We start from the raw sequence: 144,179 nt of genomic DNA, 5'->3' as shown, positions 1-144,179 counted from the left end.
AATACCCTCATAACGCCACCGCAATATAAAGGTATAGACAGAGTGGTTGGTATTATTGTCATATGTACTTTTTTAGTACTTCAATAGATCAATAGTAAATAAAAAATACAGGTCTGATGGCTTTATCACCAGGCAAAATATAAAGAGATTGGTGTACTCTCCACGCTCACTGTGAATTCCTCTCGTGGTACCGTAACGCTAATACGACTCAGATCAGTTATGCTGAGTGCTTGGATAATGTATACAGAAATCAGTTACAGGTATATATTAGATAATTTGTTGGCATAACCGCCAGACAGAAACACGGAGGTTTGATATTATTGCCGAGCATTCAAAGTTCATTCATGAGCGTACCTTGTAGTTCAGTAACTCTTTTAACACTCAGAACAATTACCCCGAGTATTTAGATAGATACCAAAATATTAGTCAATGAGTTACCAGTGCAGGTTAAATAACCTAGTGGCAACGCCACCAAACAGAAACAATATAAACAGAGGTGTCCTTGCCAGAGTAAAAAAAATATAACATGGACAATGGCATCAACGCCTGAAATACAGTGGGGCAAAAAAGTATTTAGTCAGTCAGCAATAGTGCAAGTTCCACCACTTAAAAAGATGAGAGGCGTCTGTAATTTACATCATAGGTAGACCTCAACTATGGGAGACAAACTGAGAAAAAAAAATCCAGAAAATCACATTGTCTGTTTTTTTATAATTTTATTTGCATATTATGGTGGAAAATAAGTATTTGGTCAGAAACAAAATTTCATCTCAATACTTTGTAATATATCCTTTGTTGGCAATGACAGAGGTCAAACGTTTTCTGTAAGTCTTCACAAGGTTGCCACACACTGTTGTTGGTATGTTGGTCCATTCCTCCATGCAGATCTCCTCTAGAGCAGTGATGTTTTTGGCTTTTCGCTTGGCAACACGGACTTTCAACTCCCTCCAAAAGTTTTCTATAGGGTTAAGATCTGGAGACTGGCTAGGCCACTCCAGGACCTTGAAATGCTTCTTACGAAGCCACTCCTTCATTGCCCTGGCGGTGTGCTTTGGATCATTGTCATGTTGAAAGACCCAGCCACGTTTCATCTTTAATGCCCTTGCTGATGGAAGGAGGTTTGCACTCAAAATCTCACGATACATGACCCCATTCATTCTTTCATGTACCCGGATCAGTCGTCCTGGCCCCTTTGCAGAGAAACAGCCCCAAAGCATGATGTTTCCACCACCATGCTTTACAGTAGGTATGGTGTTTGATGGATGCAACTCAGTATTCTTTTTCCTCCAAACACGACAAGTTGTGTTTCTACCAAACAGTTCCAGTTTGGTTTCATCAGACCATAGGACATTCTCCCAAAACTCCTCTGGATCATCCAAATGCTCTCTAGCAAACTTCAGACGGGCCCGGACATGTACTGGCTTAAGCAGTGGGACACGTCTGGCAATGCAGGATCTGAGTCCATGGTGGCGTAGTGTGTTACTTATGGTAGGCCTTGTTACATTGGTCCCAGCTCTCTACAGTTCATTCACTAGATCCCCCCGCGTGGTTCTGGGATTTTTGCTCACCGTTCTTGTGATCATTCTGACCCCACGGGGTGGGATTTTGCGTGGAGCCCCAGATCGAGGGAGATTATCAGTGGTCTTGTATGTCTTCCATTTTCTAATTATTGATCCCACTGTTGATTTCTTCACTCCAAGCTGGTTGGCTATTGCAGATTCAGTCTTCCCAGTCTGGTGCAGGGCTACAATTTTGTTTCTGGTGTCCTTTGACAGCTCTTTGGTCTTCACCATAGTGGAGTTTGGAGTCAGACTGTTTGAGGGTGTGCACAGGTGTCTTTTTATATTGATAACAAGTTTAAACAGGTGCCATTACTACAGGTAATGAGTGGAGGAAAGAGGAGACTCTTAAAGAAGAAGTTACAGGTCTGTGAGAGCCAGAAATCTTGATTGTTTGGTTCTGACCAAATACTTATTTTCCACCATAATATGCAAAAAAAATTATAAAAAAAACAGACAATGTGATTTTCTGGATTTTTTTTTCTCAGTTTGTCTCCCATAGTTGAGGTCTACCTATGATGTAAATTACAGACGCCTCTTGTCTTTTTAAGTGGTGGAACTTGCACTATTGCTGACTGACTAAATACTTTTTTGCCCCACTGTATATATCAATCACTTGGTCATATGGGCTTTGTTAGGTGCACACTAAAAGGCATCCCCGCCAAAATAAGAAAAGAATGTTTCTAATATATACCTGTAACTGATTTCTGTATACATTATCCAAGCACTCAGCATAACTGATCTGAGTCGTATTAGCGTTACGGTACCACGAGAGGAATTCACGGTGAGCGTGGAAAGTACACCAATCTCTTTATATTTTGCCTGGTGATAAGGCCATTAGACCTGTATTTTTTATTTACTATTGATCTATTGAAGTACTAAAAAAGTACATATGACAATAATACCAACCACTTTGTCTATACCTTTATATTGCGGTGGCGTTATGAGGGTATTATAATTCACGTATACCTATTATCTACCATTTATTTATTTATATATATATATATATATATATATATTATTTTTTTTCTCTTTTTCTTCTTTGACCACCACTATTACAGACTATTAGAGGTTTGTGGTGCCTAATATCTCTAACTACGTACTATAAGAGGTTTGTGTGGTGTCCAATATTCCTGACCACATACTATTATACTTGCCAGAGTTTTTGTCCATATACTCTCTAGCTCACACTAGTTGCCAGAGTTTATAAATATTGTATTTGGTCATTAGTGCATCTTAAGCCAGCATCTAGCAGCATTGATATTTTAAATTCACTTTTTTCTTTTTTGTTTTGTGGTGTTATTGTTGGTGGTGGCTTTTTTGGAGGGATTCCTTTTTAGGGACTGTAGGGACAGTCTACGTTGAGCGGGGGCGCCATATCGTATCCCAGGGTGCCAACCTCCGCTGCCAGGAAGGGAATTTAGTAGGGATAGGAACGTCTATCTTCCCTAGCCCTTTCCTGTATATTTGTATTGTTATAATTTTTTCTGGCATTTTTTGTATACCAGAGTACCCTATTTTCCCGTAGGATCCCTCCTACTGGTCTTTTTGATATTTTTGCTTTTTGGTTCTTTTTAATTATTATATTAAAATATACTGTTTTAGGTCTTGCGTTAGTTTTTTGGTTTTTTCTTCAATTACTAGACCTCGGATATTGTGAATCTGGTTTTTTTTTTACATATGGATACATCCAGGCAATTTTGCATGCACGTGCGGCCACCATGGGGTGTCAGCTAATTCTGACAGCTGACACCCGGTATTCCAATCTTGGAGTGGTCCCGCACTGCTCCCAGCAATTTAACCCCCTAAATGTTGCAATCAAACTCAATAACAGCATTTCGGGAGCAGGCAGAAGAAAGGAAGCCCCTTTTCCCTTGGATCAGAGACCCTGCGACATCACGATCGTTGCCATGGTGACGCGATGTCATCATAATGACATCCGGTTCACCAGAGCTAGCAAAGTTGCTCGATAATGCTCAGAGCATGACCAGCAACTTACTCTGTCAGTGCAGCGCTGACAGTTTGCATAGCACAGGGATGCTGCTGCATCCCTATGCTATACAAGCAATCAGCCTGCAAAAAATGAAAGTCTCGCATGACTCTGTCGGCCGAAAATATATGGAAAAATTCTAGCTCCCAAAATATGGCAATGCAAAAACTAGTTTTTTGCAAAAAAATAATCTTTTAGTGTGTGACAGCCAAACATAAAACCCGATATAAATCTGGTATCGCTATAATCAAACCAACCTAAAGAGTAAAGTTGCCTAATTACTTATATCGCATGAATAACAGAATAAAAAATAAATAAAACAATTCTTCATCTGCTGTTGATTTGTTCATTCTGCCTCCCAAAGATCGCAGTAAGGCTTGGCTCACATTTATCCTGTTCTGTGCGCTGAGCGCTTAAAAAGATAAATCTCTGAAATATGTGATTCAGATCGAACCCCCAGCATCTGCCCCTATAATGAGGCAGATGGAGGTACTGTGGATGCTGTCTGGCCAAATGATCCGGCGGTGTCCCTTATTTTTAGGTGTGCATAAAAGTGCAGTCGACAAGTTTTGAAAAGAAGGACACCACTGAACAGAGGCCCGACTGAGTACAGAGTAACTCTGCTGCCTCATTATAGTGAATGGATCCCTCGAGGGGTTCATCTGAATCACGTTACTGAGAGATTTTGTTGGAAACTCCAATGTAAGTGCTCAGTGTACTGCGCAGGATGAATGTGATCCCAAATGTTATGTAAAATATTCCTAACAAAAGCTTCAACTCAGTCCACATAAAATGCATGTCCCCACTCAGGTCCTTCATCTGTTAACGAAAATATAGAGGACTTCCATGTAACTGGTAGTACAAAGGCTATGGAAAAGCAAAATGGCTCCTCACCCTCCAAAAGAAATTCAGCAAATGATTCTTTCCCAAATCATGTTCTCTGGGGTCTCGGTTACCCCTGGCAACCGAGACCCCAGATAAAATCTGACTCTGGGGGGCGCTATATACTTTTTCCACAGCGCCATTAATTAACTGTACTGTACTGCTTTGCCAGATGGCAAGATTAGAGAGGGACGGAGCGCTATTTGCCTCCTGATGTGCAGATTTTACTAGAATAGTTTGCAGATTCCATATAGAGAGTTCCTAGGTGCTAGAAGAGCAGAAATCCTCCCTCCAATGACCCCATTTTGGAAATCATACCCCTTGGGGAATTTATCTACAGGTGTATTGACGATTTTGACTCCATGGGTGTTCCACATAAACAAGCTGCAGTGCATGTTGCTGAGTGAAAATTGCGACCCTCGAGTTGCGATCGCTGGTAATTAACCGTTTACCGGCGGTCACAAAAAAAAGCGATTTGCCATTTAATTTCTCTGTCCTCCAATGTGATCGCACATCAGAGGAAAGAGAAATGGGGTCCCCGATCGCCCCCGATACTCAGCCATCTCCCCCAGTGCTCCTCGTGGTTCCCCATGGGTGCCGCCATCTTCCAGCAAAAAAATGTCGGGCACATGCGCAGTGTGCCTGCCAGCCGGCACCCGGCAGCCGAGACCCCAAAGAACATGATCGGGGTTGGTTTTTACCTACCCCTGCTTTGTGATCGCCAGTAAATAACCGTTTACCGTTGACCGCAAAAAAAAAAAGCGTCTTTTTATTCTCTGTCCTCTGATGTGATCGCACATCAGAGGACAGAGAAATAGGAGGATAGGGGACCCTGTTATACTTACCGGTGTCCCTGGGTCCTCCTGCTTCCTCTCCTGGCTGCCGACTTCTTGCTTAGGTAAGAAAATGATGGGCGCATGCACAGTGCGCCCGCCGTGATCTGCCGGCCGGCAGAGGAAGATTTCTTCCTTTTTTTTATTTTGGTCACTGTGAGATCACCACCGTAACAAAGCTTACCATCAGTAACACTCTTAGCCACCAGGGACTCAGATCCTACAGTGCCAGATGTGTCCCCCTGCTTAAGCCAGTACATGTCCTGGCCCGTCTGAAGTATGCTAGAGAGCATTTGGATTATCCAGAAGAGTATTGGGAAAATGTCCTATGGTCAGATGAAACCAAAGTAGAACTGCTTGTTAGAAACAGGAGACAGAATGCTGAGTTGCATCCACAAAACACCATACTTACTGTGAAGCATGGGGGTGGCAACATCATGCTTTAGGGCTGTTTCTCTGCAAAGGGATCAGGACGACTGATCCGTGTACATGAAAGATTGAATGGGGCCATGTATAGTGAGACTTTGAGTACAAACCTCCTTCCATCAGCAAGGGCATTGAAGATGAAACGTGGATGGGTCTTTCAGCATTATAATGATATCAAGCACACCGCCAGGTCATCGAAGGTTGTGGCTTCGTAAGGAGGATATGAAGATCCTGGAGTGGCCTAGCCAAACTACTTATTTTCCACCATAATTTGCTAAATAAATCTTGTCAAATTAGAAAGGTGATTTTCTGGATTTGTTTTCTCATTTTGACTCTCATAGTTGTGGTCTACCTATGATGTCAATTACAGGCCTCTATCATCTTTTTAAGTGGGAGAATTTGCACAATTGGTGGCTGACTAAATACTTTTTCCCCACTGTATACATTTGATTTAGAATTACCTTTTCTTCATTCACTTTGTATTTTGCTATTTGATAGAAAACAAATAAACTATTAACATTTCCATCATCTCAAGCATTCTTACTTTGCACCATTTTTGTTCCAGGTTTTGCACAGTACTGTATAAATACCACACTATTTCATAAGTATAGTCAAAAGCAAATACTCTCATCATAAACAAAATAATACAAATCTCTCGTACACTAATTGGAATATTTTTTAAATGACATTTAGATTGTGGTTAAAAAATAAAATTCGGATACAAATACGTTTACAACATCTAGCATTAAAAACGGATTTGGTGTATCAGTTCTTCTAGATAGACTTGTACAGTACATAGTTTTTGCAGGAACTCCTCAGGGAGGTTGTTCCAAACATCTTAGAGAACTAACCACATATCTTTCATGGATGCAGGCTTGTGAAGATCCTTCCATTTCTTCATAACATTTTTTCTTTTAGAACATCTAACTGTAAAAACCTAGAGTAAGTATTATGGATGTAGGGACTTTAGTTACACCCAGGACTGACCAAAAATTCACTTTGGACCATGTGAGAAAATATGCTTAAAACCTTTGTACAGTACTGTATATTTTTCTCTTAAACAGCATACCTTTTAAGAGTAAAATATAGATATTTAGAATGCAGAGAAGCGGATATCGGATTGTTTCGGGTTCCTTTTAAGTCATCTTCCAAGAGTGGAAAGTTTTTTTTTCTAATTTTTCTAAACAGTGCCACTCTTGTCTGTGTGTCGGGTCTGGTACTACACCATTCAAGTGTATATTTTTGAGCTGCGATACTAAACACAACCAATGCCCTTGAGAAAAATAACTGTGTAGAGCTTTATTATTTTATGTTGCATAGTTGATAAGAAGTATCAGGTCATAGCATTGTTCGTCAATCTTTGTCCTTCATTGGTCCTGCTTTACGTTGACCCTACAATGGTTACTTGATGCTCATAGTTTCTATCTGAAATAAAATTACCTTCTTCTAAATTAATTACGTATACGTGTACAGCTCGGAATAGCATTCAATTTTGGATAACCTTCAATCCCATTATCTGCAAACCACCTTTCCTTCATCGAGCCATGATTAATATAACAGACCCATAAGAATGCATCAAAATGGGCCAAGAAGCTTAAGAAAGATAATCTCCGGCCTTCGCTGAACATATTCTTCTGTGTAGTTAATAAAAATGAGATAATTCGCTAATAACCCAACTATTCTTTTTTTTTAAGCATATGACAAAGGTTAGAAGGCAATAAGGAAAATGCAAGAAGTTAATGAAGAGCAAATAGATTATCTTCTCGTGAAGGATTACATTATTTATTAGTATTTCATGTGATTTATTTCTGAATCCTTGTGTTAATAGAGGAATATATTTTTTATATAGAGGCATTTTTTTTTATCATTAAGTCGGTGTAAAGACAACTTTCCTAATAAGTGACTTCTACTTTTTAAATTACGGTAGTCTAAGAATACTGTATTTTGTTCTTTGTTAAAGAGGAACTATCACCAGGTCAACCGTGGCCAGTGTTTGTTCTCATTCTGTTCTCTCTGCTCCCTCAATAATTCCTTTTTTAATGAGCCATACAGTTTCCGACAACGGCGGGTGTGAACCCACTGGGCCACTGGTCGGGCTTACCCTGAAGGGGCATGACTAAGAGACTATCTGGTTTACCCTAGATCCTCTGGTGATGAGTATAGGCTTGGCTGCCAATAGACACCAGGTACCATTCCAGGGCATTCTCCAGCAAAAGGTGACCCATGGGTCAGAGCAGATATGCAAAGTATAGGAGGGCGAGACAGAAGCGTAGTCAGACTGTCTGGAGTGGGGGCAGGCAGCACAGGTTCACAATACAAAGCTGGGGTCAGAGAGAACGTGTAAATGAGCCGGGTCAGAAACATAACAGAATGCTGGAGACAGAGAGAAACAGGAACCTAAGTTCAGGCAAGAAACAGGAGGAAGAACAGCCTAATATATCCCCGAGGATAGGCTGGGGAAGCCAAACCCTGCAGGACACAGCAGGGTTAAATTTCTGCAGGATCTGGCCGCACCTCCCTATATAAAACTGCAGGAGTATGCAGCAGAGTTGGAAGCACTGCATGAGAACTCAGGGCGACGGCCTGACACGGGAAGAAGCAGAGCGGTGAATACAGTGAGTAGCATGGCACTGGGAATGCGTGCGCGTTACCACCGTGACCGTGGGCTTTTTTACTTAGTACACCCGTAGTGCTAATTTCTATGGTTTTTACCAAGTGGGCGTTGCCCACAGATTAATTATGGAAGGGAGTCTAAAGACTCACCCCCAAGGAATGCTGTCTGGATAATGATCCTAAAGACTCACCCCCTTTAAAATGAAAATCATAGAAAAGTACATCTACACATGCACAATAAACCATAGCCATAGACATACATCTGCCATGAACAAGGCCTTTTTATGACTCGTCAAGACGATCACTTGTCACTTTAAAGTTAGAATATAGTGCATTCTATTGGGGGTATTCTGGAAAGCCAGGGTGGGCAATTCATTTTCCACGGAACCAGATGTGAAATTGGACGGTTGTAGAGGGACGAACTAATGTGCTGCACCTAATTCTGATCATTATTAATTTTATCATTTTATAAAAAGCAGAGCATTATATGGTTTTGATTTGTCGCTAGTGGTAAGAAAACGTTACAATAAGCCCTATCGTAATCGGTATTGGGCCTCATTCACATGTCCGTGTTGCATGTACATGTTTTATCTGTTTTTTCACGGCTAGAACATGTACACAATATAATCTATGGTGCTGTTGACATGTCCATGTTTTTTCACTGACCATGTGTCCGTGCAAAATTCACGGAGAAATGTCCATTTTTTATATGGTATCACAGATGAAAAGGGCCAATACAAGTCTATGGGTTTGTGGAGAACACATACAGCACACGGAAAGTATCTGTGTGCCGTCCGCTTGCTGTCTGTGTTTAACATTGCAAAGTATAGAAGAAGCTTTGTGATTGATTGATTGATTTATCCATCTGTGAAAATCACTGATGACACTGTTGGTAAAAACGGACATGCGGACCATAAACTGATGATAAACTGACCAAAAACTGATGGTAAAAACAGACACCCAAACCATATAATGATGACCTACTAATCCAAAATGCTGATGGTAAATATGGACACATGGACCTTACATTGACACACTGATCCAAAAACTGATGGTAGAAATGGACACAAGGATCATATGCTGATGTCACACTGATCCAAAACACTGATGGTAAAAATAGACAGACGGACCATACACAAATGACACACTTGATCCAAAACACTGATGGTAAAAATGGACACACGGATCATAAACTGATGATTCACTAATCCAAAACACTGATGGTAAAAACAGACACTGGAACCATACGCCGAGGACACACTGATCCAAAAACTGATGGTAAAAATGGACACATGGACCATACACTGATGGCACCCTGATCCAAAACACTGATGGTAAAAACAGACACGCGAACCAGACACTGATCACACACTGACCCAAAAACTGATGATAAATGTGGACACACGGATCATATACTGATGACAAACTTACCGAACACTGATGGTAAAAACATACATCCGAACCATACACTGATGACCCACTGATCCAAAACACTGATGGCAAAAATAGACACACGGACGATACACTGATGACACACTGATCCAAAAACTGATGGTAAACATAGATACAAGGACCATACAATGATGACACACTCATCCAAAACACTGATGGTAAAAATGGACACACGGACCATACACTGATGACACACTGATCCAAAACACTGATGGTAAAAATGGACACACGGACCATACACTGATGACCCACTGATCCAAAACACTGATGATAAAAATGGACACACGGACCATACACTGATGACACACTGATCCAAAACACTGATGATAAAAATGGACACACGGACCATACACTGATGACACACTGATCCAAAACACTGATGGTAAAAATGGACACACGGACCATACACTGATGACACACTGATCCAAAACACTGATGATAAAAATGAACACACGGACCATACACTGATGACACACTGATCCAAAACACTGATGATAAAAATGGACACACGGACCATACACTGATGACACACTAATCCAAAAACTGATGATAAAAATGGACACCCGAACCATACACTGATGACACACTGATCCAAAAACTGATGGTAAAAATGAACACACGGACCATACACTGATGACCCACTGATCCAAAAACTGATGGTAAAAATGAACACACGGACCATACACTGATGACCCACTGATCCAAAACACCGATGATAAAAATGGACACACGGACCATACACTGATGACACACTAATCCAAAAACTGATGATAAAAATGGACACCCGAACCATACACTGATGACACACTGATCCAAAACACTGATGATAAAAAAGGACACCCGGACCATACACTGATGACACACTGATCCAAAACACCGATGATAAAAATGGACACACGGACCATACACTGATGACACACTGATCCAAAAACTGATGGTAAAAATGAACACACGGACCATACACTGATGACACACTGATCCAAAACACCGATGATAAAAATGGACACACGGACCATACACTGATGACACACTGATCCAAAACACTGATGGTAAAAATGGACACACGGACCATACACTGATGACACACTGATCCAAAAACTGATGGTAAAAATGAACACACGGACCATACACTGATGACCCACTGATCCAAAACACCGATGATAAAAATGGACACACGGACCATACACTGATGACACACTGATCCAAAACACCGATGATAAAAATGGACACACGGACCATACACTGATGACACACTGATCCAAAACACCGATGATAAAAATGGACACACGGACCATACACTGATGACCCACTGATCCAAAACACCGATGATAAAAATGGACACACGGACCATACACTGATGACACACTGATCCAAAACACTGATAATAAAAAAGGACACCCGGACCATACACTGATGGCACAATGATCCAAAACACTGATGACAAACTGACCAGAAACTGATGATAAAAACAGACACACGGATCATATACAGTACCTATGACACACTGATCCAAATCACATTTTTTTTACGTATGTCCTTACATGAACGTGTGAAGGTGGCCTTAGTACGTTTTAAGCTTTATTCACACATCATTATTTTTGATCAATATTTCATCAGTATTTCTATGCTAAAACCAGGAGTGACACAGAACAGTTGTCAACCTTTCAATTATAAGTTTTCTCTGTTCTGTTCCTAGGTTTGGCATAAAAAAACTGATGCGAAATACTGACCAAATACTGATATGTGAATAAGTCCTTAAAGAATGTGAACAGCTTGTTTTTCAGGCAGATTTAGGCCCATAAAATGAACATAAAGTCAAAACAATGTCAAAAAGCCATTGCTAGGATTGCTTAAGGTAATAATACGCTGCCAACGAGAAAACAACAAGTCGTCCATAGAGTTGAAACAAAACAATTGCCAAACATCTAGATTACGTCTTTATCCACATTTACTCTCTATATAACACTATTGCTACAATAAATCAGCTCAGAAGATGACTATAGTATCAGCACAGCGGTAATATAGATTGATCCAACGGTAGATAACAGTTTCTTTAGGTATTATTATCCATGAATCCAATCTGGCAGCTGATATATATTGCAAAAAGTGATGTTGTGCAATGACCACACACAGGCCGGGATTACCCTTATGTGGATGATGATACTCTACCACCGATGGTTAGGTCACAGGCTATAAAAATACAAATAAGGGCTCATTCACACATCCAATTTTTCCTCGGACGAGAAAAACGGTCTGATCATTGCCATCAGAGTTTGGTCCGAGGGTCAACCGTTTTTCTCGTACATGGAGAAGTTGAAAAAATAAATCTCCACCTTCTACTTTTTGGTAGTCCTTGAAAATGTCATCCAAGTTCATTCCGATTTTTTTCATGGACCTATTTATATGCATTGACGATTTTGACCCAACCCTAGGATCAAAATCAGACATGTCTCCGCGATATTCCGTGGACTGCTAAAAATCACGAACACGTGAATGGCCCCATAGATTATCACAGGTAAAAAAACAGGTGAAAAACATGAATCGCACTCGTACGTGAAAATGGGGCATGTGAATGAGCCCTAACAACCCCAAGATTAGAGGCAACTAATAACCATATGACTATTCATAATCGTGCGATATGTGTATTATAGCCATTATTGCTGAGTAACCGTCCATGAGACGAATAATGGTCCAAACAGCACTTTGTAATAACGGGAATCGAGAGATCTAAAGAAAACATGTCCATAAATTACTGATCCACGTCTTTCCCGACGTCTTTGCCTTCCGAGTACAGATTCATCAGGTGCCCAAAGGAAGAAAAGGTGCAGAATAATAATCTTTATTTACAGTACAGACCACAAAGCTCATCAAGAGAATGCCAAGAGTGTGCAAAGCAGTCATCAAAGCAAAAGGTGGCTACTTTGAAGAACCTAGAATATAAGACATATTTTCAGGTGTTTCACACTTTTTTGTTAAGTATATAATTCCACATGTGTTAATTCATAGTTTTGATGCCTTCAGTTTGAATGTACAATTTTCATAGTCATGAAAATACAGAAAAATCTTTAAATGAAAAGGTGTGTCCCAAACTTTTGGTCTGTACTGTATATAGAGCCAACATATTCCGCAGTGCTTTACAGTTTTAGGCTATGTGCCCACGTTGCAGAAATGCTGCGGAAATGTCTGCAGCATTTCCGCAACTCCCTGCCGCGGGTAAAACGCATGCGGAATTTGCATGTGTTTTCCTGCAAAACAAGAGCATTTTGCAAGCGTTTTTAGCTTGCAGAATGCTTGCACTTTACAAGCAATTTGAAGCATCGCTTGGAAAAGTGATTGACAGGTTGGTCGCACAAGCATAGTGCTTGACAAGTGTGACCAACTTTTTACTATTGATGCTGCCTGTGCAGCATGAATAGTAAAAGATAGAATGTTAAAAATAATAAAAAATAATAAAAAATATGGTTATTCTCACCTTCTGACGGCCCTTGATCTCCTCAGTGGCGCTCCCGGTACGTTCTGTTCCCAGGGATGCTTTGCCCAAAGGACATCATCTCAGGTGATTTGTGCAATGCATCCCTGGGAACGGAAGCCGCTGCATGCACCGCTGAGAGCCAGGTGGACTCCGGGGGCCATCGGAAGGTAAGTATATCCATATTTTTTATTTTTATTTTTTTTTACAGAAATAAAGTTCCCAAGGGCCAGGAGGAGAGTCTCCTCTCCTCCAGACCCGGGTACCATCCGCACATGAAGCGCTCACTTTATGCATGTTGGCCATAGCCACATGCGTAAAGTGAGTGGTTCAATGCAATCCTATGGCGGCGATTCCGCCATAGGGAAATCCGCAGCATGGGCACAGCAACTGCGTAATCCCATAGGATTGCATGAGAATGAGGTTTTTATGCGTTTCTGCTGCTGCAAAAAATACAGCAGAAACGCATAAAAAACGCAACGTGGGCATATGCAACGTGGGCATACAGCCTAACAGTTTCAAACACAACAGTCATAAGTAACAACGTTAACAATACAATAATTAAAGCAAAATAAGACGACCCTGCTCGTGAGAGCTTACAATCTACAATGGGGAGATACAAAGCACAGGTGTGTATTTACAATGATGTATTTACAATGATGGTCCAGCCATCTTCAGGGGGTGGGGGGTAGATGGAGATAGTGAATGGGCTACACACACACAAACATAAAATGACTGATTAGTGAACGTGATAGGCCGCTCTGAACAAATGTGTTTTGAGCAAGCGCCTAAAACTATGCAAATTGTGGATGGTCCTAATATCTTGGGGTAGAGCATTCCAGAGGATTGGCGCAGCACGGGAGAAGTCTTGGAGTCGGGAGTGGGAGGTACGGATTAGTGCAGAGGTTAGTCGAAAGTCGTTTGCAGAGCGCAGTGGTCGGTTAGGCCGATAGACAGAAATGAGGGAGGAGATGTAAGGGGGTGCCGCACTGTGGAGAGCTTTGTGGGTGAGAACAAGTACTTTGAATTGGATTCTATAATGAACGGGCAGCCAGTGTAATGACTGGCGAAAGAATCCAAATAAGAGATGACGCCAAGATGAGAGACAAAAAGTAAATAATGAATGTAATTCACATGCTCAATAATCATTTAATAATAGAAAGTAAGACATGCTGTGCCATAAAGGTATAATGAACGCACGCACAAAAAGTAGAAGATTAATATGATTTCACATAGGCGTGCAATAAAAATGTAATGAACGAACGGCCAAAGGTGAAAGGTGAATTCTTCTACAGCACCAACTACAAGAATAAAAGATAATTTTACCAATACAGCATCCTCCTTAGTAAATAAATTGCTAATATATACACTGTAATCATAGAAAAACATGCAAGACAGTAAAGATATGTGGCAGTGATAAAAGAGGAATACAGACATTAACCTCATAGTGTCATAGTTTTGGGCTTTATGACGGACCTTTTTTCCCCACTTTTGTTGTCATAACATTGTCAATTTTTTTGGTGAGAGATTGTTTTGTATCGAGATGAGTTGTGTTTGTCAGTGACATCATTTTGGGGTACACATAACTTTCATTATATTAACAAACTTTTATTAACCATTTATAGAAAGGGATATAAATAGTGATGAGCGAGTGTACTTGTTGCTCGGGTTTTCCCGAGCACGCTCGGGTGACCTCCGAGTATTTATGACTGCTCGGAGATTTAGTTTTCATCCCAGCAGCTCAATGATTTACAGCTACTAGCCAGGCTGAGTACATGTGGGGATTCCCTAGCAACCAGGCAACCCCCACATGTACTCAGGCTGGCTAGTAGCTGTAAATCATTCAGCTGCCACCATGAAAACAAAATCTCTGAGCACTAAAAAATACTCGGAGACCACATGAGCGTGCTCGGGAAAACCCGAGCAACGAGAACACTTGTTTTTCTTTATTTTTGTACAATTAATACAATCTTTGGGGAAAAAAATTGCTTTTAGGTCGCCATATTGTGAGAGCCGTAAGATTCACAATTTTTCCATCAGCGGAGGGCTTATTTTTGGCATGGAAAACAGTAGTTTTCATCGGTGTGATTTTGTGGTATGCTGGACTTCTTGATCACTTTTTATTAAATCTTTTTAAGGCAAAAAAAGAACAAAAAACAGCAATTATATATATTTTTTCTTTAAACAATCTTTCACACGTAACTTTTTTGTATTGATTGAGCAGTAAAAATCATTGGGGTCTTTTTATACAAGCTGTAATTCTTTTTCTGGTGTCATTTTTGGTTACAGGTATCAAGAGCAGGCCAAAGAGGTGACACGTGAAAGGAGACATTCACGTCTGGCTCTGTCTTTCCAAAGACCGCTTGCTCTTCGGCTTCCAGAAACAGCCGCCCTCACTGAATCTATGCAGGTCAATCATGTTATGCTGGCAGAGCGGAAGCAAAAAAGTGGTTGTCCCAAAGGACTGTGCTTCAGCTGCAGTAGCCCAGAACAATTTATTCGTGTCTGTCCTGAGAGGTCTAAAAAACTAAACCTAGAGCCTGTGTTTCTTGAAGCATCCCTAGGTGAGAGAGGAGATTTTTCACCACTTACTTTGTATCTGTGTCCTGTGGAGGTATCCGATTCAACGAAACAGCCTATCTTGACTCAAATTTCTTACAGCTGGACATCGTGGATTCATATCGAATTCCCATTCAACACCTCCAGAATCCACTGAGAGCATCATCCATTGAAGGGAAGGGTCTACCCGAAGTTGTTGAAATTGTCTGAGAACCTATACAGTTCCAGATAGGAGCGCTCCATTCAGAGAAAATTGCTTTGTATGTGTTCGCTGACATTTTTTACCCTTTTCTCTTATGTTTCCAATGGCTGAGGACTCAGAATCCTGTGCTAAATTGAAAGTCCGATGAGGTGCTTCGATGGGGAGAGTTGTGTCACGAGATGTGCCTGATTCCTACAATTCCAGCTGGGCCGCCAGTGATGCCATCTTCTTCGCCAGGAGATTGTTCCAATGACCTGTTTCCTTAAATCCCCGCATCAAGGACATATCCTTGGTGAGACCAATTTGAAGATTGACCTAGAGAAGGTATCTTCTGCTTCCAGGTGGTCACAGGATGAGAACGTCAAAGCAGAGGCATTTTCTGAGCCTCTACTACATACCGACTTGGAGGAAGAATCCTAGTCCTTCTTTGCTTCTTCCAAGGGGATAGACAGCCTTGCCACCCTGAGAGAGACTAAGCAATTTATGGTTCCTTTTAACAAATTCACTCCGTTCTGCCCCTGGTATTTTCAGTCATTGAGAAACAGTCTGTCCAAGAAAGTGGAAGATGTAACCTTTATTCCAGTGGAAGAAAAAGTCGTCCTGATGAGAGGTCGTAGGAGTTCAGGAGGAAGAATCTGGCTTCATCTTTTCTGCATGGAGTCCTTGAAGGCTTGAAGAGCAAGCGACAAGGGAGTTATGCTTTCCTCATCGGAGCAACTTCTATAGCTGACATAGCCAGATTCTTTCAAGCCTCCCGATTAATTGCATGTGGGGAAACACATCGGACGAGATCTCCTACATGGGATGTCTTCTTTAATTCCTTCCGTTGGTGGTGTATACCTTATCTGTTTGTATCTTCAGTATTAGGTTACACTTCCTTTTCTGGGCTTTGTATTGTTTGTATCATGTAGTGCTTTTCTCCCATGGAAGGAATCTGTTTTACTCCACAAGGACACTATATCTGTGGAGTTGTTGTCATAGGGTCAAAGTGAACTTGCAATCTAATTTTAAATAAGTCCTATATTATCTGTAGCACACCTTAGGGTTTATTAATTTTCTGGTCATAAAGATTATCCCTAACACACTGCTGTATTAAAATTATCATTATATCTCTAATTCATCTCAATCTCAAAACCTATATGTTTTCCCACCTGCTTAGTGCAAGGACTATTAAGGAGAGATAGGGACATCGCTGAGTGGGGGAGCCAAATAATCGTTCTCCTTAGGGTGCCAAACTCCACATCTAGGTAATGACCAGTTAGGGTAAAAACCAGTGACCATTTTGGTTATTCGGTGGATATTATCAGTCTATGTGTTTACTAAAATTGTCTGTTTTTGTTTATCCCAACACTTTTGGTCTTAGACACTGGGTGGTGTTTTTTAAATTAATGAATTAAAATTTATACATTTTAAGGGATTATATGTTTCACATATTTATGATTTCTCCCTAGTCTTTTGACGTTATTTTACAAATTTTATGAAGAATTCTTCGATAGCACCAATTCCCCAAAAATTGGGGCACTGTTTAAAATCTAAGGAAAACAAGAATGCAAGGATTTCGAAATCTGTTATCACCATATTTAATTCACAGAACATAACACATAGATCAGAAGATGAAAGTTGCAGATTTTTCCATTTCATTTGAAAAAAATAACTCATTCCTTCAAAGGGATTCTGAAGACCTATCTCTTCAGAGAACAGAGACCCTCGTACCACTATTCCGCTGCACGACCAACTCTACCCTCACCTACTGTATCCTCACCCAAGGCAGGGTCCTTTCTTCTCCTGTACCAGTTGATGACTTGTATTGTTCATGATTATTGTACTTATTTTTTATTAAGTGTATCCATTTTCACATGGAATAAATGGCGCTATAATAAGAAATAATAATTTAGAAATTAATGGCAGCAACACATCTCAAAAAGTTTAGGCAGGGTTAATTAAGGGTATCATAAAGTGATACAAATTCACACGATTGTATACAATTCAACTAAGGCACCTGACCAAATAAAAGGTACATTTTAGAAAGGCAGAGTCTCTCAGAAGCAAAGATGGTTGGAGGTAACTGATCTTTGAACAACTGCGTCAAAAAATCATGGAACAATTTCAGAAAAAGGTTCCTTTATGTAAAATTGCAACAAATTGAATATTCCACCATCTTCAGTACATTATATCAAAAGATTCAGAGATTCTGGAGAAATCCATGTGCACCAGAGACAAGACCGAAGCTAATATTGGATACTCATTAACTATGGGCACTCAGACGGCACTGAATTAAAGACAGGCATATTACAGTTCTGCAAACCACTGCATGGTCTCAGAAATATTTCCGTAAATCATTGTGAACATAGTTCACCATGCAATCCAGAAATGCAAGTTACAGCTCTGTCATGCAAAGAAGAAACCATTTATTAAAGGGAACCTGTCAGCAGGATTGTGCTCAGTAACCTACAGACAGTGTCAGGTCGGCGCCGTTATACTGATTACAATGATACCTTGGTTACATAGTTACATAGTTACATAGTTATTAAGGTCGAAAGAAGACTATAAGTCCATCTAGTTCAACCCATAGCCTAACCTAACATGCCCTAACATGTTGATCCAGAGGAAGGCAAAAAAAAACCCATGTGGCAAAGAGTAAGCTCCACATTGGGGAAAAAAATTCCTTCCCGACTCCACATACGGCAATCAGACTAGTTCCCTGGATCAACGCCCTATCAAGGAATCTAGTGTATATACCCTGTAACATTATACTTTTCCAGAAAGGTATCCAGTCCCCTCTTAAATTTAAGTAATGAATCACTCATTAAAACATCATACGGCAGAGAGTTCCATAGTCTCACTGCTCTTACAGTAAAGAATCCGCGTCTGTTATTATGCTTAAACCTTTTTTCCTCCAAACGTAGAGGATGCCCCCTTGTCCCTGTTTCAGGTCTATGATTAAAAAGATCATCAGAAAGGTCTTTGTACTGTCCCCTCATATATTTATACATTAAAATAAGATCACCCCTTAGTCTTCGTTTTTCCAAACTAAATAGCCCCAAGTGTAATAACCTATCTTGGTATTGCAGACCCCCCAGTCCTCTAATAACCTTGGTCGCTCTTCTCTGCACCCGCTCCAGTTCAGCTATGTCTTTCTTATACACCGGAGACCAGAACTGTGCACAGTATTCTAAGTGTGGTCGAACTAGTGACTTGTATAGAGGTAAAATGATGTTCTCCTCATGAGCATCTATGCCTCTTTTAATGCATCCCATTATTTTATTTGCCTTTGTAGCAGCTGCCTGACACTGGCCACTGAATATGAGTTTGTTATCCACCCATACACCCAGGTCTTTTTCATTGACGGTTTTGCCCAGAGTTTTAGAATTAAGCACATAGTTATACATCTTATTACTTCTACCCAAGTGCATGACCTTACATTTATCCCCATTAAAGTTCATTTGCCATTTATCAGCCCAAGCTTCTAGTTTACATAAATAAAAAAAAAAATAAATAAATAAAAAGCTTTTGAAAAGTCCATATACACTGCATCCACTGGGTTCCCTTGGTCCAATCCGAAACTTACCTCTTCATAGAAACTGATCAAATTAGTCTGACATGAACGGTCCCTAGTAAACCCGTGCTGATACTGGGTCATGAGGTTATTCCTCTTCAGATACTCCAGTATAGCATCCCTTAGAATGCCCTCCAGGATTTTACCCACAGTAGAGGTTAAGCTTACTGGCCTATAATTACCAAGTTCGGTTTTTGTCCCCTTTTTGAATATTGGCACCACATTTGCTATACGCCAGTCCTGTGGCACAGACCCTGTTATTATGGAGTCTCTAAAGATTAAAAATAATGGTCTATCAATGACTGTACTTAATTCCTGCAGTACTCGAGGGTGTATCCCATCCGGGCCCGGAGATTTGTCAATTTTAGTGATTTTTAGACGCCGCCGCACTTCCTGCTGGGTTAAGCAGGTGACATTTAATGGGGAATTTTTATCACTAGACATTTTGTCTGCCATGGGATTTTCTTGTGTAAATACTGATGAAAAAAAGTCATTTAGCATATTGGCTTTTTCCTCATCCTCATCCACCATTTCACCCAGACTATTTTTAAGGAGGCCAACACTATCATTTTTTAGTTTTTTACTATTTATGTAGTTAAAGAATATTTTAGGATTATTTTTACTCTCTCTGGCAATGAGTCTCTCTGTCTCAAACTTTGCTGCCTTGATTTGCTTTTTATAGAATTTATTTAATTTTCTGTATTTATTTAATGCCTCCTCACTACCTACTTCCTTTAATTCTCTAAATGCTTTCTTTTTGTCACTTATTGCGTCCCTTACAGCTCTATTTAGCCATATTGGTTTCCTCCTATTTCTGGTATGTTTATTCCCATACGGTATATACTGTGCACAGGTCCTATCCAGGATGCTAATAAATGTTTCCCATTTTCTTTGTGTATTTTTGTGTCTCAGGATATCGTCCCAGTTAATTGCACCAAGATCCTCTCTCATCCGTTGGAAATTTGCCCTCCTGAAGTTTAGTGTCCTTGTAACCCCTCTACTACACATCTTTTTAAAGGATACATGAAAACTTATTATTTTGTGATCGCTATTTCCCAAGTGACCCCCAACCCTTATATTTGCTATGCGGTCTGGCCTGTTGGTTAATATTAGGTCTAGCAGTGTTCCCCTTCTTGTTGGGTCCTGAACCAGTTGTGAAAGGTAATTGTCTCTCATAGTTGTCAAAAACCGATTACCTTTGCTGGAAATGCAGGTTTCTGTTCCCCAATCTATTTCAGGGTAGTTGATGTCCCCCATAATAATGACTTCTCCTTGAGTCGCAGCTTCATCTATTTGCTTTACGAGGATATTCTCCGTTGCTTCCATTATTTTTGGAGATTTATAACAAACCCCGATCAGTAATTTATTATTTTTCCCCCTCCCCTTATCTCCACCCACAGGGATTCTACATTTTCATTAAATTGACCTATATTATCACGTAGGATGGGTTTTAAAGAATATTTTACATACAGACACACCCCACCCCCTCGCTTATCTGTACGGTCATTTCTGAACAGGCTATAGCCCTGCAAGTTAACAGCCCAGTCATGGCTCTCATCCAGCCACGTTTCGGATATCCCCACTGTGTCATAATTATGCTCCAACAACATTAGTTCTAATTCGTCCATTTTGTTGGCGAGGCTTCTGGCATTAGTATACAAACATTTTATGTATCTCTCTGCACCTCTATTCTTTCTTAAATTATTCACTGTTCTAACCCCACCCCCCATGCCACCGCCACCCCCAACTTCCTTATTTGTGCCCAGGTCTCTGTCTGCACTATCTTCCCCTCCTATAAAATGAATACCCTTCCCCCAATTCCTAGTTTAAACACTCCTCCAACCTTCTAGCCATTCTCTCCCCCAGCACAGCTGCACCCTCCCCATTGAGGTGCAGCCCGTCCCTAGCATAGAGCCTGTAGCCAACTGAGAAGTCGGCCCAGTTCTGCAGGAACCCAAACCCCTCCTTCCTACACCAATTCTTGAGCCACTTATTAACCTCCCTAATCTCCTGTTGCCTCTCTGGCGTGGCACATGGTACAGGCAGTATTTCGGAAAATACCATGTTGGAGGTCCTTGCTTTCAGCTTGCGGCCTAATTCCCTGAAATCATCTTTAAGGACCTTCCACCTACCTCTAACTTTGTCATTTGTGCCAATGTGCACCATGACCGCTGGGTCCTCACCAGCCCCTCCCAGCAATCTGTCCACCCGATCAGCGATGTGTCGGACTCGAGCGCCAGGTAGGCAGCACACCGTTCGACGATCCCTGTCTTTGTGACAGATTGCCCTATCTGTTCCCCTAATAATTGAGTCGCCCACTACCAGCACCTGTCTGGCCTGCGCTGCTCTCCTATTTCCCTCCTTACTGGAGCAGTCACTCCTCCGGCTTTCAGAGGACATGCCTGGCTGCAGCAGTGCTACCCCTGTACTGGCACCCCCCTCATCTGCCAACTTAGCAAACTTATTAGGGTGTTCCAGATCAGGACTAGCCTCCCTAGCACTCTTCCCTCTACCCCGCTTCCTAACTGTCACCCAGCTTGCTACTTCACCGTCCTGCAGCTCCATCCTACCATCCCCCCCCTCATCTATCCCATTGAGCGTCTGCTCAGTGAGCAGAAGACTCCTCTCCATATTGTCTATGGATCTCAGTGTTGCCAGCTGCACATTTAGAGTCAGAATCTGGGTTTCCAAATGCACAACGTGCTCACATCTCGCACAGCAGTATGCACCCTCGATCGGCTGCTCAAGGACTGCATACATGTGGCAAGATGTGCACTGGATGGCATTAACAAGAGTGGAGCACATTTCCTAATGGGGATTGCACCAGACAGAACAGTTAAATAAAAAAAATAAAAAATAAATACAAAGTATTAATAAGAAACAGACAGCAATTCAGTAATTCCTCCCCTGGAAACTCCCTGACTCCAAAGTCACTGAATCACAAGTCACACTTACCGCCGTCCACACTTACACTCAGGCCACACTCAGCTCGCTCACACTCGCTCTGCTGAAGATTTATAGATTTTTTTTTTTTTAAATCCGTCTTGTGGTTGTTGGTTGATCGCCTCCATACCACACCGCATTGATGCAGTAATTGATGCAAAAGGAGCCCCGACCAAGTATTGAGCGCATTTAATGGACATACATATCAGTAGGCCAGCATTTTGGATTTTAAAATCATTTTTTCAAGCTGGTGTTATAAAGTATTCTAATTTACTGAGATAATGACTTTTGGGTTTTCATTGGCTGTAAGCCATAATCATCAACATTAACAGAAATAAACACATGAAATAGATCAGTCTCTTTGTAATAACTCTATATAATATATGAGTTTCACTTTTTGTATTGAAGAACTTAAATAAATTACATTTTTGATGATATTCTAATTTTGTGAAATGCACCTGTATATGATGGATGGTAACGCAGTAACATGTGGACGGAGGATTTGATCTATGTCAGTGCTGGCATTTTGGATGATTGAATCCACTCTTGAGACTTTATGATGACCCCAAACCTTTGTGAACTTTTGGAAGTGTGTAAAAGCTTGCGACAGTAGAAACTCGTTTTTTTAATATTAGATATTGGTCCAATTGCCATTGGCTTTTATCAGCAGATTATTTTGAGCATTGGTGTGTGTTACCATAGGATCAGTACTCAATAAATAAATAATAAATATTTATATCTCATAGAATGGAAAAACACATTGACCTTTAAGATGGTCAAAGGGGATAACATGTCCTTATCTGATGTTTTGACGATAATATGCTGTTTTTTTTCCAAGGTTTCAAGTGCGCTTATCTCGCCCACAGACGGGTTGGGTGTATGATTGGGATTCTTAGAACTAATCCTACGTAATGAATCCTCTACTATTTTAAAAACGATATATCAACACTAGAAAGATCCGAGATGGAGGCATTTTTGTACTGTTAGCTTCAAGGTTATTAAAAGGACCTGGGTCCAGGTCCTTCTCAACCTCATCCAGAAGATCTGCCAGCTATGAGACTCTTGGTAAATGTTCCCCCAAGATTCCCATTCTCAAACAATGAATTTTGTCATGATTTTTAAACATTTGTGCCATTTGAGTTTCCAGCCAAATAAATTGATGTCTTTCAGGACAGGGTCACACTACTGCGTGTTCTTCATCCGAGAAAAACGTTCTGATTATGTTATTCACACTTGGAGATTCTTGACAGTTTTTAAGGAGGACACTGTTTTATTGAAATTTTATTTTTTCTTGCAGTAAGCACTGCAATTATTCCATAATCACTTTAGCAGAATGTGGTATATTACTCACGTTTCACCTTTGTGCCTGGGTTCAGTACATTTTATGGTATGCATATCTGATATCATACTTATCTTCTACCTTTTGTTCGTACGTTCAATACACTTTTATTGTATGCTTTTTTATTCTCTATTATCAAATGACTAATGAGCATGTGAATTCCATGACTTTTTTACTACTGTTTTCTTTTGTCGCGTGCGCCATATCCATCTTTTTCATTTATGTTTTAGACTAGGTGAATAAAAATCAAACAAGATTGAACAATTAAAAGTCTCATCGTTAGTAGGGAGATAATCACATTAGCGAAAAGACGACAGTCTCTGGATAGGTGGTAACAAAGAAGTGAAGGTAACTGCTCCTACGCAGACTGGCCATCTCCAACCCATATCAGGATCATCAGCAAGGCACAATAAAAATGCAATATTTCAATGACATTTCTACAATAAACCGATGAAGAAATTGCTTCTGTGGTGCCAAGAACAAAGGTTTTAAGACTTGGGAAACCACAAAAATGTAACAGCAACCCGAATTAAGGATATAGCATAGTCGTGTTTGGTGGATCTTGGATGGTAAAAGCATTCTTGGAAATGTGGCGCCCCAGGGTCCTGGTCGTCACAGTGACATTGCTTTACTCAGGGGGAGAGTGATGTTACGCTTGGAGGCAAGGAAGGATAACTTTCACCAGGTAAACACACACATGCAACATGTTCACACTCCAAGCCACAAGGTGGAGCTTTTGATCCTATTTCTAGGTGACTCCCCTATATATATTGTGGTTTGGAGGGAAAGTTAGTCAGATTCAGACAGATAGTGCCGGAAAGCAGACTGGAGCAGTCTGAGGCAGGAAGAACGTGTGAGGAGCTGTGCAGCCACGAGAAAGTGCTGCAGCTCCTGGACAGATAATACCGAAAGCAGAACAGATTGCAGAGAGCGTGAAGGAGAGCGAAGCACAGGAGAATGATATCAGGGAAGACCAGCTGCGAATGGGCTGCCTCCCTCTGAGGCGCAGATATCCGGTAGCCGGAACAACGAGGTTGTAAGGGACTCTATGACTTACAGCAGAGACCGGCAGGACAGCTGAACTGCAAGTTACCTGTCTGCCTTAATACCCAGGAGACACAGTGACACATAGAGCCCGGGTCGTGATAGAGACCCTGTAAAAAGGCTTGAGTCACCTGTCATACGGGTTTGTGTCCTATCCTTACCTGGGGGACAGAGAGAAGAACAGTGAGGACCTTATCAGAAGGCATAGGCAGTAAGGGACCACACCCCACTGCGCTAGAAGAAGGCTTTTAACTCCACCTGGATAAGGGGACTCCCAACTTTCCTCCAAGCCTTGCCAGACTCTGCCTATCCTGTGATCTGGTACCCTGGACTGTGGCTGATTGAAGTCTTCAGTAAACCAGATAAAGAGACTGCAAACCTGTGTCCTCGTTCTTTACTGTGCCTTTCACCATCCTCCATCTAGACACCGGGAGCCCTGGGGATACACTTCACCTGTGGGAAGTTATACCCTCTAGCTGCCATAAAATCACCCCAAATAACCCCTTAAAGCATCGTCGGTCCCCACTGACCGAATACCACAGGTGGAGTCACGAACAAACTCTATTCACCAAATCCCTTTAAAGACTTTCCCCTTTAACATGGGGGCTCAGGGCCACGGACGCCGCCACCGTGACATCCCCTGTGAACACCGGACCCGGTACTGGGTACTGTTATGGCTGGCAATCAGGCAACACAGCGTGCAGTAATCAGCGCACATACAGAGATCTGGCAATAACCAAAAACAATAGGACGAGCTCTGAGACGTGGAATCTTTGTAGACTGCAGTACCTGATCTATCCTCACACAACTATAAGCAGCAGTGGATTGCGCCTAACAACTACCTATGCAACTCGGCACTGCCTGAGGAGCTGACTAGCCTGAAGATAGAAATACAAGCCTGACTTACCTCAGAGAAATACCCCAAAGGAATAGGCAGCCCCCCACATATAATGACTGTTAGCAAGATGAAAAGACAAACGTAGGAATGAAATAGATTCAGCAAAGTGAGGCCCGATATTCTAGACAGAGCGAGGATAGCAAAGAGAACTATGCAGTCTACAAAAAACCCTAAAACGAAAACCACGCAAAGGGGCAAAAAGACCCACCGTGCCGAACTAACAGCACGGCGGTGCACCCCTCTGCTTCTCAGAGCTTCCAGCAAAAGACAATAGCAAGCTGGACAGAAAAAAACAGAAAACAAACTAGAAGCACTTATCTAGCAGAGCAGCAGGCCCAAGGAAAGATGCAGTAGCTCAGATCCAACACTGGAACATTGACAAGGAGCAAGGAAGACAGACTCAGGTGGAGCTAAATAGCAAGGCAGCCAACGAGCTCACCAAAACACCTGAGGGAGGAAGCCCAGAGACTGCAATACCACTTGTGACCACAGAAGTGAACTCAGCCACAGAATTCACAACAGTACCCCCCCCTTGAGGAGGGGTCACCGAACCCTCACCAGAACCCCCAGGCCGACCAGGATGAGCCACATGAAAGGCACGAACAAGATCTGGGGCATGGACATCAGAGGCAAAAACCCAGGAATTATCTTCCTGAGCATAACCCTTCCATTTGACCAGATACTGGAGTTTCCGTCTAGAGACACGAGAATCCAAAATCTTCTCCACAATATACTCCAATTCCCCCTCCACCAAAACAGGGGCAGGAGGCTCCACAGATGGAACCATAGGTGCCACGTATCTCCTCAACAACGACCTATGGAATACATTATGTATGGAAAAGGAGTCTGGGAGGGTCAGACGAAAAGACACCGGATTGAGAATCTCAGAAATCCTATACGGACCAATAAAACGAGGTTTAAATTTAGGAGAGGAAACCTTCATAGGAATATGACGAGAAGATAACCAAACCAAATCCCCAACACGAAGTCGGGGTCCCACACGGCGTCTGCGATTAGCGAAAAGCTGAGCCTTCTCCTGGGACAAGGTCAAATTGTCCACTACCTGAGTCCAGATCTGCTGCAACCTGTCCACCACAGAATCCACACCAGGACAGTCCGAAGACTCAACCTGTCCTGAAGAGAAACGAGGATGGAACCCAGAATTGCAGAAAAATGGAGAGACCAAGGTAGCCGAGCTGGCCCGATTATTAAGGGCGAACTCAGCCAACGGCAAAAATGACACCCAATCATCCTGGTCAGCGGAAACAAAACATCTCAGATATGTTTCCAAGGTCTGATTGGTTCGTTCGGTCTGGCCATTAGTCTGAGGATGGAAGGCCGAGGAGAAAGATAGGTCAATGCCCATCCTACCACAAAAGGCTCGCCAGAACCTCGAGACAAACTGGGAACCTCTGTCAGAAACAATATTCTCAGGAATGCCATGTAAACGAACCACATGCTGGAAGAACAAAGGCACCAAATCAGAGGAGGAAGGCAATTTATCCAAGGGCACCAGATGGACCATTTTAGAAAAGCGATCACAGACCACCCAAATGACCGACATTTTTTGAGAAACGGGAAGGTCAGAAATGAAATCCATCGAAATATGTGTCCAAGGCCTCTTCGGGACCGGCAAGGGCAAAAGCAACCCACTGGCACGTGAACAGCAGGGCTTAGCCCTAGCACAAATTCCACAGGACTGCACAAAAGCACGCACATCCCGTGACAGAGATGGCCACCAGAAGGATCTAGCAACCAACTCCCTGGTACCAAAGATTCCTGGATGACCGGCCAGCACCGAACAATGAAGTTCAGAGATAACTTTACTAGTCCACCTATCAGGGACGAACAGTTTCTCGGCCGGACAACGATCAGGTTTATTAGCCTGAAATTTCTGCAACACTCTCCGCAAATCAGGGGAGATGGCAGACACAATGACTCCTTCCTTGAGGATACTCGCCGGCTCAGATAACCCCGGAGAGTCGGGCACAAAACTCCTAGACAGAGCATCCGCCTTCACATTTTTAGAGCCCGGAAGGTATGAAATCACAAAATCAAAACGAGCAAAAAATAACGACCAACGGGCCTGTCTAGGATTCAAGCGCTTGGCAGACTCGAGATAAGTCAAGTTCTTATGATCAGTCAATACCACCACGCGATGCTTAGCACCCTCAAGCCAATGACGCCACTCCTCGAATGCCCACTTCATGGCCAGCAACTCTCGGTTGCCCACATCATAATTACGCTCAGCAGCAGAAAATTTCCTGGAAAAGAAAGCACATGGTTTGAACACTGAGCAACCAGAACCTCTCTGTGACAAAACCGCCCCTGCACCAATCTCAGAAGCATCAACCTCGACCTGGAACGGAAGAGAAACATCAGGTTGACACAACACAGGGGCACAGCAAAAACGACGCTTCAACTCCTGAAAAGCTTCCACGGCAGCAGAGGACCAATTAACCAAATCAGCACCCTTCTTGGTCAAATCGGTCAATGGTCTGGCAATGCTAGAAAAATTACAGATGAAGCGACGATAAAAATTAGCAAAGCCCAGGAATTTCTGCAGACTTTTTAGAGATGTCGGCTGAGTCCAATCCTGGATGGCCTGAACCTTAACCGGATCCATCTCGATAGTAGAAGGGGAAAAGATGAACCCCAAAAATGAAACTTTCTGCACACCGAAGAGACACTTTGATCCCTTCACGAACAAGGAATTAGCACGCAGTACCTGGAAAACCATTCTGACTTGCTTCACATGAGACTCCCAATCATCTGAGAAGATCAAAATGTCATCCAAGTAAACAATCAAGAATTTATCCAGATACTCACGGAAAATGTCATGCATAAAAGACTGAAAAACAGATGGAGCATTGGCAAGTCCGAACGGCATCACCAGATACTCAAAATGACCCTCGGGCGTATTAAATGCCGTTTTCCATTCATCTCCCTGCCTGATTCTCACCAGATTATACGCACCACGAAGATCAATCTTAGTAAACCAACTAGCCCCCTTAATCCGAGCAAACAAGTCAGAAATCAATGGCAAGGGATACTGAAACTTAACAGTGATCTTATTAAGAAGGCGGTAATCAATACACGGTCTTAGCGAACCATCCTTCTTGGCTACAAAAAAGAACCCTGCTCCCAATGGTGACGACGATGGGCGAATATGTCCCTTCTCCAGGGACTCCTTCACATAACTGCGCATAGCGGTGTGTTCAGGTACGGACAAATTAAATAAACGACCCTTAGGGAATTTACTACCAGGAATCAAATCGATATCACAATCACAATTCCTATGCGGAGGTAGGGCATCAGACTTGGACTCTTCAAATACATCCTGAAAGTCCGACAAGAACTCTGGGATGTCAGAAGGAATGGATGACGAAATAGACAAAAATGGAACATCACCATGTACTCCCTGACAACCCCAGCTGGTTACCGACATAGAGTTCCAATCCAATACTGGATTATGGGTTTGTAGCCACGGCAACCCCAACACGACCACATCATGCAAATTATGCAGTACCAGAAAGCGAATAACTTCCTGATGTGCAGGAGCCATGCACATGGTCAGCTGGGCCCAGTACTGAGGCTTATTCTTGGCCAAAGGTGTAGCATCAATTCCTCTCAACGGAATAGGACACCGCAAAGGCTCCAAGAAAAATCCACAACGTTTAGCATAATCCAAATCCATCAGATTCAGGGCAGCGCCTGAATCCACAAACGCCATGACAGAATACGATGACAAAGAGCACATTAAGGTAATGGACAAAAGGAATTTGGACTGTACAGTACCAATAACGGCAGAGCTATCGAACCGCCTAGTGCGTTTAGGACAATTAGAAATAGCATGAGTAGAATCACCACAATAGAAACACAGTCTGTTCAGACGTCTGTGTTCTTGCCGTTCTACTTTAGTCATAGTCCTGTCGCACTGCATAGGCTCAGGTTTACTCTCAGGCAGTACCGCCAGATGGTGCACAGATTTACGCTCGCGCAAGCGACGACCGATCTGAATGGCCAAGGACATAGACTCATTCAAACCAGCAGGCATAGGAAATCCCACCATTACATCCTTAAGAGCTTCAGAGAGACCCTTTCTGAACAAAGCCGCTAGTGCAGATTCATTCCACAGAGTGAGTACTGACCATTTCCTAAATTTCTGACAATATACTTCTACATCATCCTGACCCTGGCATAAAGCCAGCAGCTTTTTCTCAGCCTGATCCACTGAATTAGGCTCATCGTAAAGCAATCCGAGCGCCAGGAAAAACGCATCAACATTACTCAATGCAGAATCTCCTGGTGCAAGAGAAAACGCCCAGTCCTGTGGGTCGCCGCGCAAAAAAGAAATAATAATCAAAACCTGTTGAATAGGATTACCAGAAGAATGAGGTTTCAAGGCCAAAAATAGCTTACAATTATTTCTGAAGCTCAGAAACTTAGTTCTGTCACCAAAAAACAAATCAGGAATCGGAATTCTTGGTTCTAGCATCGATTTCTGATCAATAGTATCTTGAATCTTTTGTACATTTACAACGAGATTATCCATTGAGGAGCACAGAGCCTGAATATCCATGTCCACAGCTGTGTCCTGAAGCACTCTAATGTCTAGGGGAAAAAAAAGACTGAAGACAGAGCTAAGAAAAAAAAATGATGTCAGGATTTCTTTTTTCCCTCTATTGGGAATCATTGGTGTGGCTCCTTGTACTGTTATGGCTGGCAATCAGGCAACACAGCGTGCAGTAATCAGCGCACATACAGAGATCTGGCAATAACCAAAAACAATAGGACGAGCTCTGAGACGTGGAATCTTTGTAGACTGCAGTACCTGATCTATCCTCACACAACTATAAGCAGCAGTGGATTGCGCCTAACAACTACCTATGCAACTCGGCACTGCCTGAGGAGCTGACTAGCCTGAAGATAGAAATACAAGCCTGACTTACTTCAGAGAAATACCCCAAAGGAATAGGCAGCCCCCCACATATAATGACTGTTAGCAAGATGAAAAGACAAACGTAGGAATGAAATAGATTCAGCAAAGTGAGGCCCGATATTCTAGACAGAGCGAGGATAGCAAAGAGAACTATGCAGTCTACAAAAAACCCTAAAACGAAAACCACGCAAAGGGGCAAAAAGACCCACCGTGCCGAACTAACAGCACGGCGGTGCACCCCTCTGCTTCTCAGAGCTTCCAGCAAAAGACAATAGCAAGCTGGACAGAAAAAAACAGAAAACAAACTAGAAGCACTTATCTAGCAGAGCAGCAGGCCCAAGGAAAGATGCAGTAGCTCAGATCCAACACTGGAACATTGACAAGGAGCAAGGAAGACAGACTCAGGTGGAGCTAAATAGCAAGGCAGCCAACGAGCTCACCAAAACACCTGACGGAGGAAGCCCAGAGACTGCAATACCACTTGTGACCACAGAAGTGAACTCAGCCACAGAATTCACAACAGGGTACCCCACGGCCCTCAGAAACATGACGGCCATTTTATTCCTCTAAAATTATGATCTGCAACCTTCTCTCCTTTCATATAATTAGCCTTTCTCCTCTCACCTGACCAAGAGAACAGATGAGGGGAACCTTTAAAATGTGTCATCCAGAGCCCTCCAGTCTCACTCAGGATACAGTGGGTATGGAAAGTATTCAGACCCCTTTACATTTTTCACTCTTTGTTTCAATGCAGCCATTTGTTAAATTCAAAAAAGTTTCATTTTTTTCTCATTAATGTACACTCTGCACCCCATCTTGACTAAAAAAATGAAATGTAGAAATGTTTGCAAAAATTAAAAAAGAAAAACTGAAATATAACGTGGTTGTGAGTATTCAATTTCAGACCCTTTGCTCTCCTTCATTGTACTCCTTCATTGGAGTCCAGCTGTGTTTAATTAAACTGATAGGACTTGATTTGGAAAGGCACACACCTGTCTATATAAGACCTCACAGTGCATGTCAGACCAAATGAGAATCATGAGGTCAAAGGAACTGGCCAAGAAGCTCAGAGACAGAATTGTGGTAAGGCACAGATCTGGCCAAGGTTACAACAGAATTTCTGTAGTACTCAAGGTTCCTAGGAGCACAGTGGCCTTCATAATCCTTAAATGGAATAAGTTTGGACCCACCAGAAGTCTTCCTAGACCTGGCCATCCAGCCAAACTGAGCAATCGTGGGAGAAGATCCTTGGTGAGGGAGGTAAAGAAGAACCCCAACATCACTGTGGCTGAGATCCAGTAGGGAGATGAGAAAAAGTTCCACAAAGTCAACTATCACTGTAGCCCTCCACCAGCTGGGCCTTTATGGCAGAGTGGCCCGACAGAAGCCTCTCCTCAGTGCTAAAAAACAAATTAAGGACTCCCAGACTATGAGAAATAAGAGTCTCTGGTCCAATGAGATCATGATAGACCTTTTTGGTGATAATTCTAAGTGGTGTGTGTGGAGAAAACAAGGCACTACTCATCACCTGCCCAATACAATCCCAACAGTGAAACATGGTGGTGGCAGCATCATGCTATGAGGGTGTTTTCAGCTGCAAGGACAGAACGACAGTTGCCATTGAAGGAGACATGAATGCGGCCAAGTGCAGAGATATCCTGGATGAAAACCTCTTCCAGACTTGGCTGAAGGTTCACTTTCCAACAAGACCCTAAGCACACAGCTAAAATAACAAAGGAGTGGCTTCAGAACAACTCTGTCACCGTTCTTGACTGGCCCAGCCAGAGCCATGAGATAAACCCAATTGAGCATCTCTGGAGAGACCTGAAAATGGCTGTCCACCAACGTTCACCATCCAACCTGACGGAACTGGAGAGGACCTGCAAGGAAAAACGGCAGATGATCCCCAAATCCAGATGTGAAAAACTTGTTGCATCATTCCCAAGAAGACTCATGGCTGTACTAGCTGAAAAGGTGCTTCTACTCATACTGCTGGAGCCATCAAACAAGTTTATGATCTATTTAAAGATGCTCTGTGGCTGTATGTCTAATTCTGCTGTGGGAGAGCATGACCAGCCAGGAATGCTGGAGGTTGATCCATAGCCTCTTAAGAGACAATTCTATCTTGGAAGGTTCAAAAGATGACGATGATGAAGAAGAGGAATAAAACCCTTCTCCTTCCACTCTTTCCTCCTTATGTAGTTGTCTTACACTAAAGCTTTGGGCCAGTGATTCTCTCTTCATGTCTCCTCTTTCCCATCCCCTTCCCTTTTTCACTGGTTGTTTTGCTTTCTTGGATAATTTGATATACCGTAAGTTTGCAGCAAGTGAGCGACTAAATCAAAACAAAATAGATTACAGCAGTGGAATGATTTATTATATCCGGAGTAAATTCTCATTTATTCCAAAATTCCTTTGGATCGCGGCATGATGTCTAGCTTTTGAGGATCTTTTGGTCTACGTATGTTTGTCAGGCTGGTCCTATTTAAGTGATTTCTTGATTAAGAACTGTTGTGGCAGTAATCAGGCCTATGTGTGGCTAGGAAATTTGAACTCAGCTTCCCGAAGATGTGATAAATCACAATTAATTTATGTTTTAAGGAGGGGGGGGGCGCAATCACTTTTTCATACAGCGCCCTGTAGGTTTGCATTTCTTCATTTATAAATTATATTTTGTGTTTACTTGTGTTATCTTTGTCTAATACTAGTGATGAGCGAACACTAAAATGCTCGGGTGCTCGTTGTTCGGGTCCAGCAGATTGGAATACTCGGGTACTCGGCCAGAACAACGAGCCCAATGTAAGTCTATGGGAGACCCGAGTATTTTTACCGCAATCCCCCGGGGGTCCTTTTAAGGTCTAAAAACGTCTGAAAATGATGTAAACACTGCTGAAATGACACAGGGACCTCATGGGGATCGCCCTTGGAAGCATTCCTGACTCCTAGTTCACAGCCTTAATCATTTTTTTCCGAGATTCATGCGATTTTTCCCAGTGCCACAAAAAACACATGAAAACAAAACCAAAACGGGTTTTGCTTGGAAATATGTCAAGGTACATCCTTTGCAGGTTAATGACTTGCTGGTAAGGCCAAATATTTAACCCCAGACTGAAAATTTCCACCCCCACTTGGGCTTAGTTCAGATGCAGCGTTTTTGAAGTGTTTTTCAACTTTAACATTGCTTTCAACCACTATACGCATGCATGCATGCACTATATGCACCACTACACTAAATGCATTCAATGGGAAATGTCATTGTAACATTTAACACCCCTAGCTGGCCATGTGGTGTGTGACACATAAGCAGACCCATCTTGTTTCATTTACGAAGAAGGGACTCTTAAAGTCACAGAGCCTATTTTTACTGGAGCATCAGGCGGCACTAATCTTCTTAAAGGGCCATTGTGAAACAGTGGGTCTCCTAAGCTGTTGTAGCCTATTCTGTGAGTGGATGGGCTGCCAAGAATTATGACTCACCACAATATCCCTGTCATAAAATGTCCAGGGAGGAATCCTGAAAAAATGTTGCATTGAATTCAAGGCCTGCCCTGCTACCAATTCATATGCACCCCAGTAAGCCTTGGAACCCACATATTGGCTGGGCCTAGGAAAATCCACTTCACAATATGCATTTTGTACTCCCGTACTCCTTGGTTTTACACATTGCCAGCAAGGCCAGCCCTGCTGCATAGTCATATGCACCCCATTAGTCATTGGAACCACATAGTGGATTCCAAGGGCCATGAAAATCCAGTTCACAATATGCATTTTGTACTCCGTACTCCTGTTTTACACATTGGCGGCAAGGTCAGCCCTGCTGCATAGTCAGTCATATGCACCCCATTAGGCCTTGGAACCCACATACTGGCTGGGCCCAGGAAAATCGACTTCACAATATGCATTTTGTACTCCGTACTTCTTTGTTTTACACTTTGGCAGCGAGATTACCTACACTGCATGGGCATCCCCAATTATGCAGGTATCAGCACACTGTACATGTACAGGTACCCCAGTTTTGGCATCTGTCTTAGTCATGTTTCTCTGGTCTTATATAGTGATTTACACTATGTAGTAACTCTAGTTTCACCCAGCGCTTCAAATGGCCAGCTTTCAAGGTCGGATGAAACTGAGATATCATGGAGCAGAACAATATTGTATCATACAATTATTAGGTTCTGTAGAAGGACGTAGATCTGGGGATTTATTATGATGGAATATAGGCTGAACTGGATGGACAAATGTCTTTTTTCGGCCTTACTATGTTACTATGTATTTTACTATGAGTCATCAGATGAGGGACCATAAACCCATAGAAAATAAAAGCCACAAGGATTTAGATCAAACCACCAGCATAGTTTCAGTAAACCTTAATGTTTTACTATGACAAATAGCAAACATATAGAGGGTTAGAACTGTTTGTGAAGTGAATAAACAAACATTTATCAAGATTGTGTCACTATGAGCATTGTCTGTCACATCTGTAAATGTTTTACAAGAAATGCAGCTATGTCATTGTCTGAATGCATTGGGCATACAGTATTTTAATCTTGGTTACAAATTTGTATACATTTGTATATTCCCCATTTGTATATTTGAGGCAGCCAAAGTTAAGGCTCTCAAGGAGAGAAACTATTATAGTGGACAAATAATTAATTTTAATGAACTACTGAGCCAAACTAACAGCATTGCTTTATCAAATTTATATGAAGTGTATTGTGTCCAATGTTAGCAACCAGGCAACACAAAAAGGAGCTTTTCAAGTGAGCTCTTTAAGGTACACAAATGTTATGAAGTGTTTGCCAACAAGGATGTGGTTTCACCAATGTGGGTACCTTTTTTAAAAATAGACTAATGCCATCGCAGCCCCCCCTGACCAAACTTCAACGACCTATAACAGTACAAAGCACGTTCACCCTGGTGATCTACTGGCAAGTACAGGACAGATTGCAGGAGTCCGAGTTAAGAAGTAGGCCCAATGTAATGTCATGCCCAATTCCCCAATGTGGGGTCATTTTAAAAAAAAATAAAATAGTGCCATCACAGCCTCCTTGCCCAAAATTCACCGTACAGAGCACGTTCATCCTGGTGATGTAGTGGCAGTTAAAGGACACATTGCAGGAGACAGAGTTACGAAGTCAGCCCAATGGAATGTCATGCCCAATTCCCCAATGTAAAATCCTTTTTTTTTTAAAATAAAAGTGTGTCATCACAGCCCCCTTGCCCAAAATGCACCGTACAGAGCACGTTAACCCTGGTCATCCAGTGGCAGGTAAAGGACACATTGCAGGAGAAAGAGTTAAGAAGTAGGCCCAATTTAGGGGTGGGAGTGTCTTAGACTTGTAATGGAGTGCCTGGCCTGACAAGCATTTGCTCATAGGTGATTAATTTGTAAAAAAAATTGTTCATGTGGATCATAGACACCCTTCCCCCAAAATTGACTTTCTGTAGCAGCAGGGAACATGTGAACCCTGGTGTTCTAGTGGTGGAATAAGAGGAAACATTGCTGAAGGCCTCATTAAAACCTAGGCCTAATGTAAAGGATTGTGTCTCCTACACTTGTAATGCCCATACACTAAGTGCATGGGCTGACAAACATTTCCCCATGGGGGTGGCAATTTAAAAAAAAATTGTTTACAGGCATCATAAACACCTTGCCAAACTGTAAAGTGGTTTCCTACACAGTTGCTGCTGGGAAGGTGCAGGTTTGTAGTAAAAATATTGCAGACGAATCGTTGGATGAAGTGATTAGAAGGGGCATGGTGATGACAGGAATGGGAACGTACATGATTAATAGCAGCGGTGGCTATGGGAGGTATGAGATCCAGGATACAGCCTACAATGATTAGTCATTTAACCACCACCAATTACCAGAATGTGTTTCATGCTCGTCAGAAGATCGATGTAACAGATGCGTGTGTTTGACCTAAAAAATGCCGGTCAAAAATATGTTGTCAAACTAAAGACGCACGTGTGTGTCTAAAGGGAAAAGTGCAACATGTTCATGAGATGCTGAATTATAGAAAGCAGATCAGTGTTGGAGGAAAACCAAACAAAGTGATGGATGCTTGTGAAAAACTAAGTTTAAAGAGGTGTGCACGAGGAGGGGGACAAGGCGGGTAATCTCCTTTCTACAATACTGGTGGCACAGAGAGACTCCACACATATAGTTGCTTTGAAGGGAAAGGATGGGTCGGAGCATACTGGTTGCGGGGCAATTTTGGAGGTGATGACGGAGTATTATTCGGATCTTTCTAAATTGCGGGTGCAACCAACGATGGAGGAGGTGGATGGTTTTCTGGCAGAGGTTCAGCTTCCTATACTTTGTACGGTTGATCAGGGACTTCTTGAAGAGCCGTTTCATTTGGAGGAGCTTGATGCCACACTGGCCTCTACAGTATGCCTAATGATAAAGCCCCAGGGGTGGATAGTATCCCAGGGGAGGTGTAAATAAAATGTAAGACTAGGCATTGCTTCCTGCTTTGTTGGGGGTGTATGCTGCTAGTCTGGTGGAGGGTGAGTTGTCGTGGTCCAGGCCTGAGGCAATAATTGAAGTGTTGGCAAAACAGGGTAAGGATCCGACGGATCCGGCTTCTTATCGCCCAATCTCATTATTAACCATAGATATCAAAATCTTGGCCAAAATGTTGGCTAATCGTCTTAACAAGGTGATAACGACACTAATAAGCTGGGAACAGTCCGGTTTATGCCCAATATTTCTACAGCACGTAATCTTAGACAATTGTTTCTCAATATGCAGGTAAAGTCAGACAATATGGGTCAGAGGGTTATGGTGTCTTTAGATGCTACTTTAGATGCTCTTGATTGTGTGGAATGGCGTTATTTGTGGTCAGTTATGAAGGCTATGGGTTTTGATGACAGATTTATAATTTGGGTGCAATTGTTATATACCTCTCCAAGAGCCAGGATACGGGTGAATGGGCTCTTGTCGGGGGATTTCCCTTTGTATAGGGTAACGCGGCAGGGGTGCCCTTTGTCTCCTCTCTTGTTTGCAATTGCTGTTGAGCCCTTGGCGGTTTTGATATGGAGGCAAAGGGACATAAAGGGATTTAGATATGGAAACTATGAAGAAAAGATTGCCCTGTATGCGGACAACGTGTTACTGTTCTTGGAAGATGCACAGTAGTCTTTGGGGGCTGTTATGAACAGCATTAAAAAATTTGGGGCTCTTTCCGGATTATCTATTAATTGGGATAAGTCTGTGTTGTTGTCCATGGACGCGGCTCCTCTGACACTAGACCCTGGGGTTCCCTTAAGGGTGGTACATGAGTGTAAATATCTGGGCATCGTGGTTTCGGACAAAATAGAGGACTATGTGCGGCTCAACCTGACTCCTATGCGCGGCTCAACCTGACTCCTATGCTTGGGAAGTTCCAGCAGAAGATTGGGGCCTGGAAGAAGCTATTTCTGTCGGTTGCAGGAAGAGTAAATTTGATCAAAATGATACTTATGCCTCAGCTCCTATACATATTGCATAATGCTCCAGTGTGGCTGCCTCAGAGTAAATTTAATTGGATCAATACTGTATGTAGGGACTTAATTTGGAAGGGTGGCCTGGCAGGCATCAACTTGGAACATCTGCTAAGGGCGAAGGATGAGGGTGGTCTGGCGGTCCCCAATCCATGGATTTACTATATAGCATCTCAATGTCAGCATATTGTAGGTTGGGGAGAACCGGAACAGAGCGCTTAAGTGGGGATAATCATTGAACATGCGGTAGGGAAAGGCCCATTGTTAGCCAGTCTGGAAGCAGGCAGATTCAGAATTAACCCCAAACAATTCCCAACAATAGCTATGATGGGGAAAGAATGGCAGAAAATTAAGTATTGGAGGGGAGTAATAGAATTTGCGAGATATACACCGATTTGGTATGATCCTAGGTTGGCAGAGCTCATGAGATTGTGGGGTTCGATCAGTGGTGGCGCATTGGCATTTGGTTCGGGTCTCAGTTGCTTGATGGGGATGTTATTAAAACATTCAAGACACTTAGGACTGAGTTTCCTTTGTCCCAGAAGATGTTCTTTCAATATTTGCAGTTGAGACACGCCCTGAATTGTAAAAAGGAGGAGTCGCGCGTGATTCTGCAGTCCGATAGCTTGTTGAATCTTATCGGGCCTCAGAAGAGTACGAGGGGGTTCGGTACCATGACGTACAGGGGTCTGATGGATACCTTTTTATTGAAACATCCGTTAATGCTAAATGAAAAGGGGGTGGCAGACGTGGGTCCTTTGTCTGAGTCCCAGTGGGAGTCTGTACTTCAATACATCCCCAGGGCGTCATTGAGTGTGGCTAAGAGGTTGTCGGAGTTATACCTGGTGTATAGGGTGTACAGGACCATAGCATTGATGAGGAAGGCAGGACTGAGAGGTGACTCAAAATGCCCAAGGTGCGTTGAGGATGATGCAGATTTGATACATATGATGTGGTCCTGCGCTCGCCTCCAACCCTTTTGGGTGAAGGTGCTTAACTTGATTCAAGAGATGACTGGAGTAGATGTGGTGTGTAACCCGCTGACTTGCCTTCTGGCTTGTATGGATGATATTGCTACAGATGAATGTGTAAGGTTGATTATTGCAAGATGTGGTAAGGGTCCTGTATTCGTAAAATGAAAATGTATTAATCGGTTTTGTATTAGTGGTACCTGTATATAAAAAGTGTCAGACTGTGTTACTGCGTGTCATATGCTTTAATACAAAATTACTTGATTTAAAAAAAGAGGAGTGCACCGTCCGTAACTATAAACACACACGTGGCACAAGCTTCTTCATCCACACCCACACATATTAACAATTATATCCAAATGTCACAGTCGAAAATTATTTGTTCTTGTGTAACAAACACAGTTAAAGGAATGGCACTAAGCGTAGATAACCACGACCCTGGGAAACACCATATTTCCTCTTTACAAGATATGGACGATGATGGTATTGATGATGACTTTGAAATTAATTTACCACATACACACCAAGAAGATGAAGATCACAGCTATAAAAAATGTGCAAAAAAAGGCCGTGAATGTCCGGAAAATCACTTTCTCTTGGGCAAACTTTCCCTCTTACTAAAGTGGTACCGAATGATGCATACACAGCTCTCATGTCTATTTAGCCTGATACGGTTGAAAGATGATGTATTCTGTTTTGTTCATGTCCACTTTTTGAAAGCAAGCATAAAAGGATAAAATAGCGGCAAGACGTGTGATTTGGGTCAGTAAGGAGGTAATGTCAGGTACAGATAGGTAGATCTGCATGTCATCGGCGTACTGATGATATTGCAAACCGTGCCATTACATCAGCTGTCCCCGGCCGACTGTGTAGATGGAGAAGAGTAGAGAGGTCCTAGAACTGAGCCTTGGGGAACACCGAAAGACCGTGATCGAGGTGAGGAGGTGGTGTGGGAGAGGGGGACACTGAATGTCCCCGTAACACCCAGGTTGTTTTTTAAAGACTCTGCTGATAACCCCCAGAAGGCCATTTACAGCAACAGCCAGGCCCGCATCAGCAGGGGTAGCAAAACTCCCATCTTAACCACCACAAGCATGATCAGGCACATGGCAGCAAAGCACCCGACTTTGTTGGTTGAACACAAGGCTCCATGAACAGTGTCTGCGGGTGATACCACTGCTTCTTCCAATGTTGTGCGTGCAAGCAAATCCCCTTCCCATGGTTCATGCAAAGATGCCTCACGCCCTGCATCTGCAGTTGCACACAAACTCAACTAGCGCCATCAACAAGCACGTCCACGTCTTTGCCCCAGCGCAGCATTCAGTTACCCATACCCCATTCTTAGGAACGCAAGCGGAAATAAGCAGCCAATGCCACAGTACTAAATACACACATTTGTCGTCTGCTTGCGCTCAAAATGTTGCATTTTATGCCCGTGTGAGACCTAAGCTTTCAGCAACCTGATGGTGGTTACCATTACAAGGTACTCATTACCCAGCTGTCACAATTTTTCCTTGTCTGCCGTCATGACATTTGACAAGCAAGCAAGCACGTATCCCACAACATTACCCAGGCCCTCTACAATGCTGTTACAGGGAAAGTGCACCTAAACACGGACACTTGGACAAGTGTATGTGGGCAGGGATGGTACATCTCACTGACGGCACACAGGGTTAGCGTAGAGGAAGCCATGAACGAGTCGGACATTGGGAGATCATGTTGCAGATGTATGGAGACAGGTTGTGGAAGGCTTTGTCTGTCATAGTTAGGGTTTTGAACTGTAGCCTCTGGGCAATTGGAAGGCAGTGAAGGGCCTGGTTGCAATAGTGGAGGCGGGAGGTTATGAGGGCATGCGCTAACATTTTTGCAATTTCTTGGAATATACGGATCCTGGAAATGTCCAGGATCACCCCAAGGCCCTGAACATGCCGGACTATTTGTACCGGTGTGCCATCCCGGCATTACACAGGCACATGTCCCACAACATTACCCGTGCCCTCCACAATGCTGTTATTGGGAAAGTCCACCTAACCACAGACACGTGGACAAGTGCTTGTGGTCAGGGACGGTACATCTCACTAACGGCACACAGGGTTAAGATAGTGGAAGCCGGGACATAGTCCGACCTTGGGATGGTGCACGTCCTCTCAACTCCGAGTATTGTTGACCTTATGTCAATCTGGGTTGCCACCACAGTCGACAGCTCCTGCACCTCCTGCTCCTTCGCATCCTCTTCTCTTCGGCCTCCATCTCCGAAAGTAACATATCAGTCACAAGCTGGAAGCACTGCAGGACTTCCTCAGGCAATCGGCAACAGGCTGTGCTGAAGCTAATATGATTTGTTGACAAACTGCACAATGATGACGAGTTATGGACAGCTCTGAAAGAGCAGGCAGATCTGTGGCTGACACCACAGAACCAACAGCCAGGCATGGTCGTGTGTGACAATGGCTGGAACCTGGTGGCTGCTCTGTGTCGAGGCAAGCTCACACACGTACCATGCCTGGCCCATGTGATTGACCTCATTGTTCAATGTTTCCTGAAAAGCGACACGGAGGTGCCAGATCTGCTAGGAAAAGTACGAGGCTCTGTGTACCCATTTTAGAAAGTCAGCTACAGCTTCATCCGCCCTTGCAGCGCTTGCAGCTTTTGACTCACCGACTGGTGTGTGATGTCCTCCCCATGCATTGGAACTCTACACTGCATATTTTGGAAAAGATTTGTGAGCAGAAGAGGGCAGTTGTTGACTACCAACATCAACAAGGCCGTTGGTATTCAGTTCTGACTTCACACATAAGAGCTCAGGAGTGGACATGGATGTCAGACACATGCACCATCCTCCAAAACTTTGAGGAATTCACCAAGGTGGTGAGCAGCAATGACGCCATAATTACCATCTCCATCCTTGCTTGTCTGTGTTCTAATATAAATATTTATACTTATTTATATAACATCAACATATTTACATTTTGAAACACAACAGTCCTAAGTAAAAACAGTAGCAATAATACAATAATTAAACAGAAATAAAATAACACTGCTCATGACAGCTTACAATCTAAACTAAGTAACAACGAGAACAATAATTAAACCCAAAAAAAAACATCCTGCTCGTGACGACTTACTATCTACAATGAGGTGGGGGAGATAAAAACTACAGGGGAATGTATTTACAATGAAGTATTTACAATGATATTACTGAGGTTTGTTAAAAGTTGTGGAGGCCGCAGGACAAGGAGGAGGAGGAGAGCATGATCAGTTGTCCTCTTGGTGATGACACGGAAGTATCTACTGTTAGCAGTCTTGCACGCATGCCTGAGTTTATGTTCTGCTGCCTTTCCCGTCACCCTCGCATTATCAAAATTTTGGGTGACAGGGAATACTGACTGGTGACACTTCTAGACCCACGCTACAAGAAGAACTTTATTTCTCTTATTCCAGAGGCAGACAGGTGTTGTACAATGTTGGAGGACCATAGGGCCCTTCTTGCTGAATTATTAAAACAATTCCCATCTCAAAACGCTGGCAGAAGAGGTCACAGTTCGTTGGCCAAGCAAGTAGTACAGGTGAGAGAGACAACTCCAATCCAGCAGAGGCAGTGGAACACTGACAAAGTTCGGGGAGAGTTTTCTCACACCCTCCTATCTCCCTGGCCCTGAGGCATGGAGGACTCTTAACAAGGAGTGCTTTGTTTTGGAAAATGCTGAGGGAGTACCTTGCTGACCGCACCAACATCCTCTGTCTTTCCTCTGTGCCCTTTAATTGTTTTGCAAAGCTGAACACGGAACATGAACTGTCTCTGCACTGCGAACGTGCGCTGTACTCACGGTCATGGAGCGCACAGTGTCTCGCTTTCTGGCGGGCAATGTGAACATAGCTCCTCGTTTTCTGGCAGTAACACTTTTATTAGCAGGAGCACATGCCTTCGTAATACAGAGACAGAGTACAACACCGCAAAAGCATTCACACTCTGCTCCTCAGACTTTCTATGTGCGCAGTGACTGCCTCTAGGCAGAAGATGATGATGGCGGTAGTTGGAGTTGGAGCACTTAACACAGTCATGAAGCAGCCATAACAACTTGAAAGAAGTATTTTTAACGAGATACCACACTGTTCGATATATGACCTGTATTTGTTAATTTTGTAAACTAAAATGGTGTGCTGAACTAGGGTAACAGATATCAAATACAGCTGAATGTAGGCCTGAATTTCCACATTTTGTAGGCCACAAATACATCAGATGTCCGACAGTGATAACACACTGGCAAATATGTGTCTTTATTTATTTTGGAAGCTAAATAGTGCTCTATAGAAACCAAAAAAGGGTTACACCGGCCTACAATGCCCAAACTTGGATCACGCAGATATATGATGGCTGTAATGGAAACACCACACTGGCAAATCTGTTGCCTTTTTTTTTGTGTTTGATCTGCAAAATAGCGCTGTATAGAATCCGAGTATCACACAGCCACAAAGTAAGTACACCGGCCTCCAATGACCAAACTTGGAGCACGCAGATATATGAGGCCTTTTTTGGTGAATTTAAAACACCAAAAAAAAAAAGGGGGCACAAGGGTAGCACACTCAACTATGCTATGCCTGACAAACTAAACTAAATACTAGTGGTGGAATCCAACTTTCATACCATATATATCAACTTGGATAAAAAGTTGATATTACATGTCTGATCCATACAGAACATACATACACCCCGTACCTTACCAATTTGTGTTTTGGAAAAAAAAGGGGGGTGTTACATTCTAGGATATAAGTAGAACAAGAGAGAAGAGTGTCATACACTGTCACTCTATTCACCTGGGATATATCTCGGTGTATTTTGATTGTTGTCTGTTTTTTGCACCTTGCACTTTTCATTGTTTTTGGTTATATGTTTGCTGATATTAACGGCTATATTAAAGGTTACTTTTTATCCAAGTTGATATATATGGTATGCCTGACAAACTATCACTTTTCAACAGGCCTTAGTCTAACAGAACAGACTGTATATTTTTTGGGGGTAGGGAGGGATTTGTGGAAAAAAAAAGTTATATAGACAGTAAATAAGCTGCAGCAGGCAGTTATGGAGCTTTGGGAAGGATGCAGTGGGACCAATGGACGCACATACAGTGCCTGCAGGCCTTGCACTGATGTGGATATGCCCTGTCTGCCTAGCGCTGCAATATCGGGACCCACAAATTAGCCCTAAAAAGGACTATTGGTTTCTGAGGAGTTATGGATGTAAAAGTTGCAGACCTACTGTACATTAACTCTAAAAACCACGATTCTGACCCTATCTCGGCAGCAGCTCTCCCTACTCTCCGAATCAAGAGCAGAATGCGGCGAGCAGGGTGGCGCCGGGTCTTATACTCGGGATGATGCTGTGCGGCCAAGCCAATCACTGCACGACTACAACAAAGATGGCTGCGGCGTTTCATGGCCTGGCAGACAGTCCCTGCACCGTGATTGGGTCTCTAAAGTCCGCCAAAAATGCTGGGTGGAGACACCAGTTACCGCCGAATAATACCGGAAATGCTCGCTGCTCGCCGAGTACCCTGAGTACTCCAATACTCGGGCGAGTAACGAATAGTGGTGAGCACGTTCACTCATCACTATCTAATACTTAAATTTGCTTGCTGATCTGAAACATTTAAGTGAGACAAACATGCAAAAGAATAGGAAATCAGGAGGGAGGCAAACACTTATTCACACAGCTGTATATGTCTGTGAAGGTATGTATTTTTTATGTTATCTAGAGCACTTAGTATTTAAGAATTGGTTATCTATTAGTGGAAATCCCCTTTAAACACATACTTCAATAGATCGGTGCCGTTCTATCGATTTCAGCATTGTTTCTCCTGGCTGTCACAAGGCATTGTTATGTCACGTGAACGCCGACGCCTGTATAGAGTCCACTCCTTGAAAAAGCCACGGTGGCGAAACGTACGTTGGAGCTGGAGTCCAGGGGAACTACGGATCACCTTTACACTGGTACCAGTATTTGCGCAGAGACTTTTTATGCACTTTATTTGGTCTTTTTAGACAGCTCACGATACACTTGTGCACTTATAGGTCTGTCCCTTTGGAGATTATTCTCCAGTATGTGTATTTGATCTGTACCCTACATGATGCGCTTTTTTGCACTGTGATATTTATTGTGAACTATTTTGTCAGTTTCTCCATTTTAACTTCAAATTATATTTAATAAACTATTTGAACATTGGTATCTGATGCTTTTATTTAATGTACACTTTTGGGAGGTTCTGTATAGTCTTGTCTGAGAGCTATGTTGGCTTTTAAGAAAACTTTTAAGAATGGGTTTCCAATAGTGGACAACCCCTTTAAACAGAGGAAAATAAAAAAATATGTACTTTTTGCAATATTTTCCATTTTGGCAAAACCTTACACCACTAATGGTGACACTCGGGCATCATCTTGGTTTATCTCGTGTGGCCACAGAAGCAAAAAGGTTGAGGAGCCCTGTTCTAGTTCATAGGGGGAGTACCATATAAGGGACCCCCATTTCTGTGACATCCCTATACCTTTTTATTTGCCTTAATAAGAACTAGACACTTTTAAAAAATTAATCTTGGATCTATTTGTAGTGATTCACCCCTGTTTTTTTCTACTAATTTTAGTGATTTTTATTATATATAAATTTTAAAAAATGAAATAAAAATATTATAAATTGATATAAAATTTGATTCGTCCACCAATAGGACACTTTATATATTCATTACTTTTTTATATATTTAATTATTCACATAGAATTCTATTTAAATATTTGTTTTACGATTGTTTGTAATTTTTTTAATACTATGTATTATCCTATAGGTTCGCTAAAATATTACAATAATATCTATCAACTCTTTTATGATGCAATTCGCATTTTAAATTTTGTAACGCATCTTCATTTTACAGGTGATAAAATAATATATGAAAAAATACCCAGTGTTTCCTCCTACATAGGATCATACACACGGCTACATGTGTTCGGATGTAATAAGGACACAGCTCAAAGGGATAAAAGGATAAAGATAAGATTTTTGTAACAACTTAACCAGCTCGGAGGAAATGTTCTCCACTACAATGTCACGGAACCCACAGAAGTTTAGAATGTCGTATAAGGTGAACTTCCATGTAAGCACTAATGGGAAACACAATACTCTCTTCTTGACTGGCAGAGCAGAAAAAAGAACTTAAGGCGACTTATTCTTGTAATTTCGTGAATGCTTAATTGGGAGAAGCAAGGGAGAAATGTTGAATATATTGATTGTGAGATCTGGTAACCTGCGGGTTAGCGCTCAATGTATGGAACAATATGCCTTCTTTGCTTATCTTGCACTAAGTTTAATATTTGATCTCTAATTTCCTTTGTAGGGGAAGAGTGTTTCAGCTCAACAAGAGTCTGAATGAAATGATGCATTGCCTCTCTCCATTCATTGGTCATGGGATCCCGTCCCCCAGACATGTTGGGGTTTAAACTCATTGTCCTGATGCTATGGGACTACAACTCCTGGTTACAGGATCATTTTCCATGCGGGACAAAGAGTTAGAGTGTGACATCGTTTTCACAGAGTTCTCAGAAGTAAAATAAATTCAGCCGAACAAGAATTTGTTGTATGGGAGGGAGATGGAGGGGGGAGAGTGGGGCGAGGAAGGGCGGAAGAAAACTGGGAAGAAGAGACAAAGAAGGCAACAGAAGAAATGAAAGGATACGTAGCAGTTATTGGTAAGATGTACCCAAATCATGACAGATCACTAGTGATGAGGGAGTATACTCGTTGCTCGGGTTTTCCCGAGCACGCTCGGGTGACCTCTGAGTATTTATGACTGCTCAGAGATTTCGTTTTCATCGCGGCAGCTGAATGATTTACAGCTACTAGCCTGCCTGAGTACATGTGGGGGTTGCCTGGTTGCTAGGGAATCCCAACATGTAATCAAGCAGGCTAGTAGCTGTAAATCATTCAGCTGCCGTGATGAAAACTAAATCTCCGACCAGTCATAAATACTCGGAGGTCACCCGAGCATTTTCCCGAGCAACGAGTATACTCACTCATCACTACAGATCACCCTTTAAACCCACTTCCTTTCCTTCATTGCAATTGTCCTGTGCAGATGATTAAAGTCTTTGTGCCAAATTTGGAAGATCAATAAGAAAGGAAATAACTTCCCAACCTCTGAATACCCCAACCGATCTCAAAGATGGGCGTCTGGGGAACCTTTTCAGAGGAGGGATTCGGGACTGCGAATCTGTGCTCCATAGAATATGGGATAACTTCCATACTTGGTATAAAACCTTTAAAAGGTTTATTCCCATGTCAGTTAGTTATTACCTATTTAATCCTGAGAATTTGGCTTTGAAATGCTGGGATGAAGCAGTGGCTGGGGACCCCACTGCCAACTTTAGTTTTGATTCCGACTGTCTATTAGGGTGCACAATGCAAATTACTAATGTTTTTCTTGGCTTAAAATTATTAGGGAAGTGTTAGAGGTACGTAAAAGGGTGCTCTATGATGAGATATTGTTGAGCAGGGGGCCCACATTTTTGTTTTGCACAGGGGCCCTCTACTTTTTGTGTCTGCCCCAGCCCATATCTGAGGTATGCAGAGCTGCCTTTGTGATTTTTGTGGACAGCCTATAACGCATTAGAATACACAATTCAATGGAGTTATGATAAGTGTCATAGAAAATATTAAAATCGCTATAGCCCCTAGTGAGGGGGGCATTCATCCCCCTCCCCTCTTACACAACTTTACAGTAAGGAAACAATAGCTGACATCCTGAGTCCCTTAGACTGGTACAATGGACGTAAAAAAGTAGGAAATTGGGTATAGTTGGCTAGTGACAATTCTAATTAAAATACAGGCAGTTCCTTCTTGAAGTAACAGACCCCGGCAGTGCCAACAAGTATGTCTATTGTGGGTAGACAAAGGTACACTGATTGGACAGGTAGTTAAGGCAAGAAAGGTCTTTTCTGGTAGCTTGGTAACAAAGGTACTTGCGTTTACACATAGATAGAGAGGTGAATGAGCCTCTTTTGTCCACAGGAAATACATTATCTTCAGGGGAAATGTTATACATTGACCCAAACTTATCTCTCCGAAAGAACATTATGAATATTGGGGCTTGTTTAGATCCGATAGAGATGAGACATACATTTTCAGCTTCAGGGCGGATCGGGGAAGAAGATGCATGTTTTTTCATAACTGTAACCCCTGCCTGTAAAGCCACAAATCAATAGTAGGTAGATCTCTGACAACATACATGTCGATACAGGAAAGATATATATCTTGGTACCGTGTTAGCCAGTAGATAGAAAAATATCATGTCACCTGTCTTATCCATGGTTCCTTTTTGTTTTTTTTTTCTGTGCTATGTTGTGCATAAATATGTGATTCTTCAGAATTTCTTTTAGTCTTTGCCTGATGAAGAGACCTGTGTAGTCTCGAAAGCTTGCAATTTGTTACCATCTTTTCAGTTAGCCATTATAAAGCATCAACCACTGAGGACTCTCAATTCTAAATATTTTTCAACATACATGTCATGTTTGGTCTCTGTGGAAAGGTAAAATCCTGATAAAAAATATGGCATTGATCTCAAACTTATGTGATCATTAGGAGTCAAGTTATAGCATAAGTGGAAATTTAATAAAATCTTGAAGGGTTCAGGACATTCCACAACCCGGCCCACGTAAGGTCATCACAGGGGTGTGTTTGGTTGTATCTCAGGTGCTGATAAAAGATCAAGACAAATTCTGATCTGTGTTCATGTAGAGAGATACATATCAGTGTATGCATAATTCCTGTTCGCTGGACGTTTTTCAATCGAAGCACTCTCCTTCGCTAGACGAATTATATCTGTGATCATCGCAGTAAGTTTCTTTTGTTTAATCCATTTTGTTTTATGTAACTGTGCTGTATTGCTTTGTCCCCTTTGCAAAATCTTTTTTAGATTTTTGTATAAACACTGCCTTTTGTTTGGATTAAATATAAATTTAATAGAAAAATGGAGACGCTATGGGTCTCGGAAAATTATGTTTTTTGTTTTTTTTTTTAACAAATTTGGGATTTTTTTTCACCACTTAAATAAAAAATAACCTAGCCATGTTTGGTGTCTATGAACTCGTAACGACCTGGAGAATCATAATGGCAGGTGAGCTTTAGCATTTGGTGAAGATTTAAAAAAAAAAACAACACAAAAAACAGTTGTGAAATTGCACTTTTTTTGCAATTTCACCACACTTGGAATTTTTTCCCGGTTTTCCAGTACACGATATGGTAAAACCAATGGTGTAGTTCAAAAGTACAACTCATCCCACAATAAACAAGCCCTCACATGGCCATACTGACTGAAAAATAAAAAAAAGTTATGGCTCTGGGAAGCAGGGAAGCAAAACACAAACGCAAAAACGAAAATGGACTGCGGCATGAAGGAGTTAAAGGGAACCTGTTACCCCCAAAATCGAAGTTGAGCTAAGCCCACCGGCATCAGGGGCTTATCTACAGCATTCTGGAATGCATTATGTAATGCTGTAGATAAGCTCCCGATGTATCCTGAAAGATGAGAAAAAGAGGTTAGATTATACTCACCCAGGGGCGGTTCCAGTACGATGGGCATCGCGGTCCGGTACGGGGCCTCCCATCTTCTTACGATGACATCCTCTTGTCTTCACGCTGCGGCTCCAACGCAGGTGTACTTTATCTGTCCTGTTGAGGGCAGAGCAAAGTACTGCAGTGCGCAGGTGCTGGGCCTCTCTGACCTTTCCCGGCGCCTGCGAACTGCAGTACTTTGCATAAACAAAGTACGCCTGCGCTGGAGCCGCAGCGTGAAGACAAGAGGACATCATCGTAAGAAGATGGGAGGCCCTGGACCGCGACGCCCATCGTACCGGGAACGCCCCTGGGTGAGTATAATCTAAACTCTTTTTCTCATCTTTCAGGATACATCGGAGGCTTATCTACAGCATTACAGAATGCATTCCAGAATGCTGTAGATAAGCCCCTGATGACGGTGGGCTTCGCTCAACTTCGATTTTGGGAGTGACAGGTTCCCTTTAAATAAAAACCCAGAAAACAATTGAGAAATTGCACTTTTTTTTTTTGCAATTTCGACACACTTGGAATTTTGTTCTCATTTTCCAGTACACTATATGGTAAAATAAATGGTGTTATTCAAAAGTCCTCATAGGCTATATTGACAAAAAAATAAGAAAGTTATATCTAATGGAAGCAGGGGAGGATAAAATGAAAAACAGAAAATGCCCAGAGCGTGAAGGGATAGACAGGGAGAGATGGGGAGAGAGACACATTTTCCAGCTCCAAAGTTTGGGTTGGGGGTTCAGGTTGAAGTTTGGGTACCCAAATCGAACTTTGGACTAAAGTTCTGTCGGGTACCAGAACCCAAACTTTCACGGGTACTCTCATCCCTGCATGTGAGCCTTTCCTGACATTTTTTTGCATTGTGTAAAATAGCAGAGGGCCTTTTTTTGGAGATGTAGAAAAATTTGACACAAATTCGATTTGCTGATAAAATAATCTTCTACCCTCTATGATGCATAAAATAAAAGCAGGCGCTGATTCTGGGCCATCGTGTGTATTTAGGGCCTAAATAGACACAATAACCCAGAATTTTAAGCGGTGACTACAGTGGGACCGTATTTTGACACTTATGAACTCCATCTGATATCATCTCAGTAAGTGTACCTGACACGCAAGTTATATTGTGGGGCTGGCATTATGGACTGAGCCAAATACAGTTCCTGTATAATAACATCATATAGTGCAAACATAATATTGCTATAAAATGCTTTTTTTATTGTAATATTAGAATGCAATTTTTAAAAGTACATAATAAAACATACAATACAAGGTGAAATAAGGAATAGACCACCATGCGGTCCAAGTAGTGTGCAGGCAAAGGAGTGATAATATATGAGACATGTATAATAAGGGCTTGCTATGCATACAGGACTAAATAACAGTCTATTAGGGATACAATTCAATTAAGCAAATCAGAAAGTGATTATTATTCAGTGCTGTTTACCCAATAAACTAATTGAAAACACTACATTGATGTGAAGTTGGAACACATGCAATCAAAGTCAAAATCAAATGAACCAACCGGTCTCGTTAGTAACGTATGCGAATATCCTACAACACACCCCAAGTGAAATCACACTCAATATGAGAAAAGCTCCGCCATGATAATATACTGCTGCAGGGAAGGGACCCTCCGACGCGCGTTTCGCGTAGCTTTATCTAACAAGGTTAACAAAGGATCACAGAAAAAGAGTATTAGGCAGGTAACCACACCGCAGTGTAGGGGGACTAAGTCTCTCCTGGTACAAGTGATGCTACCTACAGTCATGGCAAGCAAATATCAAGCACAGCATGACAATAACAGGTTAAAATATGACGGATTATACATATGCCTCACTGCCTGCTTTCTTTCGTAACACAATTATATGGACAGCCGTATCTAAAAGATGCACGTTGTGTCTCGGGAGCGAAAAGGATTAGTGTGTAATCCGGCTCTCACCAGTTTGGCAGAATTAGTGATATACAATTATTGACGCAATGAGTCATAATGTAATAATAGAATCACAATGTATACACATATATACTGTACACAGGAGGATGTAACAAACCCCGCAGGAATACTCATGTATTTATACTGTAAATATAACCACCATTCTGATGATTATCATCAACAGAAATAGGAAGCGATCCAGCATATATTAAATATACAACTATTAACCCCTCTGTGACCTTAGACGTACTATCCCGTCGAGGTGCCCTGGGCTTATCTGACCCTGGACGGGATAGTACGTCATAGCGATCGGCAGCGCTCACGGGGGGAGCGCCGCCGATCGCGGCCGGGTGTCAGCTGCTTATCGCAGCTGACATCCGGCACTATGTGCCAGGAGCGGTCATGGACCGCCCCCGGCACATTAACCCCTGGCACACCGCGATCAAAGATGATCGCGATGTGCCGGCGGTGCAGGGAAGCACCGCGCAGGGAGGGGGCTCCCTGCGGGCTTCCCTAAGCCCCCCGCAGCAACGCGATGTGATCGCGTTGCTGCGAGGGTCTTACCTCCCTCCCTCCCTGCTCGAGCCCCGGATCCAAGATGGCCGCGGATCCGGGTCCTGCAGGGAGGGAGGTGGCTTCACAAAGCCTGCTTAGAGCAGGCACTGTGAAGCCTGCAGCGCTGCATGTCAGATCAGTGATCTGACAGAGTGCTGTGCAAACTGTCAGATCACTGATCTGTGATGTCCCCCCCTGGGACAAAGTAAAAAAGTAAAAAAAAAAATTTTCCAAATGTGTAAAAAAAATAAAAAAAAATATTCCAAAATAATGAAAAAAAAAAAAAAAAATATTATTCCCATAAATACATTTCTTCATCTAAATAAAAAAAAAAAACCAATAAAAGTACACATATTTAGTATCGCCACGTCCGTAACGACCCGACCTATAAAACTGTCCCACTAGTTAACCCCTTCAGTAAACACCGTAAGAAAAAAAAAAAAAAAACGAGGCAAAAAACAACGCTTTATTATCATACCGCCGAACAAAAAGTGGAATAACACGCGATCAAAAGGACAGATATAAATAACCATGGTACCGCTGAAAGCGTCATATTGTCCCGCAAAAAAAGAGCCGCCATACAGCATCATCAGCAAAAAAATAAAAAAGTTATAGTCCTGAGAATAAAGCGATGCAAAAATAATTATTTTTTCTGTAAAATAGTTTTTATCGTATAAAAGCACCAAACCATAAAAAAATGATATAAATGAGGTATCGCTGTAATCGTACTGACCCGAAGAATAAAACTGATTTATCAATTTTACCAAACGCGGAACGGTATAAACGCCTCCCCCAATAGAAATTCATGAATAGCTGGCTTTTGGTCATTCTTCCTCACAAAAATCGGAATAAAAAGCGATAAAAAAATGTCACGTGCCCGAAAATGTTTTCAATAAAAACGTCAACTCGTCCCGCAAAAAACAAGACCTCACATGACTCTGTGGACCAAAATATGGAAAAATTATAGCTCTCAAAATGTGGTATTGCAAAAAATATTTTTTGCAATAAAAAGGGTCTTTCAGTGTGTGACGGCTGCCAATCATAAAAATCCGCTAAAAAACCCGCTATAAAAGTAAATCAAACCCCCCTTCATCACCCCCTTAGTTAGGGAAAAATAAAAAAAAATGTATTTATTTCCATTTTCCCATTAGGGCTAGGGTTAGGGCTAGGATTAGGGTTAGGGTTAGGGCTAGGGTTAGGGCTAGGGTTAGGGCTAGGGTTAGGGCTAGGGTTAGGGCTAGGGCTAGGGTTAGGGCTAGGGTTAGGGCTAGGGTTAGGGCTAGGGTTAGGGCTAGGGTTAGGGCTAGGGCTAGGGTTAGGGCTAGGGTTAGGGCTAGGGTTAGGGTTAGGGCTAGGGTTAGGGCTAGGGTTAGGGTTAGGGCTAGGGTTAGGGTTAGGGCTAGGGTTAGGGCTAGGGTTAGGGCTAGGGTTAGGGTTAGGGTTGGGGCTACAGTTAGGGTTGGGGCTAAAGTTAGAGTTAGGGTTTAGATTACATTTACAGTTGGGAATAGGGTTGGGATTAGGGTTAGTGGTGTGTCAGGGTTAGAGGTGTGGTTAGGGTTACCGTTGGAATTAGGGTTAGGGGTGTGTTTAGATTAGGGTTTCAGTTATAATTGGGGGGTTTCCACTGTTTCGGCACATCAGGGGCTCTCCAAACACGACATGGCGTCCGATCTCAATTCCAGCCAATTCTGCGTTGAAAAAGTAAAACAGTGCTCCTTCCCTTCCGAGCTCTCCTGTGTGCCCAAACAGGGGTTTACCCCAACATATGGGGTATCAGCGTACTCAGGACAAATTGGACAACAACTTTTGTGGACCAATTTCTCCTGTTACCCTTGGGAAAATACAAAACTGGGGGCTAAAAAATAATTTTTGTGGGAAAACAAAAAGATTTTTTATTTTCACGGCTCTGCGTTATAAACTGTAGTGAAACACTTGGGGGTTCAAAGTTCTCACAACACATCTAGATAAGTTCATTGAGGGGTCTAGTTTCCAATATGGGGTCACTTGTGGGGGGTTTCTACTGTTTAGGTACATTAGGGGCTCTGCAAACGCAATGTGACGCCTGCAGACCAATCCATCTAAGTCTGCATTCCAAATGATGCTCCTTCCCTTCCGAGCCCTCCCATGCGCCCAAACGGTGGTTCCCCCCCACATATCGGGTATCAGCGTACTCAGGACAAATTGGACAACAACATTTAGGGTCCAATTTCTCCTGCTAACCTTGGAAAAATACAAAACTGGGGGCTAAAATATAATTTTTGTGGAAAAAAAAATATTTTTTATTTGCATGGCTCTGCGTTATAAACTGTAGTGAAATACTTGGGGGTTCAAAGCTCTCACAACACATCAAGATGAGTTCCTTAGGGGGTCTACTTTCCAAAATGGTGTCACTTGTGGGGGGTTTCTACTGTTTAGGTACATTAGGGGCTCTGCAAACGCAATGTGACGCCTGCAGACCATTCCATCTAAGTCTGCATTCCAAATGGCGCTCCTTCCCTTCCGAACCCTCCCATGCGCCCAAATGGTGGTTCCCCCCCACATATGGGGTATCAGCGTACTCAGGACAAATTGGACAACAACTTTTGGGGTCCAATTTCTCCTGTTACCCTAGGGAAAATACAAAACTGGGGGCTAAAAAATAATTTTTGTGGGAAAAAAATTTTGTTTTATTTTTATGGCTCTGCATTATAAACTTCTGTGAAGCCCTTGGTGGGTCAAAGTGCTCACCACACATCCAGATAAGTTCCTTAGGGGGTCTACTTTCCAAAATGGTGTCACTTGTGGGGGGTTTCAATGTTTAGGCACATCAGTGGCTCTCCAAACGCAACATGGCGTCCCATCTCAATTCCTGTCAATTTTGCATTGAAAAGTCAAACGGCGCTCCTTCCCTTCCAAGCTCTCCCATGCGCCCAAACAGTGGTTTACTGCCACATATGGGGTATCAGCGTACTCGGGACAAATTGGACAACAACTTTTGAGGTCCAATTTCTTCTCTTACCCTTGGAAAAATAAAAAATTGGGGGCAAAAATATAATTTTTGTGAAAAAATATGATTTTTTATTTTTACGGTTCTGCATTATAAACTTCTGTGAAGCACTTAGTGGGTCAAAGTGCTCACCACACCTCTAGATAAGTTCCTTAGGGGGTCTACTTTCCAAAATGGTGTCACTTGTGGGGGGTTTCAATGTTTAGGCACATCAGTGGCTCTCCAAACGCAACATGGCGTCCCATCTCAATTCCTGTCAATTTTGCATTGAAAAGTCAAATAGCGCTCCTTCCCTTCCGAGCTCTCCCATGCGCCCAAACAGTGGTTTACTGCCACATATGGGGTATCAGCGTACTCAGGACAAATTGGACAACAACTTTTTGGGTCCAATTTCTCCTGTTACCCTTGGTAAAATAAAACAAATTGGAGCTGAAGTAAATTTTTTGTGTAAAAAAGTTAAATGTTCATTTTTATTTAAACATTCCAAAAATTCCTATTAAACACCTGAAGGGTTAATAAACTTCTTGAATGTGGTTTTGAGCACCTTGAGGGGTGCAGTTTTTAGAATGGTGTCACACTTGGGCATTTTCTATCATATAGACCCCTCAAAATGACTTCAAATGAGACGTGGTCCCTAAAAAAAAATGGTGTTGTAAAAATGAGAAATTGCTGGTCAACTTTTAACCCTTATAACTCCCTAACAAAAAAAAAAAATTGGTTCCAAAATTATGCTGATGTAAAGGAGACATGTGGGAAATGTTACTTATTAAGTATTTTGTGTGACATATCTCTGTGATTTAATTGCATAAAAATTCAAAGTTTGAAAATTGCGAAATTTTCAAAATTTTCGCCAAATTTCCGTTTTTTTCACAAATAAACGCAGGTACTATCAAAGAAATTTTACCACTATCATGAAGTACAATATGTCACGAGAAAACAATGTCAGAATCACCAGGATCCGTTGAAGCGTTTCGGAGTTATAACCTCATAAAGGGACAGTGGTCAGAATTGTAAAAATTGGCCTGGTCATTAACGTGCAAACCACCCTTGGGGGTAAAGGGGTTAAACAATTAAAAAATGACAAAAAAAGGAAAAATAAAAAAGCAGAACATGTCTCACACTGAGAGACGCCACCAAATCAATTTACATAATTAATCATGACTTGTAACCAGGAATATCAGCCATTAAGCACGAGTATACAACCAATAAGACCCAATTGGCCCAAGCAGTCTCCTAATGCTATATGTGCTGTGAGGTGCCAAGGGGAGAAGTACTAGAAAACAGATATGTTTCTCCCCGTTTCATTTCATATGTATCACGGTATTGATTGTGAAGCTGTTTATTTCTCTGTAATCCGGTCCTGGTTCCTTTAGTGATCACCCTGAAAGCTCTGGTGCTTCCCTTCCACACATACATCCAGCTTTTGCTTCAGCTGATATAATCAAGGAACTGCTGGGATCTCAGTCGCTCATCTGCTGGTCTGGGAGCTGACACAGTAAGGTTGCACAAACTTCTTTCTTGTTGTGTAGGTTTATTTTGCAGTTAGTATCTTGTTGTTAGTTAGTGGCCAGACGGCCTTAGACATTTTATTTTATGTTTGGCACGTGTAACATTGTACGGCAAATGTGTACAATAAATACACCTGACACATACCTGTGTGGAACTCGCTAGCCTGCTATTGTTCGTTGTGACTCCATAGCCACCTGCTTGGGCCAAAGCAGAGATCCCTGATGAGCTATATTCCCACAAATGGTTTTGAGAATGCGGGCATAGTGGCTGTTGGACTGTGACTGCAGATAAAGTGCTCTGTGTATGTCCTGGCTGAAAGCTCATGTGCTTTTGAAGAGCCAAGAGTCCAGTAATATGGAGGAACTAGTGAAACAGTTATTGCAGGCAAATGTGCAACAACAGCAGACCAATACTTACTTCCAGCAAGCCCTGGACCAGCAAAACCAGATTCAGCAAGATCAGTTGAATGCAATAAAGCAGGCTTTGATTCGGCAGCCCCGAGATGAGAGGGATCATGCACAAAGTGTTGCTGGTGCACGGAAAGCCGTACAAAAAACCCTGCTTAAAATGACTGCTGACGATGATGTAGAAGCGTATCTCACCGTATTTGAACGTATTGCAGAACGTGAGCATTTACCGGTGGACACGTGGGCTGAAGTGGTTGCGCCATTTCTGAGTGGAGATCCACAAAAGGCCTATTACGATTTAAGTGGAGTGGATGCTATGGACTATACCAAATTAAAAAGCGAAATCCTGGGAGTAAACACATATGTACGAGCACAGAGGGTACATTTATGGACTTTTGTGGAAGATCAGCCAGCCCGCTCACAAATGCATGATCTTATCCATCTAGTAAAAAAATGGCTGCAACCAGAGATTTTGACATCTGCAGAGATGGTGGAACGTGTTGTTCTAGCAAGTACCTGCGGTCCTTGCCCCCTAAGTTACAGAGGTGGGTTGGACAAGGTGACCCATATACAGCCGACCAGTTGGTGAATATGGTCGAACGCTACAATGCTTCCGAAAGCCTACTCCAAGGGACGTTATCACCTCGCTGGGCTCCCAAGAAATCGCCAGAAAATACTGCGAGACCTACTTCATCTTCAAAAGAAGAGAACGTTGCAATAAAGGGTAGCAGACCCACAAAGAACTATGGAGGCGGTACAGTCTCACAGCAATTCAGCAGACCCTATCAGGCGTCTCCGGCGAGGAAGCAAGGACCTATACAATGTTGGCGATGTCGCGGGCTTGGCCATGTAGCAGTTAACTGCCCAATGACTACAGAGCCAATGGACTGTAATGCTATGAGACGCCTTTCGTTATATGTACAGTCAGTCTGTGTTGCAGAGGTCCTCACAGGAAATGAACGACACGTGTGTTGCCTCGAGGTCGACGGCCATAGTGTGAATGCCGTCTTGGATTCCGGCAGTCAAGTAACTCTGGTACATGCCAGTTTGGTGGACCCTAGAGCCCTAACGAACTCAACCCTGGGCATTAGTTGCATCCATGGCGATATAAAAAACTACCCCACTGCCTGGGTCACCCTTGCCACGCCAGTAGGAACCAAAAGACATCAAGCAGCAGTCCTAAAGTCTATGGGACATGATGTAATATTGGGGAGAGACTTTCCCTTATTTTGGGACTTGTAGAACCTTAAAAATGGCATGAGCACTCTAGATGAGGAGGGTGCCGTGGGGCTAACCCCTGAGGTATTGCAGCAAGAGAGGGGGAGTCCATCTCAGAGGTAACTCCAGAATCTGTAGACTCACCTCTGGCTGTATATGCAGGCGACGCAAGTGAACTAGAGGAGGCTATAGAAATGCCAGGTCTTGAGGTGGCCCGTGGTAAGTTCGGGACCGCTCAACACCAGGACCCTACTCTGGCAAGGGCATGGGAAAATGTAAAGGTCTCTGAGGGAAGACCATTGTACCCAGGGGCTCAAAATGAGTTCCCACACCTAGCTGTGCAACAGGGTATGCTGTATCATATAGACAAAGTGCGGGGGGTGGCGGTAGAGCAACTAGTGGTGCCCAAGTCCTTTCGCCAGGTAGTTTTGGAACTGGCACATAAACATCCCTTGGGGGGACACCTGGCCAGAGAAAAAACAAAACACCGTATTCTGCAGCGTTTCTTTTGGCCGGGTCTAGGGGGGGACGTGACCCGGTATTGTCAGTCCTGTCCTACGTGTCAATTGACCACACCTATGTCACATTTTAGAAGCCCCCTTGTGCCCTTACCAATAATAGAGGTGCCCTTCGAGAGGATAGCAATGGATATAGTGGGTCCATTAGTTAAATCTGCCAGGGGACATCAGTACATTTTGGTAGTACTAGATTATGCCACTTGTTACCCTGAAGCAGTGCCTCTGTGGAATGCCAATGCGAAAGCAATTTCAAAGGAGCTTGTTAATATGTTTTCTCGCACCGGCATTCCGAAAGAAATACTAACAGATCAGGGAACCCCCTTTATGTCACGAATACTTAAGGACTTGTGTAAGCTACTAAAAATCTCCCACTTGCGTACTTCAGTATATCACCCTCAGACTGACGGGTTGGTGGAGCGATTTAATAAAACCTTGAAGGGAATGTTGAAAAGGGTGGTAGATAAGGACGGGAGGGATTGGGATGCTCTCCTACCATATCTCCTGTTCGCTATACGGGAAGTACCCCAATCCTCCACAGGCTTTTCGCCTTTTGAGTTAGTTTACGGGCGATGTCCTAGAGGCCTGTTAGATATTGCTAAAGAGACTTGGGAACAAGAGGTGACTCCTTATCGCAGTGTAATTGAACACGTAATGCTTATGCTAGATGGAATTGAGGCGGTCATGCCAATAGTTAAAGAATGTTTAGAACGTGCGCAACAGGCCCAAAGCACGGTATATAACCGAGCGGCTAAAACACGAGTCTTTCAACCCGGAGACAGGGTGTTAGTATTAGTACCCACTGTAGAAAATAAATTTCTTGCGAAGTGGCAGGGCCCATACGAGGTGTTGGAGAGAATAGGTGAAGTGAATTATAAGATATATCAACCAGACAAGAGGAAAACCGAACAAATCTACCACATAAACTTGCTTAAGGCCTGGCGGGATAGGGAGAGTCTAATGACAAAAGCCACCCTTAATGATGGACCTCGTAGGGCACCCCCATCTGTGGTAAATGACCCCCAGGTAGCATTGCCAGAGGTGGGTATTGCAGAGACACTATCCGAAAGTCAGAAACGAGAGACTAAGGAATTTATACAGAAAAACGCAGAGGTTTTTTCAGAGCTTCCTGGTCGTACTCACTTAATTAAACACGACATTGTTACTGATCCACAGGTCCGTGTACAACTAAAACCATATCGAATTCCGGAGGCTCGGAGACAAGCCATTGCCCAGGAAGTCGAGAAAATGTTAGAACTTGGAGTCATTGAAGAGTCCCGGAGTGATTGGGCTAGCCCAATCGTGCTAGTGCCCAAACCCGATGGGACTATTAGGTTTTGTAATGATTTTCGGAAATTAAATGAGGTATCAAAATTCGATGCCTACCCGATGCCGAGAGTTGATGAACTTATAGAGAGACTGGGTTCGGCCAGGTACATATCTACTATCGACTTAACAAAAGGTTATTGGCAGATTCCCCTCACGGATTCAGCCAAAGAGAAAACGGCCTTTGTAACGCCCCAGGGACTGTTCCAGTACCGTGATATGCCATTTGGGTTGCATGGTGCTGCAGCCACCTTCCAACGTCTAATAGATATTGTCCTTAAACCCCACGTCCGGTATGCGTCCGCATACTTGGACGATATCATTGTCTTTAGTGATGACTGGGACACACATTTGTCAAAAGTACAAGCCGTCTTAGACTCGATAAAAACTGCTGGGTTAACTGCCAATCCTAAGAAATGTACCTTGGGATTGGAAGAGGCTCGCTATCTGGGATATAGCATAGGGCGAGGAGTCGTAAAGCCACAGACCAATAAAGTGGACGCTATTCAGAATTGGCCACGACCGGTCAACAAAAAACAGGTCGGAGCCTTTTTAGGGATCGTTGGCTATTATAGGCGCTTCATTAAAAATTTTGCCACCATCGCGGCCCCTCTCACAGAGCCTACCAAGGGCTCAAAATCTATCACAATAAAGTGGAACGCAGAAGCAGAGAAGGCCTTTCAGTATTTGAAAACGGTCCTCTGTGACCAACCAGTGTTGGTTGCCCCTGACTTTAAACAGGAGTTTATTGTCCAAACGGACGCCTCTGGTGTCGGCCTCGGTGCAGTGTTGTCACAGGAAGTGAATGGCGAGGAACACCCAGTAAGCTATCTGAGTAGGAAGCTTACCAGGGCAGAAAAGAATTATAGCGTGGTTGAGCGCGAAGCCCTGGCTGTGAAATGGGCCCTATTCACCTTACGCTATTATTTACTAGGTCGCCAATTTAGGCTAGTAACGGACCATTCACCCCTAACATGGATGTCCCGCGCAAAAGAGGGCAATGCGAGGGTGACACGCTGGTTCTTGGCATTACAACCTTTTAACTTTTCCGTTGAGCACAGGGCAGGCGCAGCGCACGGGAATGCAGATGCGTTATCCAGAACACACTGCTTAGTGACTCATCGTGTCCGACCCTACAGGCTCGAACAAAGGAAGGGGGTATGTGAGGTGCCAAGGGGAGAAGTACTAGAAAACAGATATGTTTCTCCCTGTTTCATTTCATATGTATCACGGTATTGATTGTGAAGCTGTTTATTTCTCTGTAATCCGGTCCTGGTTTCTTTAGTGATCAGCCTGAAAGCTCTGGTGCTTCCCTTCCACACATACGATCCAGCTTTTGCTTCAGCTGATATAATCAAGGAACTGCTGGGATCTCAGTCTCTCATCTGCTGGTCTGGGAGCTGACACAGTAAGGTTGCACAAACTTCTTTCTTGTTGTATAGGTTTATTTTGCAGTTAGTATCTTGTTGTTAGTTAGTGGCCAGACGGCCTTAGACATTTTATTTCATGTTTGGCACGTGTAACATTGTACGGCAAATGTGTACAATAAATACACCTGACACATACCTGTGTGGAACTCGCTAGCCTGCTATTGTTCGTTGTGACTCCATAGCCACCTGCTTGGGCCAAAGCAGAGATCCCTGATGAGCTATATTCCCACAGTGCATAAAGAAACTTAACAGTGAAGGAGGAAAGGATAGAGTCAAAAAAAATGTATATACAATATAGCTACCTGGAGATCAGGAAAGTGGCGTCTCCCCACCCTGACGCGCGTTTCACCGCTGGCTTCTTCCGGGGGCACCCCCGGTGTAGCGTAGTGTCAACCACTCTAATCTATACAGAGGCATCTAGTTAAAAATAAGTGTGAGATGCGATTTTTTCTTTTTACATGGGAGTCTGTGAACAATATAAACCATGAATCCATCCGGACACATGTAAATGCACCCCACCTTTTTAGGCTAGGGCTACACGTTGACTTTGGCCATGACACAGATCATTTGTATGTCCCACTACTACTACATCGCAGCACAATACATGTGATTGGGGCGGTTGCATCACAACCCACTATTGAGCAATGACAAGCAAGTCAACAAAACATCAGGCTAAGTTGGATTTTTTTGCAAACTGCTCACTATGGGACCCCATTATGCTGCGACACAGCAATCTTTGGCCAAAATCGCAGTGGAGCTCGGAACCTTAGGTTGACTTTTGTCTGCTGTTCCGGAAAATGTATTCCTTTCAGGGATTATTCTAGGTCTTAATTGAAGTTGTGCAACATCATCATCGCTAATCCCTTTATGATATTACAAATCACGAGGTTGCAAACAACTCACAATGTTCCTGTATCAAATTTAATTGGAAGATTACAAAGCCTTAATAAAAATCCTCCTCAGTATGATAGTTGGCTGGATTCTTCCCGTTCACTACCCTGGTTGTACCGTATACAGCATTCACTACAATTACAGTATACGGAGCAAATATCAAGTGAACTGACGGTGCATACAACCGATAATATACAGTGGCATGTTAAAGTTAAATTACTGTTATTTTGAACAGTTAAGCAAGTTGAAGATGGAATGATCTCTAAAAGGTCTAAAGTTAAAGATGACACATTTCCTTTATATTTTAGGTTGAAAAAAATATTTAGATGTAATTTTTTTACATTTTAAAAATTGAAGAAAAAAGGAAATTGGGCAGATGCGAACGTTTGGGCATCCTTGGAGACCTTAATTAGCATGTTACGGTAATGGCTTGTTCATGATAATCACTAGGATAGGACAGGTGATGCAAATTTCCCAGTTTTATAAAAATCCAGCCTCCTCTAACCTTGTGCCAAAAAACAGCAGCCTTGGGTTCTTCTAAGCAGCTAAAAATGAAAAAGAAGGAGGCCCACAAAGCAAGAGAAGGCTATAAGAAGATAAAGCATTTTCAAGTTGCCCTTTCCTGGTTTGAAATGTAATTAAGAAGTGGAAGATAACAAGAACAGTGGAGATCAAGATAAGGTCTGGAAATTTCAGTGAGAGCTGCTTGTAGGATTGCTAGAGAGGCAAATTAGAAGCCCCGCTTGTCTGCAAAAGACCATCAGAAAGATTTAGCAAACTCTGGAGTTGTGGTACATTGTTCTACTGTTCAGCGACTCCGGCACAAATATGGACTTCATGGCAAAGTCATCATAAGAAAACCTCTCCTGCGTACTCATCGTAAAATTCAGTGTCAGAAGTATGCAAAAGAACATTTAAACAAGCCTGATGCATTTTGGGAAAAAAAAATCCTGTGAACAGATGAGGTTAAAATAGAAATCTTTGGACACAATTATCAAAGGTGTATGTGAAAAAAGGTACAGAATTTCAGGAAATGAACATCTCACCAACCATTAAGCATAGTGGGTTGATCAATCATGCTTTGGGGTGGTGTTGCAGCCAATGGCACAGGGAACATTTCATGGGTGGAGGAAAGAATGAATTCAATGAAATTTCACCGAATCCTTGATACAAACATAACATCATCTGTAAAAAAGCTAAAGTTGAAAAGAGGATGGCATCTACAAACTACACTATGATTAGTGATGAGCGAGTATACTCGTTGCTCGGGAAAACGTTTTTCCTGAGCACGCTCGGGTGGTCTCCGAGTATTTATGACTGCTTGGTGATTTTGTTTTCCTTGCCGCAGCTGGTTGATTTGCAGCTACTAGACAGCTTGATGACATGTGGGGATTCCCTAGCAACCAGGCAACCCCCGCATGTACTCAAGCTGGCTAGCAGCCGTAAATCATCCAGCTGCGGCGATGAAAACTAAATCTCCGAGCAGTCATAAATACCCGGAGACCACCCGAGCGTGCTCGGGAAAACCCGAGCAACGAGTATACTCGCTCATCACTAATAATGATCCTAAACACAAGTCAAAATTCACAATAGCTGACCTCAGAGGTGCAAGCTGAAGGTTTTACAATGGCCCTCACAGTCCCATGATCTGAACATCATTGAAAATCTATGAATAAACCTCAAAATAGCAGAAGATGCAAGATGACCCAGGAATCTCACAGAACTGGAAGAATTTACAAGGAAGAATGGATGAAAATCCCTCATACAAGAATTGACTCTTGGCTGGCTACAAAAAGTGTTTAAAAGCTGTGATACTCACAAAAGGAACGACAACTAGGTACTAACCATGGAGGGTGCACAAACTTTTGAATATGCCCACTTTCCTTTTTGTAAAAGATGACAATATGTTTTTTTCTTTTGCTAAAATACAAAGGAAATGTGTCATCTTTAACTTTAGCCTTTTTAAAGATCATTTAATCATCAGCTTACTTAACTTCTCACACTAACAGTAATTTTGACAAGGGGTGCCCAAACTTTTATATGCCATTGTAGCTGCAGCCCTGAGCCACTATGGAGACTGTGCCGTCATTGCAATAAGGGAAATATACTAGCATGGCTCTGCAACAATTTCTGAAGATGCAAAGGAGACAACACGGAGATACCTGCACCAACCTGGACAGCGGAGACCACACATGTAGTGTCCATGGCTATCGATGTTAGCATTTGGCACGTTGCCAAAGAAACTTGAGAGGTGAGGAAATGGTTTCCAGTTTCCAATGGTCCGGAATTGACTTAATTTTAAATTAAAAAAAAGACAAATAGAATTAGAGGAATATATATACGCATAGTATCTCACAAAAGTGAGTACACCCCTCACATTTCTGTAAATATTTTATTATATCTATTCATAGAACACACTGAAGACATGACGCTATGACACAATGTGAAGTAGTCAGTGTAAAGTGTTATGATCCGGTGACCTTGGAGCTGCATGAGAACTTTCACTGGAGAAAGTGGCCACTATACTGACCGCAACCCTGAACTTAACACCGCAACTAGAAGTAGCCGTGGAGTGTACCTAACACACCTAGACACCTCGTCACAGCCGGAGGACTAAATACCCCTAAAGATGGAAATCAGAATACTATCTTGCCTCAGAAAAAATCCCCAAAGGATAGACAGCCCCCCACAAATATTGGCGGTGAGTCGGAGAGGAAAAAACATACACAGGCAGAAAAAACAGGATTTAGCAGGAGGCCACTCTAGCTAGATAGGACAGAATAGGACAGAGTTCTGTGCGGTCAGTATTAAAACCCTTAAAAAAAAATCCACAGCAGAATATACAAAAAACTTCCTACATCTAACTAAAGATGTAGGAGCGTATATCTGCAACTCCAGTGAAACCAACCAGACTGAGAAAACACAGACACAGTCTAATCTGGACAAAAGAAAAACAAACGAACAGTACTGAAAATAAGCACACTGCATGTGTGCCACAGGAAAAGAAACAGACACTTATATTTGCTGAACTGGCAGATAAGCAGGAGAGGCCAGACAGAGATCTAACACTTCCAAAGAAACATTGACAACTGGAAAGGGCTAAAGGATCCTGCCCACCTAAGTATCCCAGTCAGAATTGTAATTATCCGATACACCTGGCCAGGACTGCGAGTCAGAGACAACTGCATTCCCACCAACAACCACTGGAGGGAACCCAAGAGCAGAATTCACAACAGTACCCCCCCCCCTTGAGGGGTCACCGAACCCTCACCAGGGCCCCCAGGACGATCAGGACGAGCCAGATGATAGGCACGGACCAAATCAGCAGCATGGACATCAGAGGCAAAAACCCAAGAATTATCCTCCTGGCCATAACCCTTCCATTTGAACAGGTACTGCAGCTTCCGCCTCGAAAAACGGGAATCCAAAATCTTCTCAACAACATATTCCAACTCCCCATCAACCAACACAGGGGCCGGAGGATCAGCAGAGGGAACAACGGGCTCCACATATTTCCGCAACAAAGATCTATGGAAGACATTATGGATAGCAAAAGAGGCCGGAAGCGCCAGGCGAAAAGACACCGGATTAATAATCTCAGAAATCCTATAAGGACCAATAAACCGAGGTTTAAACTTAGGAGAAGAAACCTTCATAGGAACATGACGGGAAGACAACCAGACCAGATCCCCAACCCGAAGCCGGGAACCAAGACATCGACGACGATTAGCAAAATGTTGAGCCTCCTCTTGAGACACCAACTTGTCCACCACATGAGCCCAAATCTGCTGCAACCTGTCCACCACAGAATCCACACCAGGACAGTCAGAAGGCTCAACCTGCCCAGAAGAAAAACGAGGATGAAAACCAAAATTACAAAAGAAAGGTGAAACCAAGGTAGCAGAACTAACCCGATTATTAAGGGCAAACTCGGCCAATGGCAAGAAGGCCACCCAATCATCCTGATCAGCAGACACAAAGCATCTCAAATAAGTCTCCAAGGTTTGATTAGTATGCTCGGTCTGGCCATTTTTCTGAGGATGAAATGCAGAAGAAAAAGACAAATCAATGCCCAGCCTAGCACAAAAGGCCCGCCAAAACCTAGAAACAAACTGGGAACCTCTGTCGGAAACAATATTCTCCGGAATACCATGCAAACGAACCACATGCTGAAAGAACAACGGAACCAAATCAGAAGAGGAAGGCAATTTAGGTAAGGGCACCAAATGAACCATCTTAGAGAACCGGTCACAAACAACCCAGATAACAGACATCTTCTGGGAGACCGGAAGATCAGAAATAAAATCCATTGAAATATGCGTCCAGGGCCTCTCAGGGACTGGCAATGGCAAAAGCAACCCACTAGCATGGGAGCAACAAGGCTTGGCACGCGCACAAGTTCCACAGGACTGCACAAAAGAACGCACATCACGTGACAATGAAGGCCACCAAAAGGACCTACCAACCAAATCTCTGGTACCAAAAATGCCAGGATGACCGGCCAACACGGAACAGTGAACCTCAGAAATCACTACTAGTCCATCTGTCAGGAACAAACAATTTCCCCACAGGACAGCGGTCAGGTTTGTCAACCTGAAATTCCTGAAGAACCCGTCGTAAATCAGGGATAATGGCAGAAAGGACCACCCCCTCTTTCAGAATACCGACCGGCTCTAAGACCTCAGGAGAATCAGGCAAAAAACTCCTAGAGAGGGCATCAGCCTTAATATTCTTAGAACCCGGAAGGTACGAGACCACGAAATCAAAACGGGAAAAAAACAAGGACCATCGAGCCTGTCTAGGATTCAGCCGTTTAGCAAACTCGAGGTAAATCAAATTCTTATGATCGGTCAAGACCACAATACGGTGCTTAGCTCCCTCAAGCCAATGTCGCCACTCAAACGCCCACTTCTTAGCCAACAACTCCTGATTGCCGACATCATAATTGCGTTCAGCAGGCGAAAACTTACGGGAAAAGAAGTCACACGGTTTCATTAAGGAACCAACAGGATCCCTCTGAGCCAAAACGGCCCCTGCCCCAATCTCAGAAGCGTCAACCTCAACCTGAAACGGAAGAGAAACATCCGGTTGGCGCAACACTGGAGCAGAAGTAAATCGACGTTTAAGCTCCTGAAAGGCAGAGACAGCCGCAGAGGACCAATTCGCCACAGCGCCTTTCTTCGTCAAATTGGTCAAGGGTTTAACCACGCTGGAAAAATTAGCAATGAAACGGCGATAAAAATTTGCAAAACCCAAAAATTTCTGAAGGCTCTTCACGGATGTGGGCTGAATCCAATCATGAATGGCCTGAACCTTAACCGGATCCATCTCTATAGACGAAGGAAAAAAAATGAAGCCCAAAAAAGAGACTTTCTGCACCCCAAAGAGACACTTAGACCCTTTCACAAACAGGGCACGAAGGATCTGAAATACCATCCTGACCTGTTGCACATGAGACTCCCAATCATCGGAAAAAATCAAAATATCGTCCAAATATACCATCAAGAATTTATCAAGATAAGTCCGGAAGATATCATGCATGAAGGACTGAAAAACAGATGGAGCATTAGAGTCCGAATGGCATCACAAGGTATTCAAAATGGCCTTCGGGCGTGTTAAACGCAGTTTTCCATTCATCACCCTGCTTAATACGAACAAGATTATATGCCCCTCGAAGGTCAATGTTGGTAAACCAACTAGCTCCCTTAATCCTAGCAAACAAATCGGAAAGCAAAGGTAAAGGGTATTGAAACTTGACTGTGATTTTATTCAAGAGGCGATAATCTATACAGGGTTTCAAGGAACCATCTTTTTTAGCAACAAAAAAGAACCCCGCTCCCAACGGTGAAGAGGATGGCCGAATATGCCCTTTCTCCAAAGACTCCTTAACCCCTTCCCGACCCATGACGCCACGTAGGCGTCATGAAAGTCGGTGCCAATCCGACCCATGACGCCTATGTCGCGTCATGGAAAGATCGCGTCCCTGCAGATCGGGTGAAAGGGTTAACTCCCATTTCACCCGATCTACAGGGACAGGGGGAGTGGTAGTTTAGCCCAGGGGGTGTGGCTTCACCCCCAACGCCCCCCCCCCCCCCCGTGGCTACGATCGCTCTGATTGGCTGTTCTGATTTCACCTATTATAACTGGTGAAATATTACAATCCAGCCATGGCCGATGCTGCAATATCATCGGCCATGGCTGGAAACACTAATGTGCCCCCACCCCACTGATCACCCCCCCAGCCCTCCGATCTGTCCGGTACACTGCTCCGGCTCCCCTCCGTCCTGTGCTCCGCTCCCCTCGTGCTCTTGTCCGCTCCCCCCGTGCTCCAATCACCCCCCTGCACTCCGATCCACCCCCCCGTGCTCCGTTCCACCCCCCCGTGCTCCGTTCCACCCCCCGTGCTCCGTTCCACCCCTCCCGCGCTCCGATCCACCCCCCATGCTCCGATCCCCCCCCCCCGTGCTCCCCCCCACCCCATCATACTTACCGATCCTGCCGGGGTCCGTCCGTCTTCTCCCTGGGCGCCACCATCTTCCAAAATGGCGGGCGCATGCGCAGATTCGTTCCAAAGTGCATTTTGATCACTGAGATATAATCTCTCTCAGTGATCAAAATAAAAAAAATAATAAATGACCCCCCCCCCCTTTGTCACCCCCATAGGTAGGGACAATAAAAAAATAAAGAATTTTTTTTTTCCACTAATGTTAGAATAGGGTTAGGGTTAGGGCTAGGGTTAGGGCTAGGGATTCGGTATGTGCACACGTATTCTGGTCCTCTGCAGATTTTTCCGCTGCAGATTTGATAAATCCGCAGTGCTAAACCGCTGCGGATTTACCGCATTTTTTCTACGCATTTCACTGCGGTTTTACAACTGCGATTTTCTATTTGAGCAGTTGTAAAACCGCTGCAGAATCCGCACGAAGAAGTGACATGCTGCGGAATGTAAATCGCTGCGTTTCTGTGCAGTGTTTCCGCAGCATGTGTACAGCGATTTTTGTTTCCCATAGGTTTACATTGAACTGTAAACTCATGGGAAACTGCTGCGGATCCGCAGCGTTTTCTGCAGTGTGTGCACATACCTTTAGAATTAGGCTATGTGCACACGGTGTGGATTTGGCTGCGGATCCGCAGCGGATTGGCCGCTGCAGATTCGCAGCAGTGTTCCATCAGGTTTACAGTACCATGTAAACCTATGGAAAACCAAATCCGCTGTCCCCATGGTGCGGAAAATACCACGCGGAAACGCTGCGTTGTATTTTCCGCAGCATGTCAATTCTTTGTGCGGATTCCGCAGCGTTTTACACCTGTTCCTCAATAGGAATCCGCAGGTGAAATCCGCACAAAAAAACACTGGAAATCCGCTCAAAATCCGCAGGTAAAACGCAGTGCCTTTTACCCGCGGATTTTTCAAAAATGATGCTGAAAAATCTCACACGAATCCGCAACGTGGGCACATAGCCTTAGGGTTAGGGTTGGAATTAGGGTTGTGGTTAGGGGTGTGTTGGGGTTAGGGTTGTGATTAGGGTTATGGCTACAGTTGGGATTAGGGTTAAGGGGTGTGTTGGGGTTAGTGTTGGAGGTAGAATTGAGGGGTTACCACTGTTTAGGCACATCAGGGGTCTCCAAACGCAACATGGCGCCACCATCGATTCCAGCCAATCTCGTATTCAAAAAGTCAAATGGTGCTCCCTCACTTCCGAGCCCTGACGTGTGCCCAAACAGTGGTTTACCCCCACATATGGGGTACCAGCATACTCAGGACAAACTGCGCAACAATTACTGGGGTCCAATTTCTCCTGTTACCCTTGTGAAAATAAAAAAATTCTTGCTAAAACATCATTTTTGAGGAAAGAAAAATGATTTTTTATTTTCATGGCTCTGCGTTATAAACTTCTGTGAAGCACTTGGGGGTTCAAAGTCCTCACCACACATCTAGATTAGTTCCTTTGGGGGTCTAGTTTCCAAAATGGGGTCACTTGTGGGGGGTTTCTACTGTTTAGCCACATCAGGGGCTCTGCAAACGCAACATGACGCCCGCAGAGCATTCCATCAAAGTCTGCATTTCAAAACGTCACTACTTCAATTCCGAGCCCCGGCATGTGCCCAAACAGTAGTTTACCCCCCCCCCCACATATGGGGTATCACCGTACTCAGGAGAAACTGGACAACAAATATTGGGGTCAGATTTCTCCTGTTACCCTTGGGAAAATTAAAAAATTCTGGGCTAAATAATTATTTTTGAGGAAAGAAAACGTATTTATTATTTTCACGGCTCTGCATTATAAAACTTCTATGAAGCACTTGGGGGTTCAAAGTCCTCACCACACATCTAGATTAGTTCGTTTCGGGGTCTAGTTTCCAAAATGGGGTCACTTGTGGGGGGTTTCTACTGTTTAGCCACATCAGGGGCTCTGCAAACGCAACGTGACGCCCGCAGAGCATTCCATCAAAGTCTGCATTTCAAAACGTCACTACTTCAATTCCGAGCCCCGGCATGTGCCCAAACAGTAGTTTACCCCTCACATATGGGGTATTACCGTACTCAGGAGAAACTGGACAACAAATATTTGGGTCAGATTTCTCCTGTTACCCTTGGGAAAATAAAAAATTGCAGGCTAAAAGATCATTTTTGAGAAAAAAAATTTTTTTTATTTTCATGGCTCTGCGTTATAAACTTCTGTGAAGCACTTGGGGGTTCAAAGTCCTCACCACACATCTAGATTAGTTCCTTTGGGGGTCTAGTTTCCAAAATGGGGTCATTTCTGGGGGATCTCCAATGTTTAGGCACACAGGGGCTCTCCAAACGTGACATGGTGTCCGCTAATGATTGGAGCTAATTTTCCATTTAAAAAGCCAAATGGCGTGCCTTCCCTTCCGAGCCCTGCCGTGCGCCCAAACAGTGGTTTACCCCCACATATGGGGTATCAGCGTACTCAGGACAAACTGGACAACAACATTTGGGGTCCAATTTCTCCTATTACCCTTGGCAAAATAGGAAATTCCAGGCTAAAACATCATTTTTGAGGAAAGAAAAATTTTTTTTTATTTTCATGGCTCTGCGTTATAAACTTCTGTGAAGCACCTGTGGGTTTAAAGTGCTCAATATGCATCTAGATAAGTTCCTTGGGGGGTCTAGTTTCAAAAATGGGGTCACTTGTGGGGGGAGCTCCAATGTTTAGGCACACAGGGGCTCTCCAAACGCGACATGGTGTTCGCTAACAATTGGAGCTAATTTTCCATTCAAAAAGTCAAATGGCGCGCCTTCCCTTCCGAGCCCTGCTGAGTGCCCAAACAGTGGTTTACCCCCACATATGAGGTATCGGCGTACTCGGGAGGAAATTGCCCAACAAATTTTATGATCCATTTTATCCTATTGCCCATGTGAAAATGAAAAAATTGAGGCGAAAAGAATTTTTTTGTGAAAAAAAAGTACTTTTTCATTTTTACAGATCAATTTGTGAAGCACCTGAGGGTTTAAAGTGCTCACTAGGCATCTAGATAAGTTCCTTGGGGGGTCTAGTTTCCAAAATGGGGTCACTTGTGGGGGAGCGCCAATGTTTAGGCACACGGGGGCTCTCCAAACGTGACATGGTGTCCGCTAAAGAGTGGAGCCAATTTTTCATTCAAAAAGTCAAATGGCGCTCCTTCCCTTCCAAGCCCTGCCGTGCGCCCAAACAGTGGTTAACCCCACATATGAGGTATCAGCGTACTCAGGACAAATTGGACAACAACTTTCGTGGTTCAGTTTCTCCTTTTACCATTGGGAAAATAAAAAAATTGTTGCTAAAAGATAATTTTTGTGACTAAAAAGTTAAATGTTCATTTTTTCCTTCCATGTTACTTCTGCTGCTGTGAAGCACCTGAAGGGTTAATAAACTTCTTGAATGTGGTTTTGAGTACCTTGAGGGGTGCAGTTTTTAGAATGGTGTCACTTTTGGGTATTTTCAGCCATATAGACCCCTCAAACTGACTTCAAATGTGAGGTGGTCCCTAAAAAAAATGGTTTTGTAAATTTCGTTGTAAAAATGAGAAATCGCTGGTCAAATTTTAACCCTTATAACTTCCTAGCAAAAAAAAATTTTGTTTCCAAAATTGTGCTGATGTAAAGTATACATGTGGGAAATGTTATTTATTAACTATTTTGTGTCACATAACTCTCTGGTTTAACAGAATAAAAATTCAAAATGTGAAAATTTTTGCCAAATTTCCGTTTTTATCACAAATAAACCCAGAATTTATTGACCTAAATTTACCACTAACATGAAGCCCAATATGTCACGAAAAAATCTCAGAACCGCTAGGATCCGTTGAAGCGTTCCTGAGTTATTACCTCATAAAGGAACACTGGTCAGAATTGCAAAAAACGGCAAGGTCTTTAAAGGGACTCTGTCACCTGAATTTGGCGGGACTGGTTTTGGGTCATATGGGTGGAGTTTTTGGGTGTTTGATTCACCCTTTCCTTACCCACTGGCTGCATGCTGGCTGCAATATTGGATTGAAGTTCATTCTCTGTCCTCCATAGTACACGCCTGCGCAAAGCAATCTTGCCTTGTGCAGGCGTGTACTATGGAGGACAGAAAATGAACTTCAATCCAATATTGCAGCCAGCATGCAGCCAGCGGGTAAGGAAAGGGTGAATCAAACACCCAAAAACTCCGCCCATATGACCCAAAACCAGTCCCGCCAAATTCAGGTGACAGGTTCCCTTTAAGGTCAAAATAGGCTGGGTCATGAAGGGGTTAATATAGCTCCGCAAGGCGGTATGTTCAGGCACAGATAGATTAAAAAGTCGACCCTTAGGAAACAGAGCCTGGAATCAAGTCAATAGCACAATCACAGTCCCTGTGCGGTGGAAGAAAACTGGACTTGGGCTCATCGAATACATCCTGAAAATCAGACAAAAACTCTGGAATCTCAGAAGGTGAAGAAGAGATTGACATCAAAGGAACATCATTATGAACCCCCTGACAACCCCAACTAGTCACAGACATGGACTTCAAGTCCAACGCAGGATTATGTACCTGCAACCATGGAAAACCCAGCACATAGTAACAGTCAGTAAGGCCGAAAAAAGACATTTGTCCATCCAGTTCAGCCTATATTCCATCATAATAAATCCCCAGATCTACGTCCTTCTACAGAACCTAATAATTGTATGATACAATATTGTTCTGCTCCAGGAAGACATCCAGGCCTCTCTTGAACCCCTCGACTGAGTTCGCCATCATCACCTCCTCAGGCAAGGAATTCCAGATTCTCACTGCCCTAACAGTAAAGAATCCTCTTCTATGTTGGTGGAAAAACCTTCTCTCCTCCAGACGCAAAGAATGCCCCCTTGTGCCCGTCACCTTCCTTGGTATAAACAGATCCTCAGCGAGATATTTGTATTGTCCCCTTATATACTTATACATGGTTATTAGATCGCCCCTCAGTCGTCTTTTTTATAGACTAAAGAATCCTAATTTCGCTAATCTATCTGGGTATTGTAGTTCTCCCATCCCCTTTATTAATTTTGTTGCCCTCCTTTGTACTCTCTCTAGTTCCATTATATCCTTCCTGAGCACCGGTGCCCAAAACTGGACACAGTACTCCATGTGCGGTCTAACTAGGGATTTGTACAGAGGCAGTATAATGCTCTCATCATGTGTATCCAGACCTCTTTTAATGCACCCCATGATCCTGTTTGCCTTGGCAGCTGCTGCCTGGCACTGGCTGCTCCAGGTAAGTTTATCATTAACTAGGATCCCCAAGTCCTTCTCCCTGTCAGATTTACCCAGTGGTTTCCCATTCAGTGTGTAATGGTGACATTGATTCCTTCTTCCCATGTGTATAACCTTACATTTATCATTGTTAAACCTCATCTGCCACCTTTCAGCCCAAGTTTCCAACGTATCCAGATCCATCTGTAGCAGAATACTATCTTCTCTTGTATTAACTGCTTTACATAGTTTTGTATCATCTGCAAATATCGATATTTTACTGTGTAAACCTTCTACCAGATCATTAATGAATATGTTGAAGAGAACAGGTCCCAATACTGACCCCTGCGGTACCCCACTGGTCACAGCGACCCAGTTAGAGACTATACCATTTATAACCACCCTCTGCTTTCTATCACTAAGCCAGTTACTAACCCATTTACACACATTTTCCCTCAGACCAAGCATTCTCATTTTGTGTACCAAGCTCTTGTGCGGCACGGTATCAAACGCTTTGGAAAAATCGAGATATACCACGTCCAATGACTCACCGTGGTCCAGCCTATAGCTTACCTCTTCATAAAAACTGATTAGATTGGTTTGACAGGAGCGATTTCTCATAAACCCATGCTGATATGGAGTTAAACAGTTATTCTCATTGAGATAATCCAGAATAACATCCCTCAGAAACCCTTCAAATATTTTACCAACAATAGAGGTTAGACTTACTGGCCTATAATTTCCAGGTTCACTTTTAGAGCCCTTTTTGAATATTGGCACCACATTTGCTATGCGCTAGTCCTGCGGAACAGACACTGTCACTATGGAGTCCCTAAAAATAAGAAATAATGGTTTATCTATTACATTACTTAGTTCTCTTAGTACTCGTGGGTGTATGCCATCCGGACCCGGAGATTTATCTATTTTAATCTTATTTAGCCGGTTTCGCACCTCTTCTTGGGTTAGATTGGTGACCCTTAATATAGGGTTTTCATTGTTTCTTGGGATTTCACCTAGCATTTCATTTTCCACCGTGAATACCGTGGAGAAGAAGGTGTTTAATATGTTAGCTTTTTCCTCGTCATCTACAACCATTCTTTCCTCACTATTTTTTAGGGGGCCTACATTTTCAGTTTTTATTCTTTTACTATTGATATAGTTGAAGAACAGTTTGGGATTAGTTTTACTCTCCTTAGCAATGTGCTTCTCTGTTTCCTTTTTGGCAGCTTTAATTAGTTTTTTAGATAAAGTATTTTTCTCCCTATAGTTTTTTAGAGCTTCAATGGTGCCATCCTGCTTTAGTAGTGCAAATGCTTTCTTTTTACTGTTAATTGCCTGTCTTACTTCTTTGTTTAGCCACATTGGGTTTTTCCTATTTCTAGTCCTTTTATTCCCACAAGGTATAAACCGCTTACACTGCCTATTTAGGATGTTCTTAAACATTTCCCATTTATTATCTGTATTCTTATTTCTGAGGATATTGTCCCAGTCTACCAGATTAAGGGCATCTCTAAGCTGGTCAAACTTTGCCTTCCTAAAGTTCAGTGTTTTTGTGACTCCCTGACAAGTCCCCCTAGTGAAAGACAGGTGAAACTGCACAATATTGTGGTCGCTATTTCCTAGATGCCCGACCACCTGCAGATTTGTTATTCTGTCAGGTCTATTAGATAGTATTAGGTCTAAAAGTGCTGCTCCTCTGGTTGGATTCTGCACCAATTGTGAAAGATAACATCATGCAAGTTATGCAACACCAGAAATCGACAATCTTCCTGATGGGCTGGCGCCATGCGCATGGTTACCCGTGTCCAAAACTAGGGCTTATTTCTAGCCAAGGGTGTAGCATCAATGCCCCTCAAAGGAATAGGGTTCTGCAAAGGCTGCAAGGGAAAACCACAACGCCTGGCAAACTCAAAATCCATTAAATTCAAGGCGGCGCCTGAATCCACAAACGCCATGACAGAAAATGATGACAATGAGCAGATCAAGGACACAGATAACAGAAATTTAGGTTGTACAGTACTGATGGTAATTGAACTGGCGATCCTCTTTGTCCGCTTAGGGCAGACAGAAATTACATGAGAAGCGTTGCCGCAATAATAACACAACCTATTTTGACGTCTGAAACCTTGTCGTTCCGTTCTAGACAGAATCCTATCACACTGCATAGGCTCAGAAATTTGCTCTGAGGATAACGCCACAGCGTGCACAGTTCTGCGCTCCCGCAGGCGTCGGTCAATCTGAATGGCCAGAGACATAGAATCACTCAGACCGGAAGACCACCATAACATCTTTAACGGATTCAGAAAGCCCCCTTCTGAAAATTGCCGCCAAAGCATCATTATTCCATTTAGTCAATACAGACCATTTTCTGAATTTCTGACAATACAATTCTGCCGCCTCTTGACCCCGAGACAGGGACAACAAGGTCTTCTCTGCTTGATCCACAGAATTAGGTTCATCATATAATAGTCCTAAAGCCTGAAAAAAGGAGTCAATATTAAGCAAAGCCAGATTCCCAGATTCCAGGGAAAACGCCCAATCCTGCGGGTCGCCACGCAGCAGGGAGATTACGATCTTTACCTGCTGTATGGAATCACCAGAGAATCGAGGTCTCAGGTCAAAAAACAGTTTACAGTTGTTTTTAAAACTCAAATATTTAGACCTGTCACCAGAAAACAAATCAGGAGTAGGAATCTTCGGTTCTAAAGCAGGAGTCTGAACAATATAATCAGAAATACCTTGCACCCTAGCAGCAAGCTTGTCTACACGAGAAGCTAATTCCTGTACATTCATGCTTGCACCAGGCTCCTCAGCCACCCAGATATTAAGAGGGAAAAGAACACAAAACAGACTGGAGAAAAAAAAATGGCTCAAGAGCTTCCTTCCCTTCTTCTGAGATGCATTCAACTCATTGTTGGCCAGTTGTACTGTTTTGATCCGGTGACCTTGGAGCTGCATGAGAACTTTCACTGGAGAAAGTGGCCACTATACTTACCGCAACCCTGAACTTAACACCTAAACTAGAAGTAGCCGTGGAGTGTAACTTACACACCTAGACACCTCGTCACAGCCGGAGGACTAAATACCCCTAAAGATGGAAATCTGAATACTATGTTGCCTCAGAGAAAATCCCCAAAGGATAGACAGCCCCCCACAAATATTGGCGGTGAGTCGGAGAGGAAAAAACATACACAGGCAGAAAAAACAGGATTTAGCAGGAGGCCACTCTAGCTAGATAGGACAGAATAGGGCAGAGTTCTGTGTGGTCAGTATTAAAACCCTTCAAAAAAAATCCACAGCAGAATATACAAAAAACTTCCTACATCTAACTAAAGATGTAGGAGCGTATATCTGCAACTCCAGTGAAACCAACCAGACTGAGAAAACACAGACACAGTCTAATCTGGACAAAAGAAAAACAAACGAACAGTACTGAAAATAAGCACACTGCATGTGTGCCACAGGAAAAGAAACAGACACTTATATTTGCTGAACTGGCAGATAAGGAGAGGCCAGGCAGAGATCCAACACTTCCAAAGAAACATTGACAACTGGCAAGGGCTAAAGGATCCTGCCCACCTAAATATCCCAGTCAGACAACTGCATTCCCACCAACAACCACTGGAGGGAACCCAAGAGCAGAATTCACAACAGTACAGCTTGTACTGTATATCAATGTAAATTTGTTGTGACCTCTAAATAACTCAAAAACTGCTGGTAACAAGAGTACACCCCCTAAGTGAAAATGACCAAATTGTGCCCAAAGAGTAAATATTTTGTGTGGCCACCATTATTTTCAAGCACTGCCTTAACTCTCTTGGGCATGGATTTCACTAGAGCTTCACATATCACTACTGGGATCCTCTTCCCTCCTCCGAAATGACATCACAGAGATGGTGGATGTTGGAGAGCTTGTGCTCCTCCACCTTCCATTTGAGGATACCCCACAGTTGCTCAATAGGGTTTCGGTCTGGAGATATGCTTGACCAGTCCAGCACCTTTAACTTCTGTTTCTTTACAATTGGTCATCTTGGAGGTGTTTGGGGTTATGTTGGATTACTGCCCTACAGCCCAGTTTCCGAAGGGAAAGCATCACGCTCTGCTTCAGTATGTCCTAGTACATGTTGGCATTCATGGTTTCCTCAATGAACTGTAGCTCCCCACAGCCAGCAGCACTCGTGCATTCCCAAACAATGACACTCCCACCACTATGCTTGACTGTAGGTAAGACACCCTTGTCTTTGTACTCCTCACCTGGTTGCCAACACCCACACTTGACACCATCTGCACCAGATAAGTTTATCTTGATCTCCTCAAACCACAGGACTTGGTTCCAGTAAGCCATGTCCTTAATCTGCTTGTCTTCAGCAAACTGCGGACGTCCTTGTGCATAATTTTTAGACAATGATTCCTTCTGGGACCTCAGCCGTGCAGACCAGTTTGATGCAGTGTGCAACGTATGGTCTGAGCATTGACAAGCTATTCGTCCTGTAACCTCTCCAGCAATGATGGCAGCTCTCATGCGTCTATTGTGAAAAGACGACCTCTGGATAAGACGCTGTGCATGTGCGCTCAAGTTCTTTGGTCAACCATGACGAGGCCAGTTCTGAGTGGCATCTGTCTTGTCAACCCCTTCACCATCTTGGGTTTTTCTGTTTTTTATTCCCCTTCTTCCTAGAGTCATAACTTTTTTTTTATTTTTCCGGTAATATGGCCATGTGAGGGCTTGTATTTTGCGGGACGAGCTCTACTTTTTGAACAACACCATTGGTTTTACCATATAGTGTACAAGAGAATGGGAAAAGAATGCAAAGTGCTGTGAAACTGTAAAAAAAAAATGGAATTCCATTATTGTTTTTTGGGTCCAAGGGGCAGGCAGCGTCACGCAGAAGAAGGGCAGGCAGCGTCGCGCAGAAGAAGGGTAGGCAGCGGCGCGCAGAAGGGCAGGCAGCGGCGCGCAGAAGAAGGGCAGGCAGCGGCGCGCAGAAGAAGGGCAGGCAGCGGCGCGCAGAAGAAGGGCAGGTAGCGGCGCGCAGAAGAAGGGCAGGTAGCGGCGCGCAGAAGAAGGGCAGGTAGCGGCGCGCAGAAGAAGGGCAGGTAGCGGCGCGCAGAAGGGCAGGTAGCGGCTCGCAGAAGGGCAGGTAGCGGCACGCAGAAGGGCAGGTAGCGGCACGCAGAAAAGTCACAAGCTGCACCGATTGCCACTGCACGATACAAAAACACCTCTTCGCACACGGATTTTGGGACCACTATTCTCGGATGAACATGTGAGAACAGCCGAGTACATGGACGTGAGAATGAGAATTGCTTCTTTCAGCAAGAAACAGGTTCTTTTTGTGGCAAACAACACAGTGTAAATCTTCGAAAAAACCTTTAATTTAAGGTAACTATAAAATATCAACTGGTGATGAATAAAAACATACAAGTCCAGGATGAGAGCAGCATCTAGGAGGTCAAAATAAAATTAATTTTTGGACACAACTGGTCATAAAACTTTCACAACAAAACGCAGTATAACGGCTCATACGTAGATAGCGGTCGGCCACTGAACTGGGGGCGGGATGGAGGTGATTTTTATTACCCCTCTATCACCATTGCTTTGAAAGTATTACACACCCACGTTTCAGTCTGAGTACACACCAAGCAGTATGGACCGGTCACGGGTCTATGGACCCAAAGCGCAACAATCTCATACCAGTGGGGCTGTTCCATTTGGGTCAGGAGACCGACGGCCGGTCCGTGCTCGTGCTGTGAACACAAGTGTACAAAATAAAAAAGGGAATAAGTATCAAAACACATCTGCCTAAAATGATCATCTGAGGACAATGGTGGGAGAACAGTACATCGCTCTGCATTTATTTTACTAGCTTTACTCTCTCTTTTAATACTCTAAATTTTGGATTGTTTTGTATTTTCTTGTTGAAAGTGGCGAGAAGCTCCTCTTCAGACTTGTGATGCTTGGAGGATATCGCATAATACTGTGCAATGACCTAGAAGAGAAAAAAAAAATAGATGAGTAAATAGATTCGCAGGAACATGGACCAGCAAACACAATAACCCATGGTTATCGGAACGAACCACCTCCTACCAGCTGGACCCCCGGCGCCGCTGCCGATTAGTGGGTCCGGTGTGACATCATCGGTATAACCAAAAATCAGAAGGGGCATAAGGAATGGTGGCAAATGGGAGGCGGTTCACAAGGCTCCCGTTTGGTGGTCATGGATACAGTTGAGCGAATTTGCTCGGGTTCCCTCTTATTTGGCAAGCTATAGCACTTACCGAATAAGCTGCAGAGGGAACCCGGCTTCCTGGATTGTACTGGCTGACCAGCTGTTCGGCTCCGCAGCTGCATGTGTCACAGCAACAAACAGGCTCTTCATGCATGTGCTGTGACACAGCTGCGACGCATACAGCTGCGGCGCCGGTCAGAGTGATCTGTGTATAAGGGTTCCCTCCGCAGCTTATTCAGTAAGCGCTATACCTTGTCAAATAAGCAGGGACCCGATCAAATTCGCTCAACTCTGGTCAGGGACTACTAAAGTGGACCAAGATTTTTTTTCCTTCTCTTTTCACCTGAATTTACTTTCCTGTTTTTCAGTACATTATACGGTAAAGTGAATGGTTTTCCACAGGCAGTAAACGGAAAAATAAATTCAAGTTTTTTTTTTTCAAAAAGGGGGGAAAAAAAACTAAAGCACAAGAATGAAAAATGGCTGCGTCCTAAAGGGGCGAAATGGGGCTGTGCTGCAGAGCCTACAGATTTCAGATCAGTGGAAGTCGCAGCATTCAGATCCCCTCCGGTCAACAAGCGATCGTACATCCTAGCAATACGCCATTACTTGTAATAATTGGGGGAAACGAATGCGCTGCTCCTCATACAGCTCATACATGTAGTAATTGAAATTATTTATCCATATTAACTCTTTCAAGATTGGGCGATTTTTCATTTATGCGCTTTCGTTTAGTTTTTTCCTCCTCTTCATCCAAGAGCCATAACTTTTTTATTTTTCTAGTCACATAGATGTATGGGGGGGGGGGGGGGGGGAAAGGGGGGGGGTTTGTTGGACAAACTGCAGCTTTGATTGTTAAAATGATTATTGATGTTCAATGTACTGGGAAATAGATTTCAAGTAAAAAAAAAAATAAATAAAATATGCAATTTTGCTGTTTTTTGGGGTTTTTATTTTACAATGCTTAGACTGTGGATAGAAAAAAAAAATGGCTTTGAATTATGATTTTCAAGGTAAGAGAGAATGCTGTGAAATCAAATTGGCATGCATTATTTCCCCAATTATTGGAAGGGAAATAAAACACTCCTTGGGTTTGCAAAAATAAATTCTGCCATTTTTAGTTATTTTTTTTCTCATTAGTGTTGACCAATCAGGCCAATTCATTTTAGATTTTAATAACTTCGACTTTTAGGGATGTGGAGTTACGTTTTTCTTTTCAAAACTTGAACCTGCGCTCATCCAATACTGTATACTGAAGTCATGGTCATCTTCGACTACGAAGGACGAACACCATCGTCAATCTGCGGCAGCAGCATTTAAAATGAGCAAACGGAGTGGACCGATGGTTTAGCATGGCAGCCGGGCACTTACCTTTTTCCTGAGTTTCTTAATGGCCAATTCATTGTCAGGAGCCTGTCTCAGCAGGGCCCGGATTGTTCCCTTCCAGTTAAATTTACCTACAAACAAAAAGTAAAAAAATAAAATAAATAAGTTTATTGCAATAACTAAACATCTCAGCTATGAGAGCTGTGATGTAAATAACGTGGATGCGATAGTTTTCAGTCCATCGAGCACGCAGTCAGCACACGGACATTTGACAGCCCATGTGCTGGTGCAACGCAACATCAGGTCTTCACGTAGAGAGAAAAAAAAATAGATCTACGGACCAGACTCGTGCATATAAAAATGGCAGCTGAGTAGATGATAGAGTTCAACGCTCGTCTGAATGTAACCTTAAGGAGCCTTACCCGTTTTACCACTCTCCCCTTCACCATTTTCTTCGGCGCCGTTCTCTTCTGCCTCCTCTTCATCACCTTGGAATAAAATCAATATAGGATGTAAAAACCTAAAAACGTAAACGGTTTTCAAAAGTTTTCATGCAATGTCTTATGCAATCACTTACAGGGGTTTTTGGATTTGGGAAAACCCTTCTGCCTGGGTCAGTAACTGTGCTGCTTCCACCACGGAGTCTCTACCGCTGCTCCTGGTGTCCGTTATATCTGCTGCAGCCAATCATTTAGCTTAGCAGCTTGTGCCGTCAACTCGGGCAGAGTCCCTAAGCTCACAGATTGGCTGCAGCGCTGTTGATGTGAGGCATCAATGACAGACACTGGGATCAGCGGTTGAGACTCAGTGCTGGACCTGGGGAGGGTGAGGGAAGAACGATTAGTATTTTGCTTTTTATTTTAAACAAACTGCTGCTGAAAGACAAGAGTTTAATTTAAAAAAATAGAAAAAAAAAACCCTTAAACTAAAGTTTTCCAGGAATCTGTGAGGTTTCCTGTATATAATGTGCAATACTGCCACTTATAACCTATAAAGGCCAGGAAGCAGGATGCGCCGTCTGCAGGGACAGCATGACACACGGTCATCTTCGGGAGCAGCGGAGGCCATATCCGCAGTCACAGGTAAAGCAGGGCTCCGATGAGGCAGAACCTCGTGATCGCTGTCATGTGCAGCAATTACGGGATCAGTGCAAGTAGCAGAACGGAGCGAGCAGCTGCATCGTGCTGTGAAAGTGGACAATACCCTAATGATGGAAGGAAACAAGGATCAGGATTGTTAGATTACAGTTTTTTAGTCCCATTCTGTTTTTTTTGTTTTTGTTTTTTTTACAAGTCCACTTCAAAAAATGGCTGAAAAGTCACATTAAAAAAAAACAATTGAAAGACTCTTCCTTTGTATTGTAAAACCTCTTTGTTGTTTAGACTTAAAGAGTTTTTTCACAGATTCAGGTTTTTAAAAACAAAAAAAACACCCAGTGGCTCCTGATGGAATTTTCTTAAATAAAAAAAGCACTGTCCAATCAAAAGTCTGCAAAAAAACACTACAGGAAGAAAAGCAACAAAAAAAAAAAAAAAATCAAAAAGATCCTCACAGCAGGGACGTTTCCTGAGCATTTCTCCTAGAAAACTCATTAAAAAATAAATAACCTACTGTGCGGTTTTTCCCCACATGTGATACACCGGCGTATTCCAATCTTCACCTTTTATCGTTGAGACATTTGAATAAACAAAATTCTGAACCGATTAATTGGTTAATTTGTCTTTATATCGGTCGGAGCTCCAGATTTTTTTTTCTAGTCTGACAGGTATAAACTCCCTGTGTGTAGACACTTTTTTTTTCCTTAAATAAAACCTATATGATGTGATGACATTACATGGGAGCTTGGCTGAGTGTCCAAGACAGACCCCCCTAAGAAACATCAGCCCACAACTATGTGCTTGAGAGCACGGATTAAAAACATTGTGGGAGGACGAGAGGCAGGATAAAAGGAAAGTGGGGAAATGAAGGCTGTGTAATTTATGGATGTAATGCTCACTAACTCCCTAGCGGACTCATATAGTATGTCACTTTTGGTAGGGGAGGCTGCTTGCCAGACAACACTTAAAGGGAACCTGTCACCTGAATTTGGCGGGACCAGTTTTGGGTCATATGGGCGGAGTTTTCAGGTGTTTGATTCACCCTTTCCTTACCCGCTGGCTGCATGCTGGCCGAAATATTGGATTGAAGTTCATTCTCTGTCCTCCGTAGTACACGCCTGCGCAAAGCAAGATTACCTTGCACAGGCGTGTACTACGGAGGAGAGAGAATGAACTTCAATCCAATATTGCGGCCAGCATGCAGCCAGCGGGTAAGGAAAGGGTGAATCAAACACCTTAAAACTCCGCCCATATGACCCAAAACTGGTCCCGCCAAATTCAGGTGACAGGTTCCCTTTAATATTGCAGAAACAGCGTGTTCTGACAGTTGTAAATTTTTGCATTCGGTGCAAGTCTACAATTTTTTACCATACTATGAAACACTGATGTTTTTGCACCATTTTTAACAGACGTCGTCCAACCAAAATTCACCATTGAAGCTGCTTTACATATGAGTAATAGTGATGAGCAAGCATGCTCGAATAAGGTGTTATCTGAGCATGCTCATGTACTAACCGAGTGTCTTCGGCGTGCTCAAATAATACGCTCGAGTCCCAGCGGCTGCATGTCTCGTGGTTGTTCGACAGCCGCAACACATGCAGGGATTGCCTAACAAACAGGCAATCACAACACGTGTTGTGGCTGTTGAGCTGCCGCGAGCCATGCAGCCACGGGGACTCAAGCATATTTTTCAAGCACGCCAAAGACACTCGGTTAGTACACGAACATGCTTGGAGAACACTTTATCTGACCACGCTCAGTCATCACTAATCAGTAAGTTGAATTAAATTAAAACGAGTTTTCCCAGATAGAGATAAGTTGTAGGAAAAGCCATCAACATCCAATTCCCATAAACCCCCCATGTACCTTGTGAATTATTACGCTTTTTCGATTGAGCTTCCTCATCTTCCACATCCCCCGACTCGTCTTCAGCCTCCTTTTCCCGCTGCCGCTTTTTCTTCTTTTTTCCTGCAGCCTCCACACCATTTCGCTCATCGTCTTCCATCTTCCGCTTCTTCCCCTTCTTTTTTGTGCCATTCTGCATCAGCTCTCCCTCATTTAGTTCTTTTTTCTCTTTCTTATTCTTCTTCTGCCTTTCCTCCTTCCGTTCCCGCTTACTCTTCTTCTCGGTTTCCTCTGTGGCAGCTGAAGACTCGGACTTGCTCTCGCCTGCTAGAGTGTTGGCCGCCTCTGTTGCATTGTTTTTCTGCTACAAAATAATCAATTCCAACAACTTTAAAGGGCTATTCCCATCTTCATAAATGGATATTCCCTGTAAAAACGCTTCTGGAAATTACAGCTTATTAAAATTTGCAGCTATTCTTGACCTATTACCAATTTTTCTATTGTTTATAGCTTGTTGCCTAGGAGACCGACCACTGCTGCGGTCTAGCTTGGTAGTGATGTGCTGAAGCTGGCCAGGATTAAGAGGAAGCACTATGCTCTGGCGATCCCGGTGAACTTCAAAATAGTGCTCGATAGAAAAGAGCCTCTAAGCACTGCGCATGCTGCACCTAGCAGCGGTGGTCGGTCTCCAAGGAAATGAGCTATAAACAAATGAAAAAAGTGCTCATATCTCAAGAACGGCTGAAAATTTTTAATAAGCAGAAAATTGCTTGTATTTATAAGTATTGACAATTCCCATGTATGAAGATGGGAATAACCCTTATATAGATATTTTTTATTTTAACGCAATTAAAAAGCTTAGAGAAAAAAAAGGAATAATAATAAAAAAATATATATGATTTGTCCAAAGGAGCGGAAAATGAAGCGTTGATAGGCAGCAGTGATCGCGTGACATAATAATGTTATGTGATCCCCTGGAGACCGGTGCCGACACCGCTGGAACGGCGCCAGCATCAGAGGCGAGTAGAAGTGTTATTATTTTACTGGAGGAAAACCTAGTGTTTCACAAGGGATTTAGTGGACAACCCCACTGACATTTTAATAGATCCAATAGATTATTGTTGGATTCCTATTACAGTATATGTCCACCGGGTCATAAATGGAAATTACAACAAAGATGTGAACATTATATTGCAAATAATATGCATGAAGAAAAGTACTTAGGTTCTGTTCACATTTGCGTCATGGCTTCCATTGATGACTGTGTAATCTTAACTTTACACTGCAGTGGAGATGTGGGGAACGTGAACACTAAGGACTCATTCAGACGTCCATATTTTCATGCAGAGAACATGGGGACTGTTCATATGCCTATATTTTTTTTGTCAGCAAAAAAAAAAAAATTTGCGGAAACTTGTCCATTTTTCATCAGAGTCAAGGATCAAAATTATCCATACAATTCTATGCGTCTGTGAAAATCACGTTCAGGACACAGACGGCATCAGCGTGCAGTCAGTGGGCTGTCCATGACTAACACTGCCATGTACGGGAGGAGCAAATAATACGGGGAAGAGGCGTCTGGGGTAGGTCCTTAAATATGACTGATTACTATAAAAAAATAAATGTATGTCATACAATAATCCCCCTCACCCCAGACAGCCCACACATCAGTACGTACGTTACTTATGGCTTCCTCAAAAATCCCCCACACTTTGTCTTGTAGAGCCGGACTGTGAACCTTTAAACTGTTTTTCATCCAATTCTAGAAAAAAAGAAAAATATTGCAGACCGTTAAAGCGACGCTCAAAATTATTACACAAAAGTTTTACCTGCGGGGAATTATCGCTTGGTATTTACTTTACTCAGATCTTAATCTCTGGCTGCTTTTCAGCTCGGCCACATTTAGGGCAGGGTGTGAGGGGACACTTTATTACAGGGTCTATAAGTAATCTCAGGCCGGTAACCAGTCTCATCATTGGTCCCTCCGAACATTGTGTGACGGGAGGACGACTCACCTGGAATTTAGCCTTCTTTTTTGGAACATTATCAAATGCACTAATTTGATTTAAAATGTCCCTTACGTCGCTGCTAATGGTCGGCTTCTTCATCGCTTCTTGTATCCTCTGAAACAGGAGAGAAGACAAGCGTGAAATAAATGATAACAAGTTCTAGAAAATCCATTTGTATCAGGATAGGTGATCGGTAAGGGGATCGGCCGCTGTGAACCGTACAGGAGACTTGTATCCGTTACATACATGGCGCACTAGGTCGGAAGCCGAACCGCCGCTCCGATCATTTCCTATCGGAACAAGCCGAGTGCAGCACTTGACAGCCCCATGAGGCGTTAATAGAGCGGCGGTCAGACATCCACACTGCTGCCACGGCATCCACCAGCTGCAGAGCCCACAAGCAGGATTTGGTCAGTATTTTACATCTGTATGTGTAAGCCATTATCAGGAGTGGGTGATAAATGCAGAAGTGGTGATGTGTTCCTATTAGACTTCTCCTCTGATTGTTCCACTCCTGGTTTTGTCTTACACATACTGATGTAAAATACTGACCAAATACTGACCGTGGCCTTAAGCTGGAGTCACACATAACGATATAGTTAACGATATCGTTGCAACGTCACGCTTTTGGTGACGTAGCAACGATCCCGCTAAAGATCTCGTTATGTGTGACAGCGACCAACGATCAGGCCCCTGCTGGGAGATCGTTGGGGAATGATCAGGACCATTTTTTGGTCGCTGATCACCCGCTGTCATTGTTGGATCGGCGTGTGTGACGCCGATCCAGCGATGTGTTCACTTGTAACCAGGGTAAATATCGGGTTACTAAGCGTAGAGCTGCGCTTAGTAACCCGATGTTTACCCTGGTTACCCGGGTGCTGCAGGGGGACTTCGGCATCGTTGAAGACAGTTTCAACGATGCCGAAGTCGTTCCCCTGATCGTTGGTCGCTGGAGAGAGCTGTCTGTGTGACAGCTCTCCAACGACCACACAACGACTTACCAACGATCACGGCCAGGTCGTATTGCTGGTTGTGATCGTTGGTAAGTCGTTTAGTGTGACTAAAGCTTTAGACGAAACACTGCCAGCCATCTTATCTAAACTCAGGATTGGAATCAGCGATACATTGCATTAGTTATGCTAATGCAAGTACAGGGGGCCACATTTATTATCATTGGGTCTGCCTGGGATCCAATCTTTAGAAGGAAACAAAGTCCAAGCGCTATATATATATATATATATATATAAACATTGGAGACCTATTCTGTAAAGCAATGAAGTAGCTGGAGCTGTTCAGGCTTATGTATCAGTGGAATGTCCAGGGATGGAAGAATGAAGTATATGGTAGAAAAACACCCTGCCTACAGCAAAGCACGGAGGTGGCTCCACGATGCCCACAGCACAGCATGCTTGTCATGAAGCGTGTGCATAATTATGAGACTGTGGCGGTCAGTAAAAGTGACATTTTGTGATGATTTTGGAGAGATCTCTTGTTATATTAGTTTGAGAAGGATGGTGCATTTTACTGATAATCAGACTCTGCGATGGAGGATGAGTGATTGATGGCAGCGGTCCATGCCGGCCCCTCAGGACGGACGCTCACCTGGATCCACTGCACCTGCTTCTCTTCCCCTTTCTTCGCTTTCGCTTCGAAGCCTTTGCCGCCATATTTCTCATCTTCGGTGACACATTTCAGGTGGGTTTTATAGTCGCCTCCCCTGCAGGACACAAGCGTGAGGAACGGTCACTTTGCATGGCCACAATACGGCGAGACTCCGCGTCTGGTAGTCCAGAACCCCTGGTAATTCGGCATGTGACGGAGCAGAAGTGTCGGAGTACAGGAGGAGCTCACAGACCGATGGAAGATACACAGGACGCACCAGAAATCTTTACCACAATCGATGCAGGACAGACACTGGCAGCTGCGGCAGTTGCCCACATGTTTCTCCACTTGCGCCTTCTTCAGGGACTCGCCACAGCCATTGCAGGTGAAAAACACCATGGTGACGCCGCAGCACAGGACGGAGCACACCTGCAGACACACAACGCGTTATAGGGAGACGGCAGGTAACCAACGCCGCGCCAACCGCGCTCACCTCACACACACCACGTGTACCCCACTACTACAGCGCCGCTCCTGCGTGACGTCACTTCCTGTAAGCATGACAGAACCAGGAGCCGGCTTCGCTGGCGGCGGAAGTGACGTTCTGGTCGCGTAGAATTGACGTCACTGAGGACAGACTATGGGTGACAGGAGGAGCAGAGTGGCTGGTAAGGCGCCGGTGCTGCTGACCTGGGCAGTAGTGATGTCAGCCGTCCCCATAGTGAGCCGTGTGTGTGGTGTGGAGCCTCCGTGTAACTACTACTCCCAGCATGTCGTGCATGTTATGTCTGTAGCCCAACAAACCGCCTGCGACTGGTGACGTAAGGGAAAGAATAAACAGCAGCTCCCTGTCCTCACAGAGCTAGGGGTGTGTAAAATGGGGGCGCTCCCGGGGTGTCCTCAGCCCAGGAGCTATGGGGGGTCCTCAGTCCTGGAGCTATGGGGGGCTCCCAGCGTGTCCTCAGCCCAGGAGCTATGGGGGCTCCCAGCATGTCCTCAGCCCAGGAGCTATGGGGGCTCCCAGCGTGTCCTCAGCCCTGGAGCTATGGGGGCGCTCCCAGCGTGTCCTCAGTCCTGGAGCTATGGGGGCTCCCAGCATGTCCTCAGCCCAGGAGCTATGGGGGCTCCCAGCGTGTCCTCAGCCCTGGAGCTATGGGGGCGCTCCCAGGGGGTCCTCAGTCCTGGAGCTATGGGGGCTCCCAGCATGTCCTCAGCCCAGGAGCTATGGGGGCTCCCAGCGTGTCCTCAGCCCAGGAGCTATGGGGGGTCCTCAGTCCAGGAGCTATGGGGGGGTCCTCAGCCCAGGAGCTATGGGGGGTCCTCAGTCCAGGAGCTATGGGGGGGTCCTCAGTCCAGGAGCTATGGGGGGTCCTCAGTCCTGGAGCTATGGGGGGCTCCCAGGGGGTCCTCAGTCCTGGACCTATGGGGGCTCCCAGCGTGTCCTCAGCCCTGGAGCTATGGGGGGTCCTCAGTCCTGGAGCTATGGGGGCTCCCAGCGTGTCCTCAGCCCCGGAGCTATGGGGGCTCCCAGCGTGTCCTCAGCCCCGGAGCTATGGGGGCTCCCAGCGTGTCCTCAGCCCCGGAGCTATGGGGGCTCCCAGCGTGTCCTCAGCCCCGGAGCTATGGGGGCTCCCAGCGTGTCCTCAGCCCCGGAGCTATGGGGGCTCCCAGCGTGTCCTCAGCCCCGGAGCTATGGGGGCTCCCAGCGTGTCCTCAGCCCCGGAGCTATGGGGGCTCCCAGCGTGTCCTCAGCCCTGGACCTATGGGGGCTCCCAGCGTGTCCTCAGCCCTGGACCTATGGGAGCTCCCAGCGTGTCCTCAGTCCTGGACCTATGGGGGCTCCCAGCGTGTCCTCAGTCCCAGAGCTATGGGGGGTCCTCAGTCCTGGAGCTATGGGGGGCTCCCAGCGTGTCCTCAGCCCTGGAGCTATGGGGGCTCCCAGCGTGTCCTCAGCCCTGGACCTATGGGGGCTCCCAGCATGTCCTCAGCCCTAGACCTATGGGGGCTCCCAGCGTGTCCTCAGTCCCAGAGCTATGGGGGGTCCTCAGTCCTGGAGCTATGGGGGGCTCCCAGCGTGTCCTCAGTCCCAGAGCTATGGGGGGTCCTCAGTCCTGGACCTATGGGGGCTCCCAGCGTGTCCTCAGTCCCAGAGCTATGGGGGGTCCTCAGTCCTGGAGCTATGGGGGGCTCCCAGCGTGTCCTCAGCCCCGGAGCTATGGGGGTACTCCCAGCGTGTCCTCAGCCCTGGAGCTATGGGGGGTCCTCAGTCCTGGACCTATGGGGGCTCCCAGCGTGTCCTCAGTCCCAGAGCTATGGGGGGTCCTCAGTCCTGGAGCTATGGGGGGCTCCCAGCGTGTCCTCAGCCCTGGAGCTATGGGGGTACTCCCAGCGTTTCCTCAGTTCTGGAGCTATGGGGGCTCCCAGCGTGTCCTCAGTCCTGGAGCTATGGGGGGCTCCCAGCGTGTCCTCAGCCCCGGAGCTATGGGGGCTCCCAGCGTGTCCTCAGCCCCGGAGCTATGGGGGCTCCCAGCGTGTCCTCAGCCCCGGAGCTATGGGGGGCTCCCAGCGTGTCCTCAGCCCCGGAGCTATGGGGGCTCCCAGCGTGTCCTCAGCCCCGGAGCTATGGGGGCTCCCAGCGTGTCCTCAGCCCTGGAGCTATGGGGGCTCCCAGCGTGTCCTCAGCCCTGGACCTATGGGGGCTCCCAGCGTGTCCTCAGCCCTGGACCTATGGGGGCTCCCAGCGTGTCCTCAGTCCTGGACCTATGGGGGCTCCCAGCGTGTCCTCAGCCCTGGACCTATGGGAGCTCCCAGCGTGTCCTCAGTCCTGGACCTATGGGGGCTCCCAGCGTGTCCTCAGTCCCAGAGCTATGGGGGGTCCTCAGTCCTGGAGCTATGGGGGGCTCCCAGCGTGTCCTCAGCCCCGGAGTTATGGGGGTACTCCCAGCGTGTCCTCAGCCCTGGAGCTATGGGGGGTCCTCAGTCCTGGACCTATGGGGGCTCCCAGCGTGTCCTCAGTCCCAGAGCTATGGGGGGTCCTCAGTCCTGGAGCTATGGGGGGCTCCCAGCGTGTCCTCAGCCCCGGAGCTATGGGGGTACTCCCAGCGTTTCCTCAGTTCTGGAGCTATGGGGGCTCCCAGCGTGTCCTCAGTCCTGGAGCTATGGGGGGCTCCCAGCGTGTCCTCAGCCCCGGAGCTATGGGGGCTCCCAGCGTGTCCTCAGCCCCGGAGCTATGGGGGCTCCCAGCGTGTCCTCAGCCCCGGAGCTATGGGGGCTCCCAGCGTGTCCTCAGCCCCGGAGCTATGGGGGCTCCCAGCGTGTCCTCTGCCCCGGAGCTATGGGGGCTCCCAGCGTGTCCTCAGCCCTGGAGCTATGGGGGCTCCCAGCGTGTCCTCAGCCCCGGAGCTATGGGGGCTCCCAGCGTGTCCTCAGCCCTGGAGCTATGGGGGCTCCCAGCGTGTCCTCAGCCCTGGACCTATGGGGGCTCCCAGCGTGTCCTCAGCCCTGGACCTATGGGGGCTCCCAGCGTGTCCTCAGTCCTGGACCTATGGGGGCTCCCAGCGTGTCCTCAGCCCTGGACCTATGGGAGCTCCCAGCGTGTCCTCAGTCCTGGACCTATGGGGGCTCCCAGCGTGTCCTCAGTCCCAGAGCTATGGGGGGTCCTCAGTCCTGGAGCTATGGGGGGCTCCCAGCGTGTCCTCAGCCCCGGAGCTATGGGGGTACTCCCAGCGTGTCCTCAGCCCTGGAGCTATGGGGGGTCCTCAGTCCTGGACCTATGGGGGCTCCCAGCGTGTCCTCAGTCCCAGAGCTATGGGGGGTCCTCAGTCCTGGAGCTATGGGGGGCTCCCAGCGTGTCCTCAGCCCCGGAGCTATGGGGGTACTCCCAGCGTTTCCTCAGTTCTGGAGCTATGGGGGCTCCCAGCGTGTCCTCAGCCCCGGAGCTATGGGGGTACTCCCAGCGTTTCCTCAGTTCTGGAGCTATGGGGGCTCCCAGCGTGTCCTCAGTCCTGGAGCTATGGGGGCTCCCAGCGTGTCCTCAGCCCCGGAGCTATGGGGGCTCCCAGCGTGTCCTCAGCCCCGGAGCTATGGGGGCTCCCAGCGTGTCCTCAGCCCTGGAGCTATGGGGGCTCCCAGCGTGTCCTCAGCCCCGGAGCTATGGGGGCTCCCAGCGTGTCCTCAGCCCCGGAGCTATGGGGGCTCCCAGCGTGTCCTCAGCCCCGGAGCTATGGGGGCTCCCAGCGTGTCCTCAGCCCCGGAGCTATGGGGGCTCCCAGCGTGTCCTCAGCCCCGGAGCTATGGGGGCTCCCAGCGTGTCCTCAGCCCTGGAGCTATGGGGGCTCCCAGCGTGTCCTCAGCCCTGGAGCTATGGGGGCTCCCAGCGTGTCCTCAGCCCCGGAGCTATGGGGGCTCCCAGCGTGTCCTCAGCCCCGGAGCTATGGGGGCTCCCAGCGTGTCCTCAGCCCCGGAGCTATGGGGGCTCCCAGCGTGTCCTCAGCCCCGGACCTATGGGGGCTCCCAGCGTGTCCTCAGCCCTGGACCTATGGGGGCTCCCAGCGTGTCCTCAGTCCTGGACCTATGGGGGGTCCTCAGTCCTGGAGCTATGGGGGGCTCCCAGCGTGTCCTCAGCCCTGGAGCTATGGGGGCTCCCAGCGTGTCCTCAGCCCCGGAGCTATGGGGGCTCCCAGCGTGTCCTCTGCCCCGGAGCTATGGGGGCTCCCAGCGTGTCCTCAGCCCTGGAGCTATGGGGGCTCCCAGCGTGTCCTCAGCCCCGGAGCTATGGGGGGCTCCCAGCGTGTCCTCAGCCCCGGAGCTATGGGGGCTCCCAGCGTGTCCTCAGCCCTGGAGCTATGGGGGCTCCCAGCGTGTCCTCAGCCCCGGAGCTATGGGGGCTCCCAGCGTGTCCTCAGCCCCGGAGCTATGGGGGGCTCCCAGCGTGTCCTCAGCCCCGGAGCTATGGGGGCTCCCAGCGTGTCCTCAGCCCCGGAGCTATGGGGGCTCCCAGCGTGTCCTCAGTCCTGGAGCTATGGGGGCTCCCAGCGTGTCCTCAGCCCCGGAGCTATGGGGGCTCCCAGCGTGTCCTCAGCCCCGGAGCTATGGGGGCTCCCAGCGTGTCCTCAGCCCCGGAGCTATGGGGGCTCCCAGCGTGTCCTCAGCCCCGGAGCTATGGGGGCTCCCAGCGTGTCCTCAGCCCCGGAGCTATGGGGGCTCCCAGCGTGTCCTCAGCCCCGGAGCTATGGGGGCTCCCAGCGTGTCCTCAGCCCCGGAGCTATGGGGGCTCCCAGCGTGTCCTCAGCCCCGGAGCTATGGGGGCTCCCAGCGTGTCCTCAGCCCCGGAGCTATGGGGGCTCCCAGCGTGTCCTCAGCCCCGGAGCTATGGGGGCTCCCAGCGTGTCCTCAGCCCCGGAGCTATGGGGGCTCCCAGCGTGTCCTCAGCCCCGGAGCTATGGGGGCTCCCAGCGTGTCCTCAGCCCCGGAGCTATGGGGGCTCCCAGCGTGTCCTCAGCCCCGGAGCTATGGGGGCTCCCAGCGTGTCCTCAGCCCCGGAGCTATGGGGGCTCCCAGCGTGTCCTCAGCCCCGGAGCTATGGGGGCTCCCAGCGTGTCCTCAGCCCCGGAGCTATGGGGGACTCCCAGCGTGTCCTCAGCCCCGGAGCTATGGGGGCTCCCAGCGTGTCCTCAGCCCCGGAGCTATGGGGGCTCCCAGCGTGTCCTCAGCCCTGGAGCTATGGGGGCTCCCAGCGTGTCCTCAGCCCTGGACCTATGGGGGCTCCCAGCGTGTCCTCAGCCCTGGACCTATGGGAGCTCCCAGCATGTCCTCAGTCCTGGACCTATGGGGGCTCCCAGCGTGTCCTCAGTCCCAGAGCTATGGGGGGTCCTCAGTCCTGGAGCTATGGGGGGCTCCCAGCGTGTCCTCAGCCCTGGAGCTATGGGGGCTCCCAGCGTGTCCTCAGCCCTGGACCTATGGGGGCTCCCAGCATGTCCTCAGCCCTGGACCTATGGGGGCTCCCAGCGTGTCCTCAGTCCCAGAGCTATGGGGGGTCCTCAGTCCTGGAGCTATGGGGGGCTCCCAGCGTGTCCTCAGTCCCAGAGCTATGGGGGGTCCTCAGTCCTGGACCTATGGGGGCTCCCAGCGTGTCCTCAGTCCCAGAGCTATGGGGGGTCCTCAGTCCTGGAGCTATGGGGGGCTCCCAGCGTGTCCTCAGCCCCGGAGCTATGGGGGTACTCCCAGCGTGTCCTCAGCCCTGGAGCTATGGGGGGTCCTCAGTCCTGGACCTATGGGGGCTCCCAGCGTGTCCTCAGTCCCAGAGCTATGGGGGGTCCTCAGTCCTGGAGCTATGGGGGGCTCCCAGCGTGTCCTCAGCCCCGGAGCTATGGGGGTACTCCCAGCGTTTCCTCAGTTCTGGAGCTATGGGGGCTCCCAGCGTGTCCTCAGTCCTGGAGCTATGGGGGGCTCCCAGCGTGTCCTCAGCCCCGGAGCTATGGGGGCTCCCAGCGTGTCCTCAGCCCCGGAGCTATGGGGGCTCCCAGCGTGTCCTCAGCCCCGGAGCTATGGGGGGCTCCCAGCGTGTCCTCAGCCCCGGAGCTATGGGGGCTCCCAGCGTGTCCTCAGCCCTGGAGCTATGGGGGCTCCCAGCGTGTCCTCAGCCCTGGACCTATGGGGGCTCCCAGCGTGTCCTCAGTCCTGGACCTATGGGGGCTCCCAGCGTGTCCTCAGCCCTGGACCTATGGGAGCTCCCAGCGTGTCCTCAGTCCTGGACCTATGGGGGCTCCCAGCGTGTCCTCAGTCCCAGAGCTATGGGGGGTCCTCAGTCCTGGAGCTATGGGGGGCTCCCAGCGTGTCCTCAGCCCATGAGTTATGGGGGTACTCCCAGCGTGTCCTCAGCCCTGGAGCTATGGGGGGTCCTCAGTCCTGGACCTATGGGGGCTCCCAGCGTGTCCTCAGTCCCAGAGCTATGGGGGGTCCTCAGTCCTGGAGCTATGGGGGGCTCCCAGCGTGTCCTCAGCCCCGGAGCTATGGGGGTACTCCCAGCGTTTCCTCAGTTCTGGAGCTATGGGGGCTCCCAGCGTGTCCTCAGCCCCGGAGCTATGGGGGCTCCCAGCGTGTCCTCAGCCCCGGAGCTATGGGGGCTCCCAGCGTGTCCTCAGCCCCGGAGCTATGGGGGCTCCCAGCGTGTCCTCAGCCCCGGAGCTATGGGGGCTCCCAGCGTGTCCTCTGCCCCGGAGCTATGGGGGCTCCCAGCGTGTCCTCAGCCCTGGAGCTATGGGGGCTCCCAGCGTGTCCTCAGCCCCGGAGCTATGGGGGCTCCCAGCGTGTCCTCAGCCCCGGAGCTATGGGGGCTCCCAGCGTGTCCTCAGCCCTGGACCTATGGGGGCTCCCAGCGTGTCCTCAGCCCTGGACCTATGGGGGCTCCCAGCGTGTCCTCAGTCCTGGACCTATGGGGGCTCCCAGCGTGTCCTCAGCCCTGGACCTATGGGAGCTCCCAGCGTGTCCTCAGTCCTGGACCTATGGGGGCTCCCAGCGTGTCCTCAGTCCCAGAGCTATGGGGGGTCCTCAGTCCTGGAGCTATGGGGGGCTCCCAGCGTGTCCTCAGCCCCGGAGCTATGGGGGTACTCCCAGCGTGTCCTCAGCCCTGGAGCTATGGGGGGTCCTCAGTCCTGGACCTATGGGGGCTCCCAGCGTGTCCTCAGTCCCAGAGCTATGGGGGGTCCTCAGTCCTGGAGCTATGGGGGGCTCCCAGCGTGTCCTCAGCCCCGGAGCTATGGGGGTACTCCCAGCGTTTCCTCAGTTCTGGAGCTATGGGGGCTCCCAGCGTGTCCTCAGCCCCGGAGCTATGGGGGTACTCCCAGCGTTTCCTCAGTTCTGGAGCTATGGGGGCTCCCAGCGTGTCCTCAGTCCTGGAGCTATGGGGGCTCCCAGCGTGTCCTCAGCCCCGGAGCTATGGGGGCTCCCAGCGTGTACTCAGCCCCGGAGCTATGGGGGCTCCCAGCGTGTCCTCAGCCCTGGAGCTATGGGGGCTCCCAGCGTGTCCTCAGCCCCGGAGCTATGGGGGCTCCCAGCGTGTCCTCAGCCCCGGAGCTATGGGGGCTCCCAGCGTGTCCTCAGCCCCGGAGCTATGGGGGCTCCCAGCGTGTCCTCAGCCCCGGAGCTATGGGGGCTCCCAGCGTGTCCTCAGCCCCGGAGCTATGGGGGCTCCCAGCGTGTCCTCAGCCCTGGAGCTATGGGGGCTCCAAGCGTGTCCTCAGCCCTGGAGCTATGGGGGCTCCCAGCGTGTCCTCAGCCCCGGAGCTATGGGGGCTCCCAGCGTGTCCTCAGCCCCGGAGCTATGGGGGCTCCCAGCGTGTCCTCAGCCCCGGAGCTATGGGGGCTCCCAGCGTGTCCTCAGCCCCGGACCTATGGGGGCTCCCAGCGTGTCCTCAGCCCTGGACCTATGGGGGCTCCCAGCGTGTCCTCAGTCCTGGACCTATGGGGGGTCCTCAGTCCTGGAGCTATGGGGGGCTCCCAGCGTGTCCTCAGCCCTGGAGCTATGGGGGCTCCCAGCGTGTCCTCAGCCCCGGAGCTATGGGGGCTCCCAGCGTGTCCTCAGCCCCGGAGCTATGTGGGCTCCCAGCGTGTCCTCTGCCCCGGAGCTATGGGGGCTCCCAGCGTGTCCTCAGCCCTGGAGCTATGGGGGCTCCCAGCGTGTCCTCAGCCCCGGAGCTATGGGGGGCTCCCAGCGTGTCCTCAGCCCCGGAGCTATGGGGGCTCCCAGCGTGTCCTCAGCCCTGGAGCTATGGGGGCTCCCAGCGTGTCCTCAGCCCCGGAGCTATGGGGGCTCCCAGCGTGTCCTCAGCCCCGGAGCTATGGGGGGCTCCCAGCGTGTCCTCAGCCCCGGAGCTATGGGGGCTCCCAGCGTGTCCTCAGCCCCGGAGCTATGGGGGCTCCCAGCGTGTCCTCAGCCCTGGACCTATGGGGGCTCCCAGCGTGTCCTCAGCCCTGGACCTATGGGGGCTCCCAGCGTGTCCTCAGTCCTGGACCTATGGGGGCTCCCAGCGTGTCCTCAGTCCTGGACCTATGGGGGCTCCCAGCGTGTCCTCAGCCCTGGACCTATGGGGGCTCCCAGCGTGTCCTCAGTCCCAGAGCTATGGGGGGTCCTCAGTCCTGGAGCTATGGGGGGCTCCCAGCGTGTCCTCAGTCCCAGAGCTATGGGGGGTCCTCAGTCCTGGACCTATGGGGGCTCCCAGCGTGTCCTCAGTCCCAGAGCTATGGGGGGTCCTCAGTCCTGGAGCTATGGGGGGCTCCCAGCGTGTCCTCAGCCCCGGAGCTATGGGGGTACTCCCAGCGTGTCCTCAGCCCTGGAGCTATGGGGGGTCCTCAGTCCTGGACCTATGGGGGCTCCCAGCGTGTCCTCAGTCCCAGAGCTATGGGGGGTCCTCAGTCCTGGAGCTATGGGGGGCTCCCAGCGTGTCCTCAGCCCCGGAGCTATGGGGGTACTCCCAGCGTTTCCTCAGTTCTGGAGCTATGGGGGCTCCCAGCGTGTCCTCAGTCCTGGAGCTATGGGGGGCTCCCAGCGTGTCCTCAGCCCCGGAGCTATGGGGGCTCCCAGCGTGTCCTCAGCCCCGGAGCTATGGGGGCTCCCAGCGTGTCCTCAGCCCCGGAGCTATGGGGGCTCCCAGCGTGTCCTCAGCCCCGGAGCTATGGGGGGCTCCCAGCGTGTCCTCAGCCCCGGAGCTATGGGGGCTCCCAGCGTGTCCTCAGCCCCAGAGCTATGGGGGCTCCCAGCGTGTCCTCAGCCCTGGAGCTATGGGGGCTCCCAGCGTGTCCTCAGCCATGGACCTATGGGAGCTCCCAGCGTGTCCTCAGTCCTGGACCTATGGGGGCTCCCAGCGTGTCCTCAGTCCCAGAGCTATGGGGGGTCCTCAGTCCTGGAGCTATGGGGGGCTCCCAGCGTGTCCTCAGCCCCGGAGCTATGGGGGTACTCCCAGCGTGTCCTCAGCCCTGGAGCTATGGGGGGTCCTCAGTCCTGGACCTATGGGGGCTCCCAGCGTGTCCTCAGTCCCAGAGCTATGGGGGGTCCTCAGTCCTGGAGCTATGGGGGGCTCCCAGCGTGTCCTCAGCCCCGGAGCTATGGGGGTACTCCCAGCGTTTCCTCAGTTCTGGAGCTATGGGGGCTCCCAGCGTGTCCTCAGTCCTGGAGCTATGGGGGGCTCCCAGCGTGTCCTCAGCCCCGGAGCTATGGGGGCTCCCAGCGTGTCCTCAGCCCCGGAGCTATGGGGGCTCCCAGCGTGTCCTCAGCCCCGGAGCTATGGGGGCTCCCAGCGTGTCCTCAGCCCCGGAGCTATGGGGGCTCCCAGCGTGTCCTCAGCCCCGGAGCTATGGGGGCTCCCAGCGTGTCCTCTGCCCCGGAGCTATGGGGGCTCCCAGCGTGTCCTCAGCCCCGGAGCTATGGGGGCTCCCAGCGTGTCCTCAGCCCCGGAGCTATGGGGGCTCCCAGCGTGTCCTCAGCCCCGGAGCTATGGGGGCTCCCAGCGTGTCCTCAGCCCCGGAGCTATGGGGGCTCCCAGCGTGTCCTCAGCCCCGGAGCTATGGGGGCTCCCAGCGTGTCCTCAGCCCCGGAGCTATGGGGGCTCCCAGCGTGTCCTCTGCCCCGGAGCTATGGGGGCTCCCAGCGTGTCCTCAGCCCTGGAGCTATGGGGGCTCCCAGCGTGTCCTCAGCCCCGGAGCTATGGGGGCTCCCAGCGTCTCCTCAGCCCCGGAGCTATGGGGGCTCCCAGCGTGTCCTCAGCCCCGGAGCTATGGGGGCTCCCAGCGTGTCCTCAGCCCTGGACCTATGGGGGCTCCCAGCGTGTCCTCAGTCCTGGACCTATGGGGGGTCCTCAGTCCTGGAGCTATGGGGGGCTCCCAGCGTGTCCTCAGCCCTGGAGCTATGGGGGCTCCCAGCGTGTCCTCAGCCCCGGAGCTATGGGGGCTCCCAGCGTATCCTCAGCCCCGGAGCTATGTGGGCACCCAGCGTGTCCTCTGCCCCGGAGCTATGGGGGCTCCCAGCGTGTCCTCAGCCCTGGAGCTATGGGGGCTCCCAGCGTGTCCTCAGCCCCGGAGCTATGGGGGGCTCCCAGCGTGTCCTCAGCCCCGGAGCTATGGGGGCTCCCAGCGTGTCCTCAGCCCCGGAGCTATGGGGGCTCCCAGCGTGTCCTCAGCCCTGGAGCTATTGGGGCTCCCAGCGTGTCCTCAGCCCTGGACCTATGGGGGCTCCCAGCGTGTCCTCAGCCCTGGACCTATGGGGGCTCCCAGCGTGTCCTCAGTCCCAGAGCTATGGGGGGTCCTCAGTCCTGGAGCTATGGGGGGCTCCCAGCGTGTCCTCAGCCCCGGAGCTATGGGGGTACTCCCAGCGTGTCCTGAGCCCTGGAGCTATGGGGGGTCCTCAGTCCTGGACCTATGGGGGCTCCCAGCGTGTCCTCAGTCCCAGAGCTATGGGGGGTCCTCAGTCCTGGAGCTATGTGGGGCTCCCAGCGTGTCCTCAGCCCCGGTGCTATGGGGGTACTCCCAGCGTTTCCTCAGTTCTGGAGCTATGGGGGCTCCCAGCGTGTCCTCAGTCCTGGAGCTATGGGGGGCTCCCAGCGTGTCCTCAGCCCCGGAGCTATGGGGGCTCCCAGCGTGTCCTCAGCCCCGGAGCTATGGGGGCTCCCAGCGTGTCCTCAGCCCCGGAGCTATGGGGGCTCCCAGCGTGTCCTCAGCCCCGGAGCTATGGGGGCTCCCAGCGTGTCCTCTGCCCCGGAGCTATGGGGGCTCCCAGCGTGTCCTCAGCCCCGGAGCTATGGGGGCTCCCAGCGTGTCCTCAGCCCCGGAGCTATGGGGGCTCCCAGCGTGTCCTCAGCCCCGGAGCTATGGGGGCTCCCAGCGTGTCCTCAGCCCCGGAGCTATGGGGGCTCCCAGCGTGTCCTCAGCCCCGGAGCTATGGGGGCTCCCAGCGTGTCCTCAGCCCCGGAGCTATGGGGGCTCCCAGCGTGTCCTCTGCCCCGGAGCTATGGGGGCTCCCAGCGTGTCCTCAGCCCTGGAGCTATGGGGGCTCCCAGCGTGTCCTCAGCCCCGGAGCTATGGGGGCTCCCAGCGTGTCCTCAGCCCCGGAGCTATGGGGGCTCCCAGCGTGTCCTCAGCCCCGGAGCTATGGGGGCTCCCAGCGTGTCCTCAGCCCCGGAGCTATGGGGGCTCCCAGCGTGTCCTCAGCCCTGGACCTATGGGGGCTCCCAGCGTGTCCTCAGTCCTGGACCTATGGGGGGTCCTCAGTCCTGGAGCTATGGGGGGCTCCCAGCGTGTCCTCAGCCCTGGAGCTATGGGGGCTCCCAGCGTGTCCTCAGCCCCGGAGCTATGGGGGCTCCCAGCGTGTCCTCAGCCCCGGAGCTATGTGGGCTCCCAGCGTGTCCTCTGCCCCGGAGCTATGTGGGCTCCCAGCGTGTCCTCTGCCCCGGAGCTATGGGGGCTCCCAGCGTGTCCTCAGCCCTGGAGCTATGGGGGCTCCCAGCGTGTCCTCAGCCCCGGAGCTATGGGGGCTCCCAGCGTGTCCTCTGCCCCGGAACTATGGGGGCTCCCAGCGTGTCCTCAGCCCCGGAGCTATGGGGGCTCCCAGCGTGTCCTCAGCCCCGGAGCTATGGGGGCTCCCAGCGTGTCCTCAGCCCCGGAGCTATGGGGGCTCCCAGCGTGTCCTCAGCCCCGGAGCTATGGGGGCTCCCAGCGTGTCCTCAGTCCTGGACCTATGGGGGCTCCCAGCGTGTCCTCCGCCCTGGACCTATGGGGGCTCCCAGCGTGTCCTCAGTCCTGGACCTATGGGGGGTCCTCAGTCCTGGAGCTATGGGGGGCTCCCAGCGTGTCCTCAGCCCCGGAGCTATGGGGGTACTCCCAGCGTGTCCTGAGCCCTGGAGCTATGGGGGGTCCTCAGTCCTGGACCTATGGGGGCTCCCAGCGTGTCCTCAGTCCCAGAGCTATGGGGGGTCCTCAGTCCTGGAGCTATGTGGGGCTCCCAGCGTGTCCTCAGCCCCGGTGCTATGGGGGTACTCCCAGCGTTTCCTCAGTTCTGGAGCTATGGGGGCTCCCAGCGTGTCCTCAGTCCTGGAGCTATGGGGGGCTCCCAGCGTGTCCTCAGCCCCGGAGCTATGGGGGCTCCCAGCGTGTCCTCAGCCCCGGAGCTATGGGGGCTCCCAGCGTGTCCTCAGCCCCGGAGCTATGGGGGCTCCCAGCGTGTCCTCAGCCCCGGAGCTATGGGGGCTCCCAGCGTGTCCTCTGCCCCGGAGCTATGGGGGCTCCCAGCGTGTCCTCAGCCCCGGAGCTATGGGGGCTCCCAGCGTGTCCTCAGCCCCGGAGCTATGGGGGCTCCCAGCGTGTCCTCAGCCCCGGAGCTATGGGGGCTCCCAGCGTGTCCTCAGCCCCGGAGCTATGGGGGCTCCCAGCGTGTCCTCAGCCCCGGAGCTATGGGGGCTCCCAGCGTGTCCTCAGCCCCGGAGCTATGGGGGCTCCCAGCGTGTCCTCTGCCCCGGAGCTATGGGGGCTCCCAGCGTGTCCTCAGCCCTGGAGCTATGGGGGCTCCCAGCGTGTCCTCAGCCCCGGAGCTATGGGGGCTCCCAGCGTGTCCTCAGCCCCGGAGCTATGGGGGCTCCCAGCGTGTCCTCAGCCCCGGAGCTATGGGGGCTCCCAGCGTGTCCTCAGCCCCGGAGCTATGGGGGCTCCCAGCGTGTCCTCAGCCCTGGACCTATGGGGGCTCCCAGCGTGTCCTCAGTCCTGGACCTATGGGGGGTCCTCAGTCCTGGAGCTATGGGGGGCTCCCAGCGTGTCCTCAGCCCTGGAGCTATGGGGGCTCCCAGCGTGTCCTCAGCCCCGGAGCTATGGGGGCTCCCAGCGTGTCCTCAGCCCCGGAGCTATGTGGGCTCCCAGCGTGTCCTCTGCCCCGGAGCTATGTGGGCTCCCAGCGTGTCCTCTGCCCCGGAGCTATGGGGGCTCCCAGCGTGTCCTCAGCCCTGGAGCTATGGGGGCTCCCAGCGTGTCCTCAGCCCCGGAGCTATGGGGGCTCCCAGCGTGTCCTCTGCCCCGGAACTATGGGGGCTCCCAGCGTGTCCTCAGCCCCGGAGCTATGGGGGCTCCCAGCGTGTCCTCAGCCCCGGAGCTATGGGGGCTCCCAGCGTGTCCTCAGCCCCGGAGCTATGGGGGCTCCCAGCGTGTCCTCAGCCCCGGAGCTATGGGGGCTCCCAGCGTGTCCTCAGTCCTGGACCTATGGGGGCTCCCAGCGTGTCCTCCGCCCTGGACCTATGGGGGCTCCCAGCGTGTCCTCAGTCCTGGACCTATGGGGGGTCCTCAGTCCTGGAGCTATGGGGGGCTCCCAGCGTGTCCTCAGCCCTGGAGCTATGGGGGCTCCCAGCGTGTCCTCTGCCCCGGAGCTATGGAGGCTCCCAGCGTGTCCTCAGCCCTGGAGCTATGGGGGCGCTTCCAGCGTGTCCTCAGTCCTGGACCTATGGGGGCTCCCAGCGTGTCCTCAGCCCTGGACCTATGGGGGCTCCCAGCGTGTCCTCAGTCCTGGACCTATGGGCGCTCCCAGCGTGTCCTCAGTCCTGGACCTATGGGGGCTCCCAGCGTGTCCTCAGCCCTGGAGCTATGGGGGCGCTCTCTGCATGTCCTCAGCCCCGGAGCTATGGGGGTACTCCCAGCGTTTCCTCAGTTCTGGAGCTATGGGGGCTCCCAGCGTGTCCTCAGCCCCGGAGCTATGGGGGCTCCCAGCGTGTCCTCAGCCCTGGAGCTATGGGGGCTCCTAGCGTGTCCTCAGCCCCGGAGCTATGGGGGCTCCCAGCGTGTCCTCAGCCCTGGAGCTATGGGGGCGCTCCCAGCGTGTCCTCAGCCCTGGAGCTATGGGGGCGCTCCCAGCGTGTCCTCAGCCCTGGAGCTATGGGGGCTCCCAGCGTGTCCTCAGCCCTGGAGCTATGGGGGCTCCCAGCGTGTCCTCAGCCCTGGAGCTATGGGGGCGCTCCCAGCGTGTCCTCAGCCCTGGAGCTATGGGGGCGCTCCCTGCATGTCCCTACTACCAGCCTTGTGCTCCTCTAAGAAATCCGCTTGGTATCACAGGTGTCTCCCATTCCGTCCTTGTTTACACTGAGGTCTTTGGAATCTTCTCCAAAATTAGCTTTAAAGACATCTTAGAAAACTCTTCCATTTCCTTTCTATGAAGAGTCGGAGGGTTTTTTTTTTTTTTTTTTTTTTAAATTCTCTTTGAAAGATTCCTGGTAAAAAAAAGAGTGCATGTCGCCCCCCTCCACCGAGGAAAGAGAGTGCATGTCGCCCCCCTCCACCGAGGAAAGAGAGTGCATGTCGCCCCCCTCCACCGAGGAAAGAGAGTGCATGTTGCCCCCCTCCACCGAGGAAAGAGAGTGCATGTCGCCCCCCTCCACCGAGGAAAGATAGTGCATGTCGCCCCCCTCCACCGAGGAAAGAGAGTGCATGTCGCCCCCCTCCACCGAGGAAAGAGAGTGCATGTCGCCCCCTTCCACCGAGGAAAGAGAGTGCATGTCGCCCCCCTCCACCGAGGAAAGAGAGTGCATGTCGCCCCCCTCCACCGAGGAAAGAGAGTGCATGTCGCCCCCCTCCACCGAGGAAAGAGAGTGCATGTCGCCCCCCTCCACCGAGGAAAGAGAGTGCATGTCGCCCCCCTCCACCGAGGAAAGAGAGTGCATGTCGCCCCCCTCCACCGAGGAAAGAGAGTGCATGTCGCCCCCCTCCACCGAGGAAAGAGAGTGCATGTCGCCCCCTCCACCGAGGAAAGAGAGTGCATGTCGCCCCCCTCCACCGAGGAAAGAGAGTGCATGTCGCCCCCCTCCACCGAGGAAAGAGAGTGCATGTCGCCCCCCTCCACCGAGGAAAGAGAGTGCATGTCGCCCCCCTCCACCGAGGAAAGAGAGTGCATGTCGCCCCCCTCCACCGAGGAAAGAGAGTGCATGTCGCCCCCCTCCACCGAGGAAAGAGAGTGCATGTCGCCCCCCTCCACCGAGGAAAGAGAGTGCATGTCGCCCCCCTCCACCGAGGAAAGAGAGTGCATGTCGCCCCCCTCCACCGAGGAAAGAGAGTGCATGTCGCCCCCCTCCACCGAGGAAAGAGAGTGCATGTCGCCCCCCTCCACCGAGGAAAGAGAGTGCATGTCGCCCCCCTCCACCGAGGAAAGAGAGTGCATGTCGCCCCCCTCCACCGAGGAAAGAGAGTGCATGTCGCCCCCCTCCACCGAGGAAAGAGAGTGCATGTCGCCCCCCTCCACCGAGGAAAGAGAGTGCATGTCGCCCCCCTCCACCGAGGAAAGAGAGTGCATGTCGCCCCCCTCCACCGAGGAAAGAGAGTGCATGTCGCCCCCCTCCACCGAGGAAAGAGAGTGCATGTCGCCCCCCTCCACCGAGGAAAGAGAGTGCATGTCGCCCCCCTCCACCGAGGAAAGAGAGTGCATGTCGCCCCCCTCCACCGAGGAAAGAGAGTGCATGTCGCCCCCCTCCACCGAGGAAAGAGAGTGCATGTCGCCCCCCTCCACCGAGGAAAGAGAGTGCATGTCGCCCCCCTCCACCGAGGAAAGAGAGTGCATGTCGCCCCCCTCCACCGAGGAAAGAGAGTGCATGTCGCCCCCCTCCACCGAGGAAAGAGAGTGCATGTCGCCCCCCTCCACCGAGGAAAGAGAGTGCATGTCGCCCCCCTCCACCGAGGAAAGAGAGTGCATGTCGCCCCCCTCCACCGAGGAAAGAGAGTGCATGTCGCCCCCCTCCACCGAGGAAAGAGAGTGCATGTCGCCCCCCTCCACCGAGGAAAGAGAGTGCATGTCGCCCCCCTCCACCGAGGAAAGAGAGTGCATGTCGCCCCCCTCCACCGAGGAAAGAGAGTGCATGTCGCCCCCCCCACCGAGGAAAGAGAGTGCATGTCGCCCCCCTCCACCGAGGAAAGAGAGTGCATGTCGCCCCCCTCCACCGAGGAAAGAGAGTGCATGTCGCCCCCCTCCACCGAGGAAATAGAGTGCATGTCGCCCCCCTCCACCGAGGAAAGAGAGTGCATGTCGCCCCCCTCCACCGAGGAAAGAGAGTGCATGTCGCCCCCCTCCACCGAGGAAAGAGAGTGCATGTCGCCCCCCTCCACCGAGGAAAGAGAGTGCATGTCGCCCCCCTCCACCGAGGAAAGAGAGTGCATGTCGCCCCCCTCCACCGAGGAAAGAGAGTGCATGTCGCCCCCCTCCACCGAGGAAAGAGAGTGCATGTCGCCCCCCTCCACCGAGGAAAGAGAGTGCATGTCGCCCCCCTCCACCGAGGAAAGAGAGTGCATGTCGCCCCCCTCCACCGAGGAAAGAGAGTGCATGTCGCCCCCCTCCACCGAGGAAAGAGAGTGCATGTCGCCCCCCTCCACCGAGGAAAGAGAGTGCATGTCGCCCCCCTCCACCGAGGAAAGAGAGTGCATGTCGCCCCCCTCCACCGAGGAAAGAGAGTGCATGTCGCCCCCCTCCACCGAGGAAAGAGAGTGCATGTCGCCCCCCTCCACCGAGGAAAGAGAGTGCATGTCGCCCCCCTCCACCGAGGAAAGAGAGTGCATGTCGCCCCCCTCCACCGAGGAAAGAGAGTGCATGTCGCCCCCCTCCACCGAGGAAAGAGAGTGCATGTCGCCCCCCTCCACCGAGGAAAGAGAGTGCATGTCGCCCCCCTCCACCGAGGAAAGAGAGTGCATGTCGCCCCCCTCCACCGAGGAAAGAGAGTGCATGTCGCCCCCCTCCACCGAGGAAAGAGAGTGCATGTCGCCCCCCTCCACCGAGGAAAGAGAGTGCATGTCGCCCCCCTCCACCGAGGAAAGAGAGTGCATGTCGCCCCCCTCCACCGAGGAAAGAGAGTGCATGTCGCCCCCCTCCACCGAGGAAAGAGAGTGCATGTCGCCCCCCTCCACCGAGGAAAGAGAGTGCATGTCGCCCCCCTCCACCGAGGAAAGAGAGTGCATGTCGCCCCCCTCCACCGAGGAAAGAGAGTGCATGTCGCCCCCCTCCACCGAGGAAAGAGAGGGCATGTCGCCCCCCTCCACCGAGGAAAGAGAGGGCATGTCGCCCCCCTCCACCGAGGAAAGAGAGGGCATGTCGCCCCCCTCCACCGAGGAAAGAGAGGGCATGTCGCCCCCCTCCACCGAGGAAAGAGAGGGCATGTCGCCCCCCTCCACCGAGGAAAGAGAGGGCATGTCGCCCCCCTCCACCGAGGAAAGAGAGGGCATGTCGCCCCCCTCCACCGAGGAAAGAGAGGGCATGTCGCCCCCCTCCACCGAGGAAAGAGAGGGCATGTCGCCCCCCTCCACCGAGGAAAGAGAGGGCATGTCGCCCCCCTCCACCGAGGAAAGAGAGGGCATGTCGCCCCCCTCCACCGAGGAAAGAGAGGGCATGTCGCCCCCCTCCACCGAGGAAAGAGAGGGCATGTCGCCCCCCTCCACCGAGGAAAGAGAGGGCATGTCGCCCCCCTCCACCGAGGAAAGAGAGGGCATGTCGCCCCCCTCCACCGAGGAAAGAGAGCGCATGTCGCCCCCCTCCACCGAGGAAAGAGAGCGCATGTCGCCCCCTCCATTTAGAAAAGACGTTTGTAATCTAAGATCTCCACCATGTAGCCTCTGATTGCGCCGGAGGTGATAGGAGCGGTGGACCGTGGACCCCTTAGGCACATTTATTGAGGACCCTTCACTTATCACAAAGATACCGCTGTTCTCTTGAATCTGTTATTTTCCCCTTGTTGCTCTATTTCTGATATGCGCTCCTGTCTTCTCCGTATATACAGCTTGTCCTCTTAGCCAACTGGGTGTGGTCTTCAGCTTTTCTCTGTGGGCATCTTCATTGGTACCAAAACCCAGCTGCATTAATAAAAACAAAAACCTAGATTTACATACAGTTAAGAGGCGTCCGTATCTCAGGGATGGATGAAGCAGTAATAGAAAAACAAACTTCAAGAGAGCAAGTTTTGGCTGCACATTCACACTTCCGAGAGAAATGGATGATTATTTCATAGCCGTCATCCTAGTTACATAGTTACATAGTTAGTAAGGCCGAAAAAAGACATTTGTCCATCCAGTTCAGCCTATATTCCATCATAATAAATACCCAGATCTACGTCCTTCTACAGAACCTAATTGTATGATACAATATTGTTCTGCTCCAGGAAGACATCCAGGCCTCTCTTGAACCCCTCGACTGAGTTCGCCATCACCACCTCCTCAGGCAAGGAATTCCAGATTCTCACTGCCCTAACAGTAAAAAATCCTGTTCTATGTTGGTGGAAAAACCTTCTCTCCTCCAGACGCAAAGAATGCCCCCTTGTGCCCGTCACCTTCCTTGGTATAAACAGATCGTCAGCGAGATATTTGTATTGTCCCCTTATATACTTATACATGGTTATTAGATCGCCCCACAGTCGTCTTTTTTCTAGACTAAATAATCCTAATTTCGCTAATCTATCTGGGTATTGTAGTTCTCCCATCCCCTTTATTAATTTTGTTGCCCTCCTTTGTACTCTCTCTAGTTCCATTATATCCTTCCTGAGCACCGGTGCCCAAAACTGGACACCGTACTCCATGTGCGGTCTAACTAGGGATTTGTACAGAGGCAGTATAATGCTCTCATCATGTGTATCCAGACCTCTTTTAATGCACCCCATGATCCTGTTTGCCTTGGCAGCTGCTGCCTGGCACTGGCTGCTCCAGGTAAGTTTATCATTAACTAGGATCCCCAAGTCCTTCTCCCTGTCAGATTTACCCAGTGGTTTCCCGTTCAGTGTGTAATGGTGACATTGATTCCTTCTTCCCATGTGTATAACCTTACATTTATCATTGTTAAACCTCATCTGCCACCTTTCAGCCCAAGTTTCCAACCTATCCAGATCCATCTGTAGCAGAATACTATCTTCTCTTGTATTAACTGCTTTACATAGTTTTGTATCATCTGCAAATATCGATATTTTACTGTGTAAACCTTCTACCAGATCATTAATGAATATGTTGAAGAGAACAGGTCCCAATACTGACCCCTGCGGTACCCCACTGGTCACAGCGACCCAGTTAGAGACTATACCATTTATAACCACCCTCTGCTTTCTATCACTAAGCCAGTTACTAACCCATTTACACACATTTTCCCCCAGACCAAGCATTCTCATTTTGTGTACCAACCTCTTGTGCGGCACGGTATCAAACGCTTTGGAAAAATCGAGACCACCACGTCCAATGACTCACCGTGGCCCAGCCTATAGCTTACCTCTTCATAAAAACTGATTAGATTGGTTTGACAGGAGCGATTTCTCATAAACCCATGCTGATATGGAGTTAAACAGTTATTCTCATTGAGATAATCCAGAATAACATCCCTCGGAAACCCTTCAAATATTTTACCAACAATAGAGGTTAGACTTACTGGCCTGTAATTTCCAGGTTCACTTTTAGAGCCCTTTTTGAATATTGGCACCACATTTGCTATGCGCCAATCCTGCAGAACAGACCCTGTCGCTATAGAGTCCCTAAAAATAAGAAATAATGGTTCATCTATTACATTACTTAGTTCTCTTAGTACTCGTGGGTGTATGCCATCCGGACCCGGAGATTTATCTATTTTAATCTTATTTAGCCGGTTTCGCACCTCTTCTTGGGCTAGATTGGTGACCCTTAATATAGGGTTTTCATTGTTTCTTGGGATTTCACCTAGCATTTCATTTTCCACCGTGAATACCGTGGAGAAGAAGGTGTTTAATATGTTAGCTTTTTCCTCGTCATCTACAACCATTCTTTCCTCACTATTTTTTAAGGGGCCTACATTTTCAGTTTCTATTCTTTTACTATTGATATAGTTGAAGAACAGTTTGGGATTAGTTTTACTCTCCTTAGCAATGTGCTTCTCTGTTTCCTTAGCAATGTTGCTTGACCCCCCCCCCCCCCCCCAAGTAAAGCACGTAGACTTAACTTTTTTTTTTTTTATCCATTAACTCTTAACAAGGGAAAAGCAGATGAAATTAGTCTGCCTTCTTTGTGTCCTCCTCTTTACGTGGACCCCCATAGACTTTACTGGCTGAGTCTCACCTACAAATCGGAGCAGAATACGACCTGCTCCAAGTCCCATAACTGCTCTATGTAATCATCAATGAACCTCTATGGGTCGCTGCGCTGCTCGAAAAAAAAAAAAGGCCATCGAGGACTATGACACGTGAATGTAGGCTAATAGGTCAGTAATAGTAGTCCGCAATGAGGGTCCGTGCCCGCTCCTCCCTGCCGGGGCTCATGGATGAGTTTCTTGCGTCATCCAGGTCTTGTGATCGCAGAAGTCTGTTATTTCCTACCTGGACACGGGCTGATTATCCGCGTGCAGACCGCTCATTAGTGGCCGGATTATGGTCATTGAAGCCTGCGTTCCCTTTTGTTCTCGCTGCTAATCTCCATGACTGAACGAAAAGTTTCCTGGCTGCTCTCGTCCCGTACAGTAGCTGGCACGTACCTCCATATACTGTTATTATATAGGGCAGCGGCCCGGTGAGCTCTGCCGCCTACAGCTGGCCTTCATAAATCTGCACGTTCTCCGTGTAGGACAGGCAGATGTCTCCAGGTTAGAGAACCTGGGTGCACCGTCCATGCCCTCCTACCCTATGCCTGCCACCTACATATGTATCCTAGCGTGCATCAAGTAACCCCATGAATAAGGCCCGGGAGGGTCGAAACGTTGGGTTTCTATCTGCACTTTTTGTTTCCTTTTTGTGGCAACCTGTTTTGTGAACACAATAAACTTGTTATATATTTGCATCATACCAGCTTCAAGTGTGCGGTAATTTTTGATATTGGACTGTTTTGGACCACACGGTCTGTTTTACCAGCACCTACTTACCTCTGTCCTGAGTGCACACCATTATTTTCTTTACCCACCCAAGCGTGACAGTTCCTGGTAGTTCTCTGCAGCTGTCCCTCTCGGGCCGGTAGAGCCGCCGGCCAGTCCGCGCTCTGCGGTCTGATTTATACGGCCATCTCACGGTCAGGTAGATTATAATCCATATCTGCTGCTTCTTATCTTTAATTTGGGCAAAAAATGCTTTGGCAAAGAACGTTTGAGTACATCCGAAATGTGTCGCTTTTCATTCATCTGTCTTGGGTGTAAACTTTTTGTATGGAGTAAAGAAATTTTTTTTTTTTTGTTACCAGGAGCTGGAATTCATAACTCATGTTTTGTTTCCTTATTAAAATCCATATCTGCTAGATTTTATCTTTAATTTGGGCAAACATTTTGGGTCACATTTCACCTCCAGCAGCACAAAGGTTATTCTGAGGTAATATTGGATCAATTCATTGTCATTTGTGCCTTATTTTTTGTCTGGTTTATATTTCTTTTTGCTCCTGTTTTTTCATTTGCGCCTTATTATTTTTTTTTATTTTTTTTAAGTATTTTATTTGTGTTCTCCTGGTTGTTTTTTTTATTTTTTAGTTTGCTTTTATGATCATCATTGTGCGCAGGATTTGAGATTTCCAGATGTTTTTTTTTTTTGACTGATATATAAAAGGCTCTAAATTTTCACAAAAATGTACTCTTCTCTCCTCCCTGGAGGGATTTTATGCAAGTCCGAATTTTTTGAGCCTATCGTGCCACTTTTTACACTGTAAACGCACAAAGAAAGAGAAAAGAGAAAAACTCACTAAACCGTTGCACCATTTTGAAGAAGTAGACAAAAAAAAAAAATTACTTACTGGTAATTTGATTTTCCAGATCCATGACGGCACCTAACGTGAGAGATGGTCCCAGCCCCCCCCAGGAACAGGAAACCTGCATAGGAGATAAAAGATGGGGGCGGCACCTCTCTCCTCAGTTTGTTGACAGAGTATGTAAGGTAACCGCTTTATTAGTTCAGGTTCAATGTAATATTACATTTATCTCTATCGTTGCCGTAGGCGCAGTTATATTTCCCCATCAGTTTTTTTTTGTATATATTTTTTTTTTCCTTAACTCATATATACATTTTATATACATATACCCCCCTTTTTTTTTTTTTTTTTTTTGGTGCAACACACCACCATCACCAAGATAGGGCGGGAATTAATACGGTGCCGTCATGGATCTGGAAAATCAAATTACCAGTAAGTAATTATCAATTTTTCCCTTCCCCATGACGGCACCTAACGTGAGAGGAGAAAATAGAAGAAGACTCCTAGGGTGGGACAACAGCCGATAAGACTTTCCTACCAAAGGCAAGACTTGAAAGCCCCAAGTTTAACCTATAGTGGCGAAAGAAGGTAGAGGGTGAAGACCATACTGCCGCATTACAAATTTGCTCTATCGACGCGTTTGCCCTCTCCGCCCAGGATGTGTCGATAGCTCTTGTGGAGTGTGCTGTCACCCCTAGTGGAGGGCATTGCCCTGCAGATGAGTAAGTGAGCGCAATAGCCATGCGGAACCACCATGCAATAGTAGATTTCGTGGCTTTTTTTACCCCTGTTTGTTCCCTGAAAGGAAACAAAAATGGCTGAAGATTGTCGCCAAGATTTTGTCACCTCTAGGTATTGGATTAGGCAACGTCTGACATCCAGGCAATGAAAGGTTTGTTCTCCCTGGGATTTTGGATTTGAACAAAAAGAGGGTAAAACTATCTCTTGGTCCCTATGAAATTTTGAATTGACCTTTGGTAAGAAGGCCGGGTCAGATTTGATTATTACTCTGTCCTCCAGAATTGTAGTCTATGGAGGATCAATAGATATAGCCTGAATCTCACTAATGCGTCGGGCAGACGTCAGGGCAACCAGGAGAACCGTTTTTAGGGTTAGGTTTTTTTCCGATATGGAGCTAAGAGGCTCAAAAGGAGGACAAGTTAAGGCCTGGAGCACTAAATTTAGATCCCAGGGAGGAACTTTTGGCCGAGGTTTAAATGGTCTGGCTGTGAAGGAGGCCAAGCGCTGAAACTTGCACCTTTAGGGTGCTGGTAGATCACCCCCGCTCCAGACCTTTTTGGAGGAACTCTAAGAACTTCCCTTATTGGGACTTTCTGAGTGGTGGTTGATAGGCGTCGCCCTGAGAACTCTAGAAATTTTTCCCAGATTTTCCGGAGCTGAGAAACCCTTTCCTAGTAGAAGCCCCCTCTCAAGTTCCAGGCAGTGAGATGCAGATTGTGTACTTGAGGATGGAACACTGGACCCTGATGTAGAAGGTTCGGCACTTCTGGAAGGATCCATGGGTCCGATATGGACATACGCCTGAGCCAGGTGAACCAGGCCCTCTTCGGCCAGAAGGGTGCAATCAGTATTATTCGTGTTCCCTCCTCCCGGATCTTCTTCAACACTGTCGGTATCAGCGGAAACGGAGGAAATGTGTAGGCCAGATGGAAATCCCATTGGTGTAACAGCGCATCTACTCCTTCTGGGTTCTCTCGCGGGTTCAGGGAATAGAACCTTTCTACCTTCCGGTTTTGCTTTGTGGCAAAGAGGTCTATCTGTGGGGTACCCCAAAGGGCACAGATTTCCCCCAAAATTTCCTGGTTTAAAGACCATTCGTTCTGATGTAGTATATGCCTGCTTAAGAAGTCTGCAACAAGATTGCTTGTTCCTTTCAGATGGGTACTTGTCAAAGATAGGAGGTGATTTTTTGCCCAAGAAAACAGTCTCTTGGTTTCTTCTAACAGAGATCTTGACCTTGTTCCCCCCTGACGATTTATGTAGGAGACTGTCGTGCTGTTCTCGGACAAGACCACTAGGTGTTTCCTCTCGACAATTTCTTCTGCTTGCAGAATTGCTAGCCTTATTGCTGTTAGCTCCTTTAGGTTGGAGGATGCTGACTCCATCTGAGGATCCCATCTGCCTTGCAGAATCTGATGTTCTAAATGTGCCCCCCAGCCGAGCGGGCTTGCATCCGTGGTTAGCACCACCGGATCTTGGGCTGACCACGGTACCCCGTTTTTTAAATTTTCTATTTTTAGCCACCAAATTAAAGAGTCCTGCACTTGTGGCCATAGAACGATTTTTTGGTTTAGATTGTGGGGATCTTTTGCCTGTTCGGTCAGTATTTGCCATTGCAACTCCCTTGAATGTATTTGTGCCCACCGAACCGCTGGGATTGTGGCTGTCAACATCCCCAGAAGGGACATGGCTTCTCTTAACAAGATAGGCCGGCCTGATTGCGCCTGATTTATCTTTTGTTTTATGGCGTTGATTTTCCTTTCCGGAAGGATACAAATTTGCCTAATTGAGTCCAGTTGAATTCCCAGGAATTCCTGTATCTGGACTGGATGCATCTTTGATTTTTTTAAAATTGATCAGCCACCCCAATCTGGATAACAGGTCCCGTACTTTCGAGACTGCCACTACGCATTCTTCCTGGCTGTCTGCCACAAGGAGAAAGTCAGCTAGATATGGTATTAGTAAGATATTTTCCTTTCTTACCAACGACGCTATCTCTGAAATTATTTTTGTAAAAATTCTGGGAGCCACAGACACCCCAAAAGGGAGACATTGGTACTGTAGATGAGTGGGGATTTGATTTATTTCTACTATTAGTCTTAGGAATTGTTGATGTTCTACACAAATGGGAACATGATAATAGGCATCTGTGAGGTCTATTACTGCCATGTAACAGCCTGGATATAGCAGTTTTGTTGTAGTTTTTAACGTCTCCATTTTGAATTTGTCTACCTTGATGTATTGGTTTAGGGATTTCAGATTGAAGATCGTTCTTAGCGAACCATCTGGCTTCGGTGTGAGGAATAGGGTACTGTAAAATCCTTTCCCAACTTCTTGTGTTGGTACTTCTACGAGAACTTGTTTTTTCCTGAGGAGATGAACTTCCCTTTCCAATGTTGCCTGATTCCTTTTTGCGACATGTGTGACCTTTACTCGATGAGGAGGGAGGGAGGTGAAATTTAGACGCAGGCCTTCGGTTAGTAGGGATACTACCCACTGTGATGTCTGCAATTTTTCCCATTGGTGGACAAAAAACCGAAGTCTTCCTCCCACCCGGATATCGGCGTCATTGTTGTTGTTTGGGGTCTGATTTCTGAGGAGGCTTATTAAAGGGAACCTGTCACCCCGAAAATCGCGGGTGAGGTAAGCCCACCGGCATCAGGGGCTTATCTGCAGCATTCTGTAATGCTGTAGATAAGCCCCCGATGTTACCTGAAAAAGGAGAAAAAGACGTTATATTATACTTACCCAGGGGCGGTCCCGCTGCTGGTCAGGTCAGATGGGAGTCTCTGGTCCGCTGCGGCGCCTCCCATCTTCTGTCCATGACGTCCTCTTCTGATCTTCAGCCACGGCTCCGGCGCAGGCGTACTTTGCTCTGCCCTGTTGAGGGCAGACAAAGTACTGCAGTGCGCAGGCGCCGGGCCTCTGACCTTTCCGGCGCCTGCGCACTGCAGTACTATCCTCTGCCCTCATGAGGGCAGAGAAAAGTACGCCTGCGCCGGAGCCGTGGCTGAAGATCAGAAGAGGACGTCATGGACAGAAGATGGGAGGCGCCGCAGCGGACCAGAGACACCCATCCGACCGCACCAGCAGCGGGACCGCCCCTGGGTGAGTATAATATAACGTCTTTTTCTCCTTTTTCAGGTAACATCGGGGGCTTATCTACAGCATTACAGAATGCTGCAGATAAGCCCCTGATGCCGGTGGGCTTACCTCACCCGCGATTTTCGGGGTGACAGGTTCCCTTTAAAGAGAGATCCGCTTTCTCTTCTCTCACCCCAGGGCTTCCCACGGGTGGATCTATCCCCCGGCCGACCCCGGCCTGCTTTTCCTGAACCCCGAAAGGAACGCCGATTATCACTCCACCGCCGTCTTGAGAAGGGGGAAGGTGGGAAGTGTTTCTTTTTATCTGCTGCCTTCTCTAGAATCTCATCGAGTGCCTTCCAAAATAGATACTGGCCCTCACAAGGGACTGCACATAATTTGACTTTGGACTGAAAGTCAGCTGACCAATTTTTAAGCCATAATGCCCTTCTGCCAGAGTTGGAGAGGGCACATGTGCGGGCAGAAAAAGCACTGAGTCAATGGCGGCATCTGGGAGGAAGCCTGCCGCATTTTGAAGTGAGGGTATTACCTCTAAGAGTCTCTCCCTAGGGCATTTGTCCCTTATCTGCTCACTCAACTCCTCTAACCACTTTATCATGGCCCGAGCTGTACAGGTAGCGGCTACTCCTGGCTTAAATGCCCATGTTGATGCTTCCCATGCCGATTTTAAGAAGGCGTCCGCCTTTTTATCAAGAGGGTCTTTAAGGGCCCCCATGTCTTCGAAGGGAAGTGCTATACCCTTGGAAGTGCTTGCAATTGCAGAGTCCAATTTAGGTGCTTTCTCCAATTTTTCACATATTTCTTCCTCAAACGGATATTTGCGTTTAAGGGTTTGGGGAACTGACATTTTTTTAGTTGGTTTTTTCCACTCTTTTTTAATTAAGTTTAAAACATTATCGTGAAAGGGAAAAACTCTGCGTTTTTTTACTTCTAGGTTGCTAAACATAGAATCCTGGGTTGTTTTATGTTCTTTTGGTGTTTCAACCCCCAATGTTGCTCTAAATAGCTTAAGCAGTTTCCCAACATCCTCAGCTAGTACATACGTCCGCCCACACTCTTCATCCGAAGAGTCTATGTCTGAATCACCATCAGGTGGCAATTCCCCAGGTTCGCCTTCTGATTCCACGTCAGAGGTTTGGGCAGGTCTAGGAGGTGGATTCCCGGAGCTACATAGCCCATGCTGTTTCATTTGCTCCTTCACTGTGATTTTTACTTCATCCCTAACGATATTCTTTATATTTTGGAGTAGTGATGAGGACTCCTCGGCCACCGTCTTTTCTATACATAAACGACAGATCCGTTTGTCATAAGTTTTAGGGAGAGCTCTATCACAGAGTGCGCAGACTTTGTTTTTCTGCTTGGCCGTAACCTTCCTCCCCTGCACAATATAATACAGAAACACTGTGTTACTGACATGTCATTTTGCCTTACAAAGGCACTCACCCACCGAACCTTTACCACGGGGGTCTGCGGAACGTCCACCGGTACTGGTGATTCTGCAGTCGGGTCCGCCATGTTGAAGAGGCTGAAGGCACTGCTGCTTATGCCCTGCCTCTTAATATAATATAGGGGAGAGAGCGGTGTGAGCGCCCCTGACTTCCTCCCCCCCCCCCCCCCGGGAGTGTCAGCACAGCGCTCTCCTCGGCGTGCGACGTTACTTCCGGTTGAACCCGGAAGTACTTCCATTCACCTCGGCGCCAGCCTAGTGATGGGACACGCTTCTGCCCCGGTCCAGCCTCCAGCCAGGAGCGGACACCGGGGAGCCCCCCGCGGGACGGACGCCACCGCCGCAGCTCCGGATCACCGCACGTGAGTGATGCAGCCGTATACGTCACCAGCTGCTCCCGCTGTGGGCCTCGGTCTCCGGACCGGCACCTCCAGAGAGAGATCCCTCTGGGACGATGTCGCAGGATCCCCGCAGGAACAGGAAACCAAAACTGAGGAGAGAGGTGCCGCCCCCATCTTTTATCTCCTATGCAGGTTTCCTGTTCCTGGGGGGGCTGGAACCATCTCTCACGTTAGGTGCCGTCATGGGGAAGGGAAAAAATAGAATGACCCAAGACAAAAAAAAGTGTAACTTGAACCCCCCAAAATAATGATGAACCTTGTCTAGTGAGGCAGCCAATTAATCGTCACTGACTGCGGGGGGCACCTGGTGAAAATGAAGATAGCAGACTAGATGGGGTCCATTATGTGACTTTCTTTTGTTTTGTTTTTTTTAACACAACCATGACCAAATCTCTAACCCCTTTTAAAACATTTGTGTTATATATCTACTATATAATTGTCTAAGGGTCACTTCCGTCTCTCTGTCTGTCACAGATATTTATTGGTCGCGGCCTCTGTCTGTCATGCAAATCCAAGTCGCTGATTGGTCGCGGCAAAACAGCCACGACCAATCAGCGACGGCCACAGTCCAGCGGGAAAATGGCCGCTCTTTACTCCCCGCAGTCAGTGCCCGGCGCCCGTTCCATACTCCCCTCCAGTCACCGCTCACACAGGGTTAATGCTGGCGGTAACGGACCGCTTTATGCCACGGGTAACACTCCGTTACCGCCGCTATTAACCCTGTGTGTCCCCAACTTTTTACTATTGATGCTGCCTATGCGGCATCAATAGTAAAAAGATCTAATGTTAAAAATAATAAAAAAAAACAAAAACCTGCTATTCTCACCCTCTGTCGTCCGACGATGCGCTCGCGCCTGCCGCCAGCTTCCGGTTCCAGAGATGCATTGCGAAATTACCCAGAAGACGTAGCGGTCTCGCGAGACCGCTAAGTCATCTGAGTAATTTCGCAATGCATCCTGGGAACGGAAGATGGCTGCAGCCGAGCGTGTATCGCCGGAGCTTCGCTGGATCCTAGGGGGTGAGTATATAACTATTTTTTATTTTAATTTTTTTTAACAGGGATATGGTGCCCACACTGCTAAATACTACGTGGGCTGTGTTATATACTGCGGGGGCTGTGCTATACACTACATGGGCAGTGTTATATACTGCGTGGGCTGTGCTATATACTGCGTGGGCTGTGCTATATACTGCGTGGGCTGTGCTATATACTGCATGGGCTGTGCTATATACTACGTGCCCTGTGTTATATACCGCGTGGCCTGTGTTGTATACTACGTCGCCTGTGTTATATACTGCGTGGCTGCTATATACTGCGTGGCCTGTATTAACGCATCGGGTATTCTAGAATATGTATGTATAGTATATAGCACAGGCCACGTAGTATTTGCTATATACTACATGGCTCCTATATACTACGTGGTCTGTGCTATATAATATGTGGCTGCTATATACATACATATTCTAGAATACCCGATGCATTAGAATCGGGCCACTGATATATGGTTGATGGGCACACATGAATTGGCCAATTTATGCGCTAAGAATCTTCTTTTCATCTAGAACTGTAAGTTTTATGAAAAAAAAATTTTTGAAAAAATATTTGTGATCTTGCACTCCTCCCATTGACCTTGCAGGTGGTGGTAATCAACTCTACCTGCCCATGAATTGTAGGTTTAGCCCAGAGTGACATGTTTTGTCCAGAGTTGTAGGCTGGTGGCCCAAGAGTGGCATGTATGGTAGTGTAGGACCCATCAGAGGGAGATCACCTTGCCGTGGTTGATAGGCACACATGAATTGGCCAATTTATGCGCCAAGAATCTTCATTTCATCTAGAACTGTAAGTTTTATGAAAAAAAATTTTTTGAAAATTTTTTTGTGAAAAAATATTTTTGAGAAGTATAATTATAATTCATATTGAATATTTGTCTGTGTTTTCACATGGCCTAGATTCATGTACATGTGCTGCTGTGTGTGTGTATGTGTATATATATATATATATATATATATCTATCTATCATAATACATCACATAATAAATCCACCAATGTTACAGTTGTCCTGCTATGATGATCCTCGCACCATGTGCACGTGACCGCTGCAGTCAATCACTTAGTTAGATTACTTGTACTCCATGGAGGCTTCCACACAGTTAGCTTAGGTAGCCCCTTCTGAATTTCTGATGCCCTGTCCTGGTCTTCCAGTCCTGGCGGGACGCAGTCCTAGGAGTACTGACTTTCACTGTGATGATGGCTCCTTTTTCTTCTTATCTCTAGAGCATTGAGATGGTCGTACAGGATGGACCCGGCCGCCAGTCACAGTTGTCACCTTCTGCAGCAACTGCATGAGCAACGTATCCAAGGGCTGCTGTGCGACTGCATGCTTGTGGTGAAGGGCGTCTGCTTTAAAGCTCATAAGAACGTGCTCGCTGCTTTTAGTCAGTATTTTCGGTAAGTTATCTGTCATCCAAAGATTTGTTGTCCCCAGCACAAATGTTTCTCCTGAGTAAGCTAGTACTTCATATGTGGGGGTAAACCACGACAGGGCTCAGAAGAGAAGAGTTGACGTTTGACTTTTTGAACCCAAAATTGTCTGGAATCGAGAGCGGACACCATATCACGTTTGGAGAGCCCATGATAAACAGTGGAAACCCCTACAAGTGACGCCACATTTTGGAAAAAATAAATTTGTTGCGCAATTTCTCCTGTGTACTCTGATACCTCATATGTTTGAGCGCAGGTCACGGCTTGGAAGAGGAGTGATGTTTGAATTTTTTTAACCCAAAATTGTCTGGAATTGAGAGCAGATGCCATGTCGCGTTTGGAGAGCCCCTGAGGTACCTAAACAATGGAAACCCCCCACAAGCGACCCTATATTGGGATTGATCTAGTGTTTCCTGGTATGTGACTTTTATAATGTACTGGCATACGTGAGTTGTGTAGTGTACCTCAGCTTGGCATACGTGAGTTGTGTAGCGTACGTCAGCTTGGCATACGTGAGTTGTGTAGTGTATGTCAGCTTGGCATACGTGAGTTGTGTAGTGTACGTCAGCTTGGCATACGTGAGTTGTGTAGTGTATGTCAGCTTGGCATACGTGAGTTGTGTAGCGTACGTCAGCTTGGCATACGTGAGTTGTGTAGTGTATGTCAGCTTGGCATACGTGAGTTGTGTAGCGTACGTCAGCTTGGCATACGTGAGTTGTGTAGCGTAAGTCAGCTTGGCATACGTGAGTTGTGTAGTGTACGTCAGCTTGGCATACGCGAGTTGTGTAGCGTACGTCAGCTTGGCATACGTGAGTTGTGTAGCGTAAGTCAGCTTGGCATACGTGAGTTGTGTAGTTACGTCAGCTTGGCATACGCGAGTTGTGTAGCGTACGTCAGCTTGGCATACGTGAGTTGTGTAGCGTAAGTCAGCTTGGCATACGTGAGTTGTGTAGTGTACGTCAGCTTGGCATACGCGAGTTCTGTAGCGTACGTCAGCTTGGCATACGTGAGTTGTGTAGCGTACGTCAGCTTGGCATACGTGAGTTGTGTGAGTCAGAAATGAATTTGGTAATCCATGGAGGTGTGATACAGTCTGAAGCATTCTTTTACACACAGGCCAGGCTTGTCAGGGCAGGAGTTGCATTGATAAGTGGTGTCTTTGCCTATCCCCTTTCTGTAACACACTCGGCACCTCTTTCGCAACCTTCCTTTCTTTGTGATTTGAGGGACCTGCCCTGGGAAATGTTGGTCTGGCACAATGCGGGCACCTTCAGTTCCGGAAGTACTGGGGCCGCCTCCTTCAGGATCTCCAAACATTAGGGCCTTGTTCACTACCTCCTGGAACTGAAAGTGCGTACCTGTCGGTCCTGCACATCGCCATAGCACGTAAGCATCTGTACGAGGTGCACCGCCAGCTTCTTGTACCACACCTTGGTTTTCTCATGGCAAGGAGGACTTAATCAGAAAGATCAATTCCCCTGATGTTCTTGTTGTACCCCAGGACACAGTCTGGATTGGTGACCTGTGTAGAGGCACCTCATATAGTGGTGGGAGTGCTGCCATCACCATGTATGGTGGTCAAGGAAAGGATATCCCTCTTGTACTTGACCACCATCATGTAGTCGCTACATTGGGCTCTGCTTTCACCCTTTCTGAGCAGTTGCCCAATTAGCGTCTTAGGGAGGCCTTTCTGATTATTGCTGACCATAACGCAGGCTGCTGTAGCTTGCACAGAGAGGGACTTGAAGAGTGGATGCTGGTATAAAAGTTATCTATGCAGAGATGATAACTTTGATCCAACAGTGCATGTACCAAATCCCACCCAATTTTCCCACTCACTCCCAGGACAGGGGGCATTCAGGGGGTTGAATCCAGGAGTCCTTCCCTTTATAAACTCTAAACCGGTGCGTGTTCCTTCAGGTACTCTCACACAGTTTGTGCAGCTTCATTCAGTACCCTCTTACTGGGCAGGTACTGATGGAATTTGAGCCTCCCCTTGAAATGTATTAGGGACTTATCCACGCAGATGTCCTTTTGGGGAACGTACACCCCAGCAAACTTGTTGTTGAAGTGATCAGTGACCGGCCAAACTTTGACAGGTCTGTCAAGGTTGGGGTCATCTCGAGGAGTTCATTGTGCATTATTACTGTAATGTAAAAAATTGTGAATGGCCTCAAGTCATTTACAGGTCATGACCATGCGGAAGAGTGGAGTGTTATACAAAAAGTCAAGTTCTGTTTTCTTCACTATCTCCACGTGAAGAACCAGGCCCCAAAACGTCATAATTTCTACTGCGTCTATAGGGGTCCAGTTAGAAAATGATAACAGGCTGTTTTGTGTGCAAATTTGTCTGGGACGCCATAATGTTTACAAAATCCTCAGTGAAAAAGACTTCAAAAAGTAAATGTTTTTTAGGCTAGTGGTGTCAAATTGGATGCCTGATTGTGCCACCAAATCAGAGATCTGTGGCTCATAATCTTCAGGAGGTGAGGTCCATAGGGGGTCGGCATGACAACCTGAGGTTTCCTTGAGACCTCTATGGTTGTTGATGTCGGCTAGCTGTGAGCGACACCCTGTGGTCGACGGTCATAGCAAGCCTGTAATTCAGCTACATAGCAGCGATCTGTTGTTCGCTCCTATGTAGCTGAGCGGATCCAGTTGTGCCAGCTTCTAATGAAGCATGGCAAAAGTTAAAGAAAAAAAAAAAAATGTTTTAAAAAATGAAAGAAAATTGGGGGTGGGGGGGGGAGAGATATGGAGATGGAGATGTTTTTTATCCGGCAAAAAAGCCTGAAGGGACGGATCCGGCACAAAACGGATGAAACGCATGTCCTTCAGGCACAATCCGGCAGTAATACAACTCTATGGGGAAAAAACGGATCAGGCATCAGAAAAAAACTGATCCGGATTGTGCCTGAAACCAAAAACCTGATGTGTGAAAGCAGCCTTAGACGCAAAAAAAAAAGTCCTGGAAAACAGCGAGCACAGGTTACTATTTGTGCAAAAAAAAAACAAAACCTGCCAATAATCGAGTGATCAAGTAGTGAAGAGCGCTCAGCTGGAGAAGGGGGGAGTAAGTAACGGAGGATCGGGGTGGATTAGCAAAGCAGCAGGAAGAGCAGTAGTGATGGCACAGGCTTAAAAATTCTGTGGCACCACAAGGCCCAGTATAGTGCGGCAGAGTGGTCACTGTGAGGTCAGAACGTGCCCTACTGCAAGATTTAGCAGGCACCTTAATGCGACCACCGCGACTGCCATGCTAAAGATAGGACATATCCATACGTCCAAGGTCGTAACAGGGTTTCCACTTTTTGGGGACATTTCTTTCTTAAATGCATATGTTTGGGGCTAAAATAATTCTTGAAATTGGGTTTTATTAAAAATACTGCACCATATGGTTTTTACAGGCTCTCTCTCTTTCTCTGCACGTTCAGCTTCCATGCAGTCTGTGGTCCTAAATCGACTGAGAGGAGCTCAGAAAAAGAGAGATAAGAGCTACAGTATCAGACCATGAGAATGAGCTCATTGACAGATTCTCAGCTAACTCATTCTGCCGTCAGTAATAGAGCAGCAAAGAGGATAGACAAGGCAAACGGTGGGAAATAGTTGATGGGACCTAACTGCAAAAGTGATTTTAGTTCCTTTTTGTGCACATTCAACTTTGATGTGGTCATAATTCAGCTGAGCTGAGAGGAGCTCAGAAAGAAGGAAATGAGTCACAAACGCCCCTTAAGACTGCCATAGTGATTTCACTGATCGATTCTCAGTTAACTAGTTGGTAGCCAGCAATAGACAGCGCATCTGATTAGTATCCTCGGTGTGATGTCCTACATGGGTCGCGCCACAACGATGATGCGTTCTGGACCTACAATAGAGAAGGAGTTTTTCAGGACTTTGGTACAGAGGCCACAGACTACCAACTAGATCCACTCTAATTGGTATACTTACCGTTACATAACAGCCATACAATTAGACCGTCAGCTCTTAGGGACGTTTATAGCGCAGTGATGGTACTGATAGTAAAGTGCCATATGGGGCGCTTACCTTCCGCACCAGACCTCGATCTTATGCACCCTGCCACCTTCACTGGCAGTAAGTCAATTAGAGATTAGCGATGACCACCATGTTTGTTGTACAGGGATTTACCGATATGGCAGAAAGGCTCCTTGCTTTTACCATTACAAGCCTCAACCGTCCACCTCTTCCAGGCTAGGACCTTGGCTTTAGACAATGTCCTTGTATTAGACCTTGTCTCCATTCTGCTCCTCTTCTCTGCTCTTGTATAAGACCTTGACTCCATTCTACTCCTCTTCTCGTCTCTTGTATAAGACCTTGTCTCCATTCTGCTCCTCTTCTCTGCTCTTGTATAAGACCTTGACTCCATTGTGCTCCTCTTCTTCTCTTGTATCAGACCTTGTCTCCATTCTACTCCTCTTCTCGTCTCTTGTATCAGACCTTGTCTCCATTCTGCTCCTCTTCTCTGCTCTTGTATCAGACCTTGTCTCCATTCTGCTCCTCTTCTCTGCTCTTGTATCAGACCTTGTTTCCATTCTGCTCCTCTTCTCTGCTCTTGTATAAGACCTTGACTCCATTCTGCTCCTCTTCTCTGCTCTTGTATCAGACCTTGTCTCCATTCTGCTCCTCTTCTCTGCTCTTGTATCAGACCTTGACTCCATTCTGCTCCTCCTCTCTGCTCTTGTATAAGACCTTGTCTCCATGCTGCTCCTCTTCTCTGCTCTTGTATCAGACCTTGTCTCCATTCTGCTCCTCCTCTGCTCTTGTATCAGACCTTGTCTCCATTCTGCTCCTCTTCTCTGCTCTTGTATCAGACCTTGTCTCCATGCTGCTCCTGTTCTCTGCTCTTGTATCAGACCTTGTCTCCATGCTGCTCCTCTTCTCTGCTCTTGTATCAGACCTTGTCTCCATGCTTCTCCTCTTCTCTGCTCTTGTATCAGACCTTGTCTCCATTCTGCTCCTCTTCTCTGCTCTTGTATAAGACCTTGACTCCATTCTGCTCCTCTTTTTTTCTTGTATCAGACCTTGTCTCCATTCTACTCCTCTTCTCGTCTCTTGTATCAGACCTTGTCTCCATTCTGCTCCTGTTCTCTGCTCTTGTATCAGACCTTGTCTCCATGCTGCTCCTCTTCTCTGCTCTTGTATCAGACCTTGTCTCCATGGCGCTCCTCTTTGCTCTTGTATCAGACCTTGTCTCCATGCTGCTCCTCTTCTCTCCTCTTGTATCAGACCTTGTCTCCATTCTACTCCTCTTCTCTGCTCTTGTATCAGACCTTGTCTCCATTCTACTCCTCTTCTTGTCTCTTGTATCAGACCTTGTCTCCATGGCGCTCCTCTTTGCTCTTGTATCAGACCTTGTCTCCATGCTGCTCCTCTTCTCTCCTCTTGTATCAGACCTTGTCTCCATTCTACTCCTCTTCTCGTCTCTTGTATCAGACCTTGTCTCCATTCTGCTCCTGTTCTCTGCTCTTGTATCAGACCTTGTCTCCATGCTGCTCCTCTTCTCTGCTCTTGTATCAGACCTTGTCTCCATGGCGCTCCTCTTTGCTCTTGTATCAGACCTTGTCTCCATGCTGCTCCTCTTCTCTCCTCTTGTATCAGACCTTGTCTCCATTCTACTCCTCTTCTCTGCTCTTGTATCAGACCTTGTCTCCATTCTACTCCTCTTCTTGTCTCTTGTATCAGACCTTGTCTCCATTCTGCTCCTCTTCTCTCCTCTTGTATCAGACCTTGTCTCCATTCTGCTCCTCTACTCGGCTTTTGTATCAGACCTGGTCTACATTCTGCTCCTCTACTCGTCTTTTGTATCAGACCTGGTCTACATTCTGCTCCTCTACTCGTCTTTTGTATCAGACCTGGTCTCCATTCTCTCTCTTCTCTTACAGATCCCTTTTTCAGAACGCTACAACCCAGAAAAACGACGTCTTTCACTTGGACATTAAGAACATCGGTGGCATAGGTCAGATTTTGGACTTCATGTATACCTCTCACCTGGACCTGAATAATGATAACATTCAGGTCATGTTGGACATTGCCCAATGTCTTCAGGTACAAAACGTCTTAAACATGTGTTACACCTTCTTAAAGTTGGATCCGGTCACTTCCCTGCCATGCAACAGTTCTCTACCTCTCCAGGGCACTTACACCACCACATTCAATCACTCGATTTCCAATGAACATCTCAACAAGTCGCTGCTAGAGGAGCCCATATCAGACGAGAGACAACCCCAGGCCGATAAGGGGACTGTTCCCAAAAGTGCACCTGCCTCCTTGAACCCCAGGGAGAGTCATCTCAAGCAGTTTGGACAGCCTTATAAGTTACGAGATTTTTACAGTAAATTATTTTACAAGGAGACGGCAGACAAGGCTGCGGAGCAGCTGACAACATCCAATGTCTGTACAGAGCCCAGTATCGAACCTCAGCCATGGACTGTGAATAATTCCGAGTCTGTACTGGCCCCATCTGACTCCTTACCCCTGGAGCCTTTACCCGCATTCTCACAGACCTTTGTTACCTCACAGGATTCGGGAACATCTCCACTACAGTTCCCTCAGGAGATGCGGCTTAAGAAAGCAATCCATTTAAAAAAGTTAAACTTTCTCAGGTCTCAGAAGTTGGCTGAGGAGTCGGCAGAGCCCATAGGAGTCCTGCACAAAGCTGTAGAGGAGACCGCCTTTCCCAGTGCTGCTTTGGAGAGCACGGAGAAAGACTTTTTGGAAAAAGAAGCAGACGGGGAAATGGTGGAACCATTGGAACAAAATATCGAGGCGGAGAGTGGCGAGAGTCCTACCTTGGACGATCAGAGCGCCCCTGTCCTGAAGCATTGCGCTTGTGATATGTGTGGCAAGAGCTTCAAACACCCCAGTAATCTCGAGCTCCACAAACGTTCTCATACAGGTATAGTGAGGTAATGGTTGCTTAGATCACCCCCTTATTTGTGCTGTCATAGGATGGGACAAATCAGATGTAGCGGCTCCGTCATCACCGTCAGTGACTTTCGGATTGATGTCCATGAAAAGTCTAAATTGATCAAGTGGTATAGTGTATAGTATCCTGCACCTCCCCTGTCCATATATCCCTGAAGATCCCTCTCCATGAGCCAGAACAGGCTGCTTCTGTCTACAAATGACTCCCGACATGGCGGACTCGAGTGTGCTTTTATGACAAAGATGGCATTTCCTTTTATGCCATTGAAGTTAATGTACTCGGGGTGTTATTTAGCTTTTCAGTTCTGCTCCATCCAAACCAGAACCTACCTTATACGATTACTTCTTGTTTAACGGCAACCTGTCATGTCACTAAGCGCTATTAATCTTCAGATATAGGGTTAATAGCGTTCCAATGCTGTCTTGCCGACATAATGAAAACACAAGAGAAAAATAAATTTTATTCCTTCGAGGAGCCACTGGCTTTTAGCTATAGAGGCTACGGTCACTGCCGGCTTTCAGTTACAGAGGCTACGGTCACTGCCGGCTTTCAGATATAGAGGCTACGATCAACGCCGGCTTTCAGTTATAGAGGCTACAGTCAATGCTGGCTTTCAGTTATAGAGGCTACGATCAACGCCGGCTTTCAGTTATAGAGGCTACGATCAACGCCGGCTTTCAGTTATAGAGGCTACGATCAACGCCGGCTTTCAGTTATAGAGGCTACGGTCACTGCCGGCTTTCAGTTATAGAAGCTACGGTCACCGCCAGCTTTCAGTTATAGAGGCTACGGTCACCGCCAGCTTTCAGTTATAGAGGCTACAATCACCACTGGCTTTCATTTATAGAGGATATAGTCACCGCCGGCTTTCAGTTATAGAGGCTATGGTCAACACCGCCTTTCAGTTATGAAAGCTACTGTCACCACTTAGTATACAATGAGCGGTGGCTGTAAGTACGCCATGGCACTTTGACTAACAGCTTTCTCTGTAGGGAAGCCATATATCCACTGCTCATGACGCCTTTATGACTGAAAGCAGGCTGCTCTCAAGAAGAATAAAGTTAATTTTCCCTCGGCAGCCAAGTTTTCAGTAAGACGACCGGGCTCCATTGTAACGCTATTAACCTGCAGATTAACCCCATATCTGCAGGTAAATGGTGTTTGGGGACATGACAGGTTCCCTTTTAGTCACTGCAAGTATTCACAGTGAAGTAAGACCCATGCAATTAATTCAGACCTTCGGACCTGACCCAATTAAATTAATACAAACCCCAAAACAGGCCCCTAAATGTAATATAGGCCCACAATCAAACCCCTGTAATTAATCCAGACCCTTAAAATGAACTCACTCATCCAATTGTTTCAGACTCTTCTGAAGTCTTATGAAGTTCCAGGTTGAGTGGGAAGAAGAGACCAGAGCCCTAAGCACATTTACGTGTCTCGCTTCTCAAGACCACCGCACTTCCATACTAAGTGATTATCTTAGTGTAATACTGCCCCCTGTGGGCACAAATGTGGATTCTCAGGAAGGGAGATTTTCTCGCGTCTGTCCCCGATCAGCTGGGATTTGTACATGACTGCTCTAGAGTCATTGATGTATGAGAAGACCCAAGTGTCTTCATATCTGATTATATGCCTCTCTCTTCATAGGGGAGAAACCTTTTGAATGTAGCGTTTGTGGGAAGCATTTCTCCCAGGTAAGGTGTACATGTGTATTTACCCAGAAATTCAGAATATTGGCTATGCATCTCCACTGGGAGTGGCGGAGATAAAAAGGGGTCAATTTCGATGCTTATTTCATGCAGGTCCCATGTATTCACTGTCCATATTATTATCTTGCTGATACACGCTCTGCCCACCAGGGGGAGTGTGTCCCTCAGCCATTGTTTGGGCTATGGCTAGTTACACTGATTTGCCTTTCAGGCTGGCAACCTTCAGACTCACCTCCGACGGCACTCGGGGGAGAAGCCCTACATATGTGAGATTTGTGGGAAGAGGTACGATTGTTATATGCGCCCTTTCTTTCTCCTGTAAAATAAACGTATAGATGTAAAATGCTGTAATATTTGCATGAACTTTAGAAATAGTCTTTGATATCATCACTTAAAGGGGTTGTCCTGTGGAAACAAGTTATGATCTAGCAACAGGATAGGTGACAAATTACTGATCCAGTGGGGTCCGACCGCACTGTTCAGCAGACCAGGGCACTCTTATCCCCGATAGATTGGATTGCGCTCCATTTTTTTCATTATGGGGCTGCCGAGCGCTGTACTTGCTTTTTTCCAGCAGATCCAAGGAGCTATGAGTAGGGATTGGTGGACCGATGGAAGTTCTGGTACATGACCCGAAGTTTTTGGAAAGTTTGGGTACTAGAACAGTACCCGAACATCTACCAGAACCATTAAAAATAATGGATACTCGACTGCTAAGAAAAAATTGCCTCTGCCTCTCGCTCATCTCTCGCTCATTGTCTCTGACTCTCGCTCGTCTCTCGCTCTTTGTCTTTGACTGTCGTTCTGCCGCTCGCTCTGCCTCTCGCTCTGCCTCTCGCTCTGCCGCTCGCTCTGCCGCTCGCTCTGCCTCTTGCTCTGCCTCTCGCTCTCTCTCGCTCTGCCTCTCGCTCTGCCTCTCGCTCTGCCTCTCGCTCTGCCTCTCGCTCTCTCTCGCTCTGCCTCTCGCTCTGCCTCTCGTTCTCTCTCGCTCTGCCTCTCGTTCTCTCTCGCTCTGCCTCTCGCTCTCTCTCGCTCTGCCTCTCGCTCTCTCTCTCGCTCTGCCTCTCGCTCTCTCTCTAGCTCTGCCTCTCGCTCTCTCTCTAGCTCTGCCTCTCGCTCTCTCTCTCGCTCTCGCTCTCTCTCTCGCTCTGCCTCTCGCTCTCGCTCTGCCTCTCGCTCTCTCTCTCGCTCTTCCTCTCGCTCTCTCTCTCGCTCTGCCTCTCGCTCTCTCTCGCTCTGCCTCTCGCTCTCTCTCGCTCTGCCTCTCGCTCTCTCTCGCTCTCTCTCTCGCTCTGCCTCTCGCTCTCTCTCGCTCTGCCTCTCGCTCTCTCTCGCTCTGCCTCTCGCTCTCTCTCGCTCTGCCTCTCGCTCTCTCTCGCTCTGCCTCTCGCTCTCTCTCGCTCTGCCTCTCGCTCTCTCTCGCTCTGCCTCTCGCTCTCTCTCGCTCTGCCTCTCGTTCTCTCTCGCTCTGCCTCTCGTTCTCTCTCGCTCTGCCTCTCGCTCTCTCTCGCTCTGCCTCTCGCTCTCTCTCGCTCTGCCTCTCGCTCTCTCTCGCTCTGCCTCTCGCTCTCTCTCGCTCTGCCTCTCGCTCTCTCTCGCTCTGCCTCTCGCTCTCTCTCGCTCTGCCTCTCGCTCTCTCTCGCTCTGCCTCTCGCTCTCTCTCGCTCTGCCTCTCGCTCTCTCTCGCTCTGCCTCTCGCTCTCTCTCGCTCTGCCTCTCGCTCTCTCTCGCTCTGCCTCTCGCTCTCTCTCGCTCTGCCTCTCGCTCTCTCTCGCTCTGCCTCTCGCTCTCTCTCGCTCTGCCTCTCGCTCTCTCTCGCTCTGCCTCTCGCTCTCTCTCGCTCTGCCTCTCGCTCTCTCTCGCTCTGCCTCTCGCTCTCTCTCGCTCTCTCTCTCTCGCTCTGCCTCTCGCTCTCTCTCTCGCTCTGCCTCTCGCTCTCTCGCTCTGCCTCTCGCTCTCTCTCTCGCTCTCTCTCTCGCTCTGCCTCTCTCTCTCGCTCTCTCTCTCGCTCTGCCTCTCGCTCTGCCTCTCGCTCTGCCTCTCGCTCTGCCTCTCGCTCTCTCTCGCTCTGCCTCTCGCTCTCTCTCGCTCTGCCTCTCGCTCTCTCGCTCTGCCTCTCGCTCTCTCTCGCTCTGCCTCTCGCTCTCTCTCGCTCTGCCTCTCGCTCTCTCTCGCTCTGCCTCTCGTTCTCTCTCGCTCTGCCTCTCGTTCTCTCTCGCTCTGCCTCTTGCTCTCTCTCGCTCTGCCTCTCGCTCTCTCTCTCTCGCTCTGCCTCTCTCTCTCGCTCTGCCTCTCTCTCTCGCTCTGCCTCTCTCTCTCGCTCTGCCTCTCTCTCTCGCTCTGCCTCTCGCTCTCTCTCGCTCTGCCTCTCGCTCTCTCTCGCTCTGCCTCTCGCTCTCTCTCGCTCTCTCTCGCTCTCTCTCGCTCTGCCTCTCGCTCTCTCTCGCTCTCTCTCGCTCTCTCTCGCTCTGCCTCTCGCTCTGCCTCTCGCTCTGCCTCTCGCTCTGCCTCTCGCTCTCTCTCGCTCTGCCTCTCTCTCTCTCTCGCTCTGCCTCTCGCTTTCTCTCGCTCTGCCTCACGCTCTCTCTCGCTCTGCCTCTCGCTCTCTCTCGCTCTGCCTCTCGCTCTCTCTCGCTCTGCCTCTCGCTCTCTCTCGCTCTGCCTCGCGCTCTCTCTCGCTCTGCCTCGCGCTCTCTCTCGCTCTGCCTCGCGCTCTCTCGCTCTGCCTCGCGCTCTCTCTCGCTCTGCCTCGCGCTCTCTCTCGCTCTGCCTCGCGCTCTCTCTCGCTCTGCCTCGCGCTCTCTCTCGCTCTGCCTCGCGCTCTCTCTCGCTCTGCCTCGCGCTCTCTCTCGCTCTGCCTCGCGCTCTCTCTCGCTCTGCCTCGCGCTCTCTCTCGCTCTGCCTCGCGCTCTCTCTCGCTCTGCCTCGCGCTCTCTCTCGCTCTGCCTCGCGCTCTCTCTCGCTCTGCCTCGCGCTCTCTCTCGCTCTGCCTCGCGCTCTCTCTCGCTCTGCCTCGCGCTCTGCCTCTCGCTCTGCCTCGCGCTCTGTCCTACACCTCGTCGGACTTACCCCGTACACTGCACCAGACTTCAGCAAAAAGTCAGTGTTTGGTGTTCAGGCTACAACAGAGACTGTCCAGTTCGGACGACGAACATTTCTATTCGGGTTCTCCCATCTGTAGCCACAAGTCCTGTTAGTATTCGATCAGTGAAAGGTAGCGGGTGTCGGACCACCATTAATATATATTTGATGGCCTGTCCTAAGGATAGATCGCCGAGTCATAAGTCCTGGCCCTTTAATTCCACCTTCTAGATTTCTTATGAAATTCACCATGCCCAATTCTTCTCCCTCTCAACCTGATCGGTCAGGGGAGAGTGGTGAGGACGCCATGCACAGTAGATGGTCTGCCGCTCCCGGGGTGGGTGTCTCATCTGAACCGCAGTTCACCTAGGAGCATTGATGCTGCTTATAGTCTCCGTACGGTCACAGCAGACATTGGTTTCTAGTTATTTTCACACGGCTGTATATGCAGACACATTGGCACTTTACATGGTTATATTGACTCCCCCTCTAATATCCTAGATTTGCAGTTTCTGGAGACGTCCAGCGTCATATCGTCATTCACACGGGAGAGAAGCCCCACTTGTGCGACATCTGTGGTCGAGGTAAATTAGAAAAAGCCAATAAGAAAAACCAATAATCCTAGCCTGAGTAAGTTCTCAAGCTCCGGTGCATTTCCACTAGGTTTTAGCAACGTCAGCAACTTGAAGGAGCACGAGAAGACTCATGCCGCCGATAAATTCTTCACTTGCGATGACTGCGGCAAATCATTCAACATGCACCGGAAGCTGATAAAGCACCGGATTCGGCACACTGGGGAGAAACCATACAACTGCCTGACGTGCGGTAAGGAACTGCCGAATATAGTGCTGGTAGGGGGCTCTGATAATAATGGGATAAATGCCTGATGGGTAAGGGCACGAAAGATTGGGCAGAAACTGGCCGTACGCATTAGGTAGCGGTCAGCAAAGCTGTCAGTTGGCTGACCGTTACCCATCCCGACTCCCCCCATATAAAGGAACACTGTGCTCAGCAGAGGGCAAGAAGGTCGGGTGATTTCTTTCCAACCACCCGATCTTTATGTCCACCGACGTAATCTACCGGGGAACAGGTGGGAACCCTCCACAAAAACACTAGATGGTTGGCTGGTCCTATCAATATTGGTGACTTTTATCTGCGTATAGGGGCCATAAAACTTCAACAACTAAGCACTTCTTCTCAAAGGAGGATGACTTGTCACCCGGTCCACCCCAGAATTAGAGGAAGGGTTTGGGTTACGTATGGAAGCTAAAAGGTGTCGTTGTGTTTGCACTTGTGTACTCCTTCTTTATCTCCACTGATGAATACCCATTTATCTCTAGGGAAAAAGTTTGCCGGCTCTGGAGATCTGCGCAGGCATGTGAGATCCCATACAGGGGAGAAGCCGTACACGTGCGACGTGTGTAACAAAAGTTTCTCTCGATCCGCTGTCCTTAGACGACATAAAAGTATGCACTGTAAACCTACAGAAGATGAGGCGATCACCCCGGAAGAGTTCACAAACGCTGAGGAATCTTCAGGAAAGTCACAAAATTCAGGTTCATTAACTCCTAACATTCCAGACGCTTTTATGCAAGAGCATGGACACTCGGTGGAAAATACAAGAAGTGACTACGAGGGAAGCAATAATGACTCCTATTGCAAAATGCAGACTGTGATTCCGCAGGATGAACTTACCACGCCGGACAAGAGAAATTCTGAGGGCACCAAGATGGCAAAGCCTCACTTGGCAGATACCACCAGCACTTACACGTTTACAGAGGTGGAGGTCGCGGTCACGGAAGAGACTTTACAGTCGGACATATCCATGGTACGCTCCTCTTTGGTCAATTTGGAGAATAACTGTAACGAACCCTTAAATAACCGAGCATCTTCTAATGGATACAGGGGGTCTGACGGCCCCTTCTTCTCTAGTATGAGCCTTTGGGGACTTGCTATGAAGACTCTGCAAAATGAAAATGACCTGGATCAGTGATTTCTATGCTTTTTTCATTCCACCCATTAATATAAGTCATAAAGCAGATGACTTCACAGCAGTTACCCTTCTACGTCCTCAGTTTTTGCACACCGGTCAGGCAGTTGTCCTTGTCCTCCCTCCATACCACCTTCTAGGGTCAGATCAGTGACTAAAGACGTAGCTTCGGGTATGACTTCAATCTGTGATCCTCCGACTGCTGGTATCTCTAAGTGTACCGGAGGATGCATGCAAGCCTACCACACACTGATGTCGTATCTTTACAGTGTGTAGGTTGGAGAAAGACAAAGGTCCATCATTCCTTGATCCATTAGAGATCATTATTCACTAGTAGTGATGAGCGAACATGCTCGGATAAGGCGTTACAGTATGCGAGCACGCTCGTGTGCCGAGTGTCTTCGGTGTGCTCAAAATATGTTTGAGTCTCCGCACCTGTATGTCTCACGGTGGTTCGACAGCCACAACATATGCAGTGATTGCCTAAGAAGCAAGCAATTCCCACATGTGTTCAGGCCGTCTACTGCCGCAAATCATGCAGCCGCAGGGACTCGAACGTAATATACAAGCATGCTCATAATATACGAGAGAACACCCGAGCATACTCGGATAAGACGTTATCCGAGCACATTCGCTCATCACTAATACTTACCAATCGATCCCACTCCGCTCATATTGGCCACTGGCTGTCTCCATTCTTTTGGCCGCTGCACCTGATGTAGCTTCAAAGTGTCGACCACTTGAACAGGAAGAGGAGACCGGTGGGAGACAAGGGGCAGCAGGATAAAGAACTGGCTGGCATCAATGTCTGCTCCGACACAACCAGTTTCCTCGTTAGTGATGCTAAAGCCTCCAATAGTCATTATAGATTTGGCGACTAGTATTTCTGTGGAAATGCACTTACATGTTCCCTCATCAATTTACCCCATGTAATGCGCTAAAAAAAAAAAGAAAAAAATGTTTTACAGTTTTTATATAAAATAATATTTTTTACTATTTTTAATAAATGTAAAATGTATGTAAAAACTGATTTATTTATTTTATTTCTTTGCATTTTCCATTCATTAATCCTATAAAGATGGGTTATCATTATCATGAAAAACGCATTGCTAAAGTGTATCTCCAGAGAAACCTTTGTGCTCCACTCTTTCCATCGGTCCCAAAAATAGAGGCACCATAAATGTTCAATTTTACGTGGGTTAACGCCCTATTATTTTTTTATTTTTTTTATTTCTTGATTCCCTCTTAAAAATAAGATGTTTATTGGGACCCACAGAAATCAACTATAGGGCAAATGAAAATTTACATAATATACCCTTTTTAAAAATTGATTTAATTGAAAATATTAAAATCGTTCTCAAACTAGAAAAATCCCATCTACATTAAGTCTATAGAATGCTATAGAAGATAGTGATTGTAACCAAGCATGCGCTATCAAGATCAAAAGACAAATGCCCACATGAACTAAAGCATTACATGATGTCGATGCAAACCAAAGTAATGTCTATATCAGGAGTGGGGAACCTCTAGATTTCTGATGGGCCACATTGCATAGGCCGCCAACCATGTTTTTCTGTCTGCCGGCCTTTTCATTTTCTGTGGAGCGCATAGACATCCACATAGGCAACCCCGACCGCCACACACAAAATGCCAGACTATGCCTGACGCTGGCAAAGGTTGTTCTTTGTGAGCAGCGTTATTGGCCTCGGCTCTACTGTCCCACTGCAGTCTATGTACAGTAGTCTGTGTGTCCTATGTGATGTATACACAGCAGTCTCAGCTGACATTGAAACTGCTGTATACACATCACATAGGCAACACTAAGACCGCTGTGAATACATCACATAGATATAGAGTGCTCTCAGTGGGAGAAACAAAATAGGAAACTTGTGGGTGTGATACAAGATTCCTATTATGTTTCTCCCACTGAGTGCTCTATATATCTTTCTACTGGCTAACACGATACCAAACCATTTTTTTTCTCGTTCACATCACATAGGAGACACTATGTGATGTATGCAGCTGTCGCAGTTTCTTCTATGTGATTTTCATACAGCAGTCAAGTACATCCTATGTGATGTATATAGAGCAGTCTGTGTATCCTATGAGATGTATATACCGCAGTGGTTTCTATACAACATTTTCAGTTTATCCTAAGATACACTAATAAAGTGCTGTGTATATACATCAGAGGAGACACTGAGACTGCTGTATATACATCAGACGAGACACTGAGACTGCTGTATATACATCACATAGGAGACGGTGAGACAGCTGTACATACATCACATAGCAGATGCTGAGATTACTGTATATACATCATTTAGGATACACTAAGACTGCTGCAAACATATGTGATGTATATACAGCAGTTTCTGTGTCTCCTGTGTGATGTATATACAGCAGTCTCTGTGTCTCCTGTGTGATGTATATACTGCAGATCTCGCACTGTGAGTTCGATAAATGTTACATGAGCAGTGATGAATTTCCCACTTTGGGTAGACCTGCACTGAAATATGTGTCCGTGTTTGGAACAACTTGCTGCTGCGAGTTCATTATAAAACGCATCAATGCAAACCTGGAAAAGTATTTGCGAACAGTAACCTCATTAATACCATCTATTATCACACACATCACAAAAGAGAAGCAGTTCCAGTCATCACTTTAAGGGGGAGTTAATTAAATGTCACCAAATACAGCAGGATAACTTTCAAGCTGATAATTTTGTGATCCCTGTAATGGCCCCTGGCATAAAAAAAAAGTTCCCCACCCCTGTTCTGTATAATGCGCAGATGTGCAGGGTCCGCCAGATAGACGCTCTTGTAGCCGATTTTCACTATGGCTAAATGAAGTTGAATATGATAAAATTCTATTAATTTAGATTCCCCTAAAATGACACTATAGGGTCCAAGTATTGGGAACATTACACCTACAGGAGCTTTTATTACATCCTGCCGTAGATCCATAGGTATTAATGGGGTTGGTCCCACCCTTGTAGCTGTAGCAGCTCCCACTCTTCTTTCTACCAGATTTTGGAGGCATTTGTTGGACTTTTTTCCCCCTTCATCTAGAATTTGTGAGGTCAGACCCTGATGTTGGGGGGGGGGGGGAGGCCGGGATCACAATCACTGTTTTACTTTTCTACTTTTAAGGATGTTTGTCAGGGCTCCGTGCAGTCGGTGAAGTTAATCCACATGAAACTCCCCCAACCAAGTATTTATGGACCTTCACTGGGGCACAGTCATGGGGAACAGAAAAGGTATTATATATTTATTTTTTTATATATATTTAAAATTGAAATGTCTTCATATTTTTATGTCAGAATACTCCTTTAAGACCGCTCCGGCTGTTTCCCATCCATCATCTGGTGCTGCCGTCAGCAGATTATCTTCACATAATAAATACCTTGATATCCACGCAACCTTTTGTGTGAAATTTTAAAAACCGGAGCTAAAGACTTTAAATCCGTTATCTCTTCCAACGCACATCATTGCGATGATAATAGACATAGGGAATAAGCCCATGCACCGGAGTACAATTAATTCACTTGTATTATGTTCCGGATCTTGAAAAATGATGGTAAATTTGCCCCTGAATATTAATTTTCTACTGAAGTGAGAACCATGAATGAAGGATTCCTCTAACATTTTCTGTGTATGGACCGCTAAGGTCGGCATTGCTTCCATTTCAAGGTTTTTGGTATATGTTTGGAGAGCATGAATGCAAAAGAATTTTTTTTTTCTTTTTTAAAGGACCTCATTCTATATGGAATGTTGGCGATTCCGTGTATCGGAATTCACATGTAATCTCTGCCTAAATATAACAACTGTCAAGCATGCCCATTATGGTCTTGCTAGAAGATGGCCCATGACCGACTCTTTTGTAAAGAGTGTTCCCATCCAGCATTGTCTGGCTTTAAGATTGTAATGCTAAGATCCCTACGATTCCCAACAATGAGCATGCAGGGTACCCCTAAAAAAGTTCTCTCACGAGATATTGATGACCTTTAATGTCCGGTAGGTGGGGACAAGCATTGCTCATAGTATAGTGCTGATCCATTTACGGTAGTTTTCTATTTTGTAAGTTTGAATTTTTTTTTTTTTTTGGAGGGCACATGGTGAACCATTGACTATAATGGAGAAATAGGAGTGAAGAAAAATGTTACGTTTTACCTAGTGCTTGTCAAGGTGCCTGAGCTGGGACAGGGGGAGGAACAATTTTGCGTTCTAAAATGTATATGGGGTTCAGCCCTAAGGACACTGCTTCACTACAGAGAACAACCACCTACATTACCAGGCAGAGAACATAGGTCCATTCACTTCCAACTGTGTCAGTGTTTTAGGATTAGGAGGAAACCTAAAAAAAAGTCATTGATGACCTCTAAACAGTATGTACCGTATGTATGGCTTACGGCCGTCCACGTGGGCGGAGGAGCCTGAAGAAGATCCTACTCTGCTTTCTCATGAAGACCTCTCTTTAGTTTATTGACGACCCTGTTTTTCTAAATATATAGTATAATACACAATCCATTTTATGGCTTTGTCCGGGGAAATAATAAGTAGTTTTATTTGTTTCTGTTCACTTTACTCATGAAAAGTCTACAATTTTAATGCCAGACCTGGACAGCTCCACTTCCGTTTTGGTCCCAACACGAGAGCATGTTCTCCTTCCATGTGTTGGCAGGTGTCCAGTGATTTGTAAGAAGAGAACTAGCTGTCAGGCACAAATCAATAGCAAGGCCAGCCCCCTTTTCCATAGTAGTTAATGCAAAGGTATGGAAGGGGGCTGGCTTGGCTAATGATTTCAGTTTCTATCACATCTAAACCACTTTTAATTTGTCTTATAAAAAAAAAAAAACAATCAAACTTTTGGGGTCATAAATAACGCCATGCATAGCCACAGGTCCTGTTTGGTATTTCCTTTCAGCCCAGCTGCAGTACCAAAGGTAACCAATGTGTGGCACTGTTCGTGTTTCAACCCTGTTTTTTTCCTAACCTGATACAGCCCTTTTATGCGTAGGATCAGTATGGTTAATAAGCCTTGCTAAGCACCCGCCATTACTTAGGGACTGTGTACATTTAATGCCCGTATTGTAATTACTGCAGACACTTTAGATAACATATTACTTAATTAATGCAGCCAGGTGTTCTCAATAAAATAAGCTACCCGTCGCTTCACATAGCGAATTTCTCCTCGAGCCGTCTGACACGGACATTCATTAAACGTTCCCGTCAGGCGCGGACAGGAATTAAGCATATATCACTGCCTCATTTACCAGCAATTTAGATACTGAGGATTTTGTGGATTTTCTTTTCTGCATGTACCCAAAGGATGAAAAATGATTGATAAGATCAGGGCCGAAGATGAAAAGCTTTGTCTGGCTGCACTCGCCCGTGTGTCGGACGCTCCTGCTCATCATCTGAGACATTCCCTCTCCAGCTTATATCACATCCAACCCCTCCACCCAAAAAAGCGAATGCCAGAATTATCAACACCTATTGATCAAACCATCGTAGGGGAAACACAATACCAGGTCAAGCTGTGATGGTGGAAAAAAAAAAGTGACTCAAGCTGCAGACTGTTTGCCCATGGGCATCAGGAAAGCTCTTCAAACGGGTCCATGGGCCCTCAGTCGCCCAAAGGAGGCCAAAAGGCCTTAGATGGGCTGGTACATAAAAATATTAGTGAGGAGTGAACGTGCTCGGATAAGGTGTTCTCTGAGCATGCTCTGGTGCTAACCGAGTGACTTCGGCGTGCTCAAATACCATGTCCGAGTCCCCGCGGTTGCATGTCTCACGGCTGTTCAACAGCAGCAACACATGCAGGGATTGTCTAACAAACAGGGAACCCAGCATGTGGTGTTGCAGTCGAACAGCCGCGGAGACTCGAAACATCTTATTCGAGCACTCGGTTAGCACCTGAGCCTACATCTCTGAGAGCTTCGTTCGGCTCTCATAGACTCTGATGACGTAACTTTTGATTTCCGCCCAATTTGAAGTTATAGGCACAAGATGGTGCCACTAAACCGGAGCAGTGTCTGTAAAAGGTGAAGCCTTCCAGAAGGTGAGTATAAGAACAGGGGCTTACATTTAAAGCACCACTCCAGCGCTGTAAAAAAAAAAAAAACATGCTGCACTCCAGCGCTGTAAAAATACCTGTTGCACTCCAGCGCTGTAAAAAAAACCTGTTGCACTCCAGCACTGTAAAAAAAAAAAACCTGCTGCACTCCAGCGCAGTAAAAAAAAACCTGCACTCCAGAGCTGTAAAAAAAAAAAAAAACCTGCTGCACTCCAGCGCTGTAAAAAAAAAACCTGCTGCACTCCAGCGCTGGAAAAATACCTGCTGCACTCCAGTGCTGTAAAAAAAACCTGCTGCACTCCAGCACTGTAAAAAAAAACCTGCTGCATTCCAGCACTGTAAAAAAAAAACCTGCACTCTAGCGCTGTAAAAAAAACCTGCTGCACTCTAGGGCTGTAAAAAAAAAAAAACTGCTCAAGTAGTACTTTAAAAGGAATCTGTCTGCAAGATTTCCCCACCCAAAATTATTTGTGTGTACATATGGCTCTTTCAAAGACGAGTCCTGCATTACCTTTACATGGCTCGTCCAGTGTCATTTTACATTCATCTACCATTTTTCTTTTTGCGTAAATTTTGTCTAATTTTAGCTGAACGTACAACGTTTTGACCTAAAAAGTTGCAAAGCTGACAAAATATAGAAAGCATATAGAAATATAGAATTTTGAACAAAATTCGTGAACCACCAATGTCATATATATATATATATATATATAGATATATATATATCTATATATATATATATATATATATATATATATATATATATATATATATATATATATATATATATATATATAATACTTTTTTTTTTTTTTTTTTTTTTTTTTTTAAATTCTAGTTACATAGGTTGAAAAAAAAAAAAGACTCGGTTCCATCAAGTTCAACCTTTCTCCACCAATTATACACTCTTTGTCACTAAATTATCTATAACCCACAATCTATAATATAACGCTGGGAGCGTCACTCTTTCCGAAGCCTTTATAGACTGCGCAGGCGCAAGCACCGGCGCAGTCTGGGCCTCACAGAGTGACGCTCCCGAGAGATCGCGGTGTGCGTTCACACTGAACGCACACCGCGATCTCCAACAGAGAAGCAGGGACCGCCAGGAGGGTGAGTATCGGCCATATTCACCTGTCCTGCGTTCCACCGCTGAGCGCCGCCATCTTCCCGGTCTTCGGCCTGTGACCTTCAGTTCAGAGGGCGCGATGACGCGCTTAATGCGCGCAGGCGCCGCCCTCTGACTGAACAGTCACGGCCAGGAGACCGGGAAGATGGCGGCGCCCAGCGCTGGAACGCAGGACAGGTGAATATAGTAAGTGCTGGGGGGCCTGAGCTGGCGGCGATACCGGCACCTGACCCCCACAGCGTGCCGGTGTCCCCGCCTGCTCAGGCCCCCCAGCACTCGGCGCCGAGCGGGTCAGAGGCAGTATGGGGACGCAGGATGGAGCAGCACATAAGGATAGGGACGCAGGCTGGAGCAGCACATAAGGATGGGGACGCAGGATGGAGCAGCACATAAGGATGGGGACGCAGGATGGAGCAGCACATAAGGATGGGGACGCAGGATGGGAGCAGCACATAAGGATGGGGACGCAGGATGGGAGCAGCACATGACAGGATGGGGACGCAGGATGGAGCAGCACATGACAGGATGGGGACGCAGGATGGAGCAGCGCATGACAGGATGGGGACGCAGGATGGAGCAGCGCATGACAGGATGGGGACGCAGGATGGGAGCAGCACATGACAGAATGGAGGCGCAGGATGGAGCAGCACATGACAGGATGGGGACGCAGGATGGAGCAGCACATGACAGGATGGGGACGCAGGATGGAGCAGCACATGACAGGATGGGGACGCAGGATGGAGCAGCACATGACAGGATGAGTATAAGAACAGGGGCTTACATTTAAAGCACCACTCCAGCGCTGTAAAAAAAAAAAAACATGCTGCACTCCAGCGCTGTAAAAATACCTGTTGCACTCCAGCGCTGTAAAAAAAACCTGTTGCACTCCAGCACTGTAAAAAAAAAAAACCTGCTGCACTCCAGCGCAGTAAAAAAAAACCTGCACTCCAGAGCTGTAAAAAAAAAAAAAAAACCTGCTGCACTCCAGCGCTGTAAAAAAAAAACCTGCTGCACTCCAGCGCTGGAAAAATACCTGCTGCACTCCAGTGCTGTAAAAAAAAACTGCTGCACTCCAGCACTGTAAAAAAAAACCTGCTGCATTCCAGCACTGTAAAAAAAAAACCTGCACTCTAGCGCTGTAAAAAAAACCTGCTGCACTCTAGGGCTGTAAAAAAAAAAAAACTGCTCAAGTAGTACTTTAAAAGGAATCTGTCTGCAAGATTTCCCCACCCAAAATTATTTGTGTGTACATATGGCTCTTTCAAAGACGAGTCCTGCATTACCTTTACATGGCTCGTCCAGTGTCATTTTACATTCATCTACCATTTTTCTTTTTGCGTAAATTTTGTCTAATTTTAGCTGAACGTACAACGTTTTGACCTAAAAAGTTGCAAAGCTGACAAAATATAGAAAGCATATAGAAATATAGAATTTTGAACAAAATTCGTGAACCACCAATGTCATATATATATATATATATAGATATATATATATCTATATATATATATATATATATATATATATATATATATATATATATATATATATATAATACTTTTTTTTTTTTTTTTTTTTTTTTTTTTAAATTCTAGTTACATAGGTTGAAAAAAAAAAAAGACGCAGGATGGGAGCAGCACATGACAGAATGGAGGCGCAGGATGGAGCAGCACATGACAGGATGGGGACGCAGGATGGAGCAGCACATGACAGGATAGGGACGCAGGATGGAGCAGCACATGACAGGATGGGGACGCAGGATGGAGCAGCACATGACAGGATGGGGACGCAGGATGGAGCAGCGCATGACAGGATGGGGACGCAGGATGGGAGCAGCACATGACAGAATGGAGGCGCAGGATGGAGCAGCACATGACAGGATGGGGACGCAGGATGGAGCAGCGCATGACAGGATGGGGACGCAGGATGGAGCAGCACATGACAGGATGGAGCAGCGCATGACAGGATGGGGACGCAGGATGGAGCAGCACATGACAGGATGGGGACGCAGGATGGAGCAGCGCATGACAGGATGGGGACGCAGGATGGAGCAGCGCATGACAGGATGGGGACGCAGGATGGGAGCAGCACATGACAGAATGGAGGCGCAGGATGGAGCAGCACATGACAGGATGGGGACGCAGGATGGAGCAGCACATGACAGGATGGGGACGCAGGATGGAGCAGCACATGACAGGATGGGGACGCAGGATGGAGCAGCACATGACAGGATGGGGACGCAGGATGGAGCAGCACATGACAGGATGGAGCAGCGCATGACAGGATGGGGACGCAGGATGGAGCAGCACATGACAGGATGGGGACGCAGGATGGAGCAGCGCATGACAGGATGGGGACGCAGGATGGAGCAGCGCATGACAGGATTGGGACGCAGGATGGGAGCAGCACATGACAGAATGGAGGCGCAGGATGGAGCAGCACATGACAGGATGGGGACGCAGGATGGAGCAGCACATGACAGGATGGGGACGCAGGATGGAGCAGCACATGACAGGATGGGGACGCAGGATGGAGCAGCACATGACAGGATGGGGACGCAGGATGGAGCAGCGCATGACAGGATGGGGACGCAGGATGGGAGCAGCACATGACAGAATGGAGGCGCAGGATGGAGCAGCACATGACAGGATGGGGACGCAGGATGGAGCAGCGCATGACAGGATGGGGACGCAGGATGGAGCAGCACATGACAGGATGGAGCAGCGCATGACAGGATGGGGACGCAGGATGGAGCAGCACATGACAGGATGGGGACGCAGGATGGAGCAGCGCATGACAGGATGGGGACGCAGGATGGAGCAGCACATGACAGGATGGGGACGCAGAATGGAGCAGCACATACCAGGATGGAGACCATATACCAATATAAATGCTCGCCACCCGGGTGTAGAACGGGTTCAATAGCTAGTACCACTTGCTGCAAAAATAACCAAATACCACAAGGCGAAGAAAAGTGATGAATCGGGGCCCAATTGTTTTTAAACCTGGGAGCTCATGGGTGCAAATCACCATATAAAAGTATCCTAATCTGCAGGTTGAACTATGTGAGTGTGTGCAGTGCCACAATAGAGAAAATGGGCTTCATAAATGGTACTCTTCGTGTTGATCATACAGTCTGATCTGCAGGCAGCATGTTCTAGAACAAGAGGAGCTGATCAGTATGATAGTTACCTGTCCTGGCTCCAGGGCCGGGTCTTGCTTCTTGCTCCCTTGGCCAGCTCTCTTGCTCCTATGATGTCCCTCTCTCAGGCCATACAAGTCGGCTTTGGTGGTTGAATCTTCCTACTGTGGAATTCTCCGCTTCTGTTTCTCCATCCTTCCCTCTACATCACTGGGTTAGTTCTGCCCCTGAGCCTCCTGTGCAATTAATTTCTGTTGCACCAAACGATCATCACTGAGTCTACCCTGTCCTTTACGGATAATAACTCTGACACGTCAGTTGCGACCTGCCGCAATATTCTCTGTCCTGCTAGTTAACCTTCATATTGTCCGTGCTGCAGAACAGCTGCTCTCTGAGATAAAGGGATCTGAGAATCCAACGCCCCAGCTGAGACATAAAATTATACATTGTACAATCCAGTTTAACTTCTTCATCACAATATAATGTAAATTTCGGTCATATTGGTGCAGGGTATGTGTGGAATGGGCTCAAGGACTGAGCATGACCACACACAGCAGATATGCCTGTCACTGCATCGACTGGAGCTAGTTCTTACCACCGCTGTTTATCTATCCCACTGTCAATCATTGAAAGTGGCATTTAAATGATTGGGGTGCTGTTGTGTGGATCGCCCCCAGACACAGGGCCACGAGTTCTCGGTACCGGGCCTCTCTGGTTCGGTTCTGAGGCTGTCAGGGGTTCGTGACGCCACCTGTGGTGTTCGGTCAGGGTGACCGACGCTGCTGTGGGGTCCGCTGGGGTGATGGAATAGCAGCTGGATGGTATACCTTCCCACAGGTGAAGTATGTCCCCAGGGCTTCCCAGTAAGGTAGATGGTGATGGTGTGAGGTGCAGGCAATAACGAGGACACAGGGTTGCAGTCTCTTTACTTCT

At 47.0% G+C, this 144,179-nt stretch overlaps 2 protein-coding genes across 6 annotated transcripts; one reads left to right on the top strand and one right to left on the bottom strand.

Moving 5' to 3' along the window:
- Nucleotides 1-79,590: 79,590 nt before the first annotated feature.
- Nucleotides 79,591-88,964, bottom strand: LYAR (Ly1 antibody reactive). 4 transcript variants are annotated; one of them, XM_069744840.1, is made up of 9 exons: nt 88,839-88,964; nt 88,623-88,774; nt 88,346-88,460; nt 86,750-86,857; nt 86,413-86,496; nt 84,756-85,098; nt 82,215-82,280; nt 81,838-81,923; nt 79,591-80,226 (listed from the first exon to the last, which is right to left on the bottom strand). In XM_069744840.1, the coding sequence occupies exons 2-9, from the start codon at nt 88,742-88,744 to the stop codon at nt 80,092-80,094; spliced, it is 1,059 nt and encodes a 352-aa protein (XP_069600941.1). In that variant the 5' UTR covers nt 88,745-88,774; nt 88,839-88,964; the 3' UTR covers nt 79,591-80,091. The 4 variants fall into 4 exon arrangements, with proteins under 4 accessions (XP_069600941.1, XP_069600940.1, XP_069600939.1 ...); XM_069744839.1 differs by having other exon boundaries at nt 84,756-85,095; nt 88,850-88,919; XM_069744838.1 differs by having other exon boundaries at nt 88,850-88,917.
- ZBTB49 (zinc finger and BTB domain containing 49) lies at nt 88,957-133,924 on the top strand. 2 transcript variants are annotated; one of them, XM_069744837.1, is made up of 9 exons: nt 88,966-89,013; nt 118,971-119,144; nt 119,434-119,593; nt 125,078-126,090; nt 127,771-127,817; nt 128,044-128,117; nt 131,415-131,497; nt 131,577-131,738; nt 132,254-133,923. In XM_069744837.1, exons 4-9 carry the CDS (start codon nt 125,169-125,171, stop codon nt 132,904-132,906), a joined length of 1,941 nt encoding a protein of 646 aa, XP_069600938.1. In that variant the 5' UTR covers nt 88,966-89,013; nt 118,971-119,144; nt 119,434-119,593; nt 125,078-125,168; the 3' UTR covers nt 132,907-133,923. The 2 variants fall into 2 exon arrangements, with proteins under 2 accessions (XP_069600937.1, XP_069600938.1); XM_069744836.1 differs by lacking the exon at nt 119,434-119,593 and having other exon boundaries at nt 88,957-89,013; nt 132,254-133,924.
- Nucleotides 133,925-144,179: the final 10,255 nt, after the last annotated feature.

The sequence above is a fragment of the Ranitomeya imitator genome, chromosome 1 (assembly GCF_032444005.1).
Source record: "Ranitomeya imitator isolate aRanImi1 chromosome 1, aRanImi1.pri, whole genome shotgun sequence".
Lineage (NCBI taxonomy): Eukaryota > Metazoa > Chordata > Amphibia > Anura > Dendrobatidae > Ranitomeya > Ranitomeya imitator.
The sequence above is the reverse complement of the archived record's forward strand: the minus strand, read 5'-3'. Positions and strand labels throughout refer to the sequence as shown.

Bases quoted from the DNA above. Each gene is read 5' to 3' on its own strand.
- LYAR (XM_069744838.1), bottom strand. From the start codon at position 88,906: ATGCTTACAGGAAGTGACGTCACGCAGGAGCGGCGCTGTAGTAGTGGG. The intron at 88,461-88,622 runs GTGCGTCCTGTG...TGTGTCCTGCAG, and splicing joins GATTGTGGTAAAGATTTCTG to GGGAGGCGACTATAAAACCC. The intron at 80,227-81,837 runs GTAAGTGCCCGG...TTTCTCTTCTAG, and splicing joins TTAAGAAACTCAGGAAAAAG to GTCATTGCACAGTATTATGC.
- ZBTB49 (XM_069744836.1), top strand. From the start codon at position 118,993: ATGGACCCGGCCGCCAGTCACAGTTGTCACCTTCTGCAGCAACTGCAT. The intron at 127,818-128,043 runs GTAAGGTGTACA...TTTGCCTTTCAG, and splicing joins GTGGGAAGCATTTCTCCCAG to GCTGGCAACCTTCAGACTCA. The intron at 131,498-131,576 runs GTAAATTAGAAA...CATTTCCACTAG, and splicing joins GTGCGACATCTGTGGTCGAG to GTTTTAGCAACGTCAGCAAC.